The sequence below is a fragment of the Desarmillaria tabescens genome (genome assembly GCF_030435595.1).
Source record: "Desarmillaria tabescens strain CCBAS 213 chromosome Unknown EV420scaffold_50, whole genome shotgun sequence".
In the NCBI taxonomy this organism is placed as follows: domain Eukaryota; kingdom Fungi; phylum Basidiomycota; class Agaricomycetes; order Agaricales; family Physalacriaceae; genus Desarmillaria; species Desarmillaria tabescens.
The window spans coordinates 1-109,919 of NW_026848349.1; the positions used below are offsets into that span (position 1 = coordinate 1).

Sequence of the window (109,919 nt, forward strand, 5' to 3'; positions counted from 1 at the left end):
CAATGAAGGACATAACAATAACTGTTTTGATACAGATGAGAGAGGTATGATATGAGCATTTGTAAATGAGCTCAGTAAAGCCACAAAATCAACAGGCATGCTGGCATGGAAGGCAAGGTAAGTGACACACAAGTGAGGCTGTCCTGAATGCAGTCACCCCAGATTTGGACCTAGAAGTGTGCTTAACAAAATATGGGCAGATAAAAGCAGAAGTCCCACATAGCCGAGATTGACACTGAGGCCAACTCTCACTAGCAGGCCCTATCAAATACCCAAAAGCAGGCAAGCAGACACTAAAAATGTCAGTCCAGGCCCACTAAGGGTGAATATTCATCTCCTTAAGAGGCCAAGATCTATGAATGTCACACATTAACTTGAACAGTTGTACAAGACAAGAAGGAACCCACCCACTGTAGACTACAAATTTAGAATGGGAATAAAAGGCCCTCACACCCTTTTTCTTGTGCATCAATGCAGACAAGATGCAAAGTCAATCCAGAAAGCCAAAGAGGGCACAGACAAATACATGTATTGGACAGTGAGTAGACAACCCAGGTATCTCCTACAGCAGCACAGAGCAGGTACAATGAAATGTGAGCTAACATGAGTGGTGCTTGGTCTTCCAGTTGTCCAATCCAAAGCAGGCAAGCTGTAATGCCTAAGTTAGAAAAAGCCAACATAAAGAACATGTATGTATGCACCTGTCTGCAACCCTGTCCACACCCAATATTTACATTCCTCCACAGCTTGAAAATTAGAATTGCAGGCTGTTGACACACATGTAATTTTGCAAATTCTATGAATACAAATGTGTGTATACCCTGTGCATAATATTAGGATGCATGTAAGGCATAGAGTGCTACACACTGAGGCAGAAGCACTATAATAATAATAATGTGAGTAGAGCACATAGCTTAGACTTAGAGCGACACACTTGTGTCATTTAAGTATGAAGTCTCAGTGCTTATACACACACTGTGCACTCCTCTGTGTGTTACGACTTTACTCCTATTTTTCTTATCTTATCATGAAGGATCTCCTGCTCCACGGTGTCGTGCTCACTACCTTATCATCCTCATGTCATCCAATACTCATCATCTGGATCTTATCTGCACCAACTCTGACCACCTGTCCATTTAACCAGCTGCCACATTCTGGATCACTGACACCCCTCATGCACCAGCATGCTTCCCTTGATGCCATCATGCTTCTTAGTGGTTTGAGGGTACAGACCACCAGTCGAGGGCAGTCTACAGCTAGCACCTGAGGGCCCATGGAATCAGGACTATTCAGATGGAGTCCTGCTTCTATATGCTCTTTATGCTCATTTGCTGAAGGCCCCACTTCTCTGTATGAGAAGCGCAGCCAGTACTTATTATTAGGAAGAGCTAACCTGTATTTAAGCTAGCCTACACTGTGGTCTTAAGCCCCAGCTTCAGCTAAGGTTATACACTCCCAACTCTTACCTGAAATACTCCTGGTTTTGCAACTATCTAAGTCCTGACACCATCCACATGGTCTACAATGTCACCTTTACTCTGATCCACCAAAGTGCGAGTGGACAGATAAAGACCTGACCTTGTTGATTTGAGTTGGTGCTTGACACTGTGGTGTATCACCCAATTAAATTCATTGAAGACATAATATATTGAAGATGCTTCACACTACATTGATCTATGATGCGTGAACCCTGCTGATCTGGCAATCACTGAGAAATGTCATTCTGAATGAGGAATCACAAAGTCCGAATACTCTGAGGAGTTCTTGGCCAAAGAGAAATAAAACCTACTGCCCATATGAAATATTAAATTAGAAATGGTTGTGTGGCAGCCAATAAAATAAAACTCACTCACTAGATAAATTGTGCAGCACTGGAATTAAATCCATGGAGCCAATAAGAAGACACATGCTGCATGGCATGATGAGGCTAGACCTTGTCAAGTGGAGAGAACAGCAGTAGCACACATGCTGACACAGAGTGCTGAATAAAATAATGATTACTATCACTGTGGCTGACATGGCACACAAGGGAAAGGAGTCCAAGGTGGAGCGTTGTCTATTTTCAGTATTTACATTTCATATAGTTAATGGTAAATATAAGAGCATTAGTTACAGGTAGTTAGCAAGCTTTCAGACCCTGCAGTTGTACTACAAAGCAGTGCACTTAGTGTATGACAAAAGGATTTTATTTGGAGCTTCGAGTGAGAGAATATTATTGAACTTAGAATTATTTTGAACACTTTGAGAGCTTGCAAGGCATGCCTTGCTCAAGTGTGCTTGATTTGTTTAAGTAAAGTACAGTAATTGATTGTGCTCTACTTAGAGAATATTGTATTGTAATAACTTGAATGTGCATTTGTGTTTTTGGAGCTTGTTTGTGAATTCTGAGTTATTGCAAGTCACAGAGGTTTGAACCCTTTCACTTGTCAGTACTCTCTGGGGTTTTTGGTTTATTCCCAAGTGGCATAGGTTCAAATCCTGTGGCATGTGGACATGTTTTCTGTGTCTGTGTATCTCTGGATTGCATAGGTTAGAACCCTGTGGATCTATGAACGGGTTTTGAAGTGTTTTCTGCTTGGAGTGCAAGGCTTTAAGTCATGTTAAGTGTATTGTGAAATGTTGTGGACATTTGTGTGTTGCACACAACATATTTTGAGGGTTATACATTCTTGTGGAACATTTGTGAGCTTGCTAAATAATACTTTTGCCTTGAGGCTGAGTGATCCTGTCACTCACCTCCTGTTCCAAAAGCATTTGGACTGAGAAGATTATTATATTGCTAAGCACACTATTATATATTGTAACACGCAAGGATTCTTTTAATACTACAGTTATTGTGTGCTTGTATCGCACATCTCCCCTGAACTACTGAGGGTTTGTGTGAGTGTGAGTGTGGGTGTGTTAGTGTTTTATATGCTGGTGCATTTCTAGCTTGGGGCACACAGAGCCTCTTCAATGGTTGAGATGAGGGTAATTAACGTCGTTAAAGCTATGGTATATCCTTATGGATTCATGACCACAATGTAGGAGGCAGGCTTTGATAGGATGATTTGGGAAGACATATATCAGAAAGGCAAGGCCTCCACATTGTAGGTATCTGGTCAACACATGGCAATCGAACAATCTTTCCAGATTGAACACACCTCCTCACAAGGGATGCAGGTGAAGTTTCAGTCTCCTCACAAAAGCAGCCCTCCTTGGTAGCAGCATGTTGTCTCATCCTGCTCCAACGACTATTCTTCATGCATTTATGTATGTTATCCCTGAACAAAATGACACTTGTGCCAAGCTGATTAAGGTATGAATCTGTTGCTCAGAGGTAAAATCATGTCTGAAAAGGATGGCTGTTTCGATGGAAGGGGGAATGAGCAAGCCTGAGATGAAAGACAGGTGATTCTGTATGTCTTGTATGCAAAGGGAAATGAGTTGAAGATCTGTTGTGATTTCCTTAGCCTTGGTTCATTCAAGGAGAAACTCCCCTCTGCCATTCAGAATGATAGCATACCTCTCTTTCTGGTCCCAATCATAACCCCATTCTCCTAGCAGCCCTTTCCTGAACCCATACAGATGATACCAATGAGAGGTGTTCACCTCAACTGGTTGGGATAGTTGAGTGGCATCTATTAGCTAAGAGTCCAGTTGGGTAGGGCTGACTTCAATGATCTGGGATTCAGACTCCATCCTTTCCTCATGGCTGATAGTGGGGAGAGGGTATGGTAATCCAGCAGCATTCAGGGGTTGAATTATTGGACCGTCAAAATTTCTGGGGAAGAGCAGGATGCTCCTAGGAACCCAGTTATTCCTTCCCAGTAAGAGGTAGTTGTTTCACATGAGAGCCATTTCCACAAGAAGAGTTTTAAGTTGATGGAAATTTATGCAGGGATTTGGAAGTCCTTCTGTTCCAAATTTCTCTTTAAGTAACGTTCCCAGGTTGGGAAAATGAGTCAGAATTCATACATGATTTTTCTTGACTCATGCAAGGGACTTTGTGGCAGTGAGTACTCATAGATCGCTGGCACGAGAAATGGTCATCATAAGAGGTGGATCGAATGTTGGGGTTTATTTGAAATAGCCCTGTCCTATTTTCAATCATTGATAATTAAAAGACTCTTTATAGTTGCTCTGATTGCTGATATTCTTGAACAGGTCCTAGGGCATTTTTCAAGTCTGTGGGAGTTGCCCATGAATCAAATTGAGACCTGTATCCCATCCAATGTATCAGATATAAAATCTTTCCTTGTTGGTACTTGTGATCTACTATTTCTTCAACTTTGAATTCCTCTGATAGAGCCTCAGTTCATGTCTCTGGCAATTCTGTCCATTTTCCCAGCACTGCAGGACTAGTGTGATATAGTTTTAAGTGGTCAATGTTGAAAACGGGACTTTCAGAGTACCTGTTGCTCATCCTCAATCAGTAAACCTTGAATTAATCTGTTTAATGACTTCAAAAGGCCCTATCCAGCATTGGGTTAACTTGGCTCCTTTTCCTTTGCCTTCTCTCCAAGCTAGAGAGTGACTATTCACTAGCATCCTGTTGTCTGGTTTCAGTTTCAGGAATTCTTTTTGTCCCTTGTTATAATACTTTTCTTGAGACTCTTGTGCTCAGGCAATAGCCAACCTTGCATTCTCCCTCTGTATTCTAATATTGCTCAGAAATTTGGCTGACTCCTTGTTTAGATTTTTAGCTTGCTCAGGAGATACTATCATCTTGGCTATGCATTCCAAAGGGGAGGTTGGCTGAAATCCCAAAAGGAGTTGAAAGGGAGACAAATAAGTTGAAGGGCTGATGTGTGCATTGTATGCGAATTCTAGAAGGTAGACCCATTCTGCCCACTTGGTTCTGTCTTCTGATATATATGCTCTTACCATTGTTTCCAGGAATTGATTGGTAATTTCCATCTGCCCATTGTGCTGTGGATGATGGGATGACGAGAGAGCCATACATATTTTTGGTGCTTTCACAACTTCTTTCCAAAAGTCAGCAGTCCACCTTGGATCCCTATCTGCTATGATGCTAGATGGTAATCCATATTTCGATACAACATTCTTTGTGAACAGTGTTCCGAACTCTTCAGCATTCAGTCCTGTAGTGATAGGGATAACTTGTGCATGTTTTGTTAAGGGATCCACTACTACATAAATGGTGTTGAATTTGTTTGACCAGGGTAAATCTATTATAAAGTCCATCAAGATTGATTCATACAGTCTGTTTGGAATAGGGTTTGGGATTAGCAGACTATAGTGGGAGAAATTTGTATATTTTGTCTTTTGACACATGTCACATGTTTTACAGAATATCTCAATATCAACTTTCATTCTTTTCCAGTAAAATTTTGATGTTAACTTTTTCCATAATTGTTCAGCCCCCATGTGAGCAGTTTCTAGAGGAGATTCATGTGCTTCTGAAAGAATGTCCAACTGTAGAGGTTTTGGGATGCAGAGTCTAGGTTGAAAGTCTGCATTTAAGAAATATAACAGTCCTAGTTCATCTTGCATGAACCTTCTCCCCAAGGATCTCGAGTCTTTAGCTTTTGACATTTCTGAGTAGACTGTTTGAAATTGAGGATTGGTCTTGTATCCTTGTATGAAGGCTTTTTTCATAGAGTCATCTAGGAAAACATGCCAGGCTGGCAGAGAGGGGTTCAGGGCTTCCCAAAGGAGTTTAGATGATGTCTCTGTTCCTTGATCGATATGGTGGCTGTGAACTTGGTGCTTACTACTTGCTTCTAAGTTGTTGTCTCCTCCCCCAGCGTCAAGTTCTTGACTTTCTTTCCTCCTCTGGGATCTCGTTGTATTAACCTCTGCTGTTATTTCAATTCTCCTAGCTGGAGAAGCTTTGAGGGATTCTTCCTGCACTTTTGCCAGGTCATTATCCAGCTCTAGTGTTTTTCCCATTGTATCCAATGGAGAATTATGTTCTGGAGGCTCTCTTGGCAATCTTGATAGTGGATCTACATTTGAGTGTTTCCATCCTGGTTGGTGGACTATGTTGAGGTGATGGGCAAAAGCTGAGAAAACTGTTCCCCAAGTGGCGAGTCTTCTGTTAGAGTTTTTGTACATCTTCGCCCATTGCAGGGCAGTGTGGTCAGTTACTAGCGCAACTTTTTTGCCTTCTATAAAAGGTTGAAAATGCATGAGTCCCTCTTTTGCAGCTAATGCTTCGCATTTGGTGGCTGAGTACCTGACTTCTGCATCTTTGAATCATCTGGAATAGTATCTTATGACTCTCTCTGTCCATACTAGCATATTTTCAAATTCTGACACCCATTACTGGGGGTACGGATGATGCTCCAACCTAGTGTTCAGCTTGCTGTACAAGCATGGAATTTTTTTTCAGGCCTCCCATACCTTCATTAGCATTTCATATGCTTTCGTATTTCATATTTTTCAGGTCTCTAATCTTTATCTGTTGTACTTGCTGAAGTGTGCAGCTGCATGCCTGATCTGAGGCATTGGTGTATAACTGGTAAGGTAATCCTTCTGATGGGTGCCCTAACACTGGTGCTTGCTACAGGGCTTCCTTTCCCAATTTCCAAGCATGGTCTTCTAATTCTGTCCATTCCCAAGCCTTCCCTTTCCTCAAGAGGTCAAACAAAGGGAGTCATTCAATCTGTGAAGTAGAGTATGAAACCTTAGAAGTACACAAGCATACCCAAGAATGTTTGTAGTTCTGATACTTTCATGGGTCTAGATAGCTCCATTATAGCTCATACCTTCTCCTGGTGAGTTGATAATCCTAGGCAAGACATTTTGTGCCTGAGTAGTAAAATGGAGAAGTAGAAGAAATGACATTTGGTTGGTGACAATGTTATCCCACTGTCTTCTATTGTGCTTAATACTTTGTCCAGGTGTGCAATGTGTTCTTCAAAAGTTTTTGAATAGACCACTATGTTGTCTATGTAGAAGAGCATGAATAACCAAAGATATGGAGATAAAATCCCTTGCATAACCCTTTAGAATACAGAAGGACTGTTTCTCAGGCTGAAGGGCATCCACTTAAACTGAAATAGTCCTCTGTACGACCTAAAGGGCATTTTTTCCACATTGTCAAGGTGTAACTTCAGTTGAGTGAATCCTGACAATGCATCCAGACTGGACAAGACCTGCAATCCTGACAGCACAGTGAGGATGTCTGTTTGGCAGGGAATAGAGAATTTGTCTGGAACAGTAACTGCATTTAGCTTGCGATAGTCAATGTAGAACCTGGGTTTACCATTCCTATATGCAATTACTATAGATGCTCCCCAGGGACTTTTGGAGGCTTCTATAATTCTCTTTTCAAACCATACATCAATTTGCTTGTCAATTACTTCTCATTTTGCTGGTGAAGTTGCATATATGGGTAGGCTTATGGGGAGTGTTTCTTCCTTAACATTGATTTTCACTTCCACAGGATAGTCCCCTAACCTCCTGTCAAAGCTGAAGGCTTTTTCATGTTTTAGCAACATAGCCCAGGCTGGCTGCTCCAGTTCTTTAGGAAGATCCCTCATGTTGAGCAGAGATTTTATTTCTTTAGAAGCTACTTTGCATTCTCTGGCATAGCAGCAGTTTTAGGGCCATAATCTCCTGATTCATCCTTTGATTCTGCCTCTCTTTCCTGGATGCCTTCATTTTCTTTGGTCCTCAATAATTGTTGGACTAGATTTATAGCTTTCTCTAACTCTGGTCCCTCTGCCACTGAGTCTAGGTAGCCATTGGCTTTACAGATGGAGCCAAGAATGTCACCCTTCTGAACTATTCTTGGGGCTGAAGAAGGGTTTGCTAATGGGATTACTGGGTGACTAGAGTGTATCAGCACATTCAGGACTACCAGGTATGAAGTCATGGAGAGAGGAATTAGATTCTTCTCCACAATCCAACATTCTTCCTCCCCAAAAAGGCCTTCTATTTCAACATTCCAAGAACAGTGACCTCTGATTCTCACATCTTGTCTGGCTCGAATGACTAGTTCTTCATCATCTCACTTCTTCTTAGCTCAAGCCCATTTATTCTTTTGTCTGTGATGATTTGGGGCCTTTACGAAGCTCTGCAATGAGTACATACTTGCACATAAATGCCTGAACTCATTGATCTTCTCCACTTTGACAGTTCCAATGACTAGTTCAGGATTATCCCCATATTGAATTCAGCAGCCATCTTGCATGTTACGGCTAACTGTTAACTCGAAGTTAATCTGGTAGTCCTCACCCAGAAGTATGAGTCCTGACATTTTGGGGACGAGGTAGGCTTCCACCTCTGTTTGCACTATTACTCCTCCTTGCATTTGTGTAAAGATGGGTATTTTAACATAGCCCTGAATCTCAGCATCCTTGTCCATGAGTTGCCAAAGCTTTAAATGGACTCCCTTTCTGATTGGAGGAGGCTTTTTCAGGCTAGCATATAATTCTTGGAATATAAGGGACACATCAGTGCCTGAGTCATGTCTTAAGTATATCTGAGGGTTATCTAGACTTCCAACCCATCCTTCGACAGCTAGGACTGAAATGCCTGATGCTGAATGATCTCCTTTAGCTTGTCTTTCGGGAGTGAGTTTGAGAGGCTTGGTTCTGACAATAGGATGAGTGATCAGTGGAGTCTCCAAGGCATCTAACTATTGCTCTTCAGAGAATGCTTTACTGACCAGACTCATCGCAGTTTTGTGATCATCGGTCTTACTCTCTATAATGGAGGATAGTTCATCCTCATTACTTAAAGATGCTAGCTGAAAATCCGATTGTGATGGGACTCCTGGATCTTCATCCTTCGATTCTGAAGCATTGGATTCATAGATTAAGACTTGATAAGCTGCACAATATACTTCTTCCAGATCCACATCATCATCTAATTCTAGTGAGGTGAGCAGGGCTGTCTTTTTCTTAGCCCATTCCAGGTATTGCTCCCAATAGAGGCATTCCCTATCCCAATGTTTAGGGCTGCTACAAACCTTACATGGTGACAGAGGTGGTTTCCCCAGCTTTGTCTCCTTCTGGCTGACAGGGAAGAAAAACAGTTTGGGAGGAGGTCTCTGGTGCTTTTTTATGACTTGAAAGGCTGATCTGAGCAGACTGTCCAAGGGGTCAGCAAATTCCAACTCTTCTTCAAAGGCTTCATCATTTTCAATTTGGTCTCCAGAAGCTGTCAAATCTTGACTAGCAAGATTAGCTGTCCTTCTCCCAATGAATTGATTATGGTGTTGGGGTTCTATCCCCAGAGAACATAGAGCAGATAACAGGTCATTTGTGTTGATCCAGTTGGAACCTGCTTTGTTCTTGGAGGCTATGATCAAGGCTTTGCTGTGCTCTATGACTCTGGCCAATAGTTGCCACATGTTTGTATCGTAGACATGTTCAATATTGGTCTCCATGCAATGGGAGCTTTCCTCATGATGATATTTACTTCCATAATTCCTCCATCCTCTGCTTGAGTAAGCATTCAGATGTACATGGTGCATCAAGTGATGAAACCTTGTAGCATCTCATTTTTATGGCCTCTCTGCTTGAATCTCTGAGCCTCAAATACATTGTTTATAAGAACTTGCCATTGGTCACCCAAAAAATCTTCTTTGATGATGGCTAAGAAATTGACAATGTTTTCTTGCATATGTAGTTGATCATGAACCATGAGAGTCAAAAACCATGAGTACACATCAGAATCTTTAAACCCCTTCCATAACCATTGGCCTAAATATTCTTGCATCCTTCCTCCTAGACTAGCCAGATGCATGACTTTCCAGAAGTAAGGAATGGCTGAGTAAGGGTTCCCATCCCAAGTGGGAAAATTTTCATGTTTTAATTCTCCTTTGATAATAGGAGCCACAGGATCTGGTCAGTTACTATTCAGTCCATGCCCTCCCAGAGGTCCCAGGGGCCCGGTGTTGCGACTGCAGCCTATTTACACATGTAATTTTGCAATCTAACATGTTTTACATGCATACAGAGATATAGTGAGCAAGCAGACTAAAAACTACACGTCGACACTAATGCTACGCGGTGCAATGATATGGAACATAACTTATGGCATAAGAAGCAACGGGATTCTAAACAGGACTTAGTCACAGCACTGTACCTGACGGGCATGCATGATGAGAAGGCCAAACCCTATACCCAATGCCTTAGGCTCTAACTTACAAGCACGCTCGCGGGAGCTAGATAAAACCTTGAAGATTGCAATGACACTGAGAGTACTTAGCACGCTCGCTAACTGTGACGCATCGTACCTGAAAATCCGGGGAAATCTTTAAGCGAGATGACAGATATCACTGGCACGAGCTTGGGCAATGGGCTTTGGCTGAAGTCCGCGAGCCCACGTCCCATTGTTCTGAGTCCCATTGTTAGAAGACTCACTTGTTGCCATGTCTACGAGAAGCCTCTGTGAATCCAAGAAAGAAGTCTTGAATGACATATGCCAGGACTGATAGTTCCGTGTGCCTAGACCTGTCAGTCACTAGAGAACAAGCCCACGGGTGTCGGGAGAGCACCTCTTGGCACGCGTTTAGTGAGCTCACTATAGAAATGAGACTAAAACTGGAAAGTCCAACTCAGATGCTCAGTAAGGCGGCGGTGGCAATGTGCTACGCATGTAGGAGTCTGGGTACTGTGCGACGTTTGTAATTCTAATTCCCCTGTAGTATAAGTAGGCTGGTTACAGTAGGTAGAAGCCAAGTTTTGAGCCCCTGAGTTCCCGTGCATGTGTTGAAGGTGGTACTGTAACAAAGGATCAGTTTGTGACTTCGAGCTTTGCATAGAATTAGCGAGCTCACTCAGAGAAATACAAGATACCCTTGAGAAAAGACTTTTTGTGCACTTAGTTCTGAGAGAATAAGAATCAGTGAAGCTGTTCTGTTTCATTGAGTGTTGATAAGTCTGTTCGGAGTATGTTCTGAAGAGGAAAAGCGAGATCTGTTCTGTTTTCGTTCAGTCTGTTCTGCATCAGTTCTGTTTTGAGTTTTCCGTTTTCTGAATCTGTTTCCGAGCACTTCTGAAGTGTTCTTGAGTCAAGATCATCTGTTGAAGTTAGTTGGAGAACCCCTACATACAGTTGTGTAGTGAGCAGGCTAAGTCAGTGCTTGCCTGTGGTGTTCTTTTAGCAAGCTCACTAAAGTTTCAGCATGTATTGCCTCTGTTTCTGTCAGGATCAGTGTCCCTTGTGTATTATAACTCAAATCTGCCTTGAAGGTTGCATCACGCCAGTGAATGACCTTCCTGTAAAAGTTCCTAGACTTAGGGATTCATTAGAGAAAGCTTAGCTTCGCTAAGAGCACTGAGAATAAGATAAACTCTTCAAGATATTGAAGTATAGTCGGATCGCATTAGAAATAATCACTCCCCCTAGAACTTACAAGGGTGATTGTAGTTTGTGTAGTTGTGTGAGTGTGTGTGTGGGTTTTTGAGGTTCGCCTTTTAGCCCGCTCACTATTCCACAGGTGCCCACAGCCAGCCTCTTCACCAGGAGGGCCTGGTGAGCCATTGTCACCAGGGGGACCGTTATCACCTCTTCTTCCTCTCGGTCCTTCTCTACTTTGTTCTCCATGCTCTCCACACTCACCCCTTTCACCCTGTCATCCTCTAGGCCCTCTTCTTCTTTGTCTTGCTTGACAGTCCTCTGTTTCAGTGCACTCACTTGAAGATGATGGGTCCTCAGATGAGTCAGATGAAGGGTCACTGGGAGGAGGGCTATCAGCTGGAGTGTGTCTAGAATCTATACTCCCCAAAGGAACTGAGGGACAGCTGGAGAGGTGCAAAGGCACAGTTCTTGAGGAATGGGATGGGTGTCTACTTGGTTAGGACAATGAACTGGACAAATGGTGGGAGGGTGGATCTTCTCCCTGTTGCATTCTTAATCTTTCCCTAGAATACATATGGACAGTAGTTGATGTTCTTTCTGAAGATGGGTTTGTCAGATGAAGGTGTGAATGGGTTTCCCTAGGCTCCAGCGAGTTCACATTAGACATGCTAATGGAAGGAAAATTGCTCTGATCTCTTCCTCCCTCTGTTGTCAAGTGCCAAGAGTTGCATCTCTCTCCATACAGCAGAGGAGATGTTTCATTTATGGAGTGCCTTGACCTTATTGACCTCAATAATGGCATGAACAGATGAGAAGAAGTCAGGGAAGATAGCTTGACTACTCTTATTGATTCACTCCTCAGAATTCTAGGGGAAGATCCACTCACCAGATCATCTGGAGATATGTAGTCTTTGGCTGAGTGCCAGCTTGTCCTCTGAGATCAACCTGCTCTTGTTAAATTAGCTCTGGATCTGATCGGAGGTGATGATGAATGAGGGTCCTCGCCTCATAAGGAATGCCTGCTTTGATGCAATCCAGCATGGGATTCTTCATAGAGGGAATTTCTTACCCTTTGTTTGTCTGCTATTTCTGGTTGAGTTCTGACCACTGCATTGCCTTCCAGGTTAGGCTCCTCTTCTTGAGCAGATTGATTGCTGGTGGACTCAGGAGGCTGCTGGGACTCTTCTTTGATGATACTTGGTTCATGGATGCTCCTAATATTCCCTATTCTTCATCTGAATACCTCACTCACACTAGACAAGGATGACAGTGTTGGTTCTTTTGGGTTTTCAGGGAAGAATGATCCAAATACTGGTTTGAATGGCATGTCTGGGCCCATGGACACAGCTGAGGTGAGTGACAGATGTTTTTCCCTAGTAACCTGAGTGGATGTTCCCAGAGGTTTATCTGCTCATAATATTTCACTTGCTGACTGAGCAAGTTGAACATCTGGGTGATGGTAATGGTTCAGATTTTGAGAAGGGCCCAAGTCACAATTGCCAGGTTGAGCTGTTATCAGAGGTTTTGAGCTAGCATTGTCCTTATCATTAGGGTGTCCTCCAAATTCAAATCTTTCCTTTAGACTTCCATACCAAGGCACAATACATTCTCATCTTTGCTCTTCTCCTTGAAGCATGGATCTACCCATTACCAAAAGTTCATGACTGTGAGACAGAATCATTCTAAGGCCTAGAATGATTCATTGTTCCTCATCCTCTTCTACTTTGAGTGGTTTGTACAATTCTGGGTTCATAGAGGAAGGAGACAAGGGTCTATCACGTCTCTCAAATTCTGCTCTATATTTTTGCAGGAATTGGTGACCATGTTTGAACCTTCCTGATAAACCTTTCCATGCAGCATTCAATAGTTGCACTTTGTTGGTCCCCTTTAAAATAGTTATAAACATATCTTTGGGGTCTATTTGGTACCACATTATCCTGGAAGGGGTCAAGGTGGCCAGGATGGTGAGAGCTGCTTGTTGTTTGTTAATGGTATCTACAATAGCTTGAAATATCTGAGGCCAAAGGGTATACCTTGGCTGCTCCAAAAATCTATCATAGTCTCAGGATATGACATCTTGGGCTTGTAGTTCATATTCCCCATAATACTTGAATCTGAATGCAGTTGACGGTGCATTGGATATTTCTCCAGTTTGGGGATAGGTGGTATATTCATCCCATAATTCCTCCATAGCTGTCTTGCCATTTTCACCTATGATTACTGTGTCACCTTCCATGATACCATCCCCTGGATCTGCTATGTTGGTTTAATTATAAGGAGCAAGATGGGTTATAAAGGTAGAGAGTGATAGTAATGGCTAGTGAATATTCACTAGGTTCCCAATGTATCCACCACTGTAAAGCATGGTAGGAGTCATAACACTTCAAGTTCAATTGATAACCTAGTGATGAGATACTATTGTCAAATAGATAGTATTAATGGATGACAGTGGTGTGGGATGAGTATGATAGGAATAAGGTATTACTGAGTGAGCATGAGTCTTCTTATTCTCCTAGGTTCAAGATTGCAATACTCTTTGGCCTGACACAGGTCCAATAGCAAGAATTTGCACTTATGAGAACTGAGAGGAAAGTAAGAAAAGTACTCTATTTTATCTATCTACAGCCTTTATATACTGTCTAAGATGAGTCAGAGGAGGTCATTAAGAGTCATAGTACTACTGGTCCTTGAGTCATAGCTCTACTTATAGTTTTAATTAATGACTAACCATTCTGACTGTCAGTCCAAATTTAGTTACATTACAATTTCTTCATATAATGCTGGTCTCATGGCCTCTGAAAAATGGTGTATGGATGGCCATGTGTAAAAAAACCCATGTCTTGGCTCAGGGTTACAAGGAGGGGTTAGTCATAGAGTGAGAGGAAGCAGTGATTATTTTCCCATGGTGCCTTGCCATTCCTTCCTTTCCTTGATGAACAAAAAGTGTGTATGCATAGAATACAAGACTGGTATTTATATCTATTTGTATCTACTATACATAGTAATAGGACCTCAGACACATTAGTTGTGCTATTTTAATACATATATGGAACAGTTATTATAAGTGCCAATCACTAAAATATAGATGAATGTATCTTTAACAAATATATTATTGATGTAGATCTATATATGCCTTATAAATAAAGTTTGCAGCTTTAGTAAACCTTAGAAAACACTATAAGATAGATGTAATATTGTTTTAACAATCTACTTTATTGAGAGATGTTAGAGTATGCTAAGTATAAATGGCTTGAGTTGGTGACTAGTGAGAACTCTGAGATAAGCAGAGAACCCTCACAAACAAGTGAGGGCTCAATTGCAAGATACACCACCTTATATACTATTAAAAATAGAATTATACTATAGAAAGGTGTTAGGATCATGCCAATAGGCTTGCGGCAGTAAGTGCACGTAGTGGAATGCCACGGGATGCATCGGGCGTAGGCGAAGCTATTAGCAACGTCACCCCTGAGCCGAAGCCCTGAGATGAGTATGGACGGAAGTCCGAGGAACGATAGGGAAGGATTGGGGGATAAGTCCACCGGATCGGAGTTCCATGGACTGGAGGTCAAGACTTGACTGAGAGTCAGAGAGAGAGATTGGGCTGAACCAAGTTGATATTCGAACTGGTTATCTACAATGTAATTCTAAGGCTTATATACTAGTTAGGAGTCCAATCTAGTTCCTACTCGGAGTGGTCTACATTCTAGGGTTGTCAGAGGATGTATTCTACCGGTCGGTAGCCGATGGGGTCTGATGACATATTCACTACCGATGTTGGGCTATTGATAAATTGTAATGGAGAAGTGAAATATAAAAGAATATGAAATAGAATATGAAATAGAAACTGGGAATCGGAATCCATAGGTTTCTGGGCTGTGGCTTGTTGGGTTGAGTGGAAGTCGGGTTTCCATCAGTATGCTCATTACAAAAGGAGTGAAACAATAAGTGATAGCTATTGAAAGTGCAGTGTATTTAATATCTCAACAAGAGATACTAGAAATCTCCCAAGTACTATAAAAACATTATCTGAGTATTCTAGTCTAATATTAAACAAGTAAATGATTATAAAATTCAATATTTTAGGCTAGAATGTTAAATTCTCTATGCAGTGACAGTTTAAATAGCTTTAAATAGCTATTACAGCTTAGACAAAACTCTGTTTATAAACACAATCATATCTCAAACTTTTATAACAAGTATAGCAAACTGAAATATAAAGTTAAATTTTTTAAATTGAATTTCAATAAGGTGTAATGTAACACAGCTCATCCAGCTCAATGAATTTTGTCATATCACAGCTGGATGACCATAGTGTGACATATATCACATCAAGCAGAGTTTCTTATCACAAATTTTACAAAATAATAAGTGTAGCCAGATATTTAGTATATAAACACTGCATATAAAAATAGCTACTGTATCTGTATATATAGCAGATATGAATACTATATATATGAGCCTGTACAATACTGTTGAAGGCTTGGAATATAAATTTTGTGAGCATATTTATATGAGTTTTGTACAAGTAGGTTAAGTCTATATTAATATCTATTTATTTTGGTATGTAATAAAGTAAATCAATGTGATGTGTTATTTTGGCTATAAAACATACTTGATGTAGAATATGACCATCTTTTATAATCCTATATATGAGACATAATATGAATACAGTATAGTATACATATCAATGAATTCTAGAGATAAAAAAGTTCAAAAAGACCTCATTGTATGTTATGTGAATATCTGGTTGAAATAGTATAGTGTTTTCTAATAATATACATGCTTTCTTTTCAATCTTACTGTATTATAATTAATACTCTTCATCTTATATTCATATATCCAGATTTTGGTATATTTCTAACACTATTCAGTATTTTAACAGAGCAGTGTCTTATTACACATGATAACTATATTTAGATATACAAAAAGGTATCCTAAAATAGTAATATTGATTACATATAAAAAATATATCTCTATATGAAGTAATATAGAGATATCCAGGGTATTAAAGCACCAATCTCATTTGAAATTGAGTGTACCAGTCTTGTATTCCATACGTATGCATACTTCTAGCTTCCTTCCTTCCTTCCCACCAGCTCCAGACCCCATTGTGATTTTCTGAGATAAAACTAATTGCTATCATGGAATGAGGGAATTGCAAACCCATAAGCCAGGATTAGAAATGTAATGTGACAGGGATGGAGGCATTCTTTTCTTTTATTACAGAACAACTTCCTAGTAGTACTATACTGTATGATCCATAGACATCTTACACCCATGCATTATGAAAAGGCTAAAATAATTGGGAACTTTAACTTACTGTTACACTATTTCATCTACCAGGCAGGATGCAGGATCTCATTACTAGTTGACTTGGCAAAGATTCTGTAGACCAAAAAGCAGGAAATCAACTTTTGGAGATCCCTCTAGTAGACTTAAACCACATGAGCATACTCTATCAACTGAGCTGAGAGAGCTTGCTCATGTCCTGTAGTGCAGTATCATTAGAGGGACCTGAGAAACCAACACACCCTGTAACACACAGAGAAGACAATCCTAGTCAGGAGATAAATATGAGTTTTTTCAGTAAAGAAAGAAAGACAGAGACAATGACAGTGCAAGGATCAAAGGAGAAGAGATCAGTCCTAAAAATGAAGGAAGGCTGACAAACTGGAAGTGGGAAAAGCTGTCCTCCTTTCCTCAGTGAGGTCTTGTCTGCTTGCATTCAATTACACAGCAAGGGTGAGGTTGATACAAATATTCAGTGACTCAGAGTGAGGAACTTGAACTGCATGATGGTCAAGAGATCTCGATTCTAACTTGATTCCACTGAGAAAGCACTGGGCAGAACACCCAGCTTCCATTCTTCATCATGTGGTTGGTTCAAAGCAGCAGCCCAGAGATAAGATGAATTTGAACTTGGCACAAATGATATATTCTGTTGAGTTCTCCCCACTAAACACAAGAAAAAGTAGAGCTGTCAAGAGCCATGTGGTCAGTTCAAAGCAGCAGCATCAGATAAGATAAACTTGAACTCAGCATGAATGAGAGGAGAGCCATATCCTGAAGGGGAAAAGTAGAGCTGTCAACATCGGATGTATATGGCATTAGCTGGAATTGAACCAGATTCATTTCTCTTGAACCATTATGCTATAATGTGAATACTGATGGGTCCAAGTAAATACTAGAGATGTGAAACTGGGGAGTACTGGGAATTCCCAAGATGCAAGTCAAATCCTGGAACCACAAGGCAGAGGACTCCGAGCCACAATATATCAAAGAATAGAGAAGAAAAAAGTGTGTGTTCATGAGTGAACTTGAGGAGGAAAGGTGAATAGAACTTGAAGGAGAGGAATCTAACTGCAGCTGCAGATGAGCAGACAGGTCAGAAAGACAGTTAGTGCAGGTTGAGATCTATGAATGTTGAGTATAGTGGTGCTTCAAAGCCATTCATTTTGGTGCTGCAATGTACTGACAGGTTCATCATGTCCCAGTATGAGGAGCAAAGGCAGATCAACACAGACATGGCAAATCCAGAAAGCCTACTTAGTCAGTGGCATCCAGATGTTGAAGAGAGAGGAATGTATTTTCCCACATCTCATCCATGCAGACATGTTGTTGCACCTGCAGCCTGTTTATGCATGTAATTTTGCAATCTGACACTTTATACATGCATACTGAAATACAGTGAGTGAGTGGGCTAAATGAATGCGTTGACACTGAAACTATGCAATGTATAGAGATGATAACTAGTGATATCATAGGAAGCATGAGAACATTGACAGGACTTAGCCATAGCATTGTACTGGATGGGCATGCTTGACAAGAAGGCCACACCATAGACCTGGTTGCTGCATGATAAGACTAGAGCTCACTGTTATGGGAGCCAAGAAACCAACTTAGATTATATAAGGATTGATGATATTTAGTGAGCTCACTAACTATGACATATTATACCTGAAAATCCGGGGAAATCCTTAAGTGAGATGACAGATATCACCAGCACAAACTTGGGCAATGAGTTTTGGCTGAAGTCCACAAGCTCACATTCCATTGTCCAGAGTCCCATTGTTAGAAGACTCACTTGTTGCCATGTCTACAAGAAGCCTCTGTGAATCCAAGAGAGAAGTCTTGAAAGACATATGCCAGAACTGATAGTTTTGTGCACCTAGACCTGTTGGTCATTAGAGAACAAGCCCACAGGTGTTGGGAGAGCACCTCTTGGCATGCATTTAGTGAGCTCACTATAGAAATGAGACTAAAACTGGGAAGTCCAACTCGGATCCTCAGTAAGGCAGCAGTGGCAATGTGCTATGCATGTAGGAGCCTGGGTACTGTGTGACATTTGTAATTTTAATTCCCTGGTAGTATAAGTAGGATAGTTTCAGTAGGTAGAAGAAAAGTTTCAAGCCCCAAGTTCCAGTGCATGCATTGAAGGCAGTGCTGAGACAAAGAATCAGTTTGTGACTTTGAGCTTTGCATAGAGTTAGTGAGCTCACTCAGAGAAATATGAGATACTCTTGAGAAGAGACTTTTGAGAACTTAGCCAGAGTGAATATGATTCAGTGATGCTGTTTCTGTTCTGTTAAGTGTGATAAGTCTGCTTGGAGTATGTTTTGAAGAGGAAAACCAAGATCTGATCTGATCTGTTCTGTTTCAAAGTTTCCATTTTCTGAATCTGTTTCCAAGCACTTCTGAAGTGTTCTTGAGTCAAGATCATCTGTTGAAGTTAGTTGGAGAACCTCTACACACAGCTGTGTAGTGAGTGGGCTAAGTCAGTGCTTGCCTATGGTGTTCTTTTAGTGAGCTCACTAAAGTTTTGGCATGTATTGCCTCTGTTTCTGTTGGGATCAGTGTCCCTTGTGTATTTTAACTCAAATCTGCCTTGAAGGTTGTGTCATGCCAGTGAATGATGATGAGCCTAAACTTCCATGGCAATGGCAAAAACCAAAACTCTAGAGGAGTTCACGGAAAATGACGTGTAGCAGCAATAAAGGCTTTGTTGTTGTGTGAGTGTTTTGGTGCACCTCTGTGCAATGAATTCCTCAAGAACGCAAGTATACACTGTGACTTTTCAGTCAGCGAAGTAGTACCCTTAACAATCAAGTACTAGAAAGTGTTGGCTGTAAGCCGGGAAGAGTCTCAATAGATGAGAAGGAACAGAATCCGGTATAACTGGGAATACCGGCAAGCCATGAACAAAGTGACAGTAATTAACTAGTAAAAGCCATGGGCAGAATTGGCAGAATTAATGGAAATGCTGTCAAAGAGAAATACCATTTAGCAAGATAACAAATACTGGGATGGCAATAGACAAAGACTGTAGTCAGGAAACTGACAGTAAAGCGAAGAGAGACTGGCTGGCAGAAATGTGAAGAGGAAGCTAGTGGCAGCAAAATGATGACTGATACTGGGCGAGGCTGAGACTAAAACTGGGCTGAGGTTAACTGCAGTAAAATGAAACTGATACTGATCCTGAGTCTACACGGAGACTATCCTATACTGAAACTGACAGCAAGATACCAAATGCCATGACTAATGATCCTATGCTGTTGACTGAAATTCCATGACAGACACTGCTGGCAGCAATAATGATCCTAAACTGGGTCCACACAGGGATGTAACTGTACTGAGCTGAGCTGGGGTGAAACGATGGCAATGTAGAAAGTGAAAGCTGGTAAAATGATGCTGGTGGAATAAAAGATAAAAGCAAGTTGTGGACATGAAATTCCATGTATTGGCACAATATAAGCATACACCAATACTGTTAGAAGAAAAGCCATGACAGAGAGTATAATGTGGAGTGACTATGCTGTTATTGTCTGTCTCCTAGTGGGTACAAGAGATAGTGGTTGTAGCAACTTAGTTACTTGTCATTTATAACCTGTGTGTCCTGCAACTCCCTATTTTCTGTGGTGTATACTAGCTTTTATACTACAAGTCCGGAATAAATTTAGAATACTTGAAGCGATGATGAACCTATAGACTCCCGTGGGCGGAAACACAAAACCTAGGTGTGATATGTGCTAACAGACATGGAATCTGAAGGATGGTTCTAGCGAGTCTAGTCGGGGCACCTCTGTGCAGTGACTAAAGCCTCCTAAGTTCAGAAAGATAAAGAAATTTCTCTACTAGTAGCGTAGAGGATGGTAGTGAACTATAAAATTCACAGGAAGGGAAGTAATTGGGAAAGGGATCCTAGAAGAGGCCCTAAAATGAATCAGTAAATGTACAAGGACTATACCTTGTTCCTGTTGCAACTCTAGCTGCGAGTGCAACGAATAAGAGCTCTAAAGAGACTGTCCAAGTTCTAGCTGCGAACTCAGAGGCTGTAGCAAATTATTAAACTCGTGCAGTAAGGTTGAATCAAAGTGATGAGGATCGGTCTGATACTCGATGAGACTTTCTCTGGCTGCGAGAAGGAGAAGGTGTTGATGGGAGGGATGAAAATGCTGTCTCCTAGCTGCGGAAGCAAGCGAATTTGTTTGTGAAGCAAAGCAATAAAAGAGTTTTCTAATGACGGGACTCCTAATTACTTTGCGTAGAAGAGAGGGATGGGTTGTAAGCACAAGTAACCATTAAAGGTTCACCATTGCTTAGAGAAATAAAGGTCCAAGATGAAGTTCTAGCAGCAAAATGTCTTTATTGCGCTACTTCAAGGGTGTATGTTGTATGGTGTAGGTGTTAGAGATCGAAGGTAAGCATAGAGAATAATCTGGGGTCTCCCTTTTTCCTCTTCTCAGGCTACCAACTTGCGAGCTTAAATACTCATTACACTGGCTAACTAAGCTACCTTACTCTAGCACTAATATTACTATAGCATAGATTATTCAAGTACTTAGCAAAGGTTGGTAAGTATGCACAGTTACTGCGCCTAAGGCTATACTAATGTGACTAAGAGTTCTCACTAACCAGATCTCCAATACTTCGATGAATAATTTTCTATGGCTGTGGCTGACTTGCCATAGTTTTACCTACACGATGTGTTTTGCAAGGCTGCACGTGGATAATTCGTGACTGCAGGGATGTTTCACATGTGGTGGCAGTGCTAGTTCTAGACTGTGAGGCACAAAGTCCACGGTGATGTGCTCGGTAACGGCGAGTGACAAAAGGCTAGTGAATGGATATGAACACCACAACACCAAAACCCTCTACTACTCTACACTAATCACCAATATTATTGAGTTCGGGTGTTTCGAGTATGATAGAAGCACTCTGCAGACTTCAACAAATCAGGGAAGGGTTGTTTAAAGACGTATATTTGGTACTAGTGAGCTACACAAGATGTAATACTTGCGCTAGCAGGGTTTTAAGACACGATTGGATGAATAGTGACTTGTGTTGAGCAACTGCGCTCGGTCTAACTCTGATACTTCAAAACTAGTGGCACTCTGGGCCAAATACTGGGTCTCACAAGCGGTCTACACTTGACTAGCGGCACCCTAGGCTCGACTAGTGGCACTCTTGGCCTAAGAACAAATACTTTAACTCCGAGAAAATACTTTAACTAACTTCGAAACGCTCTGAGTCACTCCAAGACGGAATAGTAACTTTAAGACACTTCAATTCGTTCAATACTATAGGTGACTAAGCGACTAGTAGACACTTCGTCGAGGTTAAGCACAAAAGCCTTTAATTGGGGCACTAGAATACTGACTAGTAGGTCACAATCGCAGGGATGGCTTGCCTGGCATGTGAGGCAGCCCCTTCTACTACTTATATACTACAGAGACAGGTACAGAATAAATATAAATAGATTCTTTAGGGGTAATATTGGTAAGGATATCTTGGCTAGTCACGAATTATGGTGAATAATCACGCAATAGTCGGCCTAGCCTGTTCTTTCTGTCGGATAGCAGGTCGAGGGACTCCGCTATTGGGTCATTTCCGCACCCTTTGCCCAGCAGTGCTCCACTAGTGACACGGCTATACGAATAGTCAGGTAACCGTGCCTGTAGCAACTGCTCGATCGCGATCGGGGCGCAGCCCAGCTATACTAGTGCCGATCATATGAGATCTGTATCACACTAGCCAGATCTGGGCTAAGGGTTATGCCTTTACTGGTTTATTTCTAAGTCCTTTCAGAAGTGCTCGCGTGACTAGTCATCCTGACTTAGGTGTTCATGCCCAGATTGGTCTACTAGCGACTGAATAGTCGAGATCTGTGTGGGTTCTTACTTCTTGTTTGGGCGCTAGCAGCTGTATTCTTTACTAGTGACCATATTTTACTAAGTCATACTAGCTTTGGAGGTGCTAGTCCAGTCGGCTGGTAGGGCTGACCCACTAGTGGTATCATTCCTAAGTCCTGACTCGACTAGTAGCATGCTAACTTGACTATCAGTCCGAAGTCTCAACTATAGCCCTTGATATACGACTAGTATAGGATAGACCTGCAACAGTATTGTTATAAAATCGCAAAATCTAGGTGTGAACGCGTAGATGGCATATCAACAGGGAGAAGGGAAGGATTGATAGGGCTGATGCTGATGACATCATACACAAATCACTAACTTTGCATGCTGAACACCAATTGACTTGGTTTAAATTGCATCTTGCTTGCAATCATTGAATTAGGGAAAGTCCGCTATAGGGACCAAGGTGATAAATTGTAGATTGTGTCCGCGATTTCAGAGCGCACAGAGCCTAGAGGCTCATCAGCGAGTCCTTAGTAAGTCCATAGTACATAGATTGGTAAGAAATGATACCAAACACATGTTCTCAAGGTTCTAAAGTAACAGCACCCATATGGATTTACCGCATATAGATGAAGTGATTAGCAAGAATGCCACCGATCTCCAGAATTTTGAGCTGCTGTGTTGCTGTGACAAAGTACATTGAAGCAAGTGTACTGAAGTAGATGCTTGCAGCAATCTCTTGGCAGTATAACAGCCTTAGTAAAGACTGAGGAAAGGTCATGGCATTAGAGCTAATGCCATGGAATTGCTATTTGAGCTGCGGAATTGTGGCTGTGCTGCGGAATTGCGGCTGTGCTAGGCAATCAGATGGGATTCTAAATTCGTGAGATTGACAATCAGGTGCCTGACAGAATTAATGAAAGAAGACTGGCAGAATTAATGAAAGGGGGCGTGTAATTGATGTGGGGTACAAGTGGGGAAGGATAATTGGCGGCATTAAGCAATATTGCTGGGATTGAAATAGTATGTTGGTGTGGTGGCTGGAGAATTAGCTATCTGGTAAAATCCGTGAATTCTGAGCATACAGAGCCTGGAGGCTCATCAACGACCTTCCTGTAAAAGTTTCTAGACTTAGGAATTTATTAGAGAAAGTTTAGCTTCACTAAGAGCATTGAGAATAAGAGAAACTCTTTGAGATATTGGAGTATAGTCAGATCACATTAGAAATAATCACTCCCCCTAGAACTTACAAGGGTGTTTGTAGTTTGTGTAGTTGTGTGAGTGTGTGTGTGGGTTTTTGAGGTTCACCTTTTAGCCTGCTCACTATTCCACAGGTGCCCACAGCCAGCCTCTTCAATGTATTATAGAGTTGTCTTTTCTATTTCACTAACCTGATTCCTCACTGCTCAGCACCAGCTGTTGACAACAAGTACTAGGCAGCCACCAAAATTTGAGTCCAACATTATTGAAAACCTTTACCTAATTGTAATACCAAATTGCATGCAATGGACCAAAAATTGTCAATATTGCATTCAAATATTCCCTCTAGCCAACTTGAACAACTGACCTCATCATAAACATACTGAGAGATAACCCACTAGTGATACATTCTACCAACTGAGCTAAGAGGGAATAAAAGTGCAGAGTCTACATCTCATTATAGCTGTCAAGAAACCTTAGCCATAGCTCCACTCCACTGAATACAATGCAATAATGGCACAACAAAACAACCAAGAATGGATGTTAATTGACAGCAACAACAGGAAGTGAGTATGAGTTGGGTTGATGGTATGTAAAGAGTACAATACATAGATAGTCCATCAGAAGAACATTTTGGAGGGAGGTATAGATAATAAGTATGAGTATGAGTGCATAATCATTTGTAAATAAACCCTAAAAAATAGTCTTTGTCTGAAAGAAAAATGTCTTAGAGAGCGATGACCCATGCCAAGACAGCAGTGAAGACACCAGCACCTCCAATCTGCACATGCAAGGCAGCATTGAATGCAGAGGTGGAAGCAGTAGCAGTGGCTGAAGAGGTGGAGGGGGAGGTGGAGAACGCATAGGTGGAGGAGCCTGATGCTGAGGCAGAGGCTGAGCTTGCATGGGAGATGAACCCAGATGCAGTGGGAGAGACAGAGCCTGATGCGGAGCTAGAGGTGTGCTTAGTGAAGGGAAGTGAAGGGTGAAAGGATTAGGGTGACTCATGCAGACCTGGAAACTGAGGCTAATCCACTGGCACTGACACTGGCACTGACACTGGCACTGGCACTACTGCTCTCACTGGCAGAGCCTGTTGACAATGTGGAGGCTGATGAGCTGACTGGTTCTGAGATGGAGAAAGTGCTGGTTTGAGCATAGATGTCATTGATGTTGGAGATATTCATGAGTTCAGTTGTGTAGCCATCCCTGCAGAACAAGCAATCCATTAGCATGAGAAACCAACCAACAAAAAGATCTAAATGCACTAAGTGCTGAGCAGAGATCTGAGGAAGAGTGAGGCTGAGAGATCTGGTGATAGCATACTGGCTGTGGAAGGATTGGTTGATGAGCACTAGCTCAATAGAGAACACTGATGGGTCACCAGATTGCATCGTCCATGAGATCATTATGAGTCCAGTGGAGGTGATGGTCTCTGTCAGGTTGCCAATGTGAGACTGTGTATGAGTGTCAGAGGGAGGGCAATGAGGGCAGAGAATATCATGCAAGGAAAGGTAGGAGAAGGGAGTGAAAAAAATGTGGGAATCCCCAATTGATAGATTTTAATTGGTCAAAACACCAAGGTGAGATAAATGGCATTGCATGCATGTGCTCTGTCAACCTGCAGACACCAACTTAGAACAAGCTCAAGCAGACTCAGAAGAAGTGATACTCACACCCCAGCCTTCTCCATCTACAGCGACGACAACTCTTTCTTAGGAAATCCCCAATGTTGAGGAAACCCATCTGTCTCTCCATTATATGCATTGCAGTAGGGCAAAAACTCCATGGGCATGGCTGCATGAATGACTGCACACTGTCCATGCTACAAATAGTGTGGTTGATATTATAAATATTGACAAACCCTCTTGATCCTCCTGTATCTTCAAAGTGGATGAGTGTCCTAACTTGGACAACTTGGAAATGTAAGGTCAATCTTGAAAGTCGAAATTAGAGGAACGTCAAGCAAAAGAAGAAAAACCCATACCTCCATTCTCAAGAGAACTGGTTAAGGCAAACACAAGCTTCAACCTCTTACCCACCCACTGAGGGAAGTGTCTGTGCACCATACCCATTCTCCTCTCCTCCTTTTCTTGGCATGGAACTACCATCCTTCCTGGGTAGTCACATATCAAATTAGTGCTGACAGTTTAGAGAGTACTTCAGCAGACGGCCATAACTGAGCGTTCTTGTTGACTCATTTGATTCTTTTGTGATCATCAACAGTGGCAGGCTCTAGAGAGGTAGACTCAGAGTGGGTGACAGCCCAACATCGAAAGAACAACATATTCATGAGAGATGAGCTTCAAAGCAGCAGAGAAGATGCAAGCACAAATGAGAGCACATTGTTTCCCATGGCCCAATCAACAATGATCATGTGACTCTTTGGCTTTCCTCTTTCACTCAGATCTTTGTGCACACAATTCTGGTATTGTTTGGGTATTGTCAAACACCTGCCTAGAACAAATAAGATGAAGGGTTCTGGCACAGGACCCAGACTCAAATAACTCAGCAGGGATCTGATTCTAAATACTCAGAGACAATTATCTTGGCTTCTGTATGGATGATGCATCAATATGACTTTTGGTGGGCCTTACCACTAGACAAATGGGCATCAATTACCTTTTCCAAGCACAGGCTAAAGAAAGAGTAATGTGAGATGACCTCCCAAACAGCTGGATCGCTATTTATACTGCCTTTGATCCTGGCATATCCTATCCACAAAAGGCTTCTTTGTTACATGGCATTCTGATATGTGAGTATGCTGATCGCTCCTCTACAACATGATCTTCACCCTGCATTTGTATCTCAGTTGCAGTTCATCCTAGACTACTGATAGTTCCTACTTTTCTACTCATAGCCATGTTCAGATGCCATGCAACAGACTAGCTATCTACATCACCACAACACCCATCCTTTCATGTTTAGTGCATACACAACTAACATATCTCACTATTTGTTCCTCCATCTTATTTCACAAGTCCAAGTCCTGTTTTTTCATTGCGTGAAGTACTTAAATTCACTGGACAGGTTTTGTTTCTGTTTTGCTACTTTGAATGGCTTTTTTCTCAGTGTTCCTGAAGGAGATACACCAGCTTAAAGCATCACATGGTTCCCTACCCGAGTGCACCTGGACCTGACCTGCCAGGTCCTAGGTGCCAAATTGATGGACCCAGGACCTGCACCTGCACCTGGGTCTTAAAAACCCAGGTCTTACAGGTGTGGGTCCCAGGTTTGCCATGGGTGTATGCATGTTATATAAACTATTTGTAGGTGTATAAGGGTTTTTGAGGTCGCTGAATCCGAATCTGTTATTGGTTGGCTGATCAGAAGTCTCCCCGAGCCATAATAACCATCCGAAGCTATTTTATTATGTGTAGCATTTCTTCACCTTGTCTTTCTTGAGTTCGCATTAATGATAAAGTGTTTTTGAGGTTGTAGAACCTGAATATGATGTCCGATCATCCATCGGAAAACATCTGAAGCCGTGATCAGTGTTCGGAGTTATACCATCATTATTTGCATCTTTTCCAACCCTTTTCAGGAGGCCATTGAAGAGGCTGGCTGTGGGCATCTGTGGAATAGTGAGCGGGCTAAAAGGCGAACCTCAAAAACCCACACACACACTCACACAACTACACAAACTACAATCACCCTTGTAAGTTCTAGGGGGAGTGATTATTTCTAATGCGATCCGACTATACTTCAATATCTTGAAGAGTTTATCTTATTCTCAGTGCTCTTAGCGAAGCTAAGCTTTCTCTAATGAATCCCTAAGTCTAGGAACTTTTACAGGAAGGTCATTCACTGGCGTGATGCAACCTTCAAGGCAGATTTGAGTTATAATACACAAGGGACACTGATCCTGACAGAAACAGAGGCAATACATGCTGAAACTTTAGTGAGCTTGCTAAAAGAACACCACAGGCAAGCACTGACTTAGCCTGCTCACTACACAACTGTATGTAGGGGTTCTCCAACTAACTTCAACAGATGATCTTGACTCAAGAACACTTCAGAAGTGCTCGGAAACAGATTCAGAAAACGGAAAACTCAAAACAGAACTGATGCAGAACAGACTGAACGAAAACAGAACAGATCTCGCTTTTCCTCTTCAGAACATACTCCGAACAGACTTATCAACACTCAATGAAACAGAACAGCTTCACTGATTCTTATTCTCTCAGAACTAAGTGCACAAAAAGTCTTTTCTCAAGGGTATCTTGTATTTCTCTGAGTGAGCTCGCTAATTCTATGCAAAGCTCGAAGTCACAAACTGATCCTTTGTTACAGTACCACCTTCAACACATGCACGGGAACTCAGGGGCTCAAAACTTGGCTTCTACCTACTGTAACCAGCCTACTTATACTACAGGGGAATTAGAATTACAAACGTCGCACAGTACCCAGACTCCTACATGCGTAGCACATTGCCACCGCCGCCTTACTGAGCATCTGAGTTGGACTTTCCAGTTTTAGTCTCATTTCTATAGTGAGCTCACTAAACGCGTGCCAAGAGGTGCTCTCCCGACACCCGTGGGCTTGTTCTCTAGTGACTGACAGGTCTAGGCACACGGAACTATCAGTCCTGGCATATGTCATTCAAGACTTCTTTCTTGGATTCACAGAGGCTTCTCGTAGACATGGCAACAAGTGAGTCTTCTAACAATGGGACTCAGAACAATGGGACGTGGGCTCGCGGACTTCAGCCAAAGCCCATTGCCCAAGCTCGTGCCAGTGATATCTGTCATCTCGCTTAAAGATTTCCCCGGATTTTCAGGTACGATGCGTCACAGTTAGCGAGCGTGCTAAGTACTCTCAGTGTCATTGCAATCTTCAAGGTTTTATCTAGCTCCCGCGAGCGTGCTTGTAAGTTAGAGCCTAAGGCATTGGGTATAGGGTTTGGCCTTCTCATCATGCATGCCCGTCAGGTACAGTGCTGTGACTAAGTCCTGTTTAGAATCCCGTTGCTTCTTATGCCATAAGTTATATTCCATATCCTTGCACTGCATAGCATTAGTGTCGATGCATAGTTTTAGTCCACTTGCTCACTATATTTCAGTATGCATGTAAAACACTCTAGATTGCAAAATTACATGTATAAATAGGCTGCAGTTGCAAAACCGTGCACATACCAAATAAAATGTTCGTGTTAGCATTTATATGTTTTTGAGACTGTAGAATCGACTTATGGACATGGGCTGATGATCAGAGGTGATCCCAAAGCACAGTAAGCATCCAGAACAATTTTGCTATATTTTGCCGTTTCCACCTCTATTCTCCTGGCTCACAGATACATTGCATAGTTTGATTGTGGAGTCGATTAAGGGTTTTTTGGGTCACAGAATTTGAATATGATGTCCGATCGTTAATCGGATGACTCTCTGAATAGTTATATCCATTTGAACATGATTTTCCTCATTTTTCAGCTGTTTTTTACTGCTTTTATGACCCCCCAGTACACATACAGGCTGCAAATTTTATCTACAGAGTGTGCACGGGTCCCTGACAAGTCACCTGTGGGTGGACCCACCTCCAAATGCTAAGACCTGGACCTGTTTAAGAACCTGGACCTGCTAACCCATGGGTCCACCCGGGTCCTGTAGGAACCATGCGACTCTTTGCACTAGCTGGAATAACTCCACCTGGCTTGCCTCTTGGGTGTGCTGGTAGTCTGTCTGCTAGTATCGAACAATCAAGTCTCATCTTCACTTCCTTCTACAGAACATTTACCATGGGAACCAATTGTAACCCAGAAAGCATTGCTCTTGGCATGCTGTCAGTCCTGATGTCAATTTCTAATAGAAGTTCTGACTCTGAAATTATTACCACTGTCCCAACATTGTCTATATACATCTATTGCCCTCTATTACTCCTAACGAGACTGGCTCATGATTTCTTTGCCAGAATGACCAGCTCTGGGAGCACCAATGCATTGATCTTCACCAATCTTTTTGAGACAACACACTCTAATTCTCTTTCAAGATCCAGCTCTGCAGAACCAATGACTCAAAGGTTCATTTATTTCTCACTCCTTGCATATGTAGACATCACTCATCACCCATGCTTCAACACCTCCCTCCAAGCTACAGAAAATGCTTTGGCCACCTTTTATGATGCTTTATCGTATGCCTTTTTGAATAATTCATCTTGAGAACAGGAAATCTGACTTACTGCAAAACTACCACCTCCCCAGCTGCTGCTGCTACAAATTTAAATGGAACTCAATCCACATCTGTCACTCTCATTATTTTCTAACAAAACCTTTCAATATCGCCTACTTGACAGAAGTTCAAAGTTTCTCTGATTGGTCATACAGTGGGGACTTTTGAAGAGGAGAGTTGTATACTTAACACCTATTTTTCTTTTTCTTATTCTTGACAATTCTGTCTTCCAATGATAGTGACATTGAAACCTGCCAACTTGAATGAAGACGTGCTTTCTAAAGCCAAGGACTCAGACTGTGTTCCAGTCAACAACCATGGACATAGCAGCCTGCTCCCTCAAGGTGCAAAAGTTGACTGCATTAAGAAAAGTAGGCCTTGGGAATGAATGAGGAGGCTGCTTAGGTGAAGTTCTGATCCAGCAGTATGAGATGTGTCTGTACTTGAGTCACATACTGAGAAGACACAGAAGTTTGCAAATTGGGGCATCAGTCATACATCTCCATTCATTAAAGTCAAATAAATTCCATTATTCTGTTGCATCATGTTGAACAAGAAAAAATAACAATCATTCGAGTGTGGAATATCACATATCTGATACTCAACAAGAATGAACCAGTAGCATTTGATATCATCTGTCCTACATTCTAATGTACATCATGAATCAGATTATAGGAGTCATTACAAAATGGCCAGCTCATCCCTAACCTGAGGCCAGGTGCAGATGCATCATATAGAAGTCTGGCATTAAGAAAAAAGGAGTAGTCTGGAATTAACACTAGCCTGAAAGACACGCACAGGCAAGGAGAGAGATTTGTCCTGTATGTTGATGGAAAGAACACTGTATGACTCACATAATGATGCTTTGCAATAAGTATCTGGATAACAGAGAAAGTAAAGAGGAAGAAGCTGATCTGAAAATGAGGATAGAACTATAAAAGCAAATGTTTCCAAGTCCTATATGTATATATAGGTATTCAATCCTTATGTGAGATTTGACCATAGGAATGATTCTATTTGGTGATTGCCAAACAAGCACAGCCTTCCTGTATGAGAACTCCCATGGGAAAAAAAGAGCATCATTCATCAAAATCCTGGGAACTATTCACTGCTTTTGTGCACTGGCTACTTCATTCTTTTTACCATTCCTTCCACAACTACTGCTTCAGTCCCTGCCTTCATACTTGTTACTATTGCCCATTTTCATGGGCTTATGATACACTTTATTTATTGTCTATGCTAATACATCTATTTTAGGTCTTTTTGGCATATCTGGTGGCTTCAAGAGCCCCAGATTGCAATCATTTCATCCCCTACACCTGTGTAAGCCCTCATGTGAGGCAGCATGTTCATCCAACCCTTCAACGACACCAGATACAGCCACTGCATTCTCCATTTACTGTGCCCACCATTTCTGCTGGAGTTGATGCCTCCCCAATGCACTGCTGCAACCTATCCTGTATCCTTCACATGCACATCAATCTCAATTGCTGCTGGGCATGCAATCCTGGGATGTTGGAGATATGATAAATTACTGGAGATTCAATATCAGACCCCATCCCATAGCAGGAGAGGACCCGCAATGGCATTCCAACCATGATGATGATGATGATGATAATGGCTGGAACAGTGAAGACAACAATGAGAGAACAGGGAGGGACTTCAAACACAAAGGAGAGGCATGTTAGAGGGTGGAGTATGGCTGTGGTAATAAGATATGGCATTTGGACAGCATGCTGGGAAGGAGGTGTGAGCAGGAGAGCGAGGTTGAGATTGGGATACTGACAGCCAGCAATAGTAATGATGACAATGCCCCTTTGGGCATTTACCACCCTTTCATGGATGCGATGAACAATGCTAAGATGCCCACAATGCAGGTACCAAGAGTCCCACTGCCATCATCCTGCATGCATCCCACATAAGCACCTACCACCTGCCCCAGGCCCTTAATTAGCACCATCTTCATATATCTGACATGAGAGAACATAACCTTCAAGTTTATTTTCTCTGCAGACTTTGTTGTCACCAACGACAATGACAACAATGATGCCGCATCTGCATCCCTGCCACATTCTACACCCTCCAGCAGCTGTACAGCTGCCATCCATCATATACCTCCCTTTTTGACATCATGGAATATGATGGCAGTTTTTGTTTTCCATAGCAAGCCTGCTATGATGCTCAATAGTGTCATTAATTCCTATCTCACTCCCAACCTCATTCCAAGTGCATGCCCCAACCCAGTATCTACAGTGAGTATTACTATGCTAGCATGACTCAATGAGTTCATACCAACACCAAAATCACTGCATGTCTTGTGAGTTTCTTGCACTTTTCTGTTAAATTTCCATCTAATTTTTGAGTGCTTTCCATTTTCTAGTCAGTAGGTGAAGACAATGACTGGACTTTTCTGGTGTAGATTCAATGTTGGGTAAAGGGCACTTGTGTTAAAAAGGGGCAAATTGAGGGTTTTTCTGCCATTATGATAAGGTCATGGTGTCAGGACAAGGAGATATGAACAGAAGAGGGTTTGCATTTTGGGCAAGGATTCACTGTCTTTTTGGGCTGATAGCCAAGGCTCTTTCCCAAAACCTACACACTGTGAGTGTATCCATCTACATGCTAATCCCAACTCACTCTTTGCAGTTCTGTCAATTCCCCTTGGCTAAACACATCCAACTCTCTGTGCCAGAGTTGCTGAACTTCATGCTGCCCTCAACTTTCCTATACCAGAGTCCACACTGCTTGCTAGTCCTCAATGTGTGCACCTTATCTTCAGCATCATGAATCTCACTTCCTTGACCTTTCCAATCACACTTGATCTCCTGCACTGCCTCCCAACTCTTCTCTCACTCACAGACGTAGCCTCGATGTCACTCTATGCTCTCGATGTCCTCAGAAGGGAATCCCACCATCATGCCCACATCTTATGAATTGGCCCATCTCAACCCATGCCTTTGTTCAGCCAAATCAATGAGATCTTCCACAGAGAGGGCTTCATAACTGACACATGTCCCCTCAAGCTGCACATGATGCTCATGAACAACACATACAGAAGACCTTGAATGAAACACCCTCAGCCATTCGAATACGATGGTATACTCAAGCAGGCTGGCATGCTGAAGTGTTTTGGTGTGCAGGAGAGTGAGTATGCTGAGCTCCTGATGGCTGTTATGATGGGCTCACACAATGTGCTAAGAGTTTACCTCTGTGAGATGAGAAGCTGGGATATGGATGGCATGTATGTTAGCTGTGGCACTGCATCACTATCAGCTAATTCTGCATCCATGCCCTAAAGCTGCATATGTTAGCTCATCCTGTCCATTGTTCCTTTAGTGCAGTCATACTTTAGTCCTTGGAGCAAGTCAATCTGGCACAGCCCTGCTGCCATTCATGGAATCTGTCCAAGATGGCTTTTACCTGTCACTTGACTGAGAATATCATGCAGGGCACCACATGGTGGATTTGACACAACATTGACCACACAGAAAGATGCATACATATAATGGTTGACATCTCCACCCTTCCCATTTCTCCTGTTCACCAAACTTATGTGCACCAAGTAGCATACTTAGACTCATTGCATCCATTTGAACTGAAGGAGAAATTCACACTTGATCCAAGATGTCTCCGGTGCACATCTCTGTAATCATTTCCCTTCCTGACATAATGTGCTAACCACTGTTGGTCTAAAGGATCCCTGTTTATATTGTATGTCACTCACTCTGAAGACTGCCTACTCATCCCTTAGCCCTCATTCAACAGATCTTTTGTGATCAGCCTCAGGATTTGAAGGCAGATCGTGCTCTCATTGATTTCGTCTCTTTACTCTCTGAGATAACATGCCAGACTTTCTTTGTATTTTTTCTTCACTCTAATAACTATGCATCAGAGCCTCTGATGCTTTGGCATTTGTTTCATTCAGTGCACCTCAATGGACCATGCTGCTCATGATCATAAACCATTACAACATCATTGAAGACCCCACTGACATGACAATCCTGACACATAGTTCTCACTGCAGGACTGAATCAAAGTTCTGGATGGATGTTGTTTTCCCAATATGCTGCATTGCTGGTGTGGAGTGCATGTGAAGAAGGTGTTATATGCTTATCCCTTTGTTCAGGAGATGGTAGCTCAATGACAAAGTCTCAGTGCAAGTATTTAAAGAGCCTTGTGTTATGCATAATCATGGTACATAAGATGATTTCAATGGTCTATAGTCCTGCTATGAAATTATTGACATTCAGGCAAAATGCAAGCTGGTGGTGAAGCTGCTGAGCAAGCTTTTTGCTGTAGATCCTTTGGTAATTTGTTGACTTTGTTTTGCTAAAAGAAGGAAAGCCTGTGGGCTTTGATGGGCACAAAAAAAGTGTATAGGACTCGGATCTGCTACACATATGTGGTGGCCCTCACACTCTAGTTGATACTGGAATCCATATCTGACTAGGCACATTCTTTCCCTCCCTGATCGAATTGCTTTGCAATTCACTCAGAAGCCAGAGTGGAAGTTTGATAGTGAGATAAAGGCATAGTGAGGGACAGAGAAGGAGCCAGAAGTATGCACTTCCAGTTCCTGTTCCTGCTGGAAAGAGAATTCTACCAGGGGAAAATGCATGCTTCTTTTCTTCCCACTGTCATCCACTCAACCAAGACACTGAGTGTTATATACATGGCTATTCATGCTCCAATCTCCAGTACACAATACCAGCAAGGTGGAATGGGAATGATTTTAAGCCTCAGAGAGACATAGGCATGCTGTGTGGAGAGAGGTGCATGTACCTTCTTTCAATGCTGAAGTGCTGAGGTTTCACTAAGTCTGGCTTTGCAGATCGACCTGTGTGCATTTCATATCCAAGCACTATGACCTCTCCTGGACAAATTCTGCACCATTCTCTTAAGTGATGGCTTCCACGACTCTGACCAACAACTCTAAGACATGAAGGAACATACATAGTGGGTATGGACATATTGCAGAGAGGTGCATACACATTTTCTTTCCAACAGTGCAAGTTGTAGCTCACTTGCCTTGAGTCAGATTGCCAGTGCTGGCATCCTGGGCTCTGACTACAATTCTCTCCTGTTCTCTTTTATGAGGGATATTATGAGGAAGCAATTTAGCTAGCCATGAACTGTGCAGCAGCTGCTGCAGGAGATACCAGTGTCTATATATCAGTTTTCAAATTTTCATGACTGGTACTATGTTCATCATTGAGTGTTGGATACTCAGAATGTCATCTGTAGTCTCTTTTTGATATAAGGTCTCTGCTGGCTTCTGGACACTGTTGCAGTTAGAGTGGTTCTTCTTGCTCTAAGCCAGCATTAAAGGTAAGCACTTTTTGTCATTGATGAAGATAGCCTTTCTCTGACTGGTCTCTGACAATTCCTCAGGTCCTTGTGACCTTGTTTCCTAGCACTCTGCCCCACACCACTATGTATGTACTAGTAGTTCAAATCTCTCAATATGATCCTCACTTGTGCATTTCCTCCTTTAAGCTTTAAGCTTCAGCTTTCCTATCAGGATCACTGAACTTCTGAATGGAGTGGTTGTCACTATATTCTCTCTATCAGAAGATGATGATACTAGGAGGAGACTGACCCTTGATGTATGGGAACGCAGAGGTTGAGGTGCATTTTGTATCTCTTGAGGGATGTTCTGAGGGTGTTGATTTGTTGTCAGCTCAAGTGTTACATATTTGATTACCCCTGAAGTTGCTACAGTGTAGATATCAGCTTGTTCCTTACCCTGCCTGCAGTCAAATAATACAGTGTTCTTGTTTTTGGAGATTTGTGACAACACAGGATCCTTTGAGGCCAGGGGCATTCTTTGATCTTCTCTTCATACTTTGACATGGCAAGCAATGGTTGAACCGCTTCCTTGTCCAAGTAGCTTCCTCATTTGATCCCAGGTCCTGCTATAGGTAATGTCTCCACATACTTTTTATATGAAACTCTGCTCTCAACATCTCAGATGTACTACACTAAAGTTTTTCTGTGCTAAAATTGTCAGACATACTAATCATTGCTCAATTCACAAATATCGTTCATTGTGGTCTTTCATCCTAGGCATAGAATAGATCTCTACTTGCCAGCACCATCTCCTTTGCTAGTGATGAGACATTTCTATACCATACTTATGGCCTAGTCTATAATACCATGCATCACTAGTTCAAGCCCTTGCCCAAGCAGGAATTCTGTGGAAACAGCTCCTCATTTGATCTGAGGTCCTGCTGTATTAGTATCTGAGCAGTGCTTCTTGTATTTTTCTTTTTGTTTTGACTTGGGCTTGATGATAAAGAGTCTGAAGTCATAATTGAATGGAATTTCTGCTGCCTATGTGTTCCAAGCCTGTTTGAAACAACACATAAATCCTTGTTTCAAGATTTATTGTTCCTAGGAAGTTATCAGTGAAAGCCAAGATGGAGATGGTGACCAAAATTTGAATCATGGAGAGAGCCTTGAAAAGTTACCTGGGCTGACCATGTTTAGGTCACATGGTCATATTGCAGGGCATGGGAAATGTTTAATTATAACTGTCATCCTCTTGCTCTGGTTTTTGGGCTGCTTTGATGCTGGTATTACCATTATCCTCATGGAATACTCAATGACCAGAGGCTCTGAGTGAAGCGAACACTGCTGCTAGGATTGTTGGAAGGGCTGCTGAAGTCACTGAACATGCATCATGGTACAATAGAGGTGTGTGTGTTGTCCTTTCAATGTCGAAGTGTTACTAACTTGAGCTGTGCAGGTCAATGCCTTTGCCTTTGCTCCCAGCCAATCATAGCCATAACAGTGTGGTCAGTCCAACCTAGAGGATCTCCTAAGGAAATGTGTTGATTTCCTGCTGTTGCATCAGATTAGTAGCAGCTGATGTAGGGTTGAAACATTTGCATTGAGAGGGGAGGGAGGTATGGGCATCATTTCTTTTACATTGATGCCTTGCTGATTTCATGTCTACAGGGCTGGATGCATATGACATGCCAACTGCCCTACCTGCATGTGCTTCTAAAATCAGACTCATCCACTGTATATCACAATATTCTCCTATCAAAGTCACCTGTCTGTGAGTGGATGTTGAGAGACTTTTTCATATGTGTGAGTTATGCACATTATTGTTCCGGCTTTCCTTTCAGTCCTAAGACCCCTTCCTACAGATGTTCCTCTGTCTGTGCATATGAGACACAAGATGCAATTTATGTTCACTGCAAGCAATCAGGTTGGACACAGCTTTGGGGCTCACACCAGCTTCATGAAGGCACTGAAATTGTTGGGAAGGAATGCCCAGTTGGGATGAACAATGAATGCATCATGGTGAGAAGGGTCACACCCTTGCCATGTGAGATGAGCATAAAGTTAACTCTTGATAAATGCTAGGCATCGGCCATGCCATGAACTGAGATACAAAGCTTTGTCACTCCTTGGTAGCCCAAATGCAAATTCACAAGTGAAGACCTTCATTCTGGTGATATGCCTGGTATCAGGCTACCTGTAGATTTTGCGATTTTACATCAATTTATGCAGTCTACAAGTGGTACAGAGAGCTACAGCAGAGGCTTCATGCTGGTAGCTAAATACTACATAAAGAAAGAGAGCATGGCAGCACAGAACAGACTTAGAAATGACATCTCAACAAGTCAATTCTATCAGCCATCAACACACCAAGCTAAGCCCTACCTAAAACAAGACTATTACAGTCAAATCTCAGGGACTTGTCTGTATGGAGTACAAAAATCAAGAAGCTGAAGAACAGAATGAACTAAATGCCTTGTTGCCTCAGTGAGTGGAAATAACCTGTCCAGAAGAATTGCTAAGTCAAGAAAAGGATCAGCTTCAAGATGAACTCAGTCTATGAAAAGAATAACATTTGAAGAATGAATAGCCATGTTGGGTACCGAGATAACTGACCTCAATCATGCAGTGATCAATGGAATAATCTCAGACCTGAGGTTGATTGTGATCAGTGGTTACATCCTCAATATTCTGCACAAACCACAGTATTCAATACATACAGTGCATGGCAAGCCTTGCAGACAGTAGAAGGAGCACCCATGGACCAGTAGGGCACTCCTTGGTGACAGAATAACCCAGCATAGTTGCATCAAACTGAATAGCAACTATGGAATGGTGCAATACTTGTAGAATAGTGACTCACCATTTGTATTAATCTCAAAGCTCGTACCATAATTACTGTAGATATGGGCTCCTATACCTAAAGCATGAATTGTATAAATTAGCAGCGACTAGATGAATAACAGCAGGAAAGCATTCTCCCATGTTTGTGCTAGTAGCCTGTATAGCTACCTAATCAATCACTGGTTTTATTGCATATCCTCAACTGAAGTGAATTAAGTTACCAAAGTCAACCCATAAGGGTGACTACAGTAATCTAGAAGAGTTAAATAGGAAGTAGAGTCGTCCCCGTGTTTGTGCCTTGCTAGTTAATTGAACTGCTCCATGGACAAAGGCCTTGTGCTCTCTCTCTCTGAGATTAGTGATCTAGATGTGCTGAGTCGACCTTAAGTCAAAAGACATCACCTAGTTGAAGTGAAATAAGCCCTAGAACACTTTAAGTTTGAACAATTGCCGAGTTCAAGGAACTCTAGAGTCTGTGTACTCTTTGCAAGTCTTGTACTTGAAGTCAGAACCTGTGCGTTCTTTGTAGAGTGATTTTGCACTCTTTGTAGACCTCTGAGTCTTTGGTTGTTTGATTATTTGAAGTGTCTGCTAGAAGCTCTTCTAGACAACATCAAAATGAGTATAACTTGCTTGACTATACCTTACAAAACATGTTCATAAAACCCATTATTGCAGACTAGTGTACTTTGTATAAAACACATCAAGAGAAGAATTGAAGTTGTTTTCAAACAACCAACTTGATTATCTAAATCTAAGTATATCATGAGTGCTTCTATCATACTCACCCTCAAACTTACATACATTAGTGATAGTGTGCGTGTGTGTGATTTAGTATCTAGATTGATGATCTAGACACTAGTTTAATTTGTGTGCTGCCTGTTACCGAGCACATCACCAGTCTGTATTGGCACCTTTTATTTCTCCTATTCCTAATATGTATCTCAAAGGTTTCAATTACAAATTTAATTCACTCAACCCCAGTCATACCCCAAATGAGTTGAATAAAGCATTTACCAAAATCTTTACGACTGCTATGCAATCGAGTCCATTGGTGTTTATTAAAACCTTCTTTCCAGTGTTATATTTTATCATAAGACCATTCATCTTTGTCACTAAGAAGGTTATTTACTACAAATAAGCCTGATCCATGGGATGCCAAAATTTCCAGAGCTCACAAAACCATGAGTCAAATTGGGCATCAACTCCTTGATAAAAGTCATGCCTGCCTTTGAGCAAGTGGAGAGAAAGGTAGTTTGACCACTTGGGATCTTCTCTCACTGCTTGTTAAGGCCAACATGTCTTCTGGCATCAGTGAACATCAACACATGGCTAATAGTGATGTTTTAGCCTGTAAGTATCTCTACTATCTGTTTGACTGTCTGGTACATCTCAATACCTAAAAGAGGTCCCAACTTTCTTGGTTGCCAAGCACAAAACCACAAGGTGAGTAAAAATTGGAGAAGATAGTCTATGTACCTGACTGTCCTGCTTAGCACTGCAACAATATGGGATCTTTTTGCTCTGACTCAAAGTCCAGATACTCAGATCAAACTGCAGGATGAGTTGTTACAGGTTGACACCAATACACCCATGATGGATGAATTGAATGCTCTATCCTACTTGGATTGGGTTGTTTGGAACATGTTATAAGTGCATTCTCCTGTCCCTGGAATCATTCGTATTGCAGGAAAGGATGATGTGATTCCTTTAAGCTGGCTGTTCATTGACAGGAAAGGCAAAGTCCAAGATTGCATCAGGTGTGTATGTAACTCCATGCCAGTCTGGCACTCATTCAAAACATCAATATTAGGATCAGAAAAGGCCAGGTGGTTATGATTCCTATTGCTACAGTCATGCCAGCTGAGCCAGCATCCCAGCAGTGATAGCTGACTGATGGCACTGGTCTGCAAGTACAAATAGAGAAGCAAGAACAGTTCCACTTACCTGGTAGTCTTCTTAGAATCCAAGGCTAGTGGTTGGTTTACCAGGTAGACATGGAACATGAATGGTAGGGTGAGGGGCTTTGTCCTGGCACTGCTAGAGCTTGGGATCATGAACTAGGGCACCAGGTTGCACCAAATGGTCATGATTGGGTCTACCTGGTAGCCAGGATATGAGCTCATATCCACCTGGCTCACTCAGCAAGAGTATTAGTCAGACCTGAAAGGATTGGAAATATAGATAGAGTAGAATAGTATAAATACACACCTGTATTAGTGGGAGGTAAGGTTTCTGGCCCCTGGAATGCTACCAAGCAATTAGTATGGGTTTTATTGGCTAAGAACTTCGAGTCCTAGACTCACCTGGAATAGTATTGAGTGATCTGGTCACATTTTGTGTGCAAGAACAGTTCAGAAAGCAATCAGTTAAGCAAGATACAGACAGACAGCCAGAAAGACAGTTCAGAATTTGTGTTAGTACCAGTAAAACTCCAACCAGGCAGACAGTTCAGTTCAGATACTACAACCAGGCAGTTAGTACGCATTCAGAATCTGCACCAGGCAGCCCATTAGTGTCAGATTGTGTTCAGTAACACAGAAAGTACAAATTTGTGTCACTTCAGAGTATTTCAATCACATAAACATATATTCTATTGCAACCTGGAAACATTATTACAGTACAAGTATTCTACCAGGTGTATCTTACCCCTTCAAACTGCATTTGTTGAGTGTTGGTGTGTGTGTTGTGTGTTTAGCATATTTCATTCACATAGACAACCACTATCTTTCAGAAGCCCTGTGGGGTGAAGATGCGAGAGCATTCAAGTTCATCCTGGCTGACTTATGTATCTATTTACTATCACTGATCATAGGAAACCAGACCAGAAAGATAGGAAAGGATTCCTGATACAGTGAAGTCCATACCTGGTGTATGGGGGAACCTTTTGTCATTCATTGGTAGTCCTCATTTGTGCATTGGGTATTGCTTCTCTCTGGTGGAGTATGTGCTATGTGTTTTGGTCTTTCACACTCACTTCTGACCAAACTGGTATAAGATGAAAGCTATTCTCTTCACTTTCATAAGGGCATTTAAATTTGAATTAGCTGTCCCAGGAGCAGAAATTGCAAAAAAGTCCATTATTGTGCAATGGCCATTGCTCAGAAGTAATCCTGGTGCCAGGAACCAAATGCCCATTATAATTAAACCATACCAGAAGGTGTGAATAATGGTGCAGGGGCTTTCAGCTTCCTGAGGCTGTGTCAATGATGTGTACTTTATGCAACAATGAATGTTGAATATCCCAATGTTTCTGTTCAGAGCTGATGCAAAGGGCTCTTACATTTTTGTGAGGCTAACAGTATCTGTTGCACTATTGCTTCCATGGCAATACCTCCACCTCCAATGGAGACTACTGAACTTCAGGCCCATATATAAAGGCTTATGCTGTTAGAGACTTCAGTATACTAGCCTTGTGTCTTTTCAACCTCCATACTACTATTATCAACTCCCTGCTCACAACGAAACATGGTATGATTCTATTATGCTTCCAGAATTTGGTTTCTAACTTCATCACTCCCAATCACCATCTCTTATGGCTTGTAACTATGTATAACTAGCTCTTTTCTGTGGTTTTGAGTGCATTGGTTGGGCATTTTTTGCTACAGCTGTGGAAATTTTTTGAGGTGGTGCATCTTTCCTTCATCATGTTCCTAGCCTGAAAGGGGGGGGGGGGGGTTTATTCTTGGCAACCTCAGAGAAATGCTAGTGGCAAGTACAGCGATGACCTTATTCAGCTAATGGATTTGATGTACCTGCAGAACAACCCTGATGGTGTCCATGAATGCTGGCTCCAACAGTGTAGACCTATGCTATCATATAGAGGAATCTTTGGAGTGAGATCATTCCTTTTTTTGACCCTCAAAGGTGACCAACACATGCTAACAGAGGAGGAATCTTCTGACCACCAACATGAAAGGTATTTCCATACTGCAGCATGTTCATCAGACAAGAGCCCTCAAATTTTGAATAGCAATAGCCCATGTTTTGTTCAATGCATATGACTACCCAAAGCCTTCTATGACACACAAACTTCTAGGTGATGTTGCTGGTGAAGGTCAGACATTTGCTAGCCATTCTTTGCCCTTGATTCACTATCTTTCTCAGGCATTCTGACAGTGGAAGGTAGCAAGCATAAGCAGCAGGTATGTACCTAAAAATTTTACTGCCACATGCATGCTAAATGCAAGTACTTAGTGTAAAATTATGGTATGATTTACTTGATGCATGATCGAAGCTTCTTCTGAATTGTCGGAGAACTAGATCCTCCTAGATGCAAAGTTAGTCAGTCCCCAAACAATGTTCCTAAAATGTTACAGTTGTGTTCAAAGCTCAGGTTCGAGTCAAAAATCTCCATCTTCCCAGTGTGATTACCAGAGATATTCATTCAATGTTGTTCAATAGAAGCCCATGCATCATTGAAGGTCAGAGTCCTGGCCTAAACTATTACACATGATTAGTGTTGCAGCCACTCGGTGATGAGCCTCCAGGCTCTGTATGCTCAGAATTCGCAGATTTTACCAGATATTTAATTCCCCAGCCACCACACAAACCTACTGTTTCAATCCCGGCAATATTGCTTAATGCTGCTACTTGTCCTTCCCCACTTGTACCCCACATCAATTACGTGCCCCTTTCATTAATTCCGCCAGGCACCTGATTGTCAATCTCACAGATTTAGAATCCCATCTGATTGCCTAGCACAGCCGCAATTCTGCAGCACAGCCATAATTCCGCAGCTCAAATAGCAATTCCATGGCATTAGCTCTAATGCCGTGACCTTTCCTCAGTCTTTACTAAGGCTGTTATACCACCAAGAGATTGCTGCAAGCATCTACTTCAGTACACTTGCTTCAATGTACTTTGCCGCAGCAACACAGCAGCTCAAAATTCCGGAGATCGGTGGCATTCTTGCTAATCACTTCATCTATATGCGGAAAAGCCATATGGGTGCTGTTACTTTCGAACCACAGTACACAGTAAAACCGTGTGGGTGCTGTTACTTTAGAACTCTGGGAGCATGTGTTTTGTATCATTTCTTACTAATCTATGTACTACAGACTTACTAAGGACTTGCTTCAAGTATTCTAAATTTATTCCGGACTCGTAGTATAAAAGCTAGTATACATCACGGAAAATAGGGAGTTGCTAAAAAGAAGTTACTGGACACTAGCCATCATCCATGTTATCGACCACCGTTATCGCTTGTACTTGCTAGGAGATAGACAATAACAACATAGTCACTCCAAGTTATACTCTCTGTCACGGCTTTTCTTCTAACGGTATTGGTGTACGCTCATATTGCGCCAATACACGGAATTTGGTGTCCACAACTCGCTTTTATCTTTTAATCTGCCAGCATCGTTTCACTTTCACCAGCCAGCATCGTTTTCATCAGTTTTCACCTTCTACGTCGCCATCGTTTTACCCAGTTCAGTTCAGGATCGTTACGTCCCCGTGCGGACTCAGATTAGGATCGTTATTGCTGCCAGCAGCATCTGTCACGGAATTTCGGTCAACAGCTTCAGTATAGGATCATCAGTCACGGTATTTGGTATCTTGCCGTCAGTTTCAGTATAGGATAGTCTCCGTGTAGACTCAGGATTAGTATCAGTTTCGTTTTGCCGTCGTTAACCTCAGTATAGTTTCAGTTTCAGTCCAGCCCAGTCCCAGCCGTCGTTTTGCCGTCACTAGTTCCCCCTCATATCATCGCCAGCCAGTCTTATCTTTGTTTTACCGCCAGTTTCTCATTTCTCGACTACAGTCTTCATCTCTTGCCGTCACGGTATTTGTTATCTTGCCAACGGTATTTCTCTTTGACGGCATTTTCTCTAATTCCGTCAACATCGCCCATGGCTTTTACTACTTAAATTGCCGTCACTTCATTCACGGTTTGCCGGTATTCCCAGTTATACCGGATTCTGTTCCTTCTCGTCTATCGAGACCCTTCCCGGCTTACAGCCAACGTTTTCTAGTACTCGATCGTTAAGGGTACTACTTCGCTGACTGAAAAGTCGCAGTGTATACTTGCGTTCTTGAGGAATTCATCGCATGGAGGTGCACCGAAACACTCGCACAACAACAAAGCCTTTATTGCCGCTACGCGCCATTTGCCGTGAACTCCTCTAGAGTTTTGGTTTTTGCCGTTGCCATGGAAGTTTAGGCTCATCATCGGCTTTGCTCATATTTAGTCAGCTTTTCCCAGTTCTTGCATCTTATGTAGCTTTTTACTGAGCTAAGCAGTCAAAAATATGGAATACAAGACTGGTATGCTCCAGTTACCGCAATAACTGGTATTTGTATGTGCTTACTGCTACTATATACAGTAATATGACCCCAGAAACTTCCCCGTTATTCAAATTTTGAATCCTCTGTGGTTATAAATGTATATCTTTGATTGCCATCTTTCCCAATTTGTTTCAGATTGGCATCCTTTTTACGGTCCAGTGTCCGTTTCGGTGCACTTCAGATATAGGCTATGCAAGTATTACCTGGCAAAGGATCCTGGCTGTGTCTCGGCCATTGGTCATCAGCAATTTCACATTCATGTAGAGGGTATAGGGGATTTTGTGTGCACTGACAGCCTATACCATTATACATCTATAAACATCAAATTGATATAAATATGTCAGTCTAAGTCCAGGAGAGTGTTAGTCAAGAGCTAGGATTATATAGCTGAGGATGTACAAAAGGCGAAACAACAATTTCGAGTCAAGAGCATCAAGTATGTTCCCAAAATAGAAGTGGTCTGTGTAATCATGCCATAGGGTCACGTGTACATTGAACTTGTCGCAGTTTTTCATTTTAATCATTGCTCTTCAACTCTCACTTCTTCCATGCTGTCCCTTCATTGTCCTCCCATCGGTACAGTGTGGTACTTTGGTAACTCCATTTTACTATTCTTCCAAGCTATCTGCTACATAAGATATCTGTAGGATCTCATCACGCGACCCTCATTGATATTGGACGACATTATTTTAACATCTCAAATCCGGAGCTATGCAGGAGTCTCCCCTCTCTTCTCTCTGCCCATCTTCATATATCTGCTATTTACTTCTGCTACACAAACTTGGGCTGGACCTTGGGAGTTGCATGGATCCATGGAATACCTAAAGAGCTTAGGGTAACAGATAGCGGGAGACGTTGGTAACGAGGTGCGCAATTGAACATCCTTTCCCGTTTTCTCAGCTTACTGATACCATGTGCAGGTTATTGTGACAGCAGTCAACCCTAGTCTCGTGATAAGGCCGGATGGGACGGTCTTGGTGCGTATCACATCTCTCCTTGTAGAGTTAATGTTGATCTTGCCTACCGCAGGAACAGCATGACTTGTTTCGCTCTCCGAGGCTTTGGTTACTAGTCAACTAGTGAGTTGGTTGGCAGGTATGTTTTTCTGTTATCCTTTCGTTTACCTTCCCTTCTGCTCTTGTGCTTTATGAGTCCCAATGTGAGCTGGCATCTTGCGACAAGTAACCTGTACTTATGCTATGCTAGATGATATGTCGAAATTGAGCTCGATACGCAAGTAAACCTTCCATTCACGTTCTAGCACAACGCTTGCCGCCAATGTTCCTTACGTCAGAGGGGAGAGTACATAGTAGAGATGTATTAGATATATCTGCTTTGTACATGCACAGTGAATATTATACTCTTGAAAATCTTTCCATTCTATTGATCTGTAGATTAAGTATTGAGCCGCATTGAAATATTCTGGTGCGGTTGCCTGTATCTATAGGGGTAAAGATGGTCGGTATAGCTCTATAAAAATGTTTATGGAAAACATACACTTAGATACACCCACGTAGTAGCATACAGCGCAAGAGAGCCTTAGGACACGTTAAACGTGACATTATCATCATCTCATCCACTTGGGGGCGGAGCGCCATTACATAGAACTTGGTAGAAGATTCGACAGAGAAGCGGTGGTAGAGAATACCAACTCATGCATGCAGGGCAGCCTTGACAATGTATCCTTTTTGACTTTGACAGACGGGCTTCACCTAGATTCCATGCATGACAGGTTCCATATGGGGTGCATTTCAATTCTACAAGTGGGAAGGAAAACGCAGGTTGACAATACATGCCACAATGTTGTATGTGAAAACAGATGTCTACCTAGCTTCAGAAATGACTCCCATATTTGAATATCCAAAAATACCCAACATTTGGAGGGTCTTAGCTTGACTTAATTACCAGTCCGGCAGGCAAGGACCAATGGACATTTCTTTGTCCCGATCATCTTTCGGACGTCACATCCAATAATGATTGCTCTCTTCCAGGGACTTCGAAAGACGGTAGAGTCTTAGCCACATGCTCAGAAAGATCATCCCAATTTAACTCCAAATCTGACAATATCTTCGCCACTTGAGAATCGTAACGATTTAAGAGGGCTAATACCTCGGAGAGAGCATTCCTGTCAACAAATGGGGCAGCTGAAAGTACTGCACTCGCCATTTGACTTCCCTGCATCATTTGTCTGAAAGATAAGCTTTTGTACATCAATATGGGAAATCAATCAATTGAGTTTAACAAGTGTGAGTACTTTTGTCAGGCAGTGGTGCCGTTGCAATCCCCTTCGCTTAGTGAATCTTGACACCGATATCTTTAACACATACGATATTGTTCTGGCCAGTTCCGCACAAATCTGTGCCAAATGCGCCTGCTTAAACTTCTTTCGAACATCTTTCCCAAAACAATTCCCAATCATTAAAAATCTTTCATCATACACTGTCTCCACATTCAAGGAAAACAATAGAAATGGGCTTGGACGTTGGACCAATTTGCTGGCTGGAACGCTCCGAGACCACTCCCTTCCTCATTTACGAGTCAGTCCTACGTTTTAACAGCTATGTTCTCTGAAGTTGAAAGGTATCCACTTGTAGGAGGAAGCTACGGCGGTATCTGAAGATGCCAAAAAGATCGTTGAAGAAAATATTTGACTCTTTGAAACGGCGAAAAAGGACAAAGTGAGCGCATCCGTTCACTGATCTCACTCAATTTTAAATATACCTGTTCCGTGATCACAAAGCACCTCGGAAACCGACCTGAAGCAGGGTAAAGAAGTGGAGGGTTCAACGTAAGGATAACTTAAGGGCCTTGCTCGTACACAGTGATATCCAAATCGTACTTTGAAGCGCCCAACATTCCTTATTCTGCGCTACATCTTTCAATGGCACTGAGTAAAAATTGTGCTTCAGTCCTTCAGGGAAGAACATATGAAAATGAAAAAGATGTCCAGAAATAAAAAGGACATACGTTGTGTAATAATGAATCTCTTCATTTCCCGTAGACACTGAACTCGAGCTCGATGCTCTCTTGCTTATGTATTCCATGACGTGACATCCTAAAAAGGAGCTCCCGTTACACCCTCTCGGACATTTAATTTCGCCGCAGACATTTCCGGTCATCGAAGTGGTCAGTTCTGATGATATAATCATCTGCTGCAAATACTAATACACAGGTGAAAATTTTGTTTTCGGAACCGCATAAGCCAGATATTCCAATGTCTGTTCATTTCACTTCACACCCAACGTTAATTCCAATCCTTCCTACACAGTACCTCAGGTATAAACGAGGAGTTAAAATGTAAAGTGTTCTCCACCACGTATTGGCGTCTTCCTTATGCGCGATGTTCAGGTTACTACACGATATTGAATACAATAATATACCAAGGGGAAAGCTCTCCTACGCCAGGTTCGTGAATTGTATTCAATACAGCTTCTCAACAAAGTTAAAGTTTCCAGACCTTCCTCGACTCCTTGGAGGAGTTATGTACATCCCAAAGGCGCACGCTATTACATTCTTAAACAAGTCGTGAGTTCCCCTCTTCGAACATGTAGACCCTGAGTCACAGGACTAGCATTGGACGGTTGTTACCGACATGAATATCCAACACCCACAAACATTAAAAAGCGTCGATAACTTCTTGCAAAGCCTTCTTTCCCTGCTTAACACTCCATGCCATCCCCAGCCAATGTTTCGCGCTGAAGATGTTGACCTGGTGCTCGATATTGTTCCTGATGGTTCAGGTACTCAGCTCTGCAAATATTATCTTGCCTACCATCGAAGTAGGGTTATATTTTGGCTTGAAGACGTCAAGCCATCAGAAAGGATGTGGCACAACATGAAGGGCATCACATCGGAGGCTCATATTGGTATTGTTTTTCTTTGTGCTTTACACTTCAAGTATTAAATGACATCCAAGCGTACACAGTCAAAGCACAGTATTGGTATTTGAGTATCTTTCACATTTGTTGTATCTCATCTGGTCTTATCCCAGGCATCACCGATCTTTGTTCCCTTCGGTCTCATGTACAACACAATATGTTCTAGAGGAACTGAGGGATATGATCCTCCATGGTATTGGAGGTTAGTACATAAAGCTATATACTTTTGCACAGAAGTAAATGTAGGCCAGATGGTTTGGTTTCCCCAACGTCGACAGCGTCTTACGGGCCAGATGAGTTAAAAACTATGCTAGAACTCTTGCCCTCCAATATTAGTGATATCCCAAAAGCACTGGGACAACATCGCATCATGTTTATCTTAATGAAACATTTTTGTAAGCCCGCCCATTCACTTTAATACAATACTAATATTCTTCTCACAGGTGAAGAAAAATTCGCCAACTTTCATGGTGAGCCAGCCGTTTGAATGGACCGAGGCGTCTCAATCTATCACCACGAAAAACTCGGGGCAGAATCTCGAATGTTTCGTTTCGTCAGTCTGCTGTTATTTCATGCACCACGAAGACACCGACAGGAGATTGAATTCATGGCATGTGATGGGATTGTCTCATGCCGAGCATGGAAAATTTTCTCTACAGGTGTTCAAAAGACCTGTTCCGACCTTACTGTCTATGTAAGTGGTCCAGGCCACATGTTCTGATAGAACTTAACACTTGCCGAAGTCTACAGTGTTGGTGGCATTAGACATTGGCATCTTCGCCATACAATCCGTAGATGCCGGGCCTAATACGTCTTGGATCAAAACATTCCTGTATTTCTCTGTAGTTGCTTCTCTCGGAAGCATCATGTCTGCCTTTTTACTGCAAAGGAAGAACCAAGAAGTCTTGCAAGTATCATACGTGGAGGCGGTTCGTCCAATTTGTTATCCACTTTTGCCCATTGACAAACTTATCTTAGTGTCAACTCATGAACAGGTTCCGAGATGCCTCCGGTAGGTTTGACAATATGGCTATAGCACATAGCTTGCCTTTTGCTTGTTTATATTGGGGGTGTGTCATCTACATTTGAATACTGATTGACCTAACTTGACTGCCTGTAGGACTGTATTCTTTATAGGAGCGTTTCTGATTTTTGGACTTTACCCTGGCCCACAGGTCAATAGGGTCCTGTTCAGTTTCGCTTGGGGAATTTTGGGGCTGTTGTTGTTCTACTTCCGCTGGTGGACCTCACACAAAAGCTGCACAAGATCTGCGGAATTGGTTTGACCTAGATAAAATTAGTCTGATAGGGGGGAATTACACAAAAATGGATATGTTCGCAAGAGTGCAGCAGGCGTAAATAATGGACACATTACCAGATGTATCATCACAATATGACCATAGCTGAAAAATAGCGCACCCACATCCGTTTGCCTTCACTTGTAAAGGATTTCTGACATGAGAGTCTGTCAAGGTCCACGGTGTAAGATCTCCAGAATCTGCATCAACGATTGCTGTAACAGAAAGCATTAGAAACTAAATTGGTCTACAGGTGCCCCAAAGACATACTACATGTAATATTGGGAGGGTCTGGCAGTGCTCGTGTGTAAAAGATCAGATAGAAGTCCTTGGACCACTGTCTGCTTATTCTGTAAAACCATAGGTTGGGTGCCGACAAGTTGTTGAGGGATGCTTTAGATGAGGAAGCCTATTTGTTGTGAGCAGTGAGGTTCGACAGATAGATGCCAGTTTTCCTGTGTTCAGCGCAATGCCACGGCTGCCTATGACACCCATAACAGCAGACAATGTGGGTAGCGATTGTCTAGCGTTTCTTCTCGAAGATGCATTAGGAGAGTCAAAGTCGGCGACGGAGATGAGATGGCAACAATGATGTCATACTACAGCCGAATGCAGATTAAAGGCTCTTTTAAATGCCGACCGTGAAAGTGTAAATTGAACTTTTACTATTGCCACTGAGTGATCTCTAATGTCACAATGTGATGCAAATTTTTCTCCACTCACAGGAGGAAAGCTTAGCAAGACCCCCTACCAAATGCTTCAGAGGTCGGCGGCAGGCTCAACATGGAAAACACAAGATATTTATTAATGATTCAATATGTAGCAATCTTTAGGCACGAAGACATATTTTTTTCAACCAGGACCACCCATTTGTCCTCACAGAGCGAACTTTATGTCACTCACCACATGCACATCTTGGTTGACAAATTGATCAGAGGAAGAATTTGAGGCCAGAATATCAACTTACCAACTTCCGCTGACTGTTCCTGTACCAAAAAGTTCTCCTTGTAAGTAGCAAGCTTTCCCTCCGACGCTCGTCAATCTTGAAGAAGTTTGGGTCGATGTTCAAGAAAATTGGCAAGCATTCCCTGACGGTCAGTTCAAACATGGAGGCTGTCAAGCCAAATGCCCTCCTGCCCTCTAGGATGAGTGAATGAGCAAATTGAACAGCAGATGTTCTGGCAAAGTCAGCAATGTCCAACTGCCTGACCGCAGACAACGGGTGCAAATTGATGAAGGTATGTTCGTCGAGGAGGAGTAAACAGTGACGGTCCCTTAGCCGCTGGATGATGGAAAGATAGGCCCTGATTGCCTTACGGGTGACTGTGACCTCCTCATTGCGCTTGAAAGGGCCAGAATTGAAGGCAGGGAGAAATAAACAAAAGTTTCCCAATGCAATAAAATTCAGCATGCCACGATTATTTAGCCCCGGGAAGTGGGAGTCTTTGCCTGTGAAATGTTAGGCCAAAAAGGAGAGTCACCATATTTTTACTTACATTCGGGCCCTTCGTCACCAACCAGAACACCAAGGTAAATCATCATCCGAAGGAGAATGTGCTGTAGTTCGAAGAATGGAAGACCTCCCATGTCTCCGAACATACAGGTATGAACCCAGCCCCAGACAGTTCTCGATAATGTGACCGTGGAGTAGAAATGGTGACCTTTTACGATGGAGTTCTCCAGGGTAACCACTGCATGATGAGTGTTGGGACGCATGTAGCTGCATCTGTGTCAGCACATTTCAAGAGAGATAAGGCATGACATACAACACAGAACCTGGTTCAAGCAGGACAATCTCTGCAGTCCAGAATTCGGCGTCCGGAATAAATCCAGGTTCCCATTCACCCCGGACCTCAACTTCTTGGGGCTCTCAATGTCGGAAAACATACCACATCTGGCACCCACAAAGGACTTCGATGACAGTAGCGATGCCAAGACTGTCTGTCCCAACCTCGGTGGTAGCCCCTTTCCTTGCCACAAACCAGAAGCTCGTCGCCGAGGCCGGATATTCTCTTTTATAAATTTCATCGGCCGGATCAGATGTATTGTCGAAGGCACAGATGTGGCTCGACAAGATACTAATGAAGTTAAAGTGCACTAGAAAAACCTTAGGAAAAAATGCCAGCTTACGAATGTAAAGGGTGGTTGATGGGAGAATCATGACCAGGCAGAGAGAGAAAGTTGAAAATGCGACCCCCTTCTTCAATCCCTCCATCATAGAGACATCTTGATGGTCATACTGTTCTTACGTGAGCATCAATGCCCTACAGTCCACATTAGGATACATTTTTCGATGAAAAAGAAAACCTACACCTTCCAAGACGTGAACTTGGTCAATATCACCGATTTCTGATAGAGACCTCAAAGACCAATCCAGTGGATAGGCCCGAGTATCATATAGGTGAAAGTTAGCGTTCTTGAAAGCCATCATTGTCTGAGAAGGATTTTCGAACGCCTCGTTGAATTTCATCGACAGGATGACTGGATCCAGCCAGGTTGGGATCCTGTAGCAAGCTTCGAAAAGTGCAAGCTTTCCTTGCTCTTCAGGCTAGATTTTAATCAGGCAATGAGACAAGAAAGTGGTTGGTTAACCTACATTGGACACAAGCGGAAAGTATTCAAAGGTGACACAGGAATTTGTTCGAGGAACCCAAACCTCTGGTAAGAGGATTCCGGTCGGAGAAAAGGAGAAACGTGGATCAATTTTCGCTTTCTTCAACACATTGTGCATAGAGGAAGAGGTCTCAGACCGAGACCGCTTCCTTTCTGGGAGACGGCAGAAATCACCTTGTTGACCAGATGCTAGGAGGTTTGGGTCTATTGAAGGCAGACTTTGCCAGCCCCCATGAATGTCTGGTACATGAATGCTTGTTAACTGGTTGACATCGATGATTGGGAGCTGGTAGACAGGGCAACTTATTCGTTGCCATTCCGGTCAGAATGCGCAGGTTGGATATTTCTTCCAACCTCATTGCGTCACTTGATCACTCAGGAGCTGGCACATCTTCAAAATCGAGTCAGGCAGGAATGCTGGCCTTCCAGGCGAATGTTGGGAAGAGGAGACTTCGACCAGACTTTCTGCCGAGGCTTTAACTGTCGGGGAGGACAAGAGTTGCCCCTTCTCCGTTGTAAAGGCTCCTCCTTGCGACCACCCTTTTCATCCAACGAGCTCTGCTGTTCTTGAGCCATTCCCTGGTTTCGGCCTTTTTCGCTGCTCCGTAACCCGCTGTTCCAAGAAAATATGTCAGAAGCATGAATAAAGCAAGTTTTCCACGTGTCTGCCTGCTGTGGACTTGAAGAAGACACTCACTAAGGTTGGCTGCATTCACGGAGTGGTGTAGTTCTTGTAACATGCTGGTTAGTGAAAAGAAATGATCACCGTGGGAATGGACGATTCGAAGTTGCGGAGTCAGCCACAAGAGTTTCTCATGTTTCCCACAAAATGATGTGCATCCCTAATCTTGATTCTTCTGAAATAAGTTTTCTCCCAATCTACAAGATGCCTTTCGCCCTGAATCTTAGTACCTCCCTTGGGAGTCTGAGACCATGTTCCATTCCAGTTCCGCCGTTTCGGAGTCAAGCGCGATTCCACAGATGCTAGGCAGCCATCCTTTGCCAGCGTTTCAATGTTAGCTCTCGTTCATTATTTGTATACACTCTACAACACTTGGCCTACCTTTGCATTCAATTATTCTGTGCCTTTAATCGGCCTCCTCTTTTCACTTTTCATTTTCATTTCAATCGGCATGCAAAACATTTCCTGCTATTCCCACTGTCACACTGGACAAATGAGAACTTGAGGGAAACCTGAATGCGCATGATAAGGGTAACGTTTTCGGAGGTCGATCTTGGCAGAAATTTTACATAAAATTTGCGTATTCTCATCTCTAGCGGGATGGCATGTGATTTAGATCCTCCAAAATGCGAAGTTTGTCTTCCCAGTATGTCCCACTTCTTTCCTCGTCTTTTAGATATAAAGAACTTTCTAGTTTTCATTGAAACAACCGGCACCGATCGATGCAAATATGTTAAAACTAGCAGCATATATCCAAACCTTTACTGCTTATAAAAAGGTGGAACTTGAGCTTGCTTGATCTGTCCTCGATGGCCGAATGTATTGGAATGGAGCATCGGGCTCGATGACCTTCTTAGTCATCATGATCTATTTTTAGTACATCGAAGTCAGCTAATCGCTGGGTGATAAATCGCCCCCCTTGCATAAGGAAGATGACGAGTGTGTTGAGGGTTACATGACGGTTATAAGTCTGGCTGTGTTGAAACATTGAACATCATGATCCGTTTGCGCAATGCCGACTGCCACATGGAATTAAATTTTGGGGCCACAATATCATCCTGAATCTTGATATGTCTGACAAAAATTTTCTCACAATCTACCAGATGACTTTTGCCCGTCATATTAGTACCCTCCTGCTTCCTATGACGTCTTCTTCCATCCCAGTTCTTCATGTGGGTGTCTAGTGGAAATCTAAAGACTTTTTCCCAGCCATGCCAGTGGTTCAACGTTAGTTCTCGTTCATTATTTATATCCACTCTACATGCTTCGCCTACCAATGCATTCAATTATTCTACTTGTTAATCAACCTCCTTGTTGGCTTTCTATTTTAATTTCAATCACCTGTAAAAAAATTCTGTCTATTCCTTGTGGTATAAGATATAGCGACCTTTCTAGTGTTCCCTGTATAACCCGCACCGACAGACAAATATACTACTCGTATGATAACACAAACTGCCCCAAGTGGAAACAATCAGTATATATTTGAAAAGCTTTACTCTTTATAAAATGGCTGAACTTTACGCTTGTGTTGATCCCGTCCTCGATGGCCGAACGTATTTGGAATGGAGCATCCGCCTCGATGACTTGCTTAGTCATCGGATATTATTCTTAATGCATTGAAGTGATCTATATATACAAGTGCCCGCCGCATGCCGGGGCATGTGGGACCTTGCTGGTTTTGTGAAATCTGCTTATCCATGGACAATACACTTGTATCTACATAGTGGTAAGGTTTTTCGTGCATTTCTTTCATTCAGATGACTGAGATGGGTTACCTGAAATTGGCAGATGAATTTTGTGGAAGCACTTAAATGAACAGCAAAATGCGCTCTGCTGCCAGCTTGCATTTTGCCCCTGAGGATAGAAGAACCGAGCAATCCGGGCTACATCAGGATGTTCGAATGTCAAGGATATCTACAGGTTGGTTTCAGCATTTCGGCAAGATAGAGAACACACGAGGGCAAACCGTCGATGCCTTGATTGATGCTTCAGAGATTGCAGTTGAGGTCTCATCCTGCATGGTTCGTGTCTCGGTCTCCGCTCGCTTCTCCTGAATAGCCTTGTCTTGTTGAGAGACTGTAACAGGATTCTGAATCACAGTGTCAACGTCTTTATGAATGGATGTGTTTAGAAGCAAAATGGAGGTCATGACCGCCAAGAACGGTACGATGGCATTTGAGAACAAGTGCCTGCTGCGTGCCGAGGCGAGTACGACCTTGCTGAATCTTGTCCTTGAACCCTATTGCTGTCTCTTTCGAGTCGACCTTTTCATTGGCAATGCTCCCGACTCAAAACATGTAAGGAAACACTGAAAGCGACAATTCCTCGTTGGGTTGATCTACGTAAGTCATACCAATATGTTACAAAGTGTTTGCATGGCACATCTGCTTCTTTGAACACCGATATACCAGTCGTATACCTCGCAGATCATTTGTACATTGAAAAATCCACACTGCATAGTGCCAAACCATCTCTAATAAGAGTCCCTGAACTCAGACCCATAATCTATTCCAAAATTCCGACCGGTGTCACGACACCGTGCTCTTCGCCAGATGTCGATACGTCATGTCCGCAAAAGTCGTCATCCAGGGAGAGGCTGGGTGCAGGTGTACAATAACAGCTAGATGCAAAGGATCTCAATCAGTAACGAAGACAGTCGACATCGTGCGACTGCGTACTATGTCCAGTTTACCCTAGCCCTATACTCCTTGTATCCACAGCAATACCCCGACGCCATGCTCTCGCTTGCCGACGTCAATACATGGCGTCGAGGTAAAACCAGTCCCTCCTAAGACTACCTGCCGTCCCTACCCTATGTGAAGTTTCCGTGGGTGTGTTCACCGGTTTTGAATACATTCTAGGCGCAGACGTCTTGCTTGCCGGAAGACGATCCATTGTCTCCAGCCAAAACTCGGACACCTACACACCAGGATGGGGTGGGGTCATATTTCGCAGTCTCCAGGCATACTCACTCCCTCCTCGCACCAGACAGGAGGCAACGTCCTCTTCTACTTTCCAACAACGCATGTTACTAGCCATTGAAAGACCAGCGCAGCGGGAACAGGTAGATGTCGTTGAGTGGTAGGGGATGACGCAATATCGGAAGGGAATGTCCGACTGAAGGAGGGTCGTGGGGATGGGTCGTTGGGTCGGGGTTGATGTTGATTTTGTCATGGTGTGGTGGATACGTGCAAGTGGGAGGAGAGAATAGCAGAATCTAGTGAACGATAGGATCAATGGCATAGAGCACTAACAGATGTACTCACCAGTATCATATTGGACTGCGTGCATCATGCGCAAACCTGAATATAATATATCGATGGCGGCTGAAAGCTTCATCGGGACCATGAACAGTAGATGGGCAAGCTCATTCCCATATAGGCTTATGAGATAGGTGGTCCAGGCGATCACACCTAGCTCCGGTCCTGGTCATCCTTGGCTATTCCCTCTGCCAGAAAAGCATTCAGTTTCCACTCTGCCTCACATTTTCCTGTATTTTCCCCCTGGATGAGCTCCTTTAGTACCTTGACTATCACCTTGTGGTCCTTTTACAAGCTTGTACCATCCTTGTCTTGTGGGCTGATATACGTGATAATGATCTTGTTGGGTACAATGTTCTCGTGTATTGAGCATGGGATGCCAAAGGGAGACTTTCCCTCTGCAAGTGTCCAGAGACGAAGTTAGAAAGTGTGCTTCTTGTTGATGGCAAGAAGGACAGATGCAGTGTTAATTGTGCTAGGACAGCACAGCGAGTAGTACTAGTCCTCGTAAGTGGAACAGACTATAAAGTGCGACGCATGAGCATCAGCAAGGGAAAATATGGAGAAGGTATTAGTCGCTCACGATCCAATTCTTAAGCAATTCCCCAGATGTTCAGGTTCAAACGTTCAATATTCAATGTGCGAGGCGACTTTTTGAAGCTAGTGCTGCAGGTGCATAGAGTCGAGATGGTAAATGGCTGAGTACTGAGTACTGAGTCTTGACATGCTGCACGGCTACATTGTATTTGTTTGGTTTTGGCAGATGCGAGAGTAGGAAGAGGACTGCTGGATTGAGCACAGCCACCTATTTGTACTTAATTGCTTTTGGCAGACGACGGAAAAGGAAACTTTATGACTGTGGGTTGACCTTGCTTTTCAGCAAGGTAATGAGGTCCTCATGGTTCGGAAAAGCTCTAAACGGCAGTCGCATGCACCATGATTCAAGCAACACTGATGCATCATCAGTTCCGTTTTGAAGTGCGATTCTGCGAAAACCTGCGTGGAGTTCTATTATCCATATAGATATCCCATGGACCTTTCACGCGTCTGGCGCATCTGTCTTACCACACCGCCGTTCCTCTGCTTTGTAGAGCACTGATAAGATACTCATGGAGACAACAGAGCGCTTTGAGATTATTCTCCTTGGGAAAGATCCCATCTTGCTCTGCTATCGCATACTTGTATTCAAGTAATTCATAAATTTGTCATTTACGGAGTCAGTTATGCGATTATGGGCCGATTATGCCTTCAACCATGCGCTGGACTTCTTCAGAAGCCTTCCGCTGAAACCATTCATTCAGTGTCGGTCATGGGCGTTGTAATCAAGTCCATAATTGAATACATAACCGATCCAGAATTGACCCATAATCACACATCTGACCCTCCCTATTGCTTACGGTTGTATCTGTAACAGTATGGTGCACATTCCTAAGCTGCATATGACTATAATTTATCATCCCTAAGTCTAATATCATTGAGATAAGTATGGATGATCTGAATGAAGCAATTGATACCCACATCTCGACTCCAGATATTTCTTGTTGCTGTAAAACTGAACTTATGGATATGACTACTTATAATGGGTTTAAAACTTGTTTATATGCAAGTCTAATTGCTGCGAGAGCACAGATAAGGACTTACCCTGTACTTGGCTTGAAGGACCGGGATCCTTGCATAATCAAATATTCGCTACCTGGAAGTGTTGGAAAATGGGGTATCGGTCCGTTCCCAGTGTTACATGTGCGGTAGCAAGCCAATAGTATTGCGCTTGGCTGAGCTCTGCAAATGCATGAGGATCTACTCTACAGTACCTACTTTTATACTAAATACTATTTTACTAGAACTTTCCATGCTTTTCCTACTACTTCTACCTTAATAAGCAACTTCGGCATGATGCCGGGTTGCCAAATCCCAACAGGAAGTCACGGTTCAGAGCATCGGCAGCACCAGAGGTTTAAACGCATCCTGCTTCCATGGGATTCACACTGACATGATCAGCTACCCCTTTTCATCATATTTATAAGACCCTGGGGAGAACGGAGCTTCTGTTTCATTGCTCTTACACTCTCCCCAGAGAGATTACCATAACTCATACAAGTAGGAGAATTCTAATAAAATAATCAAAATGCTTTGCCTTCAACTTAGAGGTCCAACCAATATCCCAAGTAAAAAGCCAGGTTTGGGGTGGGCCTCAACAAGCCAGAGACCTGTGTCATAGTCGGGTTGCCGGGACCCTCGTACCTTGGGTCTGGCAATCGTGATGAAAACACAGGTTCCGTGTACTCAAGAACAGTCTGGACCCTTATGCATCTGTAAGGAAAAGGCAGGATTTATTGAAAAGTCGAACTCGGTGTATACCCGGCCTGATTGCCTACTACGTTTACAGCGCTTACACCTTTGAAGCCTTTTGACCACAATGACGACTGCTACTTAAGCTTCATCTATTCTCAAATTCCTGATATCACATTATTGGCATGGTAACATATTTGCAGCGACTGTTACATATACAAAAGATATTTGCGTGAAGATACTACACTAGAATTCCAAATGTGTAAAAACTAAAGATGAACTAATGGTGCTTTCCCTTCTTCTTCACCTGCTCTTCACTTCCATCACTCCTGTGAACATCCCCATCATGCAATCCCTGTCGTTTGCAGGTGATTTTTAACTCGTTACCAGGCATACCATCTTTCTTGAAATGCTCGAAAACCGAATTGAAGTATCCGGTCATTTGGTATCCCTTTTTGAGATCGGACCAGAGGCTGTCAGCAGATATAACCATTTTTGTTCTATCAGGTACATGCTTCAAAAAATCGGGTGGGATTACGAGGTCTTCTTTGGAACTGTGGTGATTGTCATCAATCTGGAGGCCAGAAATAAACAATTGGACAGCACAGGAGCAACAAAAAATCTTACAATCCAATTACTGGCCAAGGAGCACTCATAAAAATGCCTTTTGCCTTTTACTTCTGCACAGACCATTTGGAACAACTTGTCTTCCTTGTGCCTCTCTGAAATAGGATACAATTTCCCGTCCTGGTTGACATAGATTTCACTGGCGCTAAATGGCTCCGCTTCTTCAGGAAAGAAGTTGCCTTCTCCTGAGAAATAATACACGAAGATCTCGACACTGATGAGCCTTTCGTCATTGTACTTCAACTTGATGGCTATGCCCATCAGTGCTCTGCCGTGTGTGCCGAACATGAGTCTAAGGATATCCTTTTTGACTCTGGGTTTCGACTCGGAGTAAGCAACCTCGAATACGACTACCGGCCAGTTGTAATCGATTGGAAGATTTTTCAGGGTCCTCCCAATTCAGTCCCCGGTCAAATATGAGAATATCTGGCCCTTTCCAATGGCCTTCAGAGAGAGGGATATGAGTGCCAGCTAGGATCCTCAATCCGATGGTGGCATGCCAGTTAGCATGTAATGCTGCTGCAATAGTATCTAGTGTGGAATCGTGGGTGACACAAGGAATTGTAACAATTACTTTGTCTTTGAGAAATTCCCAGCTAACTAAAATGTGAGGTCCTCCATAAAATAAAATGGCAAAGGTACTTACCAACCATGAACTGCTTCAGATACATTCTCAAAGTTTTCCTCCATCCGTGACTGACTTTCGGAGTCAAGAACTTTCTCATACACTTCACCAGGAAGACAATCATCCAGACCCTTCAGCCAGCCTCGTAGCTCGAGAGGAGCATCATGAAATGGCGATGGGGGAGGGGAGGCTTCAGCAGCCTTTGGAACAAGAGTGAGGTCTCGTAGGTTCTGTTTCATATCAGTCATGCCTTTTGTGATGTCAGCTGGCTGCGATTTGGAAGCCCCCCTTTTCAAAACCTCTGGGCGTGCAGGGGTTGCTTGCAAGGTAAAAGTGCTTGATCCATAATAGTGAGCATCCGCACCAATAACAGATGTCATTTTGCGGGCTGGTGGAAGTATGGAAAAGAGATTGTTATCAGATGTTGCCACATCTTTGTGATCTATCTGACATCATTGCCCACATGACTGTCATTCTGTTCTAATTTTGGAGTTCTATAGAAGGGCAAAGAACGTGGAGAAACATATGGAGCATACACAGGTAGAAGAGGAGGGGTTAAAGTGAAGGGAGAAAATGATTTGATGCAACTAGAAACGGTATTATGTTAATTGTGAACTCCCTACATATGTTCACTTTATAGTATTGAGCTCCTCTACTAATTCTTAACTGTTCCAAAACTAAAGCATTCAATATGCGCAGAAGATCCTTTAGTAGTTTTTTCAGACAACATTATATAAACCCTCACCATATTTAAAATTGAATACTTTCTTTGTATTCATTGGAAGAAATGTGTCATTTTTTGGGCCAGTAATAGTGTACATCGTGCAATTAATAAGCTTGATTGAGTTCATACACCTAACTTCAATACTTTGCACCCATTAGGCCATTGCACAGACCTGCATTTTATTATGGAAATTCAGTCATACATCACACTGATATCAAAAATGTGGAAGATGTTAAAATTTGTGTGACAACTCAGATAGGATATACTTCAACGTGCTTTTTCGTTTGGCTTTCGTCATCTGGTACAGTCTATTGAACACCACTACTTCTTTGTACATTTCAATATAACTTCTTATTTCACTCTCAAACAACCTCAATTTTATTTTTGATGGAATACCATATAGGTTATCATATGGCTAACAAAAATCAAGGTAAGAGTCCATGTATCAGTCAGGAAGAAATCAATAGTGAAGAGTATGAATTTTGGCAAAACACCAATATAGGTTTAGAGAAAGGGTGAAGGCAGTGGGGTGCATATATTAACGCTTAAAATTGATTTTAAAGTTAAAAGGATGAAATTGTCCTGCGGGGCCATGGGTCAAAGATCAGTTGCTGTGGTGTTATAGGTGAAACGACTGGTCAGAGCTGTGAGAAAATCATCCAAACCAGGAAACCATGGCCCAAATTTGGTGCATGGGATCCAGTGTACAAAAGTCCCGGTAGCTGGTAATTTGGGACTTTGGACAAAAAATTTCACCACACCATCAAATCACCATTGAATCACCTCAAAATTATAATATATACTCTTGAGCATATGCTAAATAATGTGAATTGCTTTATAGAATGAAAGAATTCTGAGGGAAGCTTAAAAATGTTGCAGAAATTTGCCTGTACAATAGACCGGGTGATGACTGTACTTACCGAACCGGAATTATGTAAAGACTGATCGCCATCATTGAATCTCCCATTATAGCGCTTTTCATAATTATGTGGAATTCCAGTTCTGAAAAAGTTATGTGGTTGTATTTGGATCGCAGGGCCCCGGCCTTCTCTCTTTCCACCACTACCATGCCCCGAAACAGTACCATCTGTTCTGCGATGCCCTTGTCAGGTTTCTAAAGGTGTAGAAGATATTTATCAGCTGTACCCAACTCCTGTGGCATATCATATGGTTGCGATGTACTATGCAGGCAGGAGCGAGACAAAACCTTTGAGAACCAACATTCAACATCTGAGTCTTCAACTCCTGGATTCGGTCCATTTAATGTTTGCCTCATAGACTGCAGTGACATTCTTTTGCAAGATAGGCTGATATGCCATGCTGAGGTGCTGACATGCATCCATTGTCGGACTCTGCATCTCCACAGCGGTATTGATATCAGTCTGTCAGACCATGACTGTCTTCACTCCTGGCAATTCTTTATATTGCAAGTCTGTAATTTGACCATACTATGTCGGCATATATATTCCAGTGGTAATTATCCCCAGAAAACAAATGATATAAGATCAATATAGGATATAAATGCGCGTTCTGAATGCAAGACGATAAAATTGCCTCAAAGCTGAGTGCTGATCATGAGTGCTTCTCTTACCAGGCCGACATGGGGTGTAAATAGGACCACACAGATTTTTCAAAACAGGGATTCCGCATATTTATGAAAACTGCTGTAACCCTATCCTATGCTGGCAATTATCTCAGAAGACCTACGGATGTCGGCAGTGCACCGACCTTCCATCCTTTTGAGAGAGCTATCACGCTTCCTGGATACCCATACAGCAGATAGTACATTGTATGCCTAAGACAAACTCTCGACTCCCCTGTGGGAGCAAGGGTAACAAAACATTTCTTTCAAGGTTAAGACCAATAAGTATACGGGACCGGCGACATGGTAACAAGGATACCTAGAACATAATATCCGATTTGCCGATGGTGTTACTAGGATATGGAGTAATGTCTATTTTCATCGATGGCAGAACCAGCATTTTACCTTCGCCAAAACGACGAAGAGGACGTCGAGCAGTTCCACCACTACAACCAAGTTCCATCTTTACAATCGAAGATATGTTTACAGGCACCGAGTGACATGCAGCGGAGAGGAAGGAATGATTATCGCAAGGGTGAGGAAAGCCGATAAGAAACCCGAGTCACTTAGGCATTTCATCGTCTACAGCTCGGAGGAAACTCGGAGGTTTTGGACATCATTATGTAATGATTCAAGATCAAATCATAGCTTTCCCACTGCAACCGTGAAGGAATCACACTCAGAACAGAAAAATTTCACACAACTGAGCACATCTGATAGGGAAACTTTCACCTTCGGCTAAGACCACAATCACCAAACATCAACCAATATACTGAGACATCACATACAATCACACCGTTTCACATAGAACAATTCACAATGTTTTTGACAAGGTATTTATACTTTTGTTCATTAAAGACACTCAGAGTCCAGGCCTGTATTCTGAGCCAGCATTAGAATCTCTCTCTGATGTCGATTCTGACTTGTCCTGTGAATCATCATCATCCCCGGTCATATCCATGCCACTTGAATCCCCATCATTTATGTTTGAAACATTGGTTGGGGGGTAGTCTTCTTCGTCCTTAGGGTCCTCTTCTTCACCATCAGACAAATCATAGTCGACGGTTTCCGACCAATCCTCCAGGGCATCAGATTCTATGCAACAGGTCAGACCAGTCAGGATAGGAAACCACCTCACGTACGTAGGACTTCAGCCTTTTGCCGAACCAAAAATATTGGCCTAAGGAGCAAAACCTTCCTCTTCCGGCGTTTGTAAGCCTTGAGGAACTCAGATGATAGCTCCATCTGCAAATAGGTTTCCATGGCATCCTTAATATCTTGCTGAAACATCTCAGTATCGAACAAGACCGATTCATGTTGTCCTAAAGCCCTCTGTGCTTGCAAAGCCGTCTCAGCGTAAAGAATCAAAGATCGCCTGAAATGAGCAGCAGAGCTCCTAGCAAAATCAGCGATATCCAGGGACCCAACACTCAGGGTGACCCGGTCATTGACACGCATCATTGATTCCGGGGACTGCACAGCAACATCTTTGTCATCATCGAGAAAAACCAGACAATATTTCATCTGCAAACACTGTATTGTGGATATGTATGCGCCGGCTGCCATGGCAATTGCAGGTTTCGAGTCTCCCTCGGTCTCAGTGACACAGGCGTACAAGGCAGGTGCAAATAGACAGAGATTTCCTAACGCAATGAAGTCAAGAGGTCCATCTCTTGTCATGGTGGGAATATCTGTGTCATGATCTTGATACCATTTATCAGGACCAGAAGGACAGTCACTGCGAGATTTTTACTTACTTTCAGGTCCTTGATCACTGATCACTGCACCAAAGTAGCACATCATACGAAGGAGAACCTCCTGGAGCTCAACATGCAAAATGTTTGTAATAGTATAACCGAGCATACAGGTATGAACCCAGCCCAAGACAGTTTTCGAGAGTGTGACCGTGGAGTAGAAATGGTGACCTTTTACGATGGAATTCTCCAGGGTCACCACTGCATGGTGAGTGTTGGGATGCATGTAGCTGCATCTGTGTTAGCGCATTTCAAGACAGATAGGGCATGATGACGTACAAGGCAGAACCAGGTTCAAGCAAGACAACCTCTGCAGTCCATTCCTCTGGATCTGGAATAAATCCAGGTGCCCAATCATTAATGTACTCATCGATACGGCTGTCCTGTCTATTATTACATCCACCATGCTTAAACACGTACCACAACTTCCGCCTGCAAAGAACCTCAATGATGGTACCGACACCAAAACAATCTGGATGAATGTAACTAATGGCTCCTTTCAGTGGCAACCAACCAGAAACTTGTCACCGAGACAGGATACTCCGCTGTATAGATGTCCTCAGGTAGGTCAGACGTCTGTTCGAATGCTCGTATGTGACTCAAAACAATCCTAAAAGACATCACCATTTTAGCAAACACGAGATAAATTGTGCCTTACGACTGTAAAGGGTGACCGCTGTATGAAGTGCTGCAAGGTAGAGACAAAGCGTTCAAGATGCGACCATCCTCCAAAAGGCCTTCTTCATACATTTCACGTAAGGAAACAGAGACGTGAAGTTGCTCCATCGTGTCGTTGGAGCTGCGCCGGTGATGGTCTGGGGTAGTGCAGCGTATTAAAAGACCATTTCATAATGAAGGAAGAAAACAGAAGAAACCTTGGACTTCTTGAAGAATATCAATGTTGCCAATCTCAGAAAGGGACGCCAAAGACCATGTAAGTGGCAAAGTTTTCGTGTCATACAGGAGAATGTTGTAGTGGCGGAAGGTCTTGAGAGTCCCTTGATGATTTTTCAAGGCCGAAGATTGTTTCAGGGTCACGATCATCGATTCATCTGCCGCCTTCCCAGTTTCTTTCAACCGGTAGAGTGGACCTCCGCTTGCATCAGTCCTTACACAAGTGTTCCACCCAGCAAGCGCAAGGTGATCATCAGTTTCCTAGAGACTTATAATAAGGTAGTAGTATGCAGAAGATACCAGGGATACATACATTAGAGATCAACAGATAATAGTCGAATGTCCTGTATTGCTTTTTGGCAGGAGCCCAAACGAGCGGAGAAGTAATTGGGTGCAAAGAACGGGACAGACCATGATCAAGCTTGGCTTTCTTGGACCTTTCTCTGGTATCAAGCTTGCCAACAGTGCTCGACCATTGCCTTTTTCTGCGGGAGAGAGATGGTGCCGCATCCTGCACCTGGCCCATTCTCAGAGAGGGCGCCATTAACATCAACTGATGCCAGCCTGCATCCAGGTCTTGTGAGAGCTTCCTCTCGTGAATTATTTTCTGTTTATGGGATAAAGAAAATGCTGTTTTCAGAGGATCCTTGCGAATGGGGGGCATTGCACCGATGATGATAGCTCCGACAGGAATTTGCTTGAGGTCTCGAACAGTGAGAGGGGGCAACGTAGGTGGATATTGCCACTCTGGCCTTTCATCGAAATTTGGATAATGTTTGTGACCCCATGCATGTACTCAGTAAGTCAAGATGCAACAGATCTTCGAAATCAATTCACGCATGAAGGCTGGCCTTCGAGCCGAATATCGTGAAGGGGAGAGGCTTTGAGACTTTCGCTGAGGCTTTGACCATCGGGGAGGACAAGAACTGCTTCTGCCTCGTTGTACTGGGTCCTTCTTGCGACCGCCCTTTCCAATCCAGAGTGATCTGCTGCTTATGAGCCATTCGCTTGTTTCGGCTCCGATTTTGGCTTCCAGACCAGGAACAACGTTCTGTTGGATGAATGTGATTGAATCTTCAAACCACGTATCCTCCCCTTCATATCCTACCCATCCCCTCTTTGCTCCATCCTTTGACATAGCCTTGGAATCCAGCATCTTTTCAACCAACGGCTGCACTTCGGCCAAAAATTTACTCAATGCAATTTTGCTCATCCACGAGCCCCAAGCTATACCAACGATGGACTTCCACAAGATTTCTTCAACACGAAGGATCAGCTTTGGTTTCCCAATTGAAGACAGACGTCCCCCAACCTTAGATGGGGTGTCAAGCGAAATAACTAGAAATGTACGATCGAACTCACTTGTAAGGCAAGAGGGGTGTTCAATGTTTGGCCCATTCCTTGGCCCATGATGAGCACAAGGGGGGATATTGTGACAGCGTTCGTGAAGGCTTGTTTCCACTGCAGTAAATTCTTTTTGAACCGTTTTATTGTTTCTTCATTTCCCATGATCATTTTGACGTCAGGGTGGTCAAAATTATCGTTGATAAACCTAAAAGCAAGTGAGAAGATTGCCTGTTTGATACCAGAAGAACCTACCGTTGCCAAAGTGTTGTCTGCTCCACTCCATTATGCTGAGTCAAACGTTAGGCCAAAGAAGAACGCAGAATGGGACCTGCTCACATAACATAGTAATCGGATGTGAAAAGCCACGCCATCCAATACGCACAGGACCTTCAGCCAATTTTTCACCGATTCGTGTTTCCAATGATTCGCAAGCAAACATATATCTGCGTGCAGAATCTCGTGATTCATTGTCGCGTCTGGCTGTAGAGGAGGAAGGGGGACCATTCTTCTTTCATTGTACATATGGAGAGAAGTCGCAATTTCGTCTAATTTGTGCGTCCAGCCTTCTAGCCTTCTCAAAAACTTAAAACATGTGATAAGAAAATTTGAACAAAGGAATGGAACTGGAACGTACCCCAAGTTGACGCTCATCAAACGTCAGCGACTTCTTAAAACTTGGATAATAGGAACGACATGGCAATCGAAGAAATCCAGCAGCGATATCCATCGCCTTTACAAGCACAAGGGTTTTCAGCTGACCTGTAGATTTATTTGCATTGCGACCTCCGCTGATGCTGTCTATGCACTTTTGAGACGGATGGCCTTTGTCCCAGTCCTTGTCGGCCACAGACTTCAACGATCTTCCCATTGCCATCCCGAACTGCAATATGTCCGCGTTCTGATGACTTTCTTCCACGTGCAATTCATACCAAAGATCGGGATTGAGGTGTGAAAGTAGGAATAGCTTGCAATGAACTGGAAGTGACCAAACCAACGGAGATTGTTTCGCAGCTGTATATCCTGTTACTGAAATCACGTCAGCACGTGAACCTCGATGAACTTTTGATGACTAAGCTGGGCATCTGCCTCGATGCTCCTATTTCAAAATGGACTTAGAAACAATAGTCATCGAAACCCGCAATTTTCTCAGAATGATGTCATGAGAAATCACTGTGAACACGTAACAAAGATAGAGAAATAGTCTTACCGAGACTATTTTGAAGCTGCATGCCTTCAGGACTGTTTGTTGCCATAGTGGTGGTTAAAGGGAGAACAGCAAAGCATGGGAAAGAAATTTGTGCTGTGCAATGATCCCGGCTGAACAATTATACTGAAATAGGCAATGGTTCTTTGACAATTTCCAGCGATTGTGGAATAATCTACAGGTCTCTAAATACAAGAAATTTTGCCATTGTGATGCATAATCCATCCTTGCAGCCAGAAGTTGGTTGATCTGCGTTTCTTTGGGGTCTATTTTGTTCACCTCGAGTCCACATATTTGGGACATTGGTACATTTCACTACTGTACATTGACTGTACAATAATATTTTCATCAATAAAGCATCATGCATCACAGACAAATTATCGACAACAAAATGAGATACCTCTTACGAACGGGTGTTGAAAGAAGTCTACAGAACTACCAAAGTTGAACATGAGTACTTATGCTGGTTTTGGTCCTCGCCGGTTTTTGAAATACCAACCTCAATTCATGTTCTCCTCACTGGGGTGATGGACAAAACAGATTCAGACTACTTTGAAACCTATTCTTTAAATCAATTTATCCTTAAGTAGTGATCACGTATGGAACCAATAACTGCATCTACGTCTACTCTGAGATGATAAATTTTTGTTCCGATATTCATTTAAACAGCCATTAATGACACGGTTCTTCGTCCATGGGCTGCAGATATGTCCACAACAGTTGAAAGTGTGCTGTTTCATATTGTGGTGATGTCAGCCAAAGCACTAAATAATCAAGAGAAGGATGTTCCCTGGTTGTATTCCATTCTATTTGCATGAAATAGTACATTTAAAAACAAATGAAAATTTTAGAAACCCAGAAGTCCCAAGTACAAGTCCCAAATAAAACCACCAGCCTCTTCTGGGACACCATTAAATGACATGGCCTCAACAAAGTCATCACGATCCTCCGCCATGTCCAAGTATTGCGAAATTAAGACCTCGGGGTATTGATAGATATCCAAGTACAGTCAAAGAAGCCTTGGAAGACGTAGGGATGCCCGGGACATTTTTTGCAGTGACTCTTGTCCAATAGGTCCTTGACGAACAGCATCGTGGACATTCCTATGAGCTGGAACTTAAAAATCAATTGCCATCCCCAAGGTGAAAAGTGCGATACCAACTTGTAGTAGAAAATACTTCGTTGTTGCTGCTGTTGGTGACATGGACAGTGGAAGTCAGGTGAGAACTTTTCGATGGGCTTCCGTGGCCTACATGTAATCAGACAAAAATGAAACATCAAACAAACGCGAAAATAATCACTGACTGGTGGGCATCTTCGAGTGTGAGATGTCGGCATTGGACTGCCTCTGCTTCTGCTTCTGCGACAACGATCCTCCCAAAATTCCTGGCGAGGGAACATCAGGACTGGGGACCGACAGCTGATTGAGGTGGGGACGGGGTGGGGCGATGTGAGGACGAGGTAACCTGTCAAGAAGACCAACAATATTGCTTGATCGAGACATCTGGCAGATTAATGCGTTTTCAAATCAATCAAACCCAAACGCTGCCCTGTATTGAGGTAGGGAGCGCTCCATCTGCTCAGTCGCGTGTGCCCTAAAAATCATGAAAACATGTCCTCGTCATTGACATCCAACTCACTCTTGATAAAAGATTCCCGATCTGGCTCCAAAGATTACAGACCAAAAGGTTGTCCCATTCTGATCGAAGAGGGCAGTAATACCAGGCCAGTCTTCCCAACCTCGCAGAGAGGAACGAAATGATGCCGGGTCTTCTGTTCCATGCAATGCTATGAACGGGTTTAAACAACTGTTCAACGCCATTGCCTGATCGTGACGCTGACAATAGACAGCGACCGGCCACTTTGGTCCGTTAACTCCATTGACAATCCATACACTAGTGAAAACGATCAATATGTCGAAGTTAAACAAAAGTGTTAACAACGTACAGCTTGTTATTGTAGATGCCAGGCTCTGCCCCTGGAACTCCTGGGGGTGCAAGAACCACACAAAATGGTATAGTGTGAGCCATGTCAACGGTGATCACAAGAATGAGTTTGATTATCATAACACCTTGTTCGATATTTATACACTTCAATTTATGCTTGAAGCTGCAAATATGTCACCCTTCGTTCCCAACAAAACACATCAGAACCACAACGTTTCCATGCTTCCAGCTATGTCTAGCGATGTGGTGCATGACTTAATGTGACAACTGCTCACTAATAAGAACGATTGCCGATGATACATGTGGCACACATCGGAGAGGCAGATCGGGCACCATAAAGGATAAATTTTGCTGATCTTGGCAGACTTAAACTTGTTTTAATACCCTATAAAATGGACTTGGAGAGGCTTTATACGACGTGGACAATTTTATACATTAAGGGCTGATGAAAGACGTATCCATTCAAAGATAGGTAGGAATGGAAGGCTACCCGCTTTTGAAATATTTACTCCACTTTACTATGTTATGTTTTCACTTCGTGAATACCATAATTTAACAAGTAAAATCATTTTCTTTCTGAGAAATGAAATTATTCAGTGTGCCCAAAGTCTTCTCTTAGGTAAATTAGTATGATAAATTTAGAGCATGGCTATCACAACCCAAAGTGTGACACATCGTGGCTATTCGTCCGTTGAGCGGCATCTCTGGCTTATGGGACAATGTGTCACCGCTTCGTATGCGAATGAACGTATGTGATTCTATATTGGGGGACATCCAGATCCTGAAAAAGATGACCTGGAAAGGTCATGAGTTTCTTTATTGCCCCAAGAAAAGATTTATTTGTGGCAATATATACTAGTGGTCGTCATTGATGACTTTGATACCTTGCCTAGTGGTCTACTTCGGTATACATATTGATGCCAATGAATTGCTGAAATAACGATATAAGGTGGGAGCAGACACGACTTACATGCGAGCTCTTTTGGTGGCAGAAGGCTTATTCATATCATTAGCCTTCCATTTTTCTTTTCCTGCTGGCTCTTTGAAGTCTGATGGGTGGATAACCAATTGAAAAGAGTGAAGGAATATCATTAGAATGAGCGTTTGCAAACACACCCATACCTTTGGTGGTTTTGAACAGTTCACCTCCGAGATTGCACCGAGGACTGTAGTGTCGATGGATTTGGAGTTTGCCATAATATCATGTTACTTGGTATCCTTTGTAAGCAGCAATCGAAGACCTTGACAGGCAAGGTAACAAAAGGGCCTCGCTGGACCAGAGACATTCTCGTAGCATAATCCCAGCATATGGTAGCATGTGAGATCACAACACATATCTTACTCATCAGATTTTTTTTAAAGAGTAAGGGCCTCTGCTTCTGCATACTCAATCTCTCGTCCTTCACTACTGGCTTTTCTCCAATGGTGGGTTACATGAAGCCGTTCTGTGTGAAATTAGCAGTATAGCGAACTGTCGATGCTACTCAATGAGCCATATTAAGTGCACATTTTGCACGAAAGATGAAAATCAGCTTCACTGCGTTTAAGATAAAATCGAAGCATCTTGCAGCAATGGTTGTGTGGGATCAGCTGCTCTCTACTCTAGACTGAGAGTGAATATTGAAAAGTGATTTCTCCAGTAGCCCATAAGAGGTTCCCAAATGATAGTGGAACCCAGCCTGAGGGCACATCGAGCCCGATGAACAAATTTCAAATTGCTTGCTGACAAACCAGCTTAATCATCTAACATCCACACAGACGAAGTTCTTTTAATCTCAGGCAGGTTTCATTACAATTACTTTGAATCACCCCCTACCTCATTAAATTCATGGGCTTAGAAATTATGTATGTCAAAATGTCACAACAGTTGGAAATCCGAATTTTCGTGCATGGGATGGAAGACAGTACCGAAAATGGGTTATCACTGTGTATAATAGAATGCTAATGGCTGGGAAAGACCATTAAAGGTGCTATAGCGATAATATCCCTTGTCTGACAATTTTTCGGGGTGACAGAGAGTACGGAAGCTCTTGAACAAAGATAAAAGGCATGACAAGGTGCTCGTTCAGGACTCACTGTGATGGCCCATGATATGAAATTACATATATTGAATTTTTGACACTTTTCACTCACCATCTTACCAAGGCCAACTCTGCTGCTCGTAGCACCTTTAAAAAAAGATCACGTGTTCGCAACATGTTTTCCTGTATATAGCTAAGTTAGTTGGAGATGGGAACTAATGCACTACAGAAAATGCTTTGTCAGGTTTTTGCATATCCTGGCTACGTAGTGTTTGCGATGCAACCTTTACCTAGCTTAGTTGCTTATGTAATGTTCTGGCTGCATTTTCCTCCATATGACTCTTTGGTGCGTGCTCAAAATGGTGTACAAAGACGCTGTAGGGCAACTTTTCAAAAATTCTCATTCACCTTTCTCCCTGAAAACAAACATAAAGGTATTTTGGACAGTTGTGCTTGTCGGCTCTTCCTAGGAACATCAGATTTGCTGGATAGTCAGACAAGAACGTGTTATTGTCGATACATATTATTCCAATGTGGCGTGGTAAATCTTTCTTCAGTCCGAAATTGTTGGAACTATTGCAGTAGGAGGCTTGCAGTAGGTATAATACTGAATTGTTAGCTACTAGAGCTCCTAATGAGCTCCTTATATACTACACAATGTATCTAGAATATTCTACCAAAAGTACTAAATATATCTAAGTATCATGACAAAATGAGTAAGCCGAAGCTTCGGGAATCTTCTAGTTTAAGCTTGAAGTTGCAAATCCCAACAGAAATAACTTCTCTTACCCTTTACTGAAAGCTCATTTGTTTTAAGTCTACTTTTCGCAGCAAGTGATTTTTGCAAAACATCACTTTGGTATTCACTACTGAATATATTCTACTGGCTTCACTTGAAGCGATCTTCAGAATTCGGGTAGTTCGAACCAGTGACACCAAGCATTGCAAAGATGGTGTTGTCCAAAATGTTCTAGGGATCCATCCACATTTCCGTCCACAAAAAGCTGCTGTCCTGCGACTCTGGAAACGAATTAGAGCTATTCTAATACTGTAGCACATGTGACGTACTCGGATTTTGCCATAACCTGCGGATCGGTCAACCAGGAACCTGCTCCTGATAAAAGTTAATCACGGATCGCTGAGAATCTTGAGAGAAAAATACCTTGGTAATCCGAAACAAATGCCTTCTCCTTAGTGAAACGATACTGAATATGTTGCAAGAAGCATAGGAACACCGCAATACGATGTTGCTTGTCGGAGCCCAAGTCGATAGGCTGAGGTGTGCCATTGCACACGTATTTGACGAAGTCATCCTCTGGCAAAAGCCTTTCCACCAGGGCACAAAATCCATGCCAATCCTTTGGTTTGACAGAATCAGGCTTCAAATTCATCACAACTGCGGCCTCCACAAAGCGAAGATCTGGGATTGGCCCAGAAGGTGTGCCAAGGGAGGGTGCTTTGCTGAGTACCATATCGAGGCTCATGTCATGTAAAGCATTCGCCCACAACATGGTGTTTGCCTCTCGAAGGATGCAAGTTCTTTCGAAACTTTCGGTGACCCTCCTGACATCTCCGCTCCTGTTAACTCCTTGATATGGATGCTTGATACAGACATTGCCTTGGAGTGCCTGCGGAAGTTGAACTTCATGCAAGGCGATGCCGACTTGCAGGATACCGTGGTGCGTGGTCTTAAACGAGCCTGACCCGAGGCGTTTCTCAGGGCCTTCAGCCCAGTCCATGTAGATATGACCTCTGGTTTGAGAATGAAAGGTGAAATTCAGTCTGGTGATGATCTCAGATCGCAACTGAGGGATATTGCATATTTCAACCACATGTTCTGGCTTTCCTAGTCACATTATAAGTATCGGTGAGATTTTCAATGAAATGAACTTACCCGGTTGAGGTTGAACCTCTACATACGTCCCTCCCTTCTGAATGATATCTGGAATGGCATTGAACCACCTTTCGCATACACTTGGCATAATATCAGGACAGACATGCTTTTGCCCTCCCTCGAAGTCCGATGATGGAGACAGCTTTGTTGGACTTAGCAAGGAAAGAGGCAGAATGAGGAAGGGCTTACTGATCATTTCGAAGATGATTTCGAGGAGGAAGATGACTGGTCATGTCCCTAAAGAAATATGTCAGCCTCAGCGGAGATCTAGACACTTTCGTTCGTACCAATGATACTGATGGTGGAGGTCTTGTCGCTACTGATACCTCGGAATCGTAAAACAGAGTGTTCTTTCCAGGGCTAAAATCACCATTATAATAGATAGCTCGCTCACTGACCTCGGAGTCACACTATATATGATCATTAGCAAGCTGACAAAGCGGCAGAAACATAACATACAATTGATGGCTTAGAGATAGCTGCACCCTTCCTTTTCCTTATGGCTCTCTTTACAGGCGTAGACTGTAGCTTGTGTCAGTTAATACCAGCCATAAAAGAATGAAGGAACTAACTGTCAGGGTAATTTCACCTTCAGCTGACCAAAGGTCATATTTGTCAGCGGTAGCAGGTTTGATGACCATGTACCAATTTTCCTGGGCAGGTTGAACGAATTTGATCCCACCTATTCCTTTCTTTCCACCGTTTGTCAGACCTTTGTAAAACAACTCAGTTGGTTCGTCAGGATCCCCATCAAGTATTGGGGTCCACCCTGAATCAACCAGAAAGAAATCCCCAGCGACGAAAGAAAACCCTTGGACCTTCAGGTGGTCATGAATGATAATCAACAAGCTTTCAAGGACAAGGTTTGTGATGTCGCTGCGGGAAGTTGCAGGCGGAAACTTCACACCCCATTGTATGTTCTGCCAACAGTGAGGATTTTGAAAACAAATACGTAACAAGGATTCCATACCCAGAAAGAAAGTCCTTTTTTAGTGCCATTTTCTCTTTTTACCTGAATGAATACCTTAGCCGATTCACCACTTTGGCCCTCTACAGCCCATCGACGATACTTTTGGGTGTCACTTTGGTGTCGAATGTGAGCCATTGAATAGCCAGTCCTTAAGGAACCTTTCTTTAATCCGGAGGGTACTGCAACTGGCAACCTGGCCTCTGGGCGAGCTCCTTAACATGGCAGGAATTCAGGGAAGGAAACTAGAATGCTGAGTTGAGATGCATACCTTTCGCTTTAGCATCGTTTATGCAACGGTCAATTTTGGCAGCATCAGGGATCATAAAGACATCTCCAGAAGATGTGAGACTTTGCTGGAAAAGCTTTAAGAGAACGTCGGCTGCGGCTTCCGCTTTGTTCTTTGCCTCGAGAACTTTCTGTAGCTCTGCTCGCGATACGGTCGAAACAGCTGGAGATAGCTTTGTAGTTGCTAAGACAATTTTAAGTATTGATTGACAGAAACAAAAAGGTTCTCACAAGAGGAAGCTCGTCCATCGACACTCTTGGACACCTCTCTAGCACGTTGAGTAGCAGCATCTATATGAAATGAATATCTCAGTAATAGAATCCAACAAATGAAACCAAGGACATACTTTTCCGAGCAGCGAGACCTGCACAAGCACGGCAGGTAGTCAACGTTAAGGTCTGAGTCCCAAGTTTGCTTAAAGTAGCAGGTCCATCCACAGCGAGACAGGCTTCAATTTGGAACTTTTCTTCATTAGGCTCGAATTTGTAGGGCTCTCCTGTTGCGGAACGCTTTTTACAACGCATGTATTGACAATGATCTGGACTCAGATCGGGAGCGAAGGTCACGTCGAACACATCTGCATGGTCTTTCCAGAATTCAGCTTTGCCCGACAATTATTTAAGAATAACGCATACCTGCACCTCCCTGGAAGAAGGTACCAAATGTAGAAGTTCGAAAGGTCCCGGACATTCAATGAATCCAACGTCTCTTCGGCCAAAAGAGGTCTCCATCTCCCTGCAACATACAATTTAAACGGAGCGGACAATGTGCACCCTGCCTGAGGTTCCATGGCAAGACGTTTTTGGAGTACGTTCAGGACATCACGTACAGTGAAATCGTTGTCTACCCCTAGGAATGTAATATCAACACCGACCTTCAAATCTTCGTTTCTCGTCACTTACTAATGGGCAGAGTACGAGGAGAAAGGCCTTGGATAAAAATTGTATAACCTGTGCCATCATGTGCTTTCTCAGTACCGCCAGCAGGTTTGCGGACCGATACCGGGCCTAAAAAAGAGGAAGTTTCAGTATAAAGGACTCCAAGTTTACATGTACTATTTACCTCGGTAAAAACACAGTTGCGATATGAATATAACGCAATGTAGAAGGTTAGTTCGTCGGTAGCAGCAGGTTCCTAAATTCGTGACCCTTGATTGCCCATTTCAAACAATGAACCTTACCAATGACTAGCAAAATTCCTGTGATGGTGAAAGCGACAATGGATAAGTTGCTTTCAACCATGTTTAGGGTTTGAGCGATGTCAAGATTGAGAGGATCATCCATGAAAGTGTGGAGATGTCCTTCCGTTCTCTCTGGCTTATATATCTATTTGCGGCTTTTCCGGGAAGAACTTTTTCCATAAGGCTTTGTATTTTTTAAATTATTATTGAAAACCTATGTAGCCATTTTAGCTAAGAGGAAATCTGTTTTGTACCGCTATTTTCGGTTTTTTGGGTACTGTCATCATAAAAGGCAGGGCTCCCTGCCGGTGACATCTTTGGTCCATTGTAAACTTTTTTAGTTTCATCATTTTCGAAAAAGCAATCATTTACGAGACTGTCCATCAAAGTTACGGAGAAGTACTTCCATTCTACGTATCGTGTGCAGCAAGCAATAGTCCTTTGAAATTCATGAAGGACTTCCACAACCTCCGTTCCGCAGTGCATCTTTATTTGGTCCTGACAAAGTTAGAGACCAGACCTCCCACTTTCTATAGTTCGTATTCCGACTTTCTTTGCGAAGTTCGTTAAACATGCCCAATCAGTACTTGCCGCTGGGTAAGTTGCAGCTTTCCAGGTTCCTGTTGAAATTGAAACAAAAACCAGTTCCAGAAGAACTTATTAGACCTAGATTGGAGGTGCTATGGAGGATGGAAGGGGGTATGAGCGACATCGTTATGTGCGAAGAATTACAGAAGGTTTTCGATATGTCAAAGTACTCATTAGGGCAAGTTCAACTTTTTGACTGCTTCATATTATTCACATTGTTTCGCTCAGCCTATCCAGCTTCAAAAGAATGAGGAAGCACATGGGATTTTTAAGCACAAGGCAGCAAAGGCACACCGTTGAAACGATCGCTGAACCTATGGAAGAGTTGAGGGAGCATTTCCCGAAGGCAGGATTCTTTGAATTGAAGAAACATTTACGAATCGACCACAATCTACTCTTTCTATCTGCAGACTTCAACAAATCAGGGAAAGGTTGTTTAAAGACATATATTTGGTACTAGTGAGCTACACAAGATGTAATACTTGCGCTAGCAGGGTTTTAAGACACGATTGGATGAATAGTGACTTGTGTTGAGCAACTGCGCTCGGTCTAACTCTGATACTTCAAAACTAGTGGCACTCTGGGCCAAATACTGGGTCTCACAAGCGGTCTACACTTGACTAGCGGCACCCTAGGCTCGACTAGTGGCACTCTTGGCCTAAGAACAAATACTTTAACTCCGAGAAAATACTTTAACTAACTTCGAAATGCTCTGAGTCACTCCAAGACAGAATAGTAACTTTAAGACACTTCAATTCGTTCAATACTATAGGTGACTAAGCAACTAGTAGACACTTCGTCGAGGTTAAGCACAAAAGCCTTAAATTGGGGCACTAGAATATGGACTAGTAGGTCACAATCGTGGGGATGGCTTGCCTGGCTGCGAGGCTGCCCCTTCTACTACTTATATACTACAGAGACAGGTACAGAATAAATATAAATAGATTCTTTAGGGGTAATATTGGTAAGGATATCTTGGCTAGTCACGAATTATGGTGAATAATCACGCAATAGTCAGCCTAGCCTGTTCTTTCTGTCGGATAGCGGGTCGAGGGACTCCGCTATTGGGTCATTTCCGCACCCTTTGCCCAGTGGTGACACGGCTATACGAATAGTCGGGTAACCGTGCCTGTAGCAACTGCTCGATCGTGATCAGGGTGCAGCCCGGCTATACTAGTGCTGATCGTATGAGATCTGTATCACACTAGCCGGATCTGGGCTAAGGGTTATGCCTTTACTGGTTCATTTCTAAGTCCTTTCAGAAGTGCTCGCGTGACTAGTCCTCCTGACTTAGGCGTTCATGCCAGGATCGGTCCACTAGCGACTGAATAGTTGAGATCTGTGTGGGTTCTTACTTCTTGTTTGGGCACTAGCAGCTGTATTCTTTACTAGTGACCGTATTTTACTAAGTCATACTAGCTTTGGAGGTGCTAGTCCGGTCGGCTGGTAGGGCTGACCCACTAGTGGTATCATTCCTAAGTCCTGACCCGACTAGTAGCATGCTAACTTGACTATCAGTCCGAAGTCTCAACTATAGCCCTTGATATACGACTAGTATAGGATAGACCTGCAACAGTATTGTTATAAAATCACAAAATCTAGGTGTGAACACGTAGACGGCGTATCAACGTTTCTAGGTTCATCCTCCAGCTGTGATCACTGTTACGCCCTCACTAACATGGCAGGCAGAGAGACAATCAAGGAGTGGACTCATGCGAATGAGCCCGCGCTCATCGCCAGACGACTTCAAAAGGGCATAGTGCGAAAAGTATTCTATTGTGCCGGTGTCAATGACCGTTGGTGCTTTGATCAACACGACAAGTGGAAATACCGATTTGGTCTCTGTCTTCACGCTGGTGTCGATCCATTTACTGGGGTCATAAAATGGATGAAGATATGGTGGAATAATTCGAATCCGATTTTGATTTGCAAATATTACTTGGATGTCGTGGAAGATCTTGGATGTGAGTACAACAATGTCACCTTCGCATCTTAGAGCTCAGGAATTCTGCAGATGGCCCGCTTCTGACTCAAAGTGACGTCGGTAATGAAAATGGAAACGTAGCTCGGGCTCACACTTTCTTGCGACAATGGGCTGATCCGGAGTTATCTAATACCGTACAACACCGTTGGATGGCAGAGAAGAAGAATATCCTGTCTGAGATAGTTTGGAGTGTACTCCGTGCGACTTTTAGCTTCGGCTATGAGGGTGTCCTCCAGTTCGGTGTGGAAGAAGGATGGTATGATCCGAAGGTCCCTTTGGAAGCATTAGTCTCTCTTTTCTCATGCATAGCAGCTCACATATCGGTCAGTTTGGTATTTCGTTACATTTTTATTCCTTGGCTACAACATGAGCTGGATGAATATGTCCTCAAAAACAACACAACCAAAAAAAGACACAATCGAAAGGTAGCCCGTCCAAATGGCGTCCTGTTGCTCATCGAGCAGGCCCCGGAGCGATTCGACGCTCAAGATTACAAGGTAGAGCTAAACAGATTCATCTCCAACAATTTGTGAAAGTCCATTTTTAGGTCACTTTCAGCCCTGATTCCATTCAGACTGCAAGGCAACTTTATGCACCAGCTGATCATCCTGTGTTGGAACTGGTCCCAGAATCATTTTGGCGATGTGCCGAGGTCTTTATGAATGAGCTTGGGAATCCCGAAATAAGACAAGACTGTGTCTGGGATATATATCTTGGACTGTTGGGCAAGTTTCGTGAGCATAACATCATCACCATAGATGAATGGGATTTCTTCATCGATAACAACTACGATGAAGAAACCCCAGAGGACGTGAATAACCCTTTGGTGCTAAGTATGTTCACTCACATTTTGTCATTCATTTGAAAGGTCTAATAAAGCGATAATCAGAGCCACGGAGGAGTGAAGAAGTTGAGAACAGTCGAGAATTAAGTGAACAATCGGGTGAGGAGGATTTTGAAATATCAGGAGAGGCGCCTAGGTTAGAGATGTCATTAGAGGACTTTTTGCAACATATGCAAGTATAGACTTCGGTATTTCGAAATACACATATAAGCATACAGACATCGAAAGAAGACAATGACTATTCTTAAGTCAGAGAAGCCCCGTTGCAAATCCAGTGAATCTGGATGAAATAAGACAACTAAAGAAAAATTTCTAATGTATCTAAGACGGAACCGCAGTCTATCTTGCTCTTTGTAATGGTAGTGGAAGCAGAAAGGAACAGGCAGGCATAAAACCAGGCGAATCGAAACGTAGTGCAACCTTAAATCCTTCGTGCCACCAGAATCTCGTGCCAGTGAAAAGGTGTGACGCTAGATACCAGAGATAAAGTGGACTTCCGACCGAGATGAAGATATTGCGGATGTCGTTCTGCAAGTGGGGCTATATAAGGCAAAAATGGCAACTCAAACCAAATGCATTGAAGACTTGAAACAACTGCGAACCTTGTCTAAGGGCCTACTGATTTATGGTCAACAATCTCAACGAAACCAGGTGAGTCCAGCAGAGCATCATCCTTGGGTTTTGTTCCTATGTAAGCCCACCATGCTTCTGAAAGTTCTAAGATCTGAGCGTGTAAACATTCCCTGAAGGTGGTAATTTTTTCGCTTTCCCAGATCAGGGTGTTGTCGGTTAAAGTTGAATCTGACTGAAAAAAAGGGACAGATAACATCACTGATAGATAGCGCTCCATAGAGGAATTGTTTACCATGATTTTACAGTACCTTGATGGGTCTGACATGAATGTTTCCACGAAGTGCAATAAATATATACCGCAGTCGTAAGAATTCGTTTGCTTTGGCACCTGTTCTATCAATAAGCTTCTTGCCTTTTTCTGTTCTGACACTTACAGAGGCAGATTGCGTGATGGGCTGCATCATGTTCCGCACTCCTTTCTTGTCCAATGCTTCGAGAACAAGGTATTTGGTCAATGCCGTCAAGGTACCCCCATGTTTGGAGCCCAGCGAATCCAGTGTAAAAATCTGTGTTCTGAAATATGACTAGTCAAACAATGAATCTGATGTCATAAGCAAATACTCTTACATGTCATCGTCTTTAGCTTGTCGTGTTTCAGAATTACTCCTTTGTTCACCTTCAACGTCAGGTTCGAGTAACGTCTCATTCCCTGTTTCAGCAGGCAAAATCATACGCCCTGGATTGTAAACGATAGCAAGGTACCAATGGACGCTAGGGGAGATGGTCATGGTCAATCCTCTGAAACAGGCGTCAACTAAATACCCTCGGTGTATCGGTACGATCAAGTACATCTTGGCAAAGATATCAATCTTTGATGTCCAATGGCATACATCGTCATAGTTTCTACAAACATTTGAGCAAGTCCGAGGTATGTGAATGAGAAAACGCCGTACTTTTTGAACTTTGGGTACCAAAAAGGACTAAAAACGTGAATCTCACTTGCGATTGCAGGATTATTTTCTTTTAATTTTTCGTGCGAGAGCCTGTAAAAAAATGTCGACACAAAAAAAGAACACCTTGATAGATATGTACAATAGTGCTAACTCTATAAGGTTATTGTTCAGATAGACACCTGGTTTCAAGCGATCAAGGTCACTTCATCCGATATTTACACCACCGGTGGTCCCCCAAGGATAGACCAGCACTCTATAAAGAATCATTCACAAACTTTCTAAGAGATAGAAAAATACAAACAACTCATCAGGCTCATTTGTTCCAACTTCCAGCTCTATATCACCATGGGAACTGTCAGATAAAGACCCGCTGCTAAACAACGACTGAAAAATTAGTCTTTACATATGGGTGTAGAATTCTCACCGACTACGAGGCTTCTTAATTGGGTGATCCAGTTGAAATTGGAGTATCCTGCATGTCGTCAACTGAGTTGAAATGGTACTCCACGATAAGTGTCAACCAACCTCGGCCTTTCTCTTCAACGTTCGGCTGATGCCTGTATGAAAGTCTCTCAGTGACAGCAACTCCAAGTTAACCTTGGGGCACGTATTGCGAAAGTCTGGTTCTTCATCGGTTGAATCATCAGATGATTCTGTTGTGCTTTCTTCATCGCCTTCAGGAGATATACAAATGGTACGTGGCTTCGAAGGCTCTACAGCGGTCAATTAGTAGTGATAAATCGTTGCACGTTAGGATGTACTCCAGGGCCTAAGACGACATGCCTGCATCAAATATGAATTAGAAGTGAATTATAGACGTGTCACAAAACGCTAGTGGGGGTTGAGACAAAAAGTGATGTAAGTTTAACGGGGAACGACATCTTCTGATGGCCGAATAACGTGACATATATGAAATTAGCATAGCCGGGCACAACGGAGTTTAAAATTGATATCTTAGGAAGCAGTATCAAGAATAAGAGAACATGCGTCATCAGTGCTCGGATTGGCTGGGCAACAAGGACCGAAGTTCATGACCGGTGATCGCTTCACGGAACCATATGTCACAGCTTCTTCACGCACAACGGGAAGCACTGGAACTAAATCCAATGTAGGTGAACGACAGCAGGCAAAGTGAAAGAAGAACTGCCAATTATTCACGCACCTTATAGCAACTAGAAACATCCCTTATATCGGCTACGGCAGGAAGACCGATGCAATGAATTCAGAATTTTTGGGAGACGACAATTGGAACCACAAGCCTTTAGAATGCGATGATGATAGATCAATGCTCCACAATCAGAGTCACGCAACAAGAAATTGCAAGATGAAGGTCTAGACTGGTATTCCGGACCACAATGCGGGGCAAAGTACACTAAGACTACTGATGTTGTGATTCCATAGTATAATCTTACTGCCTAGTCTACTCACACTTTTGTTCCCCATGTGTGAAGCTGGCAGGCTCCCTCCAGAATGAGTGTCCAGTTGTCGGTAGGTGTTTGTGAAATGATGTCGATGTGCAGCCTGTAGCTCCAGATCTACTACAGGGCTTGGTGGCTTCGTCTGTGTCCTTCTTGTCGTTGGGTTATCCCATACCATCATTCTTGGTGATTCAAGTTCATTCTCCTACGACATTCCATTCTGTCCTGATGTGATAAGTGGCTGTGCCCCTCGATCAGGTCAAAATTTGAAATATCATACTCGAGCTCGATGCTCTGCTGACCAAATGAAAGAGCATCAGGGAGCCTTGCCAGAACTTGTCTCAAGGTCATGGAAAGAATGCATAAGGGACAGTAATAGGCTTGCACACGTCTACCTAGTGTGACCATGTCCGCTTCCAGACTATCAGCGATTCACCATTGATATATCCCAGTGAAAAGTTGGTCGAGGCGTTCTGAGCCAAATCAAGCCAGGAGGAAATGATGGATGTGCCCTCACTCCACTCGATGTGGTTACCAACTCAGATCGAGCTATTTCGAGCCTGGTATGTCATGGGTTTTCCATTAGGCTTCGTAGGGCTCGATCTCATTGCTATTATTATTTTATTATACTATTAATGTACATGAAATGATTCAAATCCTACGACGCTACACAACAGCGTTGGTCTACGGTACCCTTCCCACTGCGCCTACAGCTGGCTTCTGTCCTGCTTGGATGCTTCAATTGGGTTTCCCGGCCTGAAGATAGTATCAAAATAGAAAGCATTAGAAAATATTAAATCAGTACATATTGATAGGAACGACGATTCTATGGTTACTAAAAGAAGTGAGCGAAAACAATAGTAGCAAGCGTGACCTAGATTTAGCGAGCCCAGAAATATATGCATGTATGAAGGAGGACGTACCATGACCACACCCAAGTGATGCATAGATGGCATATAGGGCGACTGTATGTCTTAAATATCGAAAAACAAGAGCACAACGAGACGTACCTCAGAGGCATCCAGATGTCCTGCTATTCAAACGAGATTCCCAAGGACGTATTGCTGCTGAGGGTGTCCGAACCAAGCGCATATATCCACCCTTTCATGGCAGTTTCAATCTGTAGAATTGTATCGCTAGGCTTCGTGTCAGTTTGCCAGTAAGAGGCCAACATGAGGAGGCTATAGCAGTGAGAGTGTGAAGCCATATCCTGCGATAATACAGGATCCGGGTGTAGGGCGACAGTGAAGACGGCGAATAGGCTGGAAGGCGACAGGGATGGTGGTAGTAGAAAGGAAAGAGGCGTTCAGCACGTCACCGGACAACATTCACGTGTGCGGTCAGATCTACCAGCTCGACTTGGTCAATGTGGTTTGCACTCATGAGATTCGGCATATTTCAGTTAATGATTGGACTCAGAGAAATTTGACTCCGGTATTCTTGTATGTGCTGAGTAGAAAGAGGTGTAGCTGTGGAGTTCAAAGCTTTCTTGTATATGCCACTTGATCCGGCTTGACCACACTACATGGTATTCTTTGCGGCTTGATTTGGCTTTTGAACCCTTTTCTCTGCTTCGAGTAGCTACAATAAATGAGGTCGATCTGACCCTGCTTCTCTAATGATTTATGCGTGAAAAGCGCACCGGTTTTGGCGCTGAATTGCTTGACAGGAAACTGAACTGAATCTATGAACTGCAAAATTGAGATCCATTAATGTCAATGAATATTCATGCGATGCCACTTTGTATAATTTGTACGCAACATCCACCAAAGTGGGGGAAGTCGAAGCCTACGAAATTTCGAAGCTGGGTGCTGACATTGATGTCACTCAGTAACATCCTTGTGGCATTTTTACTTGTCACCGGTCATGCCTTTAAGCTATCGACACACTAGAGAGATATGGTTTCTTTGTTCTCGGAAGAATCAGTCCGAGCCACCTTTTGCTGACTTCGAAAATGTATCACTAGCGGGTTGTTTTAAACTTTGAAAACGTGCGTAGAATGTCGACATGATGTGCTAGTAGATAATTGGGCCACAGTGAGTTTTACGCAAGGTTAGTTCAACTCGTTCCTCTACGCCTTAGGCGGACCTTCCCTGCAAGGTGTTCCAAGGACGGCGAGAATTTACATAAAGTGGAGTATGGGTCTTTGGGATTGTTTATACGGATTCTTGAGAGGAATGGATAAGAATTGATGAAAACGCTATGGGTGGACATTCTCGGTTGCACTTTTCCATCGATCGATAGTACAAGCCTCAAGGCATGTATGATATTGGTCAGCGCACTTGCCCCCGGTCAGCAGTTACGGGTTGTAATTGTCTTATCCGCACGTGTATCAATGAGAACATGCTTAACAAAGTCACAGAGCTCATAGCAATGCCCGTATGATTCTTACATGCTTGCTTCCTCGGTAAAAAAAAAAAGACCCAAGGTGACCTACCTGCCGGTACTGGAAGACTGTAAGACTGTTGTATTGGTCGACTCTGCTATATACTGGAATTCAAGTTAAAGGCGTGCTTAGCTAATCCCAGTTTTGTATCTGTTTGTCTGTCTTTTGGTCGTTCTACAGGTTGCATTAGGAGTGACAGTCACAACTGTTCCATGGAAGACCTAAAGAAGCAGACATTGACCCGGAACCTGGTGAAAAGAAGGCATTGCTTTGGGCACCAGGAATTTTATGAGAGTACCATATCCAATTATGGATTCGGGGTTTGAAAAGAATGTTAATTAATGAAAGGCATAGGAACATATCTATATACTGCAAGGAGCAGTGTCAGGGGTTCTGCGCATCACTCCATTTGAAATAGAGCGTACCAGTCTTGTATTCCATACAAAAAGATTGATGGCTTCACTTGGCTTGAGCTTGGCTATGGAAAAACCCTCTGCTCAGTTACTAATTAGAAAATGTATTGGGGCAATTTATTTTTTGGAGTGCTGATGTGCTCAGTAATGGTGAGTGACAAAAGGCTAGTGAATGGCTATGAATACCACAATACCAAAACCCTCTACTACTCTACACAAATCACCAAGCAGTCTACACTTGACTAGCAGCATCCTAGGCTTGACTAGTGGCACTCTTGGCCTAAGAACAAATACTTTAACTAACTTCAAAATACTCTGAGTCACTCCAAGGCAGAATAGCAACTTTAAGACACTTCAATTTGTTCAATACTATAGGTGACTAAGTGACTAGTAGACACTTCATTGAGGTTAAGCACAAAAGCCTTCTATTGGGGGACTAGACACTACTAGTGGGCACAATATTGGGGATGGCTTGCCTAGCTTGCTAGGCTGCCCTTCTACTACTTATATACTGCAGAGAAAGGCACAGGATAAATATAAGTAGATTCATAGGAGTAATATTGATAAGAATATCTTGGCTAGTCATGAATAAGGGTGAATAGTCATGCAATAGTCAGCCTAGACTGGTCTTTCTGTCAGATAGCAGGTCTAAGGACTCTGGTATGGGTCTTTTCTGTACTCTTTGCCCCACCATGCTCTACTAGTGATGTGGCTAAATGAATAGTTGGACAACTGTTGACACACACGCAATGCTTGCATATGTGTAATTTTGTGAATTCTATGAGTTCAAGCATGTGTCAACCCACTAAGTAATATTATAATGCATAGCCGGCATAGAGTGGCACCTACTGAGGCAGAGGCAGCATATAATAAAATAATCTGAGTGCAGCACATGGCTTAGACTTAGAACGGCACACTGGTGTCATTTAAGTGTGAAGTCACAGTGCCTAACTCACACCCTATGCATCCCTCAGCAGTGCTTCACTCAAATAAAATACACTGAGAAGATAATATATTAATGGAGCTTCACGCAACATTGATTTATAATGCGTGAACCCTGCCGATCTGGCAATCACTGAGAAACATCATTCAGAACTGAGGACCACCCAGTCCGAGCCTCCTGAGAGGATTTCAGCTGACATGAGAGAAACCCTGTACCCAGAATGAAATATTGAACTAAGAAAAGGTGGTGCAGCAGCCAAATAAAGATACCAGCTTGCTAGCGATGTGCATGGCAGAGGAATTAAAAACAAGGAGCCAATTAGGAGAAATATTCCACATGATGTGGCAACTCTAAACCTTGCCAAGTGGAATGAGCAGCATGTTACCGAGCACTAACTTGGATGATTGACTCAGAATATTAATTAGTGACCATGCGATTGATGTGTCATGGAGAGGAAATGGCTCTGGGGTAGAGCATATCTATTTTTGATATTTCTATTTATATAATCAGCTGTAGATAAAAGCATGGTAATTAGAAGTAGGTAGAAAGCTTTCGGACCCCTGCAGTTGTGACACAAAGCAGAGAGCCTAGTGTGCAACCAAAGGACTTGTGTTTGTAGCTTCGAGTGAGAGAATATTATTGGATTTAGAATTATTTTGAAATGCTTGAGAGGTCGCAAGGCATGCCTTGCTCATGCATGATGCCTAGCTTGATTCTGGACAGTAATTGATTGTGCTCAACTCAGAGAAATATTGTATTGTGATAACTTGAATGTGCATTTGTGTTTGTGGAACGTGTTTGTGAATTCTGAGTTGTTGCAAGTGGCAGAGGTTCGAACCCTTTGGCTTGTCAATACTCTTTGAGGGTTTTTGGTTTATTCCCAAGTAGCATAGGTTCAAACCCTGTGACTTGTGGACGTGTTTCTGTGTTTCTGTGTCTCTGGATTGCATAGCTTTGAACCCTGTGGATCTATGAAAGGTTTTTGAAGTGTTTTCTGCTTAGAGCGCGAAGCTTTAAGTTGTGTGTAATTTGTTTGACAGGTTGTGGCCACCTGTGTGTTGTGCGCAATGTCAATTGAGGGTTGTATGTTCTTGTGGGACATTTGTGGGCTTGTGAAATATTACTTTCGCCTCAAGGCCAAGTGATACATATCACTCACCTCCTGTCCTAAAAGTATTTGGACTTAGAGAATTCTTTTGAGCTAGCACGCTATTATATCTTGAAGAGCACAAGAGATCTTTTAATTCTACTGTTATTGTGTGCTTGCATCGCACATCTCCCCTGAACTACTGAGATTCTGTGTGTGTGAGTGTGAGAGTGGGTGTGTTTAGTGTGTCTACGCTATCGCATTTCAAGCTTGGCATGCACAGAGCCTCTTCACTGTGCCTGTAGCAACTGCTCAATCATGATCAGAACGCACCTTGGCTATACTAGTCCCGATCATTTCAGATCTGGATCGCACTAGCCAGATCTGGGCTAAGGGTTATGTCTTTACTCATTCATTTCTAAGTCCCATCTGAAGTGCTCATGTGACTAGCTATCTTGACTTAGGCATTCATGCCCAGATCGGTCCACTAGTGACTGAATGGTTGAGGTCTGTGTGGGTTCTTCCTTCTTGTTTGGGTGCTAGCAGCTGCACTCATTACTAGTGACCATATTTTACTGAGTCTTACTAGTTAAGAGGCACTAGTCTGGTCAGCTGGTAGGTCTGACCCACTATTGGTGTCATTCCTAAGTCCTAACTCAACTATCAGTTCGAAACCTCAACTATAGCCCTTGTTATTTAAATAGTATAGGATAGACATGTGATAGTATTGTTATAAAATCATAAAATCTAGGTGTGAATGCATAGACAGCATATCAGTGCAGCTGCTCAATAAATGCTGTTGCATCCTCTGATACATCATCTTCAGCAGTCATTGTTGCCTCCAAAGCTGCTATCTCTTCATCCTTAGACATACCATGCATAAAATCAAGAGAATAACTGTGCTTAAAAGCATACTTCACCATCTGTAATGCTTCCATCAGATCAGGTGATATTTGGTTGCACTGAGCTGTTGCCATCTCCTTTCCTGACAAAAAAATTCATTCACATGGAACTGAGGTACCTTGAATGGGTAGAATATCTATAGCCATCACAAATATGGTCAGATATACTTTTTGATCATCTTACTCTGACATGAATACACAACTCAAACACATCACAATAGTAAACATACCTGCCAGTACTTGACCATGTCATTGCCACACTTTACATCAGAGAGATAGACCTGTACTTTGGCTTCAAGGCTTTGTGGATAAACAGCTGTATCAAATAGATTATCACTGAGAAGATCATTTGCCCAATTGGTATGACCCTTAGCCTGCAGGCCAGCAGGAGTAGGTGGCACAGCAGAAATATGATGATATTCATGAAGCTAGATCACAATAAAAAAGAATGAGATGGGAATGAGCAAATAATTCATGAAAGACCTTATCCATAAAAAGATTTGGTGTCAGCTTCATCCTCAGGGGCATATCAGTTGAACCAACATAGCTTAGTGTTTGGATTGAGAACTAAGAAGCTGATGTCAGTGTCATAAGAGTGGAATAATGCTAAATCAACCTACTTGTTGCTAAGGTGTATGCTGGTACCACCTCTGTATGGTCTTGGTAGGTCTTCAGTTTCTTAAGACTATCTTGAATGGCTGGTGCAGTCTCAGGAAATTTGATCTTGAGATCTTCCCACAGTTGCATCATTCTTTGGAAGCTGGGTATTGCCAATGTAAGAGTTAGTGTCTTATCTGCAAAAAGCTTCTGTTGAAATGCATGTGGTACCTGAGATGCTACAATTCAGAGAGTAACAGTGATCAACAGTGATAAAATATACCACCAAAATTTGATGAATGATATTCAAGGCCTTCCATTCATTGTTAGATAACTGGTGCTTTCAGAGTTCTGCAAAATCCTTGTTCTCTAGAAACTTCTCGATACCCTGACATGGATTAGCATATCAGACTTCAGTAACAATTCTGAGAGAGGATTCACCTCACATAATAAAATTGCCCATTCTATCATAATGTCCATTGATGACCAGCAAACATTGACATCCAGAAGAGGCTGAAGAACCTTGATGTCAAGTGACTTGAGAACACAGGCAAAGCTGTGTTGTTGCAATGAAGAAACACAGATCTATAATTATATTCAATAAAAAAATTCTAAGCAATTGATCCCGACTTATCACACGAATTAATGCTCTTATAGTCAATATTGGATCCTGGACAATGTCAAGATGTTCTAAAACAGGTTTGAGAAAGCAAGGAATACACTGATAGGTAAAGCTAACCTGAGAGTAAGACTGCATCTAATGCTGTTACCACTGATATAACATCCTTGCAGGCAAGATTAACAATATGTGCAAAACCTCTGATATAGGAATATTTTAGCAACTCAAATTTGAAATAGAAACAAACAACCACACCATATTCTTTGCTCTGTAGCAACAAATACATATCTTCAATGCTGAAGGTCATGCTGGAGAAACACCATGAATATTTCATTATTTCCAGCATTGTCCATTGTAATCCAGCCCAGCTGGTGTATTCATGTATAAATGATATTCCAAGTCAGCAATTAAAAATACAGACCTTCAATTAATGGTTTGGAAGTCTACTTGTGATTCCAACATGGTTGGTGATATAAAGGAAAGCTACTGCTAAATGTTTGCTCTCATGGCAACCAGGAACCCTGCAATACCCAATGAGATCAGAGTGGAGACATATTATTGTCAGACCATCTGCATTGATCCCAATCGCTTCCATCCAGTGTGCTGTAACTGCCATAAAATTGATGAGGTTGAGATCAGTGGATAGGTCCATTGTTATTGAGATTTGGCCAAGGGATGACTACAATTAAATGAGTGAGAAACATGTGTATTAAAGCATAGAAATACACTCACCTCTATCTCTCCTTTAAGTGTGGCTATGTACTTCTCCCATGTCTCAATCACACACTTCCAAATGTATGTGTGATGAGGAATATCATAGTCATTAAGTTCTTCCCAGAGCATAAGAAAGATTCATCATAGCTGTGGGCATTCAATCAATTTGATAGACTGAGAGTTACTGTTCAAGAGATTGAAAGCATCCATGAAGAGAAAGTACATACCTAATCATCCACAATTATCCATTCAATGATTGCATCAACAAATGCATCATGGGAGTACTCCAGAATGACAAAAGAATCAGCAGGTAATGGTTCCTCTGTGAGTCTGGCAGTACCATTCTGACAGTGGAACCTTTCAGCAGCTTTAATCCCAGCTCCTTTGACCAATACTCCCATTTTGTCACATGCAGAAACCCAGAGCTGCAAGTGATCCTTGATGAGGTGATATTGCAGGCCTGTCATACCAGTTTTGACACTGTATATCTTATCTTTACCATTCTTCTTATGTTTGTCACCTGCATTAATGACCAGATGAGAAAGTAAGCATATAAGAGAAAGTACCAACTACTCACTGACACAGCTTACACACATGGCTATCACCTTCCTGAATATAAAAGGACCATACATTGTCAGCATTTCAACCAGTACTATCTCTCACAGATGATGGCAAGCCTGAAGAATCAGATGATGAGAGACTTTGCACATCTGACACCAGTGATCCTGGAACTGAAGAGAGTGATTCATCTGCAGATAATGGAGTTTTCAGTGGATTAAAATGAACAAATTGATATGACATTGTGTTTGCAGGAACAGTGTGGGTAGGCATTGATGGCAATGGATCTTCAGAACCTTCGAGAGTGTATGGTGATGATGGTGGGAGCAGCAATGCTACAAAAAGGTTCTCATCATCTTCTTCCTATCCAACAATGCCTAAATGATACTCTAGTGTTAGAACTCCATCCAGATCAACAGCATGTAAAACTTGTGTGTTAATAATAAAGGTACATCTGGTGTGAGGTCCTCCTGATAGCATGGTTGGCTACATTGGGGACTACCCTTGTGATCTCCACCAATGCTTGACTCAGAACATTTTTCATGATAAGTGGAGTGGATGTGCTGACTAACCTTGCATGCTGTCCCTGTTTTTATGCATTGGAGATATTGGATGGTCAGTAGCTATGTCGGGGGATTTTTTCTTTTGTAAACATTGTTTTAGTTATGCAGCTAACAGATTTGTTCAGCTAAAATTCAAGTAAATGAATATATGACATACATTTCTGTGTTGCTTTCTTCATGGCCTTTTTCTTGGCTGGCTTTGCATTGCTACCTGATGCTGTTGGCTAGTTGTGAGTAGACTATGTCTGATTGAAGCAGCACCTGTATCTTTAACAAAACCTTTGACCTGGAACATGGTTTTGAGCCCTCCACCAGGCAAGGTCTTTTCTCCTTGAATTATATTTCATAATCCTCAAAGATGTGGAGGCATGACAGGATTGAGGAGTGAGTAGGTGGAAGTAAATATCAGACATTATATACAAGAACAACACATATACTGGTGTCAAGGGCACAGACCTTAAAAAACCACAAGAATCCAGAGAATGGGGTGCATTGTGAAGGTGCAGAGGGAGCGAAGGAGTTTTAATGGAGAAAAAAAATGATTCTATTTGGAGTTGGCAGGTGTGCTGCTGCATAAATGTGTTTATAGATATATGAGAGTCAAGGCCAAAGCAGTTAATAGACCAGTGTGGGACTACAGCAGCCTGGAGACACAGAATATGTTGAAATATATTATAGAATCAGCGATATGGCAAATAAGAGGCAGGAAATTGCGAAAGTGCACCATGAACAATGGTGAAGGTGAAAGAAATTGAGTATGATGCCAACATACATATCAGCATCCTGATTAGGATGAAGCTATTGGCTTGGCCAGCTTTGGGCTGGCTTAAGCTGACAATACACTGAGCCAAGCTACAGCAAGCTAAGGAGCTGATAATCCTGGCTCAGCTTAGTCATTTCTGGCTTGGCTCCATCGACTCAGCAGTTTTAGCCTGAGCAGTGGCAACACTATCAAAATCCATTCATAAATCCACAGGGTTCTAACCTATGTGATCCTGAGACAAACAGACACAGATACATGTCCACAAACCACAGAGTTTGAACCTATGCCACTTGGGAATAAACTAAAAACCTCAAAGATTACTAACAAGCCAAAGAATTTGAACCTCTGCCACTTGCAATAACTCTGAATTTACAAACAAGTTCCAAAAACACTGTTATGGATATTGGGTATCTGTTGATTTAGTGTGTGAGTCAACATATGCCTGTACTTGGCCTTCTCAGTCTTAATGGTGACTTGATCATACTTTCTCTTACTTTCTCTATTCTTCATGCTTATACTAGAATATCATGGAACATTGTAGAATAATAATGACTTGAACCTTCTCTTAGTATATAAACTTATAGATAACATTGTATTAAAAGCTTTAGCTAATCTATTACTTTCAACTTACCACCACTGCATAAACCCTCAGCTATCCTTAGTGCTTGCCTTCACCCATAGCCTGTAATAGCATCATGATTACAGGCTTTCTATATCAGTAATTGCTCTATGCTTACCAGCTACTTTCCTCTAGTAATTGCTTTGCACTTACTAGTATCCTTTATCTCGCAAACTGGACTACTCGGGTCTCCTCACAAACTCTCACCAGAATCCATTCTATTTTCTAATGATATATATCTCTTATAATTATCTCTACCTCACTTCGATCACCACTCCTAGCCTCATGCTCACATATCCAGATTTCAGCAGAATCTTAACAAACACATATGCACATTCAAGTTATCACAATACAATATTCTCTAAGTAGAGCGCAATCAATTACTGTACTTGACTCAAACAAATTGAGCATGCATGAGCAAAAAGTGCCTCACAAGCTCTCAAAGTATTCAAAATAATTCTAAGTTCAATAATATTCTTTCACTTGAAGCTTCAAATAAAATCCTTTTGTCATATACTAAGTGCACTGCTTTGTAGTATAACTATAGGGGTCTAAAAACTTCCTATCTACATGTACTACTGCTCTTATATTTACCATTAACTATATGAAATATAAATACTGAAAATAGACAATGTTCCACTTTGGACTCCCTTCCCTTGCATGCCGTGTCAGCTGCACTGATAGTAATCATTATTTTATTCAGCACTCTATGTCAGTGCATGTGCCACTGCTGTTTTCTCCACTTGACAAGGTCTAGCCCTGCTATTCCATGTGGTGTGTGTCTTCTTATTGGCTCTGCAGATTCAATTTTAGTGCTGCACAATTTATCTAGTGAGCAAGGTTTATTTTATTGATTGCCATGCCATCATTTCTAGTTTAATATTTCATAAGAGTCAAGGGTTTTATTTCTCTTCAGCCAAGAACTCCTCAGAGAGTTTGGACTTTGTGATTCTTTGTTCAGAATGATGTTTCTCAGTGATTGCTGGATCAGCAGGGTTCACATTATAGATCAATGTAGTGTGAAGCACTCTTAATATATTATATCTTCAATGTATTTAATTGAGTGACATGCTGCAGAGGAGTGCATAGTATGTGAGTATAAGAACTAAGACTTCACACTTAAATGACACAAGTGTGCTGCTCTAAGTCTAAGCCAAAGCCATACACTCTACTCTTATTATTTTTATTATAGTGCCTCTGTCTCAGTGAGTGTTGCTCTATGCTCTACATGCACTCTTAATATTATTCAAAGGTCATGCACACACTTGTATTCATAGAATTTGCATCCTGCCAAATGACTTTCACCACTCTAATGATTTTTCATCAGTATAATGCCTCCATTTCAGAAATACACCTTCTTCCTTACTTGGGCAGTCAGGCCACCTTCACTCCACTGTCACTTTCTTACACCCTCACTCAATGAACATTGCAGATGAGCCTGCAGGTGATATTTTGTCTCCCAAAGTTGTTGAGAGCAAATCCACTGGTAAGTGCAATGCTCTTTCCCATGACCTACCCTCACTTCAAGCATGCCTGTCATAGCTTTAGACTTTGCTCCAGTTCATCAACAGCAAGGATGCTCACACAAGTACAGCAATGGCAAAGAGAGAGCCTATGCACATGCTCTCTCTCAGCAGGCTTATTATGAGAGGTGTGCTTTCTATGTTCTATTGTTCAGCACCTTTGAATCACTGAGCTCACTTTTTTTTGATCAGAAATCATGGCATCCACTGTCAGAAAGGATGCAAGCAGTATGCTGAATGCAATGGAAATGCAGAACATTCTCTTGCCATGTTGTATCTGCTCAACCTCAGTGTGCATGCACACATGCTGGTCCTGCAGTTTCTTTGTTTGTCCTTGCTATTACTGTTACACATTTGCTGTCTTATTTAATATTTATTACAGGGATACACACAGAAGATCAGTCACTATGGAAGAGTGGACAGGCACTCTACAGCAGGTGCATACCAAACTGGCCACAAGACTGGAAAACAGTTCTCCCTCAGCCCTTGCAGCCCATGCTTTCACCAAGGCTACTGACCCTCAAAATAGTGATCTTACAGCTGTTCTCAGTGACATGTTGAAGCCATTTAATAAACTTTACAGTTGCTGCAATATAATAACCACCCATGTTTACTGGCTGGCAGGGTGTACAGACTTGTGGAAGGAGGCTACACAGGTGCTTGCAGAGATACAGAATGTCATCAATTTGTTGCAAGACCTGCTCTGCTCATCATTGTCTGGAGCTAACAAACTTCATAGTGTATTTCATAAGGGTACAAAATTCATGAAATCATGTACCACCATAGTCTTCTTGGTGAACTCATGGCCTTATGAATACCCAAATTGAAATCCATGCCACACCCATCCACCTTATGAATCCCTCTGTTGAGCTATACCTCCATACAATGTCTGATGATGGTCACAGCCCTTGGAGTTTACCTGTGCATCCAGTATGTATTGCAATCCCTACCACACCTAGAGTGTACTGACCTATGTTTCAAGACATGATCACCCATCCACTTGTTTGATGAGCAAATGCAGTGAACATTGGTGCAGTACCAGGACACATATGAGTGTGCCATCTTGAATAAAAACACAGAAAAGTTTTAGATGTGGTTCATAGCCATGTGGGCAAGGTTATATCCTGAGTTGTTTACTCATCCCTGGCTGAGGGAATATAACCAATGCTATTATGACTGCTCTAAGGTATGTAGCTACTGTTTCCTTACATATTAGAAACTCAACAGATGTTCATTCAGCAAATTGAAAACTGGATGGACACCTTTGGAGGTCAACAAGCCAAGGATGATCTTGCTGCTTCCTACTATGACTCTTCCAGTAGTAACAAATCATTATCCAACTCTGAAGACAGCTCCAAATCCACCAGCTCTGCCAGCAGTGATTCCCTATGTGTTATTGCCTTAGATATCAATGCTGCAGAGGAGACAAGCAGTGAGGTAGCTGCAGCTATGAGCCAAAACCAGGGTTTTGCCTGATGCTCAGTGACACAGGCTGATTGTAACAGATCATAAAAATGATCTCCTTCAGTCATTATGAGTCATAATGACTGGGTATGATTATTTGGTAAATCAAGGGTATTTATAGTAGGATGACTCCCAATGACTTTAGCTTACTCATGTTTCAGTATATAAGTAGTTAGGAAGTCACTTAATAGATATCTTCTTTTACTCCAAACCCCTATCAGTGTGAACTCTTAACCATTGGATCTGGGTCAGGCTAGAGAGTGTCACTACTTTGGGATTGCAGATCAGAGGACTTACATCCTGCCATAGTCTACTTCTATAACAACATCTTCATCAGCACACCACTGACATTCATACTATCATAGGCATTCACTATTGATAGTGTCTTGCTAGAATATTAATTGAACTTGAGGCATACAAAACTCCACTATGCTTCACAGTGGTGGACACATTAGGAGCTAGCAAAAAGATACATCCCTACCTTCACCATAGCCTCAGAACAACCATCTTCCAAACATCATGTTAGACCCACAGGATCCAATCATGGAAGACAAAGAAACTGTACTGGTCAGAGAAAATGGCAAAACAGCTATGGAAAAAATATGGAATGAATATAACACTCATCCACAAGTCACCAACCCCCAGACAGAAGAGGTATCCAATACTCCATCAACAGCATTCAGGGTTGAATATTACAGAGAATATGAACTACAAGAGCAGGACATAGTATCCAGAGAATATGATCCATTCTCAGAACAACCAAGATATATCTTACATCCACAAATGTTCTGAGCAATTATGAATATAATCAATGAGTTACAGGTGGCCCTCACCATTGCAGCCACACTACTTCCAACCAGGACTACATGGTATCAGATTGACCCAAAGGATATGTTTATATCCATTCTGAAAGGAACAAACAAAATACAATTATTCAATACTGCATAGAAAGGTCTTTCAGCAGATTTAAACAAGGACATTGCTTCTTGCAAAAGTATTCCACAGAATTCGAAAAGTGTTCTAGGCTTTTATCTCCATCATCAACAAACCCCAAACTGTATGACCTGATTGAAGCAGAGGAAGATGAAGAATAACAAATCATACTAGGCCTTAAGACTATACCCTCACATGAAAAGGAACTCACAGTAATGGGGAGATCAGCTCTTGCAGGTGGAAAACATTAATGGGACCACATTGTACTGTGGTATGGCAGTTTAAAAGATAAATTTGAATTCAGCAGCAGTACAGGTGACAAGGAGGATGCTCAAAGTCCAGAAACTCAGATGAAGGCATCCAGTGATATGCCTGCCTGGCGTCTACCCTTGGAAAACGTGTATAAATCTAATTTTATTATCCTACAAACTACGTTTGTAGCAGTGCAAGTAAGAAAGAACCTGCAAGGTACACAGCAAGAAGTGTTAAACCCCACTGCATCAGTAAGGACTTGGCCGTGACAAGCCTAAGGGCTCGGGCAACAGACCGGTGATCCAATGACTCAGCCCGAGTGACAGAAGGTCCAGGCAGGTCAAAAGCACATGGCTGCAGCCGAACCGGCATCCCGGCACTGATGGCCACCTGATGGCATTGGTCTGAAAGTAAGAATAACAAAACAAAGAACGATCGCGTATGGCTTTACTTACCTGGCAGCTTTCCTAGTCTCTCAGGCGGACGGTTGGCTCACCGGGTAGATGAGAAACAAGAACCGTAACACCAGGGGCTCTGCTCTGGTACAGGTAAAACTTAGTATCATGAGCCAGGACACCAGGTTGCGGCACAAGATCATGATCAGGTTCACCTGGGAGCCGGGATATGAGCTCATATCCACCCGGCTCAGTCAGCGAGCGCAGTAATAGTACCTGGAAAGATTGGAAATATAGATAGGGTAGAATAGTATAAATACTGTCCATGTAAACTAGCGGGAGGGGAGGTTTCTGGCCCCCGGAACGCTACCAAGCAAATTAGTATGGGTTTTGGTTAAGAGCTTCGAGTCCTAGACTCACCTGGAATAGTATTTAGTGACCTGGTCACGTTTTGTGTGCAAGAACCGTTCAGAAAGCAGTCAGTTCAGAAAGATACAGACAGACAGTCAGAAGTACAGTCCAGAATCCGTGTTAGCACCAGTAAAACTGCAACCAGGCAGACAGTATCAGTTCAGACACTGCACCAGGCAGTTAGTACGCATTCAGGAAACTGCACCAGGCAGCCCGTTGGTATCAGATTGTGTTCGGTAACACAGAAAGTCCAGATTTGTGTCGTTTCAGAATATTGCAATCAAACAAATTATATTCATTATCAACCCAGAACTAGTATCCACAGTACAAGCATCGACCCGGTGTAACTTACCCCTTCGAACCGCAATTATTGAGTGTGTTAGGGTGTGTGTGTGTGTAGCACTTCGCCTTCCTTAGCATAGTTAGTACCTTTCACCAGTACTCAAGTGAAACCTCCCACAGATTCCCAGAATTGGTATCATCATCTTAATGTCCAACCTATCCTTTTGGTGAGTGATTTGTTAAGGGCTGGTTGGCCAGTGAAAATGTCAGAAACAGCAGATGGGAAACAACAGAAATATCCTACTTCAGTGATATCAATGGGTCTGGACACATCTTACAAACTAGTATTTGGATCCTTCTTCCCCAGGGTTTTGAGTGAGCCAACTCTTCCATCCTCATCAAGTGTGAGTAAAGTATTCTGATGAAGAATGGGGTCTAACCAGAACACCCATGAGCTAAGTATTGTTGAAGAAGATTCCCAACAAGTTTCAGTGTCCATCAGCAATTATTCAAATTGGGTAGAAGGAGAGCCCTGCCTGGAAGATGATACAACTATCAGAACACCACCAGACTTGGCAATGAATAGAGAGTAGGAAACTCGCTGTATGAGGAATGCCATGCTGGATCATGTCAAAGCAAATGTTCTCGATGAAGTGAACTCCATCACTCTCCTTCCCCTCCAGTCAGGTCCAGAGCCAATTCTATAAGAGCAGCCCATTCACAGAGAATGAGCTGGCATTTGGCAGAAGATTATATATCTCCAGACAACTTGGCAAGTGGATCTTCTCTCAGAATTCTGAGGAGAAAATTGATACAAGTAGTCAAGCTGTCTTCTTCAACCTTTTTCTATTCATCAATGCCATCTTTGAGGTTAATAAGGTTGAGACATACACTAGTCAAAACACCTCCCCCACTGTATGGAGAGAGACACAACTCTCAGCATCTACAAACTGAGGGAGGAAGGGATCAGAGTTGCTTCTCTTCTCTTAGCTCATCCAATGTGAGTTTGCCAGAGTCTAAGGAGGCCCATCAATGCCTTCATCCAATGAACCCATCTTCAGGACGATCCTCAACAATGGTCTACATACATCCTTTGGAAGGAATAAGAACACAACAAGAAGGAGATCTGCCTTCTCACCATTCATCAAGCTTATCATCTAGACAAAGTAGTCATCCATCCTTGTCTTTGCAAACAGCTCTCTCATACCAGTTCAGTCAACCCTTGGTCTCTTCTAGGGGAATGGAATCTCAACACACTCTGGCTGTTAGCCCTCCTCCCAGCAACCCCTCATCTGATTCATCCAATGACTCATCATCTTCAAGTGAGTCCATGGAAACAGAGGATTATCAATTGAGACAAAGGTGAAGAGGGTGACTAGGTGTGTGAGGGGAACATGGACAACAAGATAAGGAAGGTCCCAGAGGTAGATGAGAGGATAATGATTACCCAGGTGACCCAGACCTCCTGGACCTCCTGGACTCCTAGGAGCAAATGGCTCAAACAGCAATTGACCAGATCCCACATCCCTGGTAATTAAGGGTGAATTAAAGCCCAAAAACCTTCCAACATGGGATGGTAATGCATATTCCACCATCCTATACTTCTAGAAGGTTATGCATTTGGCTAGCCTAGGAGGGCATATGCTTGAATATTTGAGACAGTGGTTATGGAAGGGTTTCAAGGAAGATTCAAATATCTATAACTGGTTTTCCATGCTGATCATACCAGAACAAGACCATATGTGCACTAACATGGTAAACTTCCTGACTGTGATCAAAGAGGACTTCTTAGGTGACCAATGGCAACTGCTAATGAATGATGTCTTTGAAGCCTAGTGCTTTAGGCAATGTGGTCACAAAAATAAATCTCCACAAGGTTTCACTATGCAAGAAACAATGTATACTCATATGCTACTCAAGTCAATGATGGCAGAATGATGGAAGTAAATATCATAATGCAAAAGGCACCAATAGCCTGGTGACCAATACTCAACATGGCAACCATTACCACAGGGAAATCCTTATGCAAGGTAATAGATATTACCACCATGAACTTGGGCAGTGGGTCTTGGCCAAAATCTGAGAGCCTGAGTCCCATTGTTTAAAGACTCACTTGTTGCCATGTCTACAAGAAGCCTTGAAAGAGATATGCCAGAACTGATAGTTCTGTGCACCTAGACCTATTGGTCATCAGAGAACAAGCCTGTGGGTGTCAAGAGAGCACCTCTTAGCATGTGTTTAGCAAGCTCATTATAGAAATGAGACTAAAACTGGGAAGTCCAACTTGGATGCTCAGTAAGGCAGCAGTAGTGATGTGCTATACATGTAGAAGTCTGGGTACTGTGTGATGTTTGTAATTCTAAATTCCCTGTAGTATAAGTAGGATGGTTCTAGTAGGTAGTAGCCAAGTTTCAAGCCCCTCAGTTCCAGTGCATGTATTGAAGGCAGTGCTGTGATGAAGGATCAGTTTGTGACTTCAAGCTTTGCATAGAATTAGCAAGCTCACTTAGAGAAATATGAGATACATTTTGGATAAGACTTTTAAGAACTTATTCAGAGTGAATATGAATCAGTGATGCTATTTCTGTTCTGTTAAGTGTGATAAGTCTTCAGAGAATGTTTTGAAGTGGAAATCTGAGTTCTGTTCTGTTCTGTTCTATTCCATTTCAGTCTGTTCTGTGTCAGTTCTGTTCAAAGTTCCATTTCTGAATCTGTTTCTGAGCACTTCTAAAGTGTTTTTGAGTTGAGATATTCTGTTTGAGTCAGTTGGAGAACCCCTACATACAGTTGTGTAGTGAGCAGGCTAATTCAGTGATTGCCTGTGGTGTTCTTTTAGCAAGCTCACTATTGTTTTGTTGTGTATCATCTCTGTTTCTGTCAGGATCAGTGTCCCTTGTGTATATTAACTTGAATCTGCCTTGAAGGTTGTGTCATGCTAGTGAACAGCCTTCCTGTAAAAGTTTCTAGACTTAGGGATTCACCTGAGAAAGCTTAGCTTTGCTAAGAGCATTGAGAATAAGAGGAACTCTACTTGATATTGAAGTATCATTAGGTCACATTAGAAATAATTGCTCCTCCTAAAACTTATGAGAGTGATTGTAGTTTATGTAGTTTGTGAGAGAGTATGTGTAGGTTTTGAGGTTTGCCTTTTAGCCTGCTCACTATTCCACAGGTGTGCACAACCAGCCTCTTCATTGCTATATTGGATAACTAAGTTACCTTACTCTAGCAACTAGTATTATTGTAGCATAGATTATTCAAGTACTTACTTAGCAAGGATTGGTAAGTATGCACAGTTACTGCAACTAAGGCTATACTAATGTGACCAAGAGTTCTCACTAATCAGCTCTCCAATACTTCAATGAATAATTCTCTATGTCTGTGGCTGACTTGCCATAGTTTTAACTATGTGATGCATTTTGGAAGGCTGCATATGGATAATTTGTAACTGCAGGTGGATTTCATATGGGGTGGCAGTGCTGGGTCTAGACTGCAAGGCATGAAGTCCATGGGGAGAAGGGAAGGATCAATAGGGCCAATGCTAATGATATCATACACAAATTAATAGCTTCACATGCTGAGCACCAATTGACTTGGTTTAAATTGCATTTTGCTTGCAATTATTGAATTAGGGAAAGTCTGCTAGAGGGACAAAGTTGATAAATTGTAGGTTGTTTCCATGATTTCAGAGTGCATAAAGCCTAGAGGCTCATCATTGCATTAGGAATTCCCTGGATTTTTGGATATGATATATCATAGTTAGTGAGCTCACTCAATATCATCCATCATTATGCAATCTGATTTAGTTCCTTAGCTCTCATATGAGTGAGCTCTAGTCATATCATGCAGCAAGTGGATTTATGGTTTGGCCTTCTTGTAAAGCATGCCTATCAGATATAATGCTATGACTAAGTTCTGTTAATGTTCTCATGCTCCTTATGATATAACTAGTTATTATCTCCATACATTGCATCACTTCAGTGTTAATGTGTCCATTTAGTCTGCATGCTCACTGTATCTTAGTATACATGTATGATGTATCAAACTGCAAAATTACATGTGTAAACAGGCTGCAGATGCAACAATGGTGGGAATACTAAATTAATGACCATCCTGAGGGTTCTGTTTCTTGAAGCCTAATCTCCCATCTTGTTCTGCACCTTTTTTGAATAGGTTCCACTTCTCTGGTAAGCTTTGTGTCTTTCTTTTCCTTGTATTTTTCCTAATTTCAGAATATTTTCAGCCTCCCTCAATATCCTTAAGTTTCACCCCACATGCAAGCCCTTCTTTCAGAGATTGAGGCCCTGCAGCAGATAGTATCTTACAAGATAATAGCTGCTTCATTGCTTGTACTCTGGTAGAAGAGCAACACAATGTGCTGTGTGTGCATCATCTTTCTCTGATGTGCATGCAATCCATATGTGAGAACATCTGTTAGCACTTTATGCTCTTATTCCTCATTCATTCACTAGATTCTACCATTACCTCCTCTTATTCAATGTGTATTCTCCACACTATGATATGTCAACACCAACACCAACCTAACAACCCAATGCTGACAATACACCATGTATCCAACACCCTCTTGCACCTCTGCTTGATACCCTTTCATTGCAAGTGTTTTGTCTATGTTAGGAAGGATAGTTTATTTGAAGGAGGGCTGACTCTTTTTTGTGTCAAAGGTGGATAGAATATGACAGGGCAGAAGAGGATTGTCAAGCACCAACTCGGATAAGCAAGGTTGGGCCTTAGTTTGTCACTCGCACTTCAGTGAAGCAAAACTAAGGTAGTGATGCAGACTGCGTTTTAGATGACAGGACTTAGATAGTTATGGAACTTGGAGTTCAGATAAGAGTTGGGAGTGTATAACCTTAGCCGAAGCTGGGGTGTAAGCCCACAGCTGAGGCTTCTTAAATACATATTAGGTACATCAAAAATAACTATGCTACAATGGTTTCATGATAAAGAATGAGTGTGATAAGCCAATGGCAGATTGTCAACAAAGGAGCCATCCAATGGTGAGCGGCCAGTGAGATGAGCGTGGTTCTGAAAGGCAGGAGTCCATATAGTTGGGACTCTGTTTGAGTAGGAATGACTGAGCTCATCTGCTGCGAACCAGAGATCAAGTGATGTAGAAGCAACTGTTGGTGATCGGAATGATGATGCAATGATGGAAGATCAGGATGTGATGTGAGAGTAATGGAACAGGTTATGAATGAGCTGAACAGGGGTTTAAAGAGTGATGATGAGAATCGGATGACAATTGAGGAAAAATTATGTGAAACAAATGACTAAGGTAAAAAATAGGGGTGAATTCATGACAAGAATGCATGCAGGGAGTGTGTCCATGTTGAAAATCCCCCATTCTTTCTACCTCATCCCATTCTCTCCCTATAAGCTGCCTTCAGCCAGCTATCATGGTATCCCCATCTTATGTTGTCCCCCATCACTTGATGGTGTTGAGGATGACACTTCCTCATTTTCACTATATTGGTCTCTCAATGGCCAGTGAAAGTTTGCTAATGGAAATTGCAATAAGACATTCTTTCCTGTCTGTTATGAGAAGAGGGTGAAACAGTATTTGAGGGAGGGGAGGATATGTGCAGAGACTGGTGAAGGATATCACTTCACATCAAACTGCAATTTTGATATTTTAACCCAGATTTCAACTTTTTTAGAAGAAAACTAGATATGTTTAAAGCCAAATCTGCTATTTTAGACTGTGAGAATTTAGACAGATAAAAACAGCCAAATTTCTGGAAGATCAATAATATCATGACTGCCTATTTGAGAGCTCTACTCCTTTTATATCCTCAACATACACTCTTATATAGTGAAAGGTGCTTCAAGAGGATTGGAAGCAGTGGTAGTGGGCTCCAAATTATCCAGTCATGTCTCTTTTAAGTTTCTCTGACAGATGGAATAATAATAAATTTTCAAACTTAATTACTATATAAGAATATTATATAATAATTACACAGCCATCCAATAGCCAAATTCATGGCACTATAGAAATGTACATATGATCAAGATATATTTAAATTTACATTATGAGGCTAAAGCATGCTGAGTTGTGAGAGCCTTAGGCAAAACAATAATTGACATCAAAGTTTGTCACAATGTGATGTCTGCCACTATACATGAAGCATAATCCCACCTCATCCCAGTGTGTGGGTGTCTGAGTTTAGTCTGAGATGATAACTTATCTTCCAACAAGCAAGTTATTAGTGTAGAGCACAATCCTTGACCACTCACCTACTTACCTATCCTGTGATCCCTCCTCTCATACACATTCATACATCCCTTTGCATGCTCTGCATCATCTGCACTAATATAATATATTCAAAACTGATGAACATATTTACAGCAAATTCTCATATGATGTGGCAACAAAGCTAGTACAAGAAGATATAGTTTAGGTAACCTAAGATGCACCAGTTAGCATCCCTGCAACTATACTAGTTGTTGTAGTCACCTCCTTAATATTAGAATAAGTATGTGTCATAATTTAATTTGGCATATTTATATGAGATGTAGCTAGTATTATAATATATCAATAGACAGAGAATAGGAATAAGACATACATAGATCTCATCTCAGTCTTATACACTATAAGGTGTAGATGGATTGAGAGCATAAGATATGTGATCAAGAGAGTAGTGATCAGTGATGGAACAGAAGAAGGATTCTTGGCATCTTCTGCATCATCAAATCCCAATACTCAACAGGGCACTTTGTTATGAGATGTTTCTATATGTATATGCCTCTTTGCCTCTTTTTTTGGCTACAATAAATGACATTGGATGTTGAATAATCTAGTAAAAGACTGGAGTCATCAGAATGTTAAAGAAATCTCTTTTCTCCATGACTTTGGATCTGTTTTAACATTTATATACTACAATCAACACTGTTGGATTCAAACAATCTAACAATAGGACTGGAATCATCAGAGCACCAAAGTGATCATCTCTTCATGACTCACTACCAAATGTATTTTAAGAATATTTCAGCAGTGTGCTGACATCCTATATATATTATAAAAAGTATCATAGATACTATATTCACAAGTATATCTTCCCCCCCCTCCCTCTCAGAATTACTTGTTCTTTGCAAGTCTCTAATGACTGCTCAAACTAATGCTAGCATTCCAATATCACTTACTGACAGTGATATAGCTTATTTGACAAATTGCTCTGATGCTTCTTTGAATTCAACCATACTTTTATCTCTATTGCTTGGTGAGTATGTTCATCCAAGTTGAAAACTTAGTGTCTAATTCTGAACATATATAGGTATATACACAGGTATTATTGCTGTTACAATGTGGAACATCAGTGAGTGTACTGTGTATACTATGTTCATTATGTTATTAGGACTGAAATAGATAATCTAGCTATTAGCAAGTCTCAGCATATTGGACAAGCTATGGTTGTGGTTATTATCATCCTCTACATTATGACTATCATTGGTTTTGGCATGACTTGGTCACTTCTTTCCTCTGAATTTATTTCTTATGGGGAAAACATGTGGACTAGATATCTGAAAGATGTCACCAATAATATTCTGGGAACAATAGGAGTGGGTGTTACAGGCATAATTGGTGGTATACTTGCTGACTCTATTATGGTATGTGTGATGATAATGGAAATTTTGGTTATAGCTTATCATTTGAATTCCAGATTTGGCGTTGCTGGATGATTTGGGGAAAGCACTGGCTAGTCATTGTACTTCCCAGCCTTTGTCTAATATGTGGTGTTGGTAAGTTATCTATTTCTTATATTGTTTTATTTGATCTACATTCAATCTAGTGTTCAAAACTATAACCATGCACCTACTCTTTATATCTAACACTTGGCCTAGTTATTTTTATCTGATGCTTTATGCATCATTCACTCTGGCTACAACATTATGGTGCACTGCACTTATCGTCTATCGTATTCTGAGTGTAGGACAAACAAACAATGGAATAAGGGGTGCACTCGGAATCTACCGACATATTATTGAAGTTCTAGTGGAATCTTCTACTCTTTATTCCATATGTTTGATCCTCTATGTGGCCAATTTTGCTTGCAATACCTGGGGAGAAGACTATGTTGAAGTTATAACATTAATTGCAAGAGTAAGAGATATATCTATTTTTTTTTTCATATATAAATGTCACTTTATTTAGGGAATTGCACCAACACTCCTTATTGGACGTGTTGCTGCAGGCCATGCTCGTCCTGATGACTCATGGGAGGGAAGCATCATGTCTTCTCTCCACTTTGGGCAAGGTCAAAGTCAGACAAGCATCCAAGAAGATTCTATAATCAGTATCAATCTTGATAGTGATCTTGAAGCTCAGGCTGAGCAAGTAGATGAGCCTGAGGATGCTCAGAGGGGCTCTCAGAGAGTGAATAGTGATGACACAGAGGCTCAGTTAGAGAAAATAGAGATTATATAGCTAGGTTACTTTCTTCTTTCAAGCATTTTCATAACAGTGATTAGTTGGGCAAAGTCCTGATCTATTTTCCTTTGCTTGTCTCCCACACTCTCTTGACCTCTATTCTCATTATAACTTATACTTTATATCTACTATTTACTCCTTGCTAGTCAAGACCTCTTCTCCATATATCATTCTCATTTCCTATTTATCACAGTAGAAATCCCTATAGATACATATTATTTCTTTGTCTTTTCTCTACCATTGGTTATTGATTATTTGAAGTCTCTTACAAAATCTTGTCTGAATCCTTGTCTTCTTAGAATGCATCAAATCCATCATGCTAATACTGGTAGATAACTAATACCTTATACATTCATAATGCATACAATACAGTGAGCATACACTAACTATATTCTCAACATCTCAATATTACTATCGATGCATCAAATACACAGCTTAATTATCTACTCTCTTTAGTCATCACCATATCCAACAATTACTCTCTTTAAAAGTGCTCTCCTCAACTCATTCTCTCCCTGCATCATCATCCCATCTGAATAGTTCTTCTCTGGCCTCATTCTTAATAGATGCTGACACCATGTGTTCTTTGACTTATTTACTGATATCTGGAATAAGGCCATGATATCTAGCATCCTATAAGCAGTGAGTCCAGGGCACTGAGAGAGATGCTGTAATGCAGGTTGAGGTATCCTGCCAATAATTGAGAATTAGCAATGAGAAAGTAAGGAGGGTGGATAGACGACCACTCATAGCAATGTTTCTTGTCATCCACCAGATATGTTTCTGCAGCTTATAAGTAGTACTCCTCTGTGAGCTGGATAAGCTAATTTCACTGGTTTGAGTGAGAGACCAGACTCTACTATGGGTCTGGATGATATAGTGTATCAGAATAGACACTAGTATACAGTTTGATGTGTATTCTAGTGGTTTGTCAAAAGAGGATCTGGTTAACATTGTGTGGGATCAGGAAGGAGGGTGGACATGAACTTCTTGCCAACATTAAGGGTATGAAATTGTTGGGAGAAGTCCAAATCCCAACCCATGGAAGGGTCTGAGATCCCAATGCAAAACAGGTCCAAGTCTTGAGCATCTGGTGAACCAGAAACAGGAAACAGGATGCGAGACTGAATCCAGCTGCACTAAACAGAGCTGAAGCTCACAACAAGCAGATTCAGGATTATGCTAACATCCTGGATATGGTTCACCAAATAGAGCAAAGCTCTAAGACCTCCTATGAGTCATCTATATATTAAGAGAGGTGGATCACAGCCACACAATTTGCTTATATAAAATTAGCGGACTTTGAATTAACTGGCCATTCTCATGCCATGGACTATTCTGGCTGAGTTTAAATGTTGCCACATTGCCACCAGCCTTTATCAATGTGAGCTTAGCCACTGGATTCCCTTGCTACATCAGAATAGATGTTATTATTTTGGCTTTGTCTCAAGACTTAGAAGTCTCATACTCTCTGTACTTTTGTATGTAGTAAGCAGCATGTCATTGAAACTTGATGAGTGTCATTAGCTTCATTGAAATCATATTTATTTGCTTTAATATCATCATAAGGTCACCTACACCTACTACTCCTTCAATAATTGTACTTCAACTATATGTAGGGATCTGCACTGTACTGTTACAGATACAGCCATAGAGGAGGAGGCTGCTTAGATCTATAGCCACAGCTGTTCTCATAACTGTACTGTGAATGCCTAATCAACTCTTGGAGGTTGGCACACTGTGGATTGTTACATTTATAATTGTCATGGCTATGCATATGGCTGTGAACAGAGCTGCCTGAAATAATATATACTGCATACTTAAAGTGAGTGGTACATCATCCTCTGATTCCCCTCATATTTTTTGATCTTTGTCTATGTTAAGTTGATAGCTGTGAATGTAGTAGGTCAATAAATGATAGGGGTGTGCACTGTATCCATAGTATGGTGGGTCCATAGTAGCCATACTATGATGCCATGGGCAGATCTCACAATGATTCTGACAGTCATATATATGACCCTATATATTGTACATGATCATACCTATGATACAAGGTCAATCAATGTGGGAATATCATTTATTGTCCTCCTGGCAGCTTACAAGAAGCAGCGAGCACAATATCATTGACTTCTGAAGCCTTCTTGATCATATTTTGCACATAGTTGTGTCCATAAGGATGTAGGACAAGAGGGTATGCACTATATTTTTGCATGAACAAGGACATACTCTCAGGTAGAACATTTGAGTAAAGTAACTTAATGATCCAAAGTATCAAATATGGCACTTCAAGAGTATACCAAGTATGGATGTGATGTATATCCATCAATGCTATATACAGTCAAACTTCACCATGAAATATGGTCTATAGAGGTCAATTGCCAGGCTGTATCCATACTGTAAGATCCTATGCCAGTGCACTCACAGCACCAGGACTGTATCTGTAGAGACCATCTATATACACTGTAATGCAGTCACAGTGATCATCCCTACTGTTCAAGCATTTAAATTGGTCCAAATACATATCATGTTACACCAAGGTTTGAATTGAACAAAACAGTACAATACATTCATATCCTCTGCTGACATCTATTCCCAACAGTTCAGAGTCTCTTAACAAAGATTTTACTCAACCAATATCCCAAGTATTAAGCTGGGTTTGGAGTGGGCCCCAACAAGCCAAAAACCCATCTTGCAGTCAGGTTGCTGGGTTCTGAGGTACGAGGGCTTGGCAATTGTGATGAAGACATGGGTTGGAGGCTTGTAGAATCTGAATATTGGCTGCAACTAAGAGTCAATATTGTCAATATAGCTAGTGAGATTCTCATGGAGGTAAGTTTCTAATACTTTCTACTGTCTACAACATCTGAGTCCATTGAAAAGTTAAAACTGTCTTCATGATGTATGGTGTGCTAGTAGTACTGTAAAATGTATCATGTGTTATGAATTCATCCCTATTTTTTGTCTTATCTTATCTTATTTTATCACTATCATCATGTCATCCAATTCTCATTATCCTTCCTCATATCTTATCCGGTTCATCTGTGACCCACTTCACTACACCCTTGATCCCTCAGCATTGCATCGACTCCACTGCTTGCATGTACCATCATGCTTTTTAGTGGTTCAACAGTACAAACTGCTAGTCAAGGGTGGTCTATGGGATAAGGGCCATGCAGACAGAGTCCCACAGCTCTGTTGGTGATATGCACTCTTTACACTCATTCATTAAAGGTTGTGCTTCTCTACCTGAGAACCACAGTCAGGAGTACTGCACCTTGCACACACCTCGTTTCTCAATTCAAGAAGTACTTCTAACATACAGTTATGCTGGTCTGGACAATCTATACATATATAGCAAGTAGAGATAACAAATGTGTATTTAAGCTAGCCTCACTGTGGCCTCAAACCTCAGCTTCGGCTAAGATTATATACTCCCAACTCTTACCTGACTCCAAGCTCTGTGACTAAGGACTAATGTCACTCTTAACAAAGCCTATAATGCCTCTTTATCTCAGAATCATTGAACACAAGTAACTGAGTAGAGACTGATGTTGTAGTCTGAGTTGGTGTGTTACATCATATGAGCATGAAATATATGGGATATCAAGCAATATGGGTGGTATTGCAATAGTATGACCATCTGAGTATGGGTCCATGGTAACACCAGGCATCACTGATCCAAGCTTTGATAGAGTTGCAGAAAGGTCACAGTGTCAGTATATGATGTATCTCTCATGAAACCTGAGACTGAGTAAAATCATGGGTGTAGCCTATGCATCTGCTGGATTACTGCCAATCAAGCATCGAAAATCGAGAAAGAAGCCTCAAGAAATAATATAAGTCTCTTGCATTCCCAGTGCTAAGAATACGATGCTAGGAAAAACATCTGTTACCAGAGGAATGATAGTTGCCAATATAGACACCCTTTAACTAGATACCATGATTTAATAATGGTGAGATGTCACTCAAGCAAGCATACACCTCTCCCTGAGATACTGTGGCAGCAGCCATGGCAACACTAGATAGAGGGAAGAGGTATCTGGGAACAATATGGCTGTATCCTTTGGCTTTGCTGGTGTAAACTGCAGATGTCATTGAGAAAGAAATAGTATGGACATATCTTATGATGATTTCACTGCATGGGAGGATGAGTCATTCCATTCCTGCAGCAAGCACCTAGTATTAACAATGCAGGTGTTAAGATGAGAACCCTGAGGGAGGATATGTACACCTCTGATGAAGGTGCCCAGACATTGTCAGTATAGGCACCCAATATGGGTTTCAGGGAGAGAATAGGACAAAGATCATATGAATGTCTCATGTGAGGATACCAATATGCTACCTCGAAAGAGATGGCAAGGTCTCCCTCCTGTGAACATCAAGAAGAACAGAAGATGGGACAGGGTGCCTCTCCCAAGGATATCAATAAA

At 42.2% G+C, this 109,919-nt stretch overlaps 15 protein-coding genes and 1 non-coding gene across 16 annotated transcripts; 5 read left to right on the forward strand and 11 right to left on the reverse strand.

The window, feature by feature from the left end:
* Positions 1-8,125: 8,125 nt before the first annotated feature.
* Positions 8,126-9,343, reverse strand: EV420DRAFT_1648405 (uncharacterized protein; the record flags this gene model as incomplete). The annotated part of the gene is made up of 2 exons (XM_060478156.1): positions 8,126-8,590; positions 8,621-9,343. 2 exons carry the CDS (start codon positions 9,341-9,343, stop codon positions 8,126-8,128), a joined length of 1,188 nt encoding a protein of 395 aa, XP_060325408.1.
* Positions 9,344-9,815: 472 nt separating this feature from the next.
* On the reverse strand, positions 9,816-13,467 carry EV420DRAFT_1484324 (uncharacterized protein; the record flags this gene model as incomplete). The annotated part of the gene is made up of 13 exons (XM_060470061.1): positions 9,816-9,866; positions 10,045-10,195; positions 10,323-10,412; positions 10,625-10,682; positions 11,015-11,048; positions 11,075-11,192; positions 11,318-11,580; positions 12,149-12,196; positions 12,332-12,486; positions 12,511-12,643; positions 12,868-12,902; positions 13,108-13,257; positions 13,296-13,467. 13 exons carry the CDS (start codon positions 13,465-13,467, stop codon positions 9,816-9,818), a joined length of 1,458 nt encoding a protein of 485 aa, XP_060325409.1.
* Positions 13,468-23,939: 10,472 nt separating this feature from the next.
* On the reverse strand, positions 23,940-24,032 carry EV420DRAFT_t242. Its single transcript has one exon. It is a non-coding gene; the product is annotated as a tRNA-Thr (tRNA).
* A 295-nt stretch (positions 24,033-24,327) lies between these two features.
* Positions 24,328-25,009, reverse strand: EV420DRAFT_1648407 (uncharacterized protein; the record flags this gene model as incomplete). The annotated part of the gene is made up of 2 exons (XM_060478157.1): positions 24,328-24,553; positions 24,615-25,009. The coding sequence occupies 2 exons, from the start codon at positions 25,007-25,009 to the stop codon at positions 24,328-24,330; spliced, it is 621 nt and encodes a 206-aa protein (XP_060325410.1).
* A 14,109-nt stretch (positions 25,010-39,118) lies between these two features.
* Positions 39,119-40,880, forward strand: EV420DRAFT_1622639 (uncharacterized protein; the record flags this gene model as incomplete). The annotated part of the gene is made up of 7 exons (XM_060475834.1): positions 39,119-39,148; positions 39,248-39,250; positions 39,306-39,343; positions 39,394-39,529; positions 39,593-39,665; positions 40,596-40,665; positions 40,739-40,880. The coding sequence occupies 7 exons, from the start codon at positions 39,119-39,121 to the stop codon at positions 40,878-40,880; spliced, it is 492 nt and encodes a 163-aa protein (XP_060325411.1).
* Positions 40,881-48,206: 7,326 nt separating this feature from the next.
* On the forward strand, positions 48,207-49,200 carry EV420DRAFT_1484326 (uncharacterized protein; the record flags this gene model as incomplete). The annotated part of the gene is made up of 7 exons (XM_060470062.1): positions 48,207-48,265; positions 48,298-48,458; positions 48,507-48,533; positions 48,723-48,757; positions 48,807-48,992; positions 49,042-49,075; positions 49,184-49,200. 7 exons carry the CDS (start codon positions 48,207-48,209, stop codon positions 49,198-49,200), a joined length of 519 nt encoding a protein of 172 aa, XP_060325412.1.
* Positions 49,201-50,260: 1,060 nt separating this feature from the next.
* Positions 50,261-52,092, reverse strand: EV420DRAFT_1648410 (uncharacterized protein; the record flags this gene model as incomplete). The annotated part of the gene is made up of 8 exons (XM_060478158.1): positions 50,261-50,275; positions 50,329-50,810; positions 50,858-51,081; positions 51,128-51,218; positions 51,267-51,458; positions 51,492-51,600; positions 51,673-51,909; positions 51,958-52,092. The coding sequence occupies 8 exons, from the start codon at positions 52,090-52,092 to the stop codon at positions 50,261-50,263; spliced, it is 1,485 nt and encodes a 494-aa protein (XP_060325413.1).
* Positions 52,093-58,485: 6,393 nt separating this feature from the next.
* On the reverse strand, positions 58,486-59,837 carry EV420DRAFT_1720535 (uncharacterized protein; the record flags this gene model as incomplete). The annotated part of the gene is made up of 3 exons (XM_060479752.1): positions 58,486-58,779; positions 58,833-59,223; positions 59,479-59,837. The coding sequence occupies 3 exons, from the start codon at positions 59,835-59,837 to the stop codon at positions 58,486-58,488; spliced, it is 1,044 nt and encodes a 347-aa protein (XP_060325414.1).
* Positions 59,838-62,625: 2,788 nt separating this feature from the next.
* EV420DRAFT_1648412 (uncharacterized protein) lies at positions 62,626-67,011 on the reverse strand (the record flags this gene model as incomplete). Its single annotated transcript, XM_060478159.1, has 14 exons — positions 62,626-62,858; positions 62,906-63,466; positions 63,521-63,747; positions 63,797-63,989; positions 64,039-64,127; positions 64,176-64,332; positions 64,393-64,672; positions 64,725-65,206; positions 65,249-65,723; positions 65,774-65,963; positions 66,011-66,045; positions 66,095-66,340; positions 66,393-66,784; positions 66,966-67,011. The coding sequence occupies 14 exons, from the start codon at positions 67,009-67,011 to the stop codon at positions 62,626-62,628; spliced, it is 3,606 nt and encodes a 1,201-aa protein (XP_060325415.1).
* A 1,075-nt stretch (positions 67,012-68,086) lies between these two features.
* On the reverse strand, positions 68,087-68,992 carry EV420DRAFT_1484330 (uncharacterized protein; the record flags this gene model as incomplete). Its single annotated transcript, XM_060470063.1, has 4 exons — positions 68,087-68,211; positions 68,268-68,428; positions 68,603-68,857; positions 68,910-68,992. 4 exons carry the CDS (start codon positions 68,990-68,992, stop codon positions 68,087-68,089), a joined length of 624 nt encoding a protein of 207 aa, XP_060325416.1.
* Positions 68,993-72,053: 3,061 nt separating this feature from the next.
* Positions 72,054-72,668, reverse strand: EV420DRAFT_1277115 (uncharacterized protein; the record flags this gene model as incomplete). Its single annotated transcript, XM_060468003.1, has 1 exon — positions 72,054-72,668. The coding sequence occupies one exon, from the start codon at positions 72,666-72,668 to the stop codon at positions 72,054-72,056; it is 615 nt and encodes a 204-aa protein (XP_060325417.1).
* A 3,163-nt stretch (positions 72,669-75,831) lies between these two features.
* On the forward strand, positions 75,832-76,467 carry EV420DRAFT_1484332 (uncharacterized protein; the record flags this gene model as incomplete). The annotated part of the gene is made up of 4 exons (XM_060470064.1): positions 75,832-75,856; positions 75,905-76,013; positions 76,076-76,278; positions 76,421-76,467. 4 exons carry the CDS (start codon positions 75,832-75,834, stop codon positions 76,465-76,467), a joined length of 384 nt encoding a protein of 127 aa, XP_060325418.1.
* Positions 76,468-77,525: 1,058 nt separating this feature from the next.
* Positions 77,526-78,857, forward strand: EV420DRAFT_1648415 (uncharacterized protein; the record flags this gene model as incomplete). Its single annotated transcript, XM_060478160.1, has 4 exons — positions 77,526-77,811; positions 77,862-78,328; positions 78,379-78,664; positions 78,721-78,857. The coding sequence occupies 4 exons, from the start codon at positions 77,526-77,528 to the stop codon at positions 78,855-78,857; spliced, it is 1,176 nt and encodes a 391-aa protein (XP_060325419.1).
* A 9,022-nt stretch (positions 78,858-87,879) lies between these two features.
* Positions 87,880-89,409, reverse strand: EV420DRAFT_1648417 (uncharacterized protein; the record flags this gene model as incomplete). Its single annotated transcript, XM_060478161.1, has 4 exons — positions 87,880-87,917; positions 87,971-88,110; positions 89,097-89,245; positions 89,299-89,409. 4 exons carry the CDS (start codon positions 89,407-89,409, stop codon positions 87,880-87,882), a joined length of 438 nt encoding a protein of 145 aa, XP_060325420.1.
* A 98-nt stretch (positions 89,410-89,507) lies between these two features.
* Positions 89,508-90,081, reverse strand: EV420DRAFT_1648418 (uncharacterized protein; the record flags this gene model as incomplete). The annotated part of the gene is made up of 3 exons (XM_060478162.1): positions 89,508-89,800; positions 89,871-89,889; positions 89,944-90,081. The coding sequence occupies 3 exons, from the start codon at positions 90,079-90,081 to the stop codon at positions 89,508-89,510; spliced, it is 450 nt and encodes a 149-aa protein (XP_060325421.1).
* Positions 90,082-104,163: 14,082 nt separating this feature from the next.
* EV420DRAFT_1768027 (uncharacterized protein) lies at positions 104,164-105,486 on the forward strand (the record flags this gene model as incomplete). The annotated part of the gene is made up of 6 exons (XM_060480950.1): positions 104,164-104,281; positions 104,336-104,377; positions 104,437-104,669; positions 104,723-104,801; positions 104,852-105,162; positions 105,214-105,486. 6 exons carry the CDS (start codon positions 104,164-104,166, stop codon positions 105,484-105,486), a joined length of 1,056 nt encoding a protein of 351 aa, XP_060325422.1.
* Between the last annotated feature and the right edge of the window lie 4,433 nt (positions 105,487-109,919).